The sequence below is a fragment of the Neofelis nebulosa genome, chromosome 13 (genome assembly GCF_028018385.1).
Source record: "Neofelis nebulosa isolate mNeoNeb1 chromosome 13, mNeoNeb1.pri, whole genome shotgun sequence".
NCBI classification, from domain to species: Eukaryota; Metazoa; Chordata; class Mammalia; order Carnivora; family Felidae; genus Neofelis; species Neofelis nebulosa.
Window position 1 is genome coordinate 2,581,750 of NC_080794.1, and position 144,179 is coordinate 2,725,928.

The following is a 144,179-nucleotide window of genomic DNA, read 5'->3' on the forward strand; positions in this document are numbered from 1 at the left end:
TTGGAGAAAGTACGTGCAACAAAGAGACGTTATGTGATTGATCATAAATAGGCTTAAGAATCCAGGAGAAGAAGAGTTCGAAATAAGATGGGTGACACCAAAAACTGACAGCCAGCCACCACTGGGAGTGGCATTTAAGCTAAGAATTAAGATGAGTGCCAGCCCTCCAAGTGTGGGAATTGGGGGACAGAGCGGGGACAGAGGAGCAGAGTGTGCTGAGAGAAGGGTGATCACGGTGTTCTGGGGTTAGTTCTGGAGAACCTGAAAGGCTGACATGGCTGAAACCACAGTCGAGGGCAGCGGAATTAAAAAGAAAGGCAGGTGTATTAGTCTGGTTAGGCTGCCATAACGAAATACCAGATTGGGTGGTTTAAACAGCAGAAATTCGTTTTCTGACAGTTCTGGAGGCTGAAAGTCCCAAGATCAAGGTGCCAACAAGGTAGGTTGCATTCCAAGGCCTCTCTTCTGGGCGGGCTTGTCGGAGGCCACCATGTTGCTATGAGCGCACGCGGTGGTCCTGCCCTCGTTATTCTGTGTAGCCCCAATGACTTCCCAAAGGCTCCCTCTCCACAGTCACGTTTGGGAGAGTTTGGGCTTCAGCATCAGAATTCAGGGCTCACGATTCAGTCCACAGCAGCAGGGTTAACACATGGGGACTCAGGGACTCTCGTAAGACATTTGAACTGGAACGTAAGTGCCGTGGAAAATGTTGGAAGGTTTCGGCATGTGGTGCCAGGACTTGCTGTATCCAGATTCCTGGAATGTGCATTTGTTTTGCAGAGGCCAGGCGGTTTCTGCTGCACGTGCAGATTGTGGAGAGCTGCTGTGCTGGTCCACACGTTGGTGGCAGAGGGGCCCTCTGTGTGGCTCTGCTTGTATGGAAAGCCAGAGATTTATGTGTGTTGACAACAAGAAGTCAATTAAACAGTGTTCCTGGCAAAGGATTTCATGGCATGCCAGCTAGACGGGGACACAAAGCTGACCATCCAGGGAGAGAAAGTGAGTTCAAAGTAGCTGGCAACCTGGGACCCTGGCCAATTCCTCCCGAGTAGATGTGCCTTCGAAAGAGTCCCCATACAGCCGATTTTGGTGGTTTGGTTTTCTCCATGACAGTCGTGCTATGCATATAAATGTTGAAGACTGAGTAAGACGACTTATTTACATTGAACACGTTTCAGGTCTGGGGGCAAAGCCTGGGGTTCTGGGCACAGGTGGCTACGGACTTGTCTCCTGGCCAGCTCTGACATCCGAGCCAGCAAGTAAGCAGATAAAGAGAGGGGCAGGAAGAGGGGTGGGGGTGGCCACAACCAAATGAGGCTTTGCAGCAGAGGCTCTGCTCCCCTAAAACCCCCTCGGGTCACCCAGGCAAACCTAAAGTTTTGGGGAATAGCGTGCTCCCTATGCTAACGTACTTTCAAAGCATGCTATCCTACCCCACGCGTGCTCCTTTACACACACGTGGTTTCAGACCGCACTGCTGTGCCTACGCCCTTCCACTCCATCCCATCTATAAATTCTGAAGCTGCCGCTGCTTTGAAGTGGGTAGAAAGGCCCCTAGCATGTGGCTTTCCAAGTCTGCTCTCCCAACACGATGTTGCAGCTGAGAATGCAGGGTCTGGAACCCAACCGAGTTTGAAATCCAACGCTGCTGCCATCTGCTAGCCCTGTGTTCTTGTAGGATTTACTTATACTCAAAGCCTCAGCTTCCTTATCCATCAACTAGGGATGATGATCCCTCTTGGGCTGTGAGAAACGGGAATGCTGGGGGGCTCAGTCAGTAGAGCATGGGACTCTTGATCTCGGGGTCATGAGTTCAAGCCCCATGTTGGGCGCAGAGCTTACTTCAAAAAGCAAAAAGAAATTTCTAAAATTTCTAAGGAACTTACCAAACTCAACCCCCAAAAAACAATCCAGTGAAGAAATGGACAAAAGACATGAATAGACACTTTTCCAAAGAAGACATCCAGATGGCTAACAGACACATGAAAAAAATGCTCAACATCACTCATCATCCGGGAAATAAAAATCAAAACCACAATGAGATACCACCTCACACCCGTCAGAATGCTAACATTAACAACTCAGGCAACAACAGATGTTGGCGAGGATGCAGAGAAAGAGGGTCTCTTTTGCACTGCTGGTGGGAATGCAAACTGGTGCAGCCACTCTGAAAAACAGTATGGAAACAGTATTAAAAAATAGAACTACCCTGTGACCCAGCAATTGCAGTGCTAGGAATTGACCCAAAGGATACAGGAGTGCTGTTTCAAAGGGGCACATGCACCCCAATGTTTATAGCAGCACTATCGACAATAGCCAAAGTATGGAAAGAGCCCAAATGTCCATTAACTGGTGAATAGATAAAGAAGATGTGGTATATATATATATATATACACACACACACACATATATATATATATACACACACACACACACATATATATATATATACACACATACACAATGGAGTGTTACTCGGCAACCAAAAAGAATGAAATCTTGCCATTTGCAACTACATGGATGGAACTGGAGAGTATTATGCTAAGTGAAATAAGTCAGAGAAAGACAAATATCATATGACTTCACTCCTATGTGGAATTTAGATACAAAATGGATGAACATAAGGGGGAGGCAAAAATAATATAAAAACAGGGAGGGAGACAAAACATAAGAGACTCTTAGATATAGAGAACAAACAGGGTTGCTGGAGGGGTTGTGGGTGGGGAAATGGGCTAAATGGGTAAGGGGCACTAAGGAAGACACTTGTTGGGATGAGCACTGGGTGTTATAAGTAGGGGAAGAATCACTGGAACTTCCTCCTGAAATCATTATTGCACTATATGCCAACTAACTTGGATGTAAATTTAAAATTTTTTTAAAAAAGAAATAGAAATGCCAGTAGCACATTTGAAACAGTCTTTGGCAATAAGTGTAATCTTATTACACTTCTACTTATCTTTATCTATCTACTTATTATCTTCTACTACTACTGACAAGGACAAACCCTAGTTGGCTTCTCAAAGAAGATGAGATTGGATGCTTTCAGGTGGTTTCTGTGGCTGCAGATGCTTGTGCCTCAGCCCAGCTGCTCAGCCCAACAGCATCATGCTGTGCGCTGCCCCAGTACCTCATCCACAGACACCTGTCATGTTCCAAGTTCAGCTGGGCGGTGCTGGAAATCACAACTTTTCCCTACATCTCTTCTTCCATTAATAGAATGGGAACATTCGATGTAGGGTAGAAAGTAGATTTTGATGTCTTGTTTGACTTTGTTCATTCCTTTCCTTTCTTTCTTTCTTTTTTTCTAAATTACCAACTCTGACAGAAGCTCAAATCTCCCATCGACAAATTCAAACATCTAGGCAGCTGAGTGGCTCAGTCGGTTGAGCATCGATTTGATTTCAGCTCAGGTCGTGATCTCACGGTCCATAGGATCTAGCTCTGCTTCAGGCTCTGCACCGACAGCATGGAACCTGCTTGGGATTCTCTCTCTCTCCACCTTTCCCCACCATGCACGCACATGTGGACTCTCTCATAATAATAAATAGACTTAAAAAAATAGATTCAAGCATCATTTTTTTCTAGAGCCGTCTCTGGACCTGCTGCACAGCTGTCAACCTGGGATTTCCCTTCACTGTTCTCTTGACAATTCCCTTCACTTTTCTGTGTTGGATTCCCCTCTTTGGGGTCCCATTTATTCCTTTTTGTTTATCAATTCTAGTGAAGCCTATCTTCCAGCTGTAGGAGGGATTAATGTTATAGACATCACCTTGTCTTTTTTCCACCCACAGTTGTCTGACAATTTAGCTGGGTATAGAAATTCTAGTTTAGAAATAATTTTCCACGAAAATTTTGAAAAGCATATTTCTCCATTGTCTTCTAGTTTCTAAAGTTATTTTTCTCTGAAGTCAAAAGAACATTCTGATTCCTGAATACAAACTATTTGCCTTCTCAGGAAGTTTTTAGGATCTGTTTTTTATACTTTCTGAAATTTCGGGTGATGTGCTTTGTTGTGTTTTATGTTTTGTTTTGTTTTTGTGGCTTAGACAAATTTATGATCTTACAGTTGACAAGGTCCGAAGTCTGAAAGGAATCTTGCTAGGATAAAATAAAGGTGTCCCCTTGATCCAGAGGCTCTAGTAGGAGAATCAGTATCCTTGCCTCTCCCAGCTCCTAGAGGCTCCCTTCATTCCTTGGCTTGGGGCTTCTTCAAATCCAGCAATGTCAGGTGGAGGCCTCATTCTACATCCTCTTGTTTTTTCTCTTCCATATTCCTCTTCCACTTTTTTTTTTTAATTGAGATATAACTGACATTACAGTATATTAGTTTCAGGTGTACAAGGTAATGATTTGATATCTGTATATATTACAAAATGATCACAAGGTCAGCTAATATCTGTCACCATACATAGTTCTAAAAGCTTTTTTTCTTGTGATGAGAACTTTCAAGATCAAATCTATCTACTTTCAAATATGCAATACAGCATTAACTAAAGTCACTATGCTGTGCATTACATCTTCCTGACTTACTCATTTCATAACTGGAAATCTATACCTATAGACTGCTTTCGCCTATTTCATGCATCTCCAAACCCCTTTCAGAGAACCACCAATCTCTTCTCTGTATCCATGAACGAACTGATTTTTGTTGTCGATGTTTTTAGGAGGGGTGTTTCTTTGATTCTACCTATAAGTGAAATCATACAGTATTTATGTTTTTCTGTCTGCCTTATTTTATTTAGCATAATGCCCTCAACTTCTATCCATGTGGTTGCAAATGGCAAAGTTTTCTTCTTTTTCATGGCTGAATAATATTTCATGTGCATGAACCAAACCTTTTTATCCATTCATTCATGAATAGACACTTCGGTTGCTTCCATGTCTTGGCTGTTGTAAAGAATGCAGTGAAATGGGGGTGCAGGTATCTTTTCATTTCTTTTGGATAAATTCCCATAAGTGGAATTACTGGATAATATGGTAATTCTATTTTTGATATTTTGAAGAACCTCCATACTGTTTTCCACAGTGGCTGCACCAATTTACATCCCTACCAACGGTGCACGAAGATTCCCTTTTCTCCACATCCTCACCAACATTTATTTCTTGTCTTTTTGAAGACACCTAACCTTCTTAGCCATTCTAACAGATGTGAGGTGATATCTCAGTGTGATTTTAATTTGCGTCTCCCTGAGGATGAGTGAGACTGAGCACCTTTTCGTGTACTTGTTGGCCATCTGGACGTCCTCTTTGGAAAAATATCTGTTCAGAGCCTCTGCCCATTTTTTAATTGGATTGTTTTTTTGGCTACAGAGTTGTATGAGTTCTTTACATCTTTTGGATACTAACTCCTTATCAGATGTGTGATTTGCAAATCTTTTCTCCTGTTCAGTAGGTTGCCTTTTCATTTTGTTGATTTGTTGTCAATGTTTTTAAATTCTTTATCCTGGTCCCTCAGTGGACCTTTTTAATAGATGCATGTTCTTCAGTCCTAGGGAATGTCCTTGTATTATTTCTTTTATAACTATCTTCCTTCTGTTTCCTCTACTCTTTACAGCTAAAAGTCATATTATTTTATTTTAGGACCCCCTGGCTTCTAATTTGCTAACCCCCTGTCTTTGTTTGAGGGACACACTACCATCTTGAGGTTTCCCCAGATGCCTAGCGACCTCTGCCTATCTATCCACATTTAGGAGTGAGACGGGACTGAGCTGATCGGCAGCCCTCGTTTCTCCAGAGAGGAATCCTTTGGTCTCCTAGCATCCGGGAGCCTGGGGGTCTCCTCCAGCCTATATGCTTTCACAACACCTGGCCCCAGTGTGCTCGGTGAATCTAGGACTAGGGTCTCGTTGGTTTAACCTCTTCAGAAAGTAAGTCTCTAACCCGGAGGATGAGGAACCGCTGCTGGGAGGGGCGAGGTGGGCGGGCTTTCTAGGACTCTAACTGCTTCTCTCACAGGTTCCCAGGCTCGTCCTCGCGCTCCTGCCTCTCCTGAGCCTCGCTAGGGTTCCGGGGCTGGGTTCCCTGGCGCACACTGGTTGGCTTCGTCTCCTGCAGGTTAAGGTTCGGATCTAAGTCAGGTAACTTTCAGCGCACGCCTGCGACGTTTTTGCCAGATTTCTCTCAATCGCCTACTTTGAAAAAAAAAAAAAAGAAAAAAAGAAAAAAGCTTAGGGGTGCCTGGGTGGCTCAGTCAGTTAAGCCTCCGACTGCAGCTCAGGTCATGATCTCATAGTTTGTGAGTTCCAGCCCCGCATCAGGCTGTGTGCTGACAGCTCGGAGCCTGGAGCCTGTTTCGGATTCTGTGTCTCCCTCGCTCTCTGCCCCTTCCCCATTCACACGCTGTCTCTCTCTCCTTCAAAAATAAATCAACATTTTTTTTTAAGTGTAAAAATCGCTTATTAAAACGGAAGGTAATGTTATGCTCAAAAAACCGAAGGTGACTATCACCCAGCACACTCCTTGTCTTGTGCAACAGCGTCTGAACTGAGGAGCTTAATTTGGGGGAAGCAGGTGGGGAGCCGGGGGACCTTGGGCTCATGTCAGGCCTTGACGGGCTGGCTGTGTCCCCTGCAGAGGGAAGACTTGCGACTTGTTCTATTTGAGTAACACCGGGCACTTACTGTGTGCCAGGCACTTCTAGAAGTGCCTTCCAAACATTAGCTCTTTTTTTTTTTTTTTTTTTTTTGAGAGAGAGAGAGAGAGAGAGAGTGCGTGCAAGCAGGGGAAGGGTCAGAAGGAGAGAGACAGAGACAGAGACAGAGAGAGAATCCCAAGCAGGCTCCACCCTCTCATTGCAAAGCCCCGCACAGGACTCTATCCCACAACCCTGGGGAAACGACCTGAACCCAAACCAAGAGTCGGATTCTCCACCAACCGATCCACCAGGTGCCCCAAAACATTAACTCTTTGTGTGCTCGGGACGAGTGTGCAGAGGGTCATGTGAGGATTACCCCCTTTTCATCAACAAGGGAAGTGGGCCCCGTGGAAGGTCAGCGACACGAGGGAGTAAATCGTCTCCCGGTTCCATTCACATGAATTTTGTGAAAGAATCATGGACTAACAAGACTATAAAGTCCAATTCTTGTTTCCGTGAAAAACAAGACAAAACAAAAATCTCGGGCCAGGGGGCTAATGGCCAGAGCAGCCGGAACCCAGGCAAAGGCCCAGAGCTGGGGCAGCGACACCACCGGGCCATGGGGGATGGCGTGACTCCAGAAGCCCTAGGACCCTGCTGGGGATGGAACAGCCCTGGACTGGGAGCCTTAGGTTCTCAGGTGAGGCGGCTAGGGCTTCCGGCTGCCCATGGCTTTCCTGTCAGTGCCCGACCCACCTCCCACCCCGCTAGGCCCCGTCTCTGTCCCCCCTCCCTCCCTTTCTCCCTCCCCTCTGTCCCTCTCTCTCTCTCTCTGTCTCCCTCCCTCTCTCTGTCCCTCTCTCCCCCCCTCCCTCTCTATCCCTCTCTGTCCCCCCCTCTACCTCCCTCTCTTTCCCTCTCTCTGTCCCTCTCTCCCCCCCATCCCTCTCTGTCCCTCTCACCCCTCATCCATGCCCTAGATCAGTGCTGTCCAGTAGAATATTCTGTAATGATGGAGATGTTTTATAACTGCATAGTCCGATAGGGTATACACTAGCCATCTGTGACTCCTTAGCTCTAGTAATGTGGTTAGTATATCCAAGGAACTGAGTTTATTGTTATTATTATTATTAATAGTATATATATATATATATATATATATATTTATATTTTTTAATGTTTATTTTTGAGAGAGACACACAGTGAGAGTGGGGGAGAGGCAGAGAGAGAGGGAGACACAGAATCCGAAGGAGGCTCCAGGCTCTGAGCTGTCAGCACAGAGCCCTACAGGGGGCTCGAACTCACGAACCATGAGATCATGACCTGAGCTGAAGTCGGAGGCTTAACTGACTGAGCCACCCAGACACCCCTAGATAATTTGTATATATTTTTAAAGTTCATTTATTCTGAGAGAGACAGGGAGAGAATGAGAGGCTGAGGGGCAGAGAGAGAGGGAGAGAGACAGGATCCCAAGCAGGCTCCTTGTTGTCAGCGTAGAACCCAACATGGGGCTCAAACTCACAAAACTGTGAGATCGTGACCTGAGCCGAAATCAAGAGTCGGACGCTCAACCAACTGAGCCACCCAGGCGTCCTTTGATAATTTATATTTAAACAGCCACATGTGGCTAAGTGACTACATATGGGACAGTCCAACCTTAGATGTTTCATCTCTTAGAGAAAGACTAGAATCACCCACCCCAGATTCCCCTAACATCCTCCCCAGCGTACCTGACTGAGACCTTCGAGCTCCAAACAATGGGGTCTAAGTGTTACTACTCTCAAGTATGCTTGAAAACATACTTGGTTTTCTTTTCCAGAAAAAGAACCTGAGGTAAGGGCAAGAACAAGCACAGTGCTCCACGCAAGAAAGGTAACGCCATCGCCACGTGGGAAAACACAAACGTTTTACATCTTTACTGGGGAGTTGTTACATCCGCAGAACCATTTTTCCAAATTTTCGAGCCAAGATTTATGCATTCCAGTGCGTTCAAAGCTTATCTCCAGCAAAACTGTAAGTAATAATAATAATTAACAACAACCAGTGGAGATGGGGTGGGGTGGGGGGAGCTGTTGGGTACAGGTGAAACAACACTGGCCGAATGTTGACAATTTTTGAAGCTTGGTAACGAGGACACTGCTCTGTTACTGTCTATGTGTTGAAAAATTCAAAATAAAAAGTCTTTAAAAATAAGTATCCTTAGTGGGGGCTCAGTCGGTTGAGCATCTGACTTCGGCTCAGGTCATGATCTCACAGTTTGTGGGTTCAAGCCCCGCGTCGGGATCTGTGCTGACAGCCTGGAGCCTGCTTCAGATTCCGTGTCTCCTTCTCCCTCTGCCCCTCCCCCGCTTGTGCGCGCTCTCTCTCTCTCTCTCTCTCTCTCTCTCTCTAAATATAAATAAACATTAAAAAAAATAATAAGTATCCTTAGACCTCACACATAGTGTATAAAACAAAAGTGCTGGAAAGATGTAGCACAGAACACAGAGTGGATCTAATTTTTAACATCACGTACTTAATTTTCTTTTTCTTATTTAATGGTTTGAAAAAGTGATACATTCAAGTACTAAAACAAAACGAAACAAAACCAATCTACAGTGCATCTCTATCCCTGTCTCCATCTACTCAGTTCTAGCTGCCCAGACCCCTTCAGAATTTCTCTGCAAATATACAACTGTATTTTCTCCTTTTTTACTCCTAAAGCAGCACACTGTAGGATTATTCTGTATGTTGTCTTATACTTAACAACATATTTTTATTTAATTAAGTAATGAATTTATTATTATTATTTATTTGAGACAGAGAGAGAGAGAGAGAGCATAAGTGGGGGAGAGGGGCAGAGGCAGAGAGAGAGAGACAGAATCCCAAGTAGATTCCATACTCAGTGCAAAGCCTGACGTGGGGCTCGATTCCACGACCCTGGGATCGTGACCTGAGCCGAAACCAAGAGTAGGATGCTCAACTGACTGAGCCACCCAGGCACCCCTGTTTTAAGAAATCTTTTTTAAGTAATCTCTATACCCAACATGGGGCTTGAACTCATGACCCCAAGATGAGGGGGGTCTGCCCACTAAGCCAGCCAGCCACCCCTCTTAACAACTTACTTAAGACATGTTTCCACCTCGGTACCTGGAGAGGGCATTCCTTTTTAAGCTGCATGGTATTACACTGTGCATGCGCACTGAAGTTTGATACGGTTCTGGGTAGTTTCCATTCCTTTGCTGATACAAACACTGCTTCAGTGAAACCCGTTCAAATATTCTGTGTTTCTTCCTTCTTCTTTTCCTTCTGGTATTCTCATTATGATATGTTACACTTTGTTTTTAATGTTTATTTGTTTTGAGAGAGAGAGAAAGCATGAGTAGGGGAGGGGAGAGAGACAATCCCAGGCCGGCTCTGTGCTGTCAGCTCGATCCCAGGACCCATGAGCCAAAATCAAGAGTCAGATGCTTAATCGACTGAGCCACCCAGGGGCCCCTGTTACACTTTTTACAGTTGTTCCTCAGTCCTTGGATATTCTGTTCTGTGTTTGTTTGGTTGGTTTTCAGTCTTTGTTTTCCTTGCTTTTCGGTTTTCAAGGATTCTGTTGATACATCCTGCAGCTTTCCTCAACCAGGTCCAGTCTACTAAGAGGCCCATCAAAGGCGCTCTTCATTTCCACTACGATGTGGGCTTTTGTGAGTTGCTTTTATCTCTAGCATTTTTGTTGTTGTTGTTCTTTCTTAAGATTTCCATCTCTGCATTACTGCTGCCCATCTGTTCTTGCAGGCTGTTTTCTTTATCCGTTAGAGGCCTTAGCATTTTAATCATGGTTGTTTTCAATTCCCAGTCTGTTTTCAATTCAACGGACCCTGTCATGTCTGGTTCTGATGCTTGCTCTGTCTCTTCAAATTCTGTTTTTGCCTTTTGAGACGCCTTGTCATTTTTTTCTTGGTGGCTGCACATGGGGTTCCCAGGGAAGAAAGGAACTGCTGTAAATAGGCCTTTAGTGATATGGTGAGTCGGGGGGAGCAGGGCTGTACTATCCAATGAGGAGGTCTGTCTTTAGTGAATTTCAGAAGTGTTTCTCAGCTGTTTTCGCCCCCCTCGGGTGGGACAGGCTGGCTAGAGTGGGCTGGGGTTGGGTATTCCCTTCCCCAGTCAGCTAGGCTCTGATGATACCCCAGTAGGTTAGGCTCTGGTTAACTAGTCTCCCCTGAGGGCGGGCCTTGTTAAGAAAAAGAGCGCTCAATCCTCTTTCAGGAAGTACCTTGCCCCGCCCCCTGCTGGAAGCCTCTGGGGATTTTCCTCTGATACTAGGAGAACCTAGAAGGAGGTGTATTTCACAATATGGTGGGTGATGAAATTTGAAGTGGGGTTCGCGAGCTAAGAAAGAATTCTTGAGACTACTTTAGTGCAAAAAGATGATTTTATTAAAGCACAGGGACAGGACTGTAGGCAGAAAGAGTTGCACTGGGGTTATGAGGAATGACTGATTATATACTTTTAAGTTTGTGGAGGGAGGGAAGGGACGTATAGATAACGGAGGTCTCCAAGGAGTTTTTGGATGCTGAAAGCAGGGTCTCCCAGGACCCTGAAGATTTAGCTATTGTCAAGGTAAGGTTGCTTTTAGTTTTTAAGGAAGTGTCAACATTAAGCATTAAGGCAGCCATGAACGTCTTGGGGAGTATTACACTGACATCTGTCAATGGGCTGCAGGCTGTAAGGGCATTTAATTTAAATGACATTTTTCTTGCCTTTGTTTCCCTCATCAGTGGGGGTCCCCCTGGAGTTAACTCTCAGAGTTTTGGGCACTGAGCCTCCAGTGAGAGTTCAGATTTCTCTGCCCCAGCACTGGTTTCTACCCTAAACTTCTTTCTGCTCTAGTGAGATAAGACATCCTATATCTGCCAACTGGTCTCTTCAGTCTGGGGGCGGACCCCAGCCGTGCCCCACCCCCACCCCCACTTGTGGATCCAAGAAGACTGGCTGCTTTTTCAGTCTCTTCAGCTTTTACTTATCAGGACAGAGGGAGACTTCTGGGCTTACATGCAAAACTGGAAACTAGAAGTGTTCTTACAAACTTATTTACAGGGGCCTGGGTGGCTCAGTCGGTTTAGCCTCTGACTCGTGGTTTTGGCTCAGGTCATGATCTCACAGTTCGTGGCATTGAGCCCTGACTTGGGCTCTGTGCCAACTGTGTGGAGTCTGCTTGAGATTCTCTCTCTCTCCCTCTCTCTCTGCCCCTCCCCTGCTGGCTCCCTCTCAAAATAAATAAACTTAAAAAAATCTGATTCGTAAATCACATAAGTTTATGGAGTAAATTTAATTTAGGAAGTATGCTAATATTTTTGTAGAGTAAATCTCCAGAAATGGATCGTAGGGTCAAATGGTTTGTATAGTTCTGTATTTTTTAAAATGTTTTATTTATTTTTGAGGCGGGGGATGGGTCAGAGAGAGGGGGACAGAGGATCTGAAGCAGGCTCTGTGCTGACAGCAGAGAGCCTGACGTGGGGCTCGAACTCATGAACCATGAGATCATGACCTGAGCTGAAGTTGGATGCTCATCCGACTGAGCCACCCAGGTGCCCCATAGCTCTGTAATTATTTCCAATCTGTAAATATCGCCAAAGTGCCAGTGACCCAGTTTACTGTAATTCCCCTTAGCAATGGCTGAGGCTACACACACAAATATTTTAGAGACACTTCAACATTGGCGTGGATCCTGTAACTTTGAGGGACATGTTTAGCTAGAGAGGGTAAGTCAACATATTAGGTAAAAGTAATCAAATGTGACATTTAAGACATAAGCTCTTGTCCTGCAACTTTCCTACTTAAATGACACCTACTCACCTGTTTAGAAGGTTCATCTAAACAGCTAAGTGATATGTATCTTCATGCCCAGTGAAATTTCTTCAAGTTTGAGACTGTTTAATTTTGCCAATTGCAAAGAATTCACTAATGTACACGTCAGTGTTAATGGGGCGCCTGGCTGGCTCAGTTGGTGCAGCATGTGACTCGATCTTGGGGTCATGAGTTTGAGTCCCACATTGGGCATAGAGATTACTTAATAAACAAAGAAATAAAATATCTTTAAAAAAACCCAAATTGGTGCTAATGCAAATAATCTGGTTCTATCTATCTCATTAACTCAAATCTGCCACTTTAAGGAAATTATAAATTATGATATCCTCTGTCAAAACACCATTAACTTTAACAGAATACTTACAACTGTAAATGGATAAACCTTTGAAATAAAGAGTGATCTATACTAGTGAGATGTCAACCATCAGACAAAATCCAATAATCTAGCCTACTGGCTCAGAAGCCAACCCTAGAAGAAAGTCTGTCTGAGTTCAAATCCCATCTAGGCTACTTATGGGAACTCTTTACAGGCTGAATTACTTGCAAATTACTTAACTTCACAAAACCTTAATGCCTTCAGAGACTGATGTGAAGATTAGCTAAAATAACCTGTTAAAGGTGCTGTAATCATGGATAAATGGTTCTCCAAAGGAAGGTTTGCATGTTGTTTATCATACTTGAATTTTTTCCATGTCAAATATTTTGATTCTCTTTTTTAAAATGTTTGTTTATTTATTTTGATATATATAGAGAGACAGAGAGAGAGCACGTGTGAGCGGGGGAGAATCCCAGGCAGGCTCTGTGCTGTCAGTGCAGAGCCCGATGTGGGACTTGATCTAACAAACTGTGAGATCATGACTTGAGCCGAAATCAAGGATCAGACGCTTAACTACAAACTGAGCCACCCAGGTGCCCTAAATATTCTGATTCTTATTGATGGAGCCACATGTCAAGAAAATTTCATCTTCAGAAAATGTACAAAGAAACACCAATTTGAAAGAATTCTGTGTATTAGTAGTGGTAGGGTTAAAGGTGGAGTGTAGAGAATGTTGCTTTGGTGTTGAACAGACCTGGCCTTGAGCACTGCCTCTCATGCTCAGTGGGGAGATGCTTTGGCCAAACAGCAACCTCTCTGTCTCTTTCCTTAGCTGGACAAGGACTAGAACAATTGCTATCTTCCAGAGTTACTGTGAGGGTCAAATGAGATAACGCCTGGAAAGGGCCCGGTGCAAACTAGGACCTTCATAACCGAGAACTGTCATTAGTTATTCGAATCATCCAGTCAATAATATTCATTAATCAGCATTTATCAAGTGTCTATGTTATGCCCAACACTGCTCTAGGGAAGCCGATGAGAAAAAATGAAATGCAAATATTCTGTATGTGTGGTGTGAGATTAAAACATACATGTGTTTCTCAACATAATGGGAATATATTTAACATACATGTATCTTGCATGTCCCGTACAACTCTGTTAAAGAGTAAAATGGAATGGAGAGGAGGGTCAATGGAACGCCTCCTTATCTCTTTTTGTAAGAGCTCTAACTGTCCTATAAGCTTAGAGTGACTAATTCTGATTTGAGGGGCTACAAGCCAGCTGTGTCACACTGTCTGATTTTTCATTCTGTTTGGGGACTGAAAGAAATGAGAATGTGTCTTATCATTTCATTATCATTATTGTCAGGCCCCGCGCACCTCATGAATGACATAAGCATGACAAAGCACACACACACCATCATAGACCGATATTGCTAATGGATACTGATACAAAAATGTGAATGAAGTCTTCATTAGAATCAGGCAGTATATTAAAACAATTATATATTGCAACCAAATAGAATTAATTCACAGGGTGTAAGTGTGGTTCAGTGTTAGGAAATCGATTTTAAAAACTTATCCAATTAATATGACGTAGAAGAAAAATCACAATGAGCTCAGCGGACGCTAAGATTCATTTGGTATTTCAGAATGCATCCCGGACCTAAAAAAAATAAAAACAACTGTTAGTTAACAAGAATAGGGAATCACTTCCTTAACATAATGACCAAAAGCCAATGTCAGGCTTCAATGGACAAATAGGAAAAACGCTCCTACCAGATACACATCCAGTATAATTCCTAATTCTTAGGTAGGAATATCAAGCAAAAAGAGTGATGTAACCTAGTTCTGGATGTTCAACTTAATACAGATACTAAGAAAACTACGTAAGATGTGTAAAAATTGAAATGAGGCAAAATGATCTTTATTTGCAGGTGATGTGATTATATACTTGAAAACTCCAAAGAAACAACTGGGAAACTATTAAAACTCATAACTTAATTAAGGCACTGGTTGCAATATCTGTAATTAAAAAACAGTACGTTTCCTACCTACAAACAGTCATAAAACATAATGGGGGTAAATGTTCTGTTCCCAAAGCATTAACAGAGGAAGTACCAAGAAATAAGCTCACCAAGAAACGTGCTCACCAAGATCTACCTGAAGAGAATTTGCAAATGCTACTGAAACATGGAATAACTGCTTGTATACCTGAATAGGAATTATACAGTTCAAAATTACAAAGATATCGATTCTCCACAAATCAGCCTACAGACTCAATATGATTCCAATCAGAATGCCAACTCTTTTGGGGGGTGGTAGAGAACATCATAAAATTATTCAAAATGCAACTTGACTAATAAGTATGTGAAACAGGGGAAGAATGAGGCCAGTGCCACGTTACTAAATTATAGTACAAACCTACAGGTAACTAAAACAGCTTGATAATGGCACAGAAATAGAAATATCAGTGAGACAGAATACAGAGCCTAAAAATGTACTCAGATACACACCTAGCACAAATGTAATATATTTTTTTTTCCTTTTTAATGTTTATTTATTTTTGAGAGGGAGACAGAGCGATCAGGGGAGAACAGAGAGAGAGGAGGACAGAGGATCCAAAGCAGGCTCATTGCTGTCTGCACGGAGCCCAATGTGGGCTTGAACCCACGAGCCACAAGATCATGACCTGAGCCGAAATCAGATGCCCAACAGACTGAGCCACCCAGGCACCCCCAAATGTAATGTATTATTAAAATGGCACTTCTAGTCAGTGAGGAAAAAGGACAATTAAAAACTGTGAAAACAACATGCTTATTGTGGGAAAATGGGATTCTTACATCATTCTTTAAAATGAACTATAAGTGGGAAAAAATCAAATATTAAAGTGAGCAAAAACATGACATTTTTAGAATCTGGGTAGGGTAAGAATCTGACTAGTAAGGTCTTTCTAAGCCTGATGGAAAACAGAGAAGAAAAAAACCCCAGGTATACCTGGGTTCAATTAAAATTTACTATACTACAGAGGTGCCTGGGCGGCTCAGTTGGTTGAGCATCTGGCTTTGGCTCGGGTCGTGATCTCATGGTTGGAGGGTTCGAGCCCCACATCCGGCTTTGCGCTGACAGCACAGAGCCTGCTTCGGTTTCTCTCGCTCTGCCCCTCTCCACCTGTGCTCCTTCTTAAAAATAAAAAAAACATTAAAAAAATTTTTTAATTTACTATACTACATAAGTAGATAAATAAATGACAGTAGGAAAAACTGACAGCATTTCGTACTCATGAATTTCCCAAGTATTCAATAGAATCCGGCAAAATGGTAACACAAAGATAATCTAAGAATGGCAAAGAACATAAACGGGTAGCTTAAAAAAATATGAAATTGCTCACCTCACTCATAAAAATTACAAACGAAACTAGGTACTAGTTTTTCACCGATAGGATTAGTAAAAATAAATAAATTGTATTACTAATAAGAATAATCTGATTATTTAAAACTGGATGAATAAATGTGGACAGGTACTGTACATAGTTGGGACGAGGTAAAATGGTTCAACTTGCCTAATGAGCAATTTAGCAATGTTTGCCTAAATTTAAGGTAGAGTTTGGTAGAGCAATTTCTAGAAATGCATCCTATAGACATATTCACGCATGTAAGCAAAGATAGATGTACAGGGAACTTTTTTCAGGAGTTTTTGTAATCATAAAAACCTGAAGCCAACAAAGTATTGTAATTGGAAAATGCAAAATCATGATAAATCCATTCAGTGTGACTGAATACTGTTTAAATCACAGGAAAAAAAAAAACAAACCAAAACCCAGTAGGTGTAGCTACAGGTATTCACGTAAAAGTCTTAAAAATACTGAATTGGTGAGTAAAAGCAAGATACGGAACAGTAATGTATACTACAGTCTAATTTCTTTTTTCTTTCTTTCTTTCTTTTTTTAAAGTATTTATTTCTAGGAGCCCTATGTGGGACTTGAACTCAATGAACCGTGAGATCATGATCTGAGCCAAAGTCAGACGCTCAACGGACTGAGCCATCCAGGTGTCCCCAGTCCAATTTCTGAGGGAAAAAAATGTACGAGAAACTCTTCTGAGAGGCCACCTCTGGTGAGTGGGTCACCGGGCTTGGGTGCAATGACCCTTTTTACCTCACGCCTTTCTGCGTGGGCTCAAGCTTTCTTAATAAGCACGAATTAATGACCCCACCTTTCTTGCCTCCAATATTTGAAACATCTTCCGTGTGTCCCTGCAGCCCATCCTAGCCTGTGCCTCAGGTACTCCCGTTTCTGTGTCCCTGCTCACCTTTGCTCTTCCTTTTCCTTTGTGCATTTAAATCTTGTCCATCCTTCAAGGGCCAGCTCCAAGGCCAACAAATCCATGAGGACTCTCCAAACTTCTCAAAACAATGCTGCCCTCTTCCTTTTCAGTATTCCCACGAAATTACTGAGCACGAAAATGACAACACACAGGGCTTTGGGGTTTTTTTGCAACGCTGTCTGCACTCAATTATTTAATTGATGTAATTTGCATCACACTGTTGTGTATTTCATTTACTTTCCAACCTATTTTTTTCCAATTTTTTATTCTCTATTTTTTCCAAGTCTCAAGCATTTCAGAGAAAGCATGCTCAAATTTATTTTGTCCTCCCCACCCCACATTATGGTCCATGTGAGGCACGGCATTCAACAAATACTTTTACTTCTTAAATCAATCATATGTGAAAGCTCCCTCAGGATCTATATGTATTAAAAAAACAGACCCTTGTCATTTATGTTCCTAGGTCCTGGGTCACATGGCCGACATTATATTTCCTTCATTTAGGATGTGCAGATGGCCTCAAACCCACTTTTTAGAGCCAATTCACACTTTGTGTGTCTGAAATTTCCCACTCAAGAGAGCCCCCCCAAAACAGATCTGATTTGATCACAATTCGGATAGTAAGCAGAACACTTATTTCAATTAGCTAACAGCTTCCTATCATCCCCATATACAAAAATAAACCAAAAAAAACAAAACCTGGGCTCATGAAACAGTATTTCAGTAACAAGAATGTAAGAATACTGAATCCTAATTAAAGAAGAGAGATATAACATTGTAATACCAATTTTATCCAGCGTAAGAAAAATTTTAAGCTTTATTTTGATAAAACATTTCAGATTCCCTCGTATCACAGCATATCAATAAGCAAGATGTACATGTACTGATTTTATCCTACATGTCAAGCCCCAAATTCCCAATCCCAGGTAAGCAAGTTGCAAAATACAAGTGCCGATAACTTAACTATAGGTAGTATTTTAAAGAAAAGTGAGTGTTCAGCACTTTAAATTCAATGAGGCTTTAATCAAAGAGAGACTTAATACCACAGGGTGTCTTTTTTGCAACAGTAATGAATTCAATCAAGTCTGTGATTCCAAGCTCGAGCGACAGTGTTCTGTTTGAGGCAAACAAGCAAAGGCAATCAACTCTTCGGTGGTATATTACAGCACGTACTATATATTTTTGGACAATTTCATTCCATTGTTAGCATTTGGGAATCTAAGGAAACAAGAATTAGAGAAGAGCTCTGACTCCACTTTGGGGAATGCAATGTAATGGCTCTGCCTTGGCACAAAGGTACACTGTAACACTGGTGGTGGTCTTTGATCAACTTCCCACGGTAATTGAATCACCAACAACTATAACTCTGATCAAGGAACACACAGATTTTACCAGAAGAAAATTCTGTACTTCCAGTTTTAAAAAGCAAACGGTTCTATGAAGACGCAACCATTTGAATTATCTGAGTATATACATTTAAGTTTTTACAACTTCATGCCTTAAGTTTTGACTTCCAAAGTATCATTTCCTGGACCCAACATCAAATATTTACACGCTATGTATTTCACACAATATAATTTTAGAAACCATAAGTTGCACAAAGTAATCGTAAAAGTTTTTATCAAATTCATGTTTCCAGTGATCCTAAAAAAGACAATTTATAGTTGTTTTTTTTTTTGTTATCTAGAAAATCCTAACTGTATGTGAAAAATTAATCAAAGAAAATCTGTAACTCTGATAATTTTCCACCCTTAAAAGGCATCGCTAAAAATAAATAAAAGGGCTCCTCTGCCAATGAGTAATGACGTCAAGGAGCTTCGCAACCCTAAGCCACTCTTGGAAGCAATTTTAAGTTTTACCTAATTTCCAGTCTGAATATCACTATTTTAATTCAGGAAAAAGATATGACCTTTTGAAGTCCGTGGCATCAGAAATGGCACTTTTGGACAAGAATCACAACTGAAAGCTAGTGGAAAAATGAACCTGAGCACAATTTCTCTCCACGGATGAGAGATATGCTCAAGGTACAGTAGAAACAGTAGTTCAGAAACCTTGGGAGGCTCAAATATCTTGAGCTATTTTTGTTTCACTAAACAATCTGAAGCATTATATTCACTTTTAAGAATAAAGGAAAATATAAAACATGAAACATGCAGTAGGAGTCACCAAAAGTTCGTTTCCTCCCTTTGCTTTGGGCACAGGGTCTTTTTTGTTCTCTACTTTGTTACAAAAAAAACCAAAAGCAGATCTCTGCTCAAAGCAGTCATACTTGAGAACACTATAGGGTGTGCATATGATTTTTTCTCTTTTCCCATCCACCCAGACCTGAAATCTACATAAATATTTCCATGTATACTTTTCTCCCATTTGCATGAAGTCTGAGCCACTATATAATTTACACGGAAAAAACCGGGGGAGGCAGCTAAAAATCACTGGCGGTTGCCAGGTTCCTCAGTCTGTCCTAATTCTTTAATCATTTTTATTTTTTTAATATGATAAAGACAAAAGCTCCAGCTGGAAATTCACACAGTTCAGGAACATGTTGAAAATGTTTTTTACCATAGTCCTTAAGATTCAAGTAAATGCTCCCAAATCAAGTATCATAAAGCTGCTAATTAGCAGCTCAAAATAATCAGCCATTCAAATGACGTTGGAAATGTTTGCTGAACTGTTTTTATGAAAGCTCCCCCTTGTATTCTAGAAGGTTCCAAGTACTGGAGTCCACAAACTAGCCACTTTTAAGAAGGAATTCTTTTGACCAAAATGTACCCTAAAACCAATCTTCTCAATTCCTTTCTTTTCCCAAAGTTGTTCAATCACATTTTAAGGTGGGGAAGTATATGAACCAGGGTGTTTTGTATGGAACTGTACCCTTTAAGAAACCTAACATTTTAGTCAACGGGGAAACTTCACAACATACTTAAACCCTACGTATTTTAGATATGATTTCTCTGTGCTGCATAAAATATACTGTAAGGAAGTGTGTTTTGACTCAAAGGATACACTGAAATGCTGCAGTATGACAACATATTCTTAGCATAACTTAAAAGGAAAGCATGTATTTTAACAATTCCAATGTTTTGTCATTGGGGCTTAATTGGAACTTTCTTTTCTTTTTCCTTTTGATTCTGCATTTCTGTTTGAGAGGGCATCTTTTATTTTTAAGCTGTGTTTGAGACTATAAAGAATATGCTAATGCAACTTAATATATAAATATAAATAATATATGAGCAACATATACGTATACATATACCCACGACGCGAGCATCAGACCACTGATGTTGTACTTTCGGGGTTCACACGAATAAGTCTAGATGCGTTCCTCAGGTCCTGGAGTTGCTTGGCAGGTTTCCCCACACCTTCCTCAAACCTTTTCTCCACCACGGGGAGGACGGTCTCATATAGAAAGGATGCATTCTGTCTGATAAAGGCCTTTTTCTCTGGATCCTGCTCACACCGAAGGCTATAATCCACATGCTGCACAGCGACCAAAATGATCTCCACCAGGCTCTCCAAAAGTACCATGTGCAGCTCGGGGAAATACAGCTTCAGTGCCTCTTCCAAGAAGCCCATGGTCTGTTTGGTAAAAGCAACCACCGTGTAGCTCAGGTTCACCCAGCAGTCGTCCCCGGTGTACTGCTCAAAGTTCCTCACCCCACAACTCTTCATCTCCTCTTTGAGCTTACCCAGGGCCTCTGGAGTCATCAAGTTCATCCTCCTCCACATCTCCTCAGAGTTGCGATGTTTAGTGGCTTCTATGATAATTTCTTTGTAACTGTGCAAGGCCCCTTGGATGTCTTTCACCAGAAGGGCATGGATGATGAAGGTGAGGTCCAGTCCGATGTCACCCAGTTGCTGACAGTGCTCCTTGGCCACTTTGACACACTCAGCCGCTGTAGAGAGGCTCTCCTTACTGTCAAACACCTGCTTGCTAAAAGCATCCACGAACATGCCCATGGCTGATCTCGCCCAGACCACAAAGGCAGAGTAGCAGCCACTGTCAGTGCCTGCAAAATCCGTCTCGAATTCCCTTGCAGTCTCAAGAAGGCTCGTAAAGAAGACGTGGCATAGCTTATGGATGTAGAGTAAAGTGGCACCCTCGATGCGAAGCTGGCGGATTGCGGTATGCACAGCTGCTGCCCTGTTTCTCAAAAACAGCTCACAAGCCTTTGTGCACTGGCCAAGCCGGATTAGTTGAGAAACTGCCCTTCGGGTAGCCTTGGGACCACCTCTCAGGGAACGATCTGGGGAGAGTTCAAAAACTAGCACCTCCGTGAGCTGTCGGACGCGCTCATCCACTTTGGCCCTTAGTTCTTTAACAGGCGGTGGGCTGGGCTTATCTTCCAGGTAATGGTTCAATTTGTCCAGCAGGTCAACGGCCCCTTCAAAGTCCCTCTGGGCGATACAGACATCCAGGTCTTCAGGCAACTCCTGGATCCACTCCATTGAGAGGTCCACCTTCTCTTCTTCTACCTCAGGAACAGCTGGTTCGTCGTCGTCTTCGTCCTCAAATGGGTTACTGGCCTTGGAAGGCACCTGCGGTGGTCCTCGTGGGGCCGCTGCCTCCTCCTGTTCCCTGCGTCTTTTTTCACTGAGGGCCCTCTTGGTTTCCTCCAGCACTTCCAGCCACTCTCGTTTGATTTTAGCATTTTCCGCCTGAAAAATACGGCTCTCGGGAAACATTAGCAGCTTGAACATGTCTTTCATGGGCGGGTTGTCCTTGACATTGACCACGGCCAAACCATCCAGGGGATAGAGGGCGTTGTAGCGATACATCCCACGCCTCTGAGGCAGCCAGGTGGCCACCAGCAAACAGTCGTTCATGAGAAAGCCGTGCACCCGCTGCAGTTGGGCCATGTGGTCCGCCTCGTATTCCACCAAATCCCCGTTGTACACCAGGTACTGCCCTGGCGTCTCCAGCAGGTGCCTGCAACCTTCCACCTTCTCAAGCAGGGTGGTAAGAGTGCGCTGCTTCCCTTCCTCGCCCGGACCCGCACCGTCGCGGGAGGCGCCCCCGGGTGTAGGAAAAAAGCCAGCCTGGCCCCGCAGGTGGTCTCGGCCCCCCGCGCCACCTCCTCCTTCCTCTCCTCCAGAGGCCGCGGCGGCCCCGGCGGCGGCGGCGGCAGCCGGGAGCAGGGTAAGCGGAATGCTCTCCAGGCTGCTCTTCTGCTCCGTCAGCAGATGGCTGAGCTGATACATCTCGCTCTCCAGGTAGGAGATCTCGCGGGCAGTCTCTATGAACTGCCGGTAGTTCTGGTAGACGTTGCGCTTCAGGTTTTGCGCCGTCTCCTCCGCCAGCGCCTGGATGCGCTGCCGGTGCTCCTGCAGGTCCCGGTCCCCGTCCGACTGCTGCGAGAGCTGCTTCACGTACAGCCGGGCCTCAAAACCCCCCGATTCCAGCTGCCGCCGCAGACGGCTCGCCCCACTGTCCGACATCGCCATCGCCATTTCCCCCCGAGTCTCACGCAGTCGCTGTCACTACCGCCTCCGCAGGTGCCGCCGCGGTCGAGACCCACCCAAGTCCCGCGGAGCTCCAGGGCTGAGGAAGCAGGACGGAAGGGAGACGAGTACGCCTGCGCCCGGGGCTGAGTTTCAGACTGCGCCTGCGCAGGGGCCGAGCGCAGACAGCGCGCCTGCGCGGGAACGCCAGCGGCTAGGGCTCACGCGCCGGAGGCTCTGTTGCGGAAGAGAGTGGAGGGCGAGGCAGCGAGACGTGGGTACTGCGCATGTTCTGAGCGTGACGTTGGTATTTGAAGTTAGTGGCGAAGCGTAAAGGCGGTAACCGGTTTCTTGAAACCTTCCTCTAGACCAAGGCCTGGGAACCCACGTTTTGAGCCCACTAAGAGGTGTCATGCTGAGTTCTCTACTTTAAGCCGCAGAATCTTGGCTTCGGCGTTTGGGGCAAATTCAGTTCTCGTTCTCGAGCCGGTTATTCTTGAATTCTCGCGAGATCGGCGGGTTGCCCCGAGAGCAGCCCGAGAGCCGGTATCTCCTAGGAGCCGGGTCAGGCCGCCGCCGCCGCTTCAGAGAGTTGGAGTCGCGGCCTCCCCCGGGGGCCCGCTTAACGGCGGCGAACGCCGCCTGGGATCCCGGCAGAGATGGATGAGGATCTGGTGTTGGCACTACGGCTTCAGGAGGAGTGGAACTTGCAGGCGTCGGAGCGCGACCGGGCCCAGGCGCCCCTGTCGCTGGTGGACGCGTCCTGGGAGTTGGTGGACCCAACCCCGGATTTGCAGGCCCTGTTTGTGCAGTTCAACGATCGGTTCTTCTGGGGCCAGCTGGAGGCTGTCGAGGTGAAGTGGAGCATGCGAATGACCCTGTGAGTCTCGAACCCCTCTGGGGAAAAGAGACCGGCTGGCAGCTCTTCTGCAGCCGCCGGCCGTGAACTTCTCCTCTTCCTCCGTCCCCAGTGGTCCCAGGGTCTGTGAAATTCGGGGGGTGGAGGGGAGTGTCGGTGTCGGTCTTGTTTTGGGCCAGCATCTCCTGGTGTATCTCTCCCTTCCCTCCTCTCTCTCTCTCTTTCTCTCTCTCTCTCTCTCTCTCTCTCTCTCTCTCTCGTGCTCCAACAACTTGAGGAAAGCTGTGTGGCCCATCTCGCCAAGAGTTTGATTTATAAAGGACACAGTGAGGGGCGCCTGGGTGGCTGAGTCAGCTAAGTGTCTGACTCTTGGTTTTGGCTCAGGTCATGATCCCACGGTTGGTGAGTTGCATCCCCCTCCCCCATTGGGCTGACAGTGTGGAGCCTGCTTGGGATTCTCTTTCCCTCTCTCTGTGTTCGCGCGCACGCGCTCTCTCTCCCGAAATTAATAAACTTAAAAAGCAAATAAAGGACACAGAGAAAAGGATATTCCTTTGGTTTTTTGTTGTTTTTGAGAGAGAGTGAGCACGAGTGTGTGTGGGGGGGGGGGGGGTGGGCAGGGGAGAGGGAGAGAGAATCCCAAGCCGGGAATCTCCACACTGAGTGTGGAGCCCCAGGTGGGGCTCGAACTCAAGGACCTGAGATCATGACCGGAACTGAAAGCGGGAGCCACCCAGGGGTCCCGAAAGGATATTTCTCTGAATCTCCCCTCGCTTGAAAATCCATTAACACATTCCAGATTTGTCTATGGTAGTGCTTTGGGACCCAGGAGGGAGAAGCGAGTCTGCCCCAAAGAAAGAATGCTGAGGACACAGGGAAGCCTCCCAAGGGTGGGTGTTGTCCTTTTCCGTGCTCGTTAAGACACCACCACTTAGTAGTGAGCTCAGGTGTTAGAAGGGGGACAGGGTTGACCGTTTCCATATTGCTGGACCCAAGGGATCTTAGGGGATGCGTCTAAAAGGATCCCTTTCCCACCAAGGAGAGAAGTCCCAATTTGAAATCATCTATTCCTGCACATGAACTGAGCTAACAAGTTTAAGATGGGATTGTGTTCTATGTGCTCGTCTTTGAAGTGCTACACGACAGCCTTAAGTAAGCCAGGTTAAGATAATGATACAAAACTGTGTGTAAAGAACAAATCTCCTTCATAGAGGCTTCTGTTACCGCTTTGGAGACGTGTTCATGGCGATCTGGCCGTAATCACCGCAAACCGATTACAGTTTGTAGGGAGGAGACTGGGCGCAGCAGAAGAGGATGATCTTCTTTGGGCTCTTGCAGCCTGGCAAGGCCAAGGGACAGTCACTGCCTGTCACTACTGACACTAGTGAATGTCACTTCCATTCACACATCTTTCTCCCTAGGGTGAGGTGCAAATATCTCCTGACAAAGAGGGTGTCCTGGTGTGAACCAGTGTGAAGTGATTTACTCTCTCATTTCTATTTCTCTTTTGTGTATATTTGGTAAATAATGCTTTTGTGGTGGTTGTTTTCCAGGTGTGCTGGGATATGCAGCTATGAAGGGAGGGGCGGAATGTGTTCCATCCGGCTCAGTGAACCTCTTTTAAAGTTGAGACCGAGAAAGGATCTTGTAGAGGTATCCTTTGCATAAACTTGGTTCTTACCTCAGTTATTTAAAAATGCTTATTATTGATTTAGACTGATGTGAATTCACCTATACGTGTAAAAAAAAAAAAATTATTTCCTCACAACTTTAATTGCAGGGCCAATAATAATGGTTACCTTATATTTTTATGGCTCTTCACAGTTAAAGTTTTTCAGGTATAATACCGGATTTGAGCTTTACAGCCACCTTGTTTATGTGCAATGTGTGTGTTGTCCTCATTTTTATAAATGAAGAAATTTAAGGTTCAGAGAGCATAAGTAAGCTAGTTTAAGTTACATACTAAGAAGCAGAGCAAAATCAGGACTCATATCTTCCTATTGAGGCACACAAATTTTGATTGTCCTCTGTTCAGCCACAATGACGCTGTCCTCCCAGAACATCTAGCTGAGCTGGTAGAACCAGCCCACATGAGTGAGGGCACTTGACTAGCAAAATGGAGCCATAGGAGCTCCCAGATTATGGTTAGTTTGAGTTTAGAAGATGTCTGAAATTCCTCAAGATATACCCAGTATGACTTGTCTTGCCCCAATTGTATAACTTGAAACGTAGGCACCAAAGAAGATAGAGTGGTAGAGGCTGGATGGGAAGTACATTAAAATATGCTTGGAAATACAAAAGATGCTGTTTTTAAGGATAATAAAAGGTAATGGGTTGCAGAACACTGTGAATATATTTAACACTCGAGCTGTACACTTAAAAATAGTTAAGATGTTAAATTTTGTGTTGTGGTTTTTTTTTTTTACAATTAAAAAAAAAGTAAATAGCTACTAAACATAAAATGGTACAACAGGAATACTTGATTAATAAAAAAGAAAGGAGGAATAAAGGAACAAAGCCCTCCAAAAAGAAGGGTAGGTGTAAAGACGATATCAGTAATTATATTAAATGTAAATGGACTAAGCACTGGTTTAAGACGTGGAGTGACATACTAGATTAAAAGAGGTGTGCTTAAAGTCACACACACGTTAAATGTGAAAGGTTCAGAAAAAGTATATCATCCAAAACCCTAACAGAAAGCTATTGTAACAAACTAAAGGTTTTAAGGGAAGAAGTTTTACTAGAAAAAAAGGTTCACGTTTTATAATGGTAAAATAATCTATTAAATAAAAACACATAATGATTCTAACAGTAATAATGCAGCTTTAAACTACATGAAGCATAAATTAGTAGAAGCAAAAAGAGAAATAATCGACCCATAATCATAGTTGCAGATGTTAAACACAACACTCTTGGTAACTCAGTGAATAAGCGGAAAAAAAACTGTAGACATAAAACAAAAAAGTTGAACATAATTAACCAAATCAACCTTCTGAGGAGCCCTAATTAGAGTAGTAGTTGCATAATGAATATTTATTGTGTAAATGATTAAGTAAACACACGAACAGTGTTCTTTTTAAAGGTAATGGGCGATGGGGGCGCCTGGGTGGCTCAGTCGGTTAAGCGTCTGATTGCAGCTCAGGTCATGATCTCAGTCTGTGAGTTCAAGCCCCACTTTGGGCTCTGTGCTGACAGCTTAAAGCCTAGAGCCTGCTTCGGATTCTGTGTCTCCCTCTTTCTGCCCCTCCCCCACTCGCTCTTCTGTCTCTCTGTCTCTCTCTCTCTCTCTCTCTTTCTCTCAAAAGCAAATAAACATTACAAAAAAAATTTTTTTTAAAGTAACGGGCAAGAAGAGAATGGAAAATGTGTGGTAGTGCTGTCAGGTGAGCATTTGCTATTGGCAGAAAGTTACAATATCGGATCACTGTAAGAAGGCCCACGGAAGAACAGTGTGACTCTGGCCTGTACATAAAGTAGCGACCCATATTATAATGAATAGGATTCAGGAAAGGAAAGGACTGAGTCTGGTTGAGGACAGAGAAGAAAAGCTTCATACGCGTGTATTTTATTACTACCTCACATCACCACTCCTGCCTCTCACTCTTTATTGAGCACATATTATATGCCAGATTTTGGACTAGTGTTCATCTAGTTAATAGCTAATCCAGTGTGTGCCTTTCCCGTAGCCCCACAAGATTAGGATATCCCCATTTTAGCAACGAGCAGCAAGTTGTAACTTGTCCAAGGTCTTGTGCACCATAAGTGACAAACCCTTGTGGTAGGCTCTAGTTTCCCTGGCCCTAAAGCTCTTGTCCTGTCCCCTCATCACTACCGCTGTGTAATTGCTCCTGCTGCAAATGAAAACGTGGAGCTGAGCCTCATAGGACAGATCGGATTCTGACAAGTAGAGATGGTACAGGAAAACTACTCTTGGCAGAAGGAATAGGATGCTGTGAGCAAAATTGAGGCGTGAATCTCAGGGCATATTGAGGACTAGAAGTAGTTGCTTTTGGCCAGGTAGAGAACCCAGTGGTGGGAAATAGAGGTGTTTTGGGACCGTGTTGAGTAGAACCTTGAATCTAGCCTAAATGTGGAAAATAGAAAATACATAAAAATAGAAACGTTCAGTGTGGTGCCGCGTGCCGCTTTCAGGATGTTTCCGTTGAACCCCAAATTAGGGATCTAAATTTATTCCTCCTTTGTAAGAATAGTTACTGATCATTACTTTAGAATGTTGGACAAAATTGAAATGTAGAATGCCCTTTGAATTTGAGTCCTAGTAGAGTGGCATTTACTTGAAAAGATTAAGTTCATTTTCAGAGATAGAGTCGATCGTTGTAAAAGGGGTGTTTTCACAATGACCAAGTTACAGTGCTTGACACACCCATTTCTCTGTTCGGCATAATTTGATAAGCCTACAATTCATTAATGGCAATCTGGTTCTTCTGGCAGGAATTCTTTTTATAAAAATTATGAACAAGGTTTGTTCTTGAAGACCTGTATGACTTTCACTTTTTAAAAAACGTCTTCAGGGGCGCCTGGGTGGCGCAGTCGGTTAAGCGTCCGACTTCAGCCAGGTCACGATCTCGCGGTCCGTGAGTTCGAGCCCCGCGTCAGGCTCTGGGCTGATGGCTCGGAGCTTGGAGCCTGTTTCCGATTCTGTGTCTCCCTCTCTCTCTGCCCCTCCCCCGTTCATGCTCTGTCTCTCTCTGTCCCAAAAATAAATAAAAAATGTTGGGAAAAAAAAAAAAAAGTCTTCATATTTTTTAGGACCAATTATGAAACAGCAGCTTTAAATACTTTTAATTCTGCACCTATACGTCTGCATTCGTGGTGTGGGAATGAGCAGGAGCGTGGTGATGGTGTTGTTTTAAGTCAGAGATTTTTGGAATTTCTCTAAGTACAAACTCAGACGAAATCTGGGCCAGTCACAGGATTTCCCTTCAGATGCTATTCACCAGAGCAGTAGGTTTTAGTGTTTGTTTGTGTGTTTTAAAATTTTACATATTCAGAAATCCCCAAACTCTGGAAAGCTGTACACAGAGAAATGTCCCACCCCATCCCTGTATCCAGAACTCCCCAATTACTGTATGATACTCTTGCCATTAGTTTCTTTTTTCTTTTATTGTTGTTTTGCAAATATTTATGTCCATTCTTATTCCCTCTCCTGATCACATAACAGACTTCTTACACGATATACTGTGTACTGTCTTCTGCCTTTCGCCTTTTTCATTAAAACCATGTACTCTGTAGGTTCCTCCAAATGATTTCAGAGATCTTTTTCATTTTTTTTTTAACTCTATAGAATTTTGTAAGGATTTTCCATAGTTCATTCAACCAGCTCTCTATTGCTAGACACTTACTTGCATTGTTTTGCTACCATAAACAATGCCACAATGAAAATACCTTGCACCTATGACCTTTCCTATTAGCCTCGGTATTGCTGGGTCAAGGGATAAATGCTTTTGTCATTTTGTGAGATTTAGCAAATTCTCTTCCGTGGGGGTTTATACCATCTTGCACCTCCTGCCAGAGACAGCTGGGAACATTTGCTTCCCTTAGCTTTACTAATGAGGTCAAACTTCGGGAATTTACTCCTCTAGATAAGCGAGAGGTAGCATGAATTTGTAATTATTTTTATAAATGAAGTCCAACATTTCTTTTCATGTTTATGGGTCATTTACGTTTTTCTGTGAGCCATCTATAACCTTTGCCCACTTAAAAATTGGATTTTAGGTCATTTTCCTGTTGACTTCAGTCGGTCTTATATTTGAAGAATTAGTAGCCCGTGAGAGGCACTGCACGTTGTTCTGAATTTGTCTTTTCACTCAATGCCGCTTTCTCCCCTATGCGGAATTTTAAAGTTCTTATGTAGTTGAGCTCATTGATCTTTCCTTTTGGATTCTGAGTAAGAATTAAAAGGGCTTTCCTGCGACAAGAGTCCTTGACCTGGGATCTGCAGAACTTCAGATATCATGCGCTGAGTTTTGTGAATGTATGTGTACATAATTTTTCTAGCAAAATGGTTCATGACTTAACAGTTTCTGAAAGGAGCCTGTGATCCAAGGGAAGTTAGGTCCCCAGGTAGAGAAGGAAAATGCATTTCTCTCTTCCAAAGCGCCCTAACAAATGCATTTGTATGTTTCTGTTTCAGACCCTCTTGCACGAAATGATCCACGCCTATCTATTTGTCACTAATAACGATAAAGACCGGGAAGGGCACGGCCCAGAGTTCTGCAAACATATGCATCGCATCAATCGCCTGACCGGAGCCAACATAACGGTGTGTAAAGCCGCGCGCGTTTATGATTTTTAGTCGTTAGTTACTCTGTACTTCCTGGGGCTTCACTAAAAATAGACAACAGGGTGGAAACGAGTACCGACTTTGAGGATTTTCCACGGTGGGTGGTAAGACAGGCCGAGAGAAGCTGACTGGCTTGTTTGGGCCTCACAGTAGCACCCTTGCTGTCGCCTCACGGCACATCTGGTGTGACGTGTTGTGCGTGGTTACTGCAGGCCCGTGGTACCTCTGGGTTATGACATTTGTCTCTTTGTTAACTTCGTTTTCCAGATTACGGCCTCCTCCTCCGATCGTTCCTGTGCTCTGTCGTTTCATGTGTCGTTACACTCACTGAAAGTCTTCCTTGATTCCTCTTTCTGCATAATATTGTAGGAAGCAGAGCCTGGGGTCAAAAAAGCGTGAGGAGTCCTGACTGTTTGGGTTGAGATGCTGGCTCTGTGGATGGTAAACTGTGAGGCCTCCTCCCTAACTTCTCTGCACCCCCGTGTACTCCCGGGCAGCACGAACTCATCTGCGGGTCCTTGGGGGGGATCAGAGGAGAAAATACAAAACGTCGTAGCCTGGTTTGAGCACAAGTTAAATACCAGTTGTTTTTATTACTGATGCATTTTATCAAGTGACTGTAATGTCTTTTTAGTTTTTTTTTTTTTTAATTATTTTGAATGTTTATTTATTTTAGAGAGAGAGAGAGCACAAGCAGGGGTGGGGGAGAGAGAGAGGGAGACACAGAATCCGAAGCAGGCTCCAGGCTCTGAGCTGTCAGCACAGAGCCCGACATGGGGCTCGAACCCACAAACCGTGAGATCGTGACTTGAGCCGAAGTCAGACACTTAGCCGACTGAGCCACCCAGATGCCCCTGTACTATCTTGTTTCGAAGTGAACTTTCCACCCCCTGTGCCTCTCCTCCTACATCCTCTTCCTAAAATAGGCCATTTCCTCTGTTTTCTGTCAAATGCACTTCATCTTTGCAGTGGGCTAGACCTTCTCCCTCCTTTGAATGTCCTCAGCAGCTCTTGTACCTTTTATAATATTTTATTCTGCTCTCAAACCTCTGAACACCGGGTAGCTCTTGTTTCTCTGTAGACCTCTGTATAAGGTGTGTAATGCAGTGCCCCGACGGGGCCTTAACAAATACCGAATTGGACTGAACCAAATAGAATCTTAGTTCCTACAAAGATTAAATTCTTTGGTGTGTTTGGTTATTTCCTGCCTTTAAAGGGCGGTAAAGACCAGTGTGGTGGAAAATGGAAATGTTCACCTTCTGTGTGTGTTTTTTTCTAGCTATTGGTTTTCATTTTCTCCAGAGCTCTTTCCATTATCGCATAGAGTTCCTTCAACATCAAGAAAGTAGCTTGCATTAAAAATCAGTCCCTTCAAATCCAAATTAGCAGAAGTATGGAGCTGCTAGTACAGTACAAAAGGCTTTTAGTTTCCTCACTGGTGTTTTCACTTTAAGCAAAGTCCTGGTATACTTCCTCTTGTTCACTTGGAAAAAGAGCATCTATTCTTTTATCTCGGCCGTCTGTGTGTTTTCATTTAGGAGGTTTTATTGAGTGGACACCCCTTGCTTTTACAGGTTACATCCTGTTATAACAAACTCCACAGGGCATCCAGTTTCACAATTTTATTTTAGTGACTACGTCGTTAAAGAAGTCACATCCCCATGCTGGAGGAGGAGTTACAGGACTTGGAAGCAAAACAGATCCCACTCCCTGATCTTTTTGGCCAAGAAATGAAGCGAAGAAGTGGCCGGGCGTTCCAGATCTCTTTGCCCCTAAATCTCTGCCCTCCAGTTCCTTCTGTGCCTCATATACTGTGCGTTACTGATACGCTTGCCAAGTGATACGAGATTTTTGCTTAGGATGGAGAGGTGCTATAAAACTAGGTGTAGAGTTATGGAAGGCTTCACATTCCCTTAGGGGAATTTATTAGAAAGTTCAGTCTCTGGTTAAGAAAAGTCTCATTGGGGCGCCTGGCTGGCTCAGTCGGTAGAGTGTGCCACTCTTGATCCTGAAGTTGTGAGTTCAAGCCCCATGTTGGGTGTGGAGATTACTTAAAAATTAAAATAAAAAACTCTCATCTACAGATGCTCCTTATCTTGTACAATAATAACATTCCACTGAGAAGAGAGAAGAAAAAGGTACTCAGGGTTATTTAGGATTACCCGCTTTTATTTTTTATTTATTTTTTCAAAAGACACTTTCCGGGGTTTTGTTGTTGTTTTTAAAAAAATTTTTTTAATGTTTATTTATTTTTGAGAGAGACAGAGTACAAGTGGGGGAGGGCAGAGAGAGAGGGAGACACAGAATCCGAAGCAGGCTCCAGGCTCTGAGCTGTCACCACAGAGCCCGATGCAGGGCTCGAACTCACGAACTCTGAGATCACGACCTGAGCCGAAGTCAGACACTTAACTGACTGAGCCACCCAGGCGCCCCAGATTATCGGTTTTTAAATGGTGCCCTGCTATCCTCCAGGCCCCCAAGGTGGTAGGGCTAACTTTCCTTTCAGACCTCTTTGATCTGTCCTCTGCTTGGGTTCTGAGTAAGGTTCCATGTAGAAGGTGAAACGAAAGGATCTCATGTAAGGATCAAAAAGCACATTCGCAGAGAATTTTATTTGAGTCAAGGAGTGAAGCTTTCCACTCACCCAGGCAGCAAGCAGGTACTCACTGTGCCGGAGCCTAAGTTAGCCACTAGGGGAACAAAGATGAAAACGATCCTGGGGAGCCTTTGCCTTAACCAGATAAAATGCTGCCCCATGAGGCTCGTTACAGAGACTGGAGCAAAGAGCTGCAGGGCTGTGGATAGCGGGTGTGGCAGAGGCCAGGACAGCGCAGGGTGCTGGGTGGCAGGGGCCAAGAATTTGCAGCAGGTGGTCCAGGACCCTATGGTTCTGTCACCTCTGAGGACAAAGTTGCCACTGAGCAGTGGCAACAGTTCTTCCTTATCATGGCACTATGCACAGTTTTGTCTTTATCCAAATATTTGATCGTTTTACGATTTGGTCTCTAAAACTTCTAGCATGTGATAGAGCTTTTGGCGAGTCAGAAAATATTTTCTTTTGTCTTCCAATCTCGCGGTTTTCTATCTTTACACAGTTCCTGGAGTATGAACTGCTGCCCTTCCATTAACGTGAAATTTCGAACAGAAGCTAAATCTAGTTGCCACCTTCCCCCGGGTATCCCTGCAGAGAGCTCTCGGAAGCTGCCAGGTTGAAACCGAGAAAAGGCTGCCCGTGTATTTTCTGGAAATCGTTAACCTGCCCCCCCTAACGCCTACCGCGTTCTGTCTGCGCAGGTGTACCATACGTTCCACGATGAGGTGGATGAGTACCGGCGACACTGGTGGCGCTGTGACGGGCCGTGTCGGCATAAGAAGCCCTACTATGGCTACGTCAAACGCGCCACCAACAGGGCGCCGTCCGCTCACGACTACTGGTGGGCAGAGCACCAGCAGAAGTGTGGTGGCACCTACGTGAAGATCAAGGAGCCAGAGAACTACGCCCGGAAAGGCAAGGGGAAGACAAAACTAGGAAGGCAGCCGGCGGCCGAAAAGAAAGGTACTTCTGTCTGTCCTTCCGCCTCTGCCGAGACCGCGGCTGATGGCCCAGAAAGCCAGCCCCGGCCTGGGGAGGAGCGGTGTTTAGATGAGCTTAAGGATTGTTGCTGGTGTAGATGTTTGCAAGTGTGGACCTCAAAAGATCACGTTTTTTTCTGAAATGGTGGTAGAAAAACGTACGCTGCTCTGTATGGAGGGGAGTTAAGGTAGAAATAGTTTGCACTGGCCATATCAGAGACTAAAAAGTCCCTTTGCCAGTGTGACTCAGGCTGCTCTGTATGGAGGGGAGCTAAGGGAGAAATGGTTTGCACTGGCCATATTAGAGACTAAAGTCCCTTTCCCGGTCTGGGCTCACTGAGTCACTGGGAAACAGAAGGCAAAAAGATTGTCAAAATAAAAACAGGGATTCAAATAACAATGCCCGGAATCAGTCCTGACTCCACCCCTTCCTATCAGTTGGATTCTGTCCGAGTGACTTCTGTGGATGGACGTGTTTTCATTGGGAGAATGGGAAAAGGATATGACATGTATGTGCTGGTCCTTCATCTGCAAGATTTATCCGTTTCCTATGAAGTTCAGAGTCACTGCCTCTTGAAGAGGGAACCAGGTCGCTGAGTTAATGCTTCTTCCCTTGGCAAGTTGCTGATTGGATGCAGGAACGTAATAAGCTGCCCTTCTCGAATCCGAAACGTTAAGTGAGCGGAGGCGCTGGAGAACGTCCGTGGGGAGATGACGCATCCTCGTTTTGTGCGAGCCGGAGGAAAGCGAAGCATGTGGGAGCAGACTTTTCCCCCTGGGGCGGAACCGCAAGACCGCTATGCGATTTTCAAGGTCCAAGTGTCTTCGCTAGTGGCCCTTGGATGGTAGAACCCCTGATCTAAATAGGAGAGGATGTTGTTTTCTGGCCTTTGCCCCACCAGCGCCCCCTGACCGCTGCAGATCGTCCCCCTCCCGACGAATAGGTAGTTGGTGTGGGGACCGAAGTTACAGAATAAAACCGTATTTCTTCATTTTGAAAAAAAAAAACCTGTCCATTAGCTCGACATTTGTTACCGTGTTGATCTCGAGTCAGGAAAACCTCTGCTTTCTTTTGCAGATCAGCCCAACAGAGGTGAGACCCAGCTGTTGATCCCTTTCAGTGGGAAAGGATACGTCCTGGGAGACGCGAGCAATTCGCCTTCGTCCGGGAGATTTGTCACTTCACATGCCGTCAATAAAACCCAAGATCTTTTAAGTCAAGACCGCTCAGCAACAGCTCTGAGACCTAATTCTAAAATGGAGGTGAACTCTGAACAGAATGGTCCAAGCAAAAAAACCTCTCTCGTCGCCCCTGTTCTTGCTGCCAGTCGCCAAAATGTCGTAAGCAGCTACTTTCCTAGAGTGTCAGCTGCCAACCAGAAGGCCTGCAGAAGTGTGAGTGGATCTCCACCAAAAAGCGGGGCAGGCGGCGACCTCCCTAAAAACTCTGTCTCTTCCACGTCTCACAGAAGGGTCCCCTCCTCTAAGATAGCCCCGAGAAATTCTTTAAAAGCCCCGGAATCGACACCTGTGACCGCGGCCCCGGACGGGAGCGGGCCCGAAGAGAGATTGCCAAGTAAACGAGCCAGGCTAGAAGACCAGTCTGTTTCTGACGAGCTTTTTATCAAGAAAGAGCAAGTGCAACGTGGTGGAAGTGATCCCGAGCGGAGTTCACGTCCTCCAGCCGCGGCTCAGAGCTCCAGCCCTTCAGCCAGTCAGAGCAGAGCGGTCAGTTGTCCTGTTTGTTGGAACGAAGTCCTAGAGTCGCAAATTAACGAGCACTTGGACCGGTGCCTTGAAGGCGCTAGCGTCGATGGCAAAAGTTGAAAAGGTCTTCGGAAAACAGACGGGTGTCTCACGCCACCTGTATTACCTCACTAGTCTAGTGTCAGGTCCTCAGGAAGTTCTGGTACATATTCCGATTTGTCGGTTAGAATCTAGTTCTATTTTATATATACACATGAGATTATAATGAAAAATATTTTATGTTTAAAGGCACTACCGTTCACTCCTGCCTTGTGTATACCGTAGCCCAGAGTTTACTCTGCATGTATACACGTAGAATTTTTAGATATTCGTGTTCTTGCGGTTAATCTTTTTATTTGTACACCTTCCTCAGCATACTCCGTGAGGAATCCTGTCCGGTGTTTGGTTACACTGAGCATTTCTTCAGTTACACTAAAACTCAGTCCGAGAACTGATGTTAATTTCATGATGTCAGACATACTGACCAAAAAACACAATCTGGGGTACACAGCGTATTAGTTGTTTCAGGGTACTCAGAGGCTTGTTTTGTTTGTTGTTTTTTTGCAGTCTTCACAGGAAGTAAATTTTCTCTGTTTTAAAGAATTTTAGTTCTGTCATCACTGAAAGGTGGCAGCAGATTTTAGGTTCAAGTACATAAGGAGTACAGTAAAATAAACCTCTTTTAGAATGTTGCCAGTAACAAATAGCTACTGCAGTTTCGTAGGCCAGGGTTGAGCGGTTTTCTCAACGCGTTGCCGAGTGAGTGGATCTGGCGCTACCCACCTGGAACGTACAACGTCACAGAGCTGCCTCGGTGGTGTTCACGGTAGCGCGTTCTCTGGAAACAGTATTATGAGCCGTAAGCCAAAGTTGTAATCGTTCTAATAAAAAGGAATACCATTTGTGCATTTTGAAAAGTAGAATTCTTTTCGGAAATACTCCTTTCCACTCTGGCAAAGAGATGAAGATACTTTCGTCTGCCGACTTTCTGTCTCTGGCGACGCCTCTAGCACGTTGGTTGGCATATTCCCGAGAGTTTAGTTCACGGGTTCTCCCTTTTCTCGACTTTGTTGCAACACGACCTGTGTGTTCCTAAGGGGCCAGATCCCCAGTGTACAGCTGGGTGAGCTTCCCCGGGGGGGGCCCTGGGCGCCTGCTGCCCAGATCAAGTTAGAGAACGCTGCGGTTCCCGCAGGAGGTGTCCTCAAGGGTGCCCACTCCTGAGTCCGAACCCACAACCTCCAAAGGTAATGCGGTTTTCATCTCCGTCACCGCAGATGGGTGGGTGAGCTTGTTTTTGAACTTCATAAAGGTACTCTCCTCGCTGCTGCCGCCGGTGTAGATGCCTAAGTTCATTGTTTCATTGCTCTGCGGCGTTTGTATGAATATGCCAGCGTTCATTCATCCATTCCGCTGCTGCTGGGCGTGGGAGTTCTTTCCGATCTGGGGCTGCCTATCAGGAATGCTGCTGCTGAGAACGTGCTTCCTCATTTCTGTTGGGCGTATACCCAGGATTGGAACTGCAGGGTAGATGTACGTCTCGCTTTAAACAAAATGCTGCCACGGGACCCTCGGGCCAGCAGTATGGAAGCATTTCAGGTATCCATCTGTCTTAACTATTATCTATTACCATCTATTATCTATTAATAGCTAATACCTTAACTATTATCTATTATTCCTTTTCATTTTAGCTTGTCTGGTGAAGTGTTGACAAGTTTTGATATTTCTTAAGTATGAAGTTAAAAAATAGTACTTAATATTTACAGATAAAGGACTTCAAATATGTGTATTATGTTGCGTGTATGCCGTTATATGCTTGCGTAGAGGATCATTTTCTCTTCATTTGGCAAATTATGTGCAGGTAAGCATTTTTTTTGACTCAAAACTGTACAAGGTTCTGGGGCAACGAGGTAAAATGCCCCATGTCTGTAAGTTTTACAGCCTGGTTGGGGAATGAGACGAGAGCGGATTAATTTGAACACAGAAAGTGCTCTGCTGGGTGCTGTGGGGACGTCAGGACTTCGGGGGGATGTTTCCTGGATGAGACCACATCCAAGCTGGGTCTTCTAGGGTGAGTCAAGCTAGCCGGGTAAGGAAGGGTGGAAAGGGCCGAGCAGAGCGAAGGGGCACCAGAAAGGCGGTGGAGACAGACCACCACACTGTTCTGGCAGAAGTAAGCTGTTCCGAATGAACAGAGTAAGATGTGAGGGGTAAAACGGCAGAAGGACGGCAGACAGACCTAGCTGAATAGAGTTTCGGGGGTGGAGACCCGGTCTGTCACTTTCTCCACTTCGTGTGGCCCCTGAGAGTACACATCTTTTGATTCAGGAGGGGCGGGGGGCTTGGAAAGATTTGTAAGCCAGAGAGTCAAGGACGTTTGAGAAGCGTTCAGATGGATTCTCCGGGGGCAACATCAATGGGCAGAGGAAGGGCACTGGCCGGGATGAGAGAGGGATGGGCCGAGAAAGAGCCAGCTGGTAAAATCAAGAGGTGGTCAGGTTTAAGGGATGATGGAAGACTGTTGGCTGGCAAGAAAAGGGAAGTTAATTTTAAATTTGGAAATTAAATAGCCTTCAATTTGCATTAAAACTTTTGAGAAAAAATGTTACCTTAAGAATTCTGTTACCCCCAACTCTGAGTCATTTGTAACAATTTTCTGTTCTGTTGGTTTCGTTTTTTTATCCCTTAAAAAAAGCAAACTTCCTACCCTAATACCAGCTGGAAATTCTGGGTCCACCTTTAAATGCTATCACCCTTCGTTCTGGGGACATGGGTTGCGGGGGGGTTGGGGGGAGGGGAGTAGACTTTATAAAAACTCTGTGTTTTCTTAGAGCCAGGGCTATTCATTATCTAGCAAACCTGACTTCAAATCTGGAAAGTCCTGTCTAGCTTTTTAGACTATAAATGTGTATCTAAGTGGAAGACACAAGAGCGAGCGTCTTATGCTGTCCCATTGTCCTAAAGCACTGAGCTTGTATGTTTTCGGACTTCGTAGGATTTTTAAGTCAATTTCAATGTCAAAGTGGAATAGCTGCTGTATCTTCTTACAGACTTGCTACCTCCCTGGGATCCTGCACCCGGGGCACATGCAGGACCTCCTCTCATTGGGTTGTTTGGAGAAAAAAGCTGAGCTCTCTGTAGTTTAATTCCTACTGAAGAGCAAGGGTTTCCTGTTATTCTTTGTCTTGGTTTTTTAGCAATTTGTTGTAGTTGTTGTTGACTAGTGAAGTGAAACTCTAATGTGACAGTTATCATTACGGGTTAAATTGCCCAGGGAGTTAAAATTAACAGAAAAGGACGTCACGTAATTAGCGCTTTTCTGACATTCCCCCAGAATGTTGTTATGTATCATACTTCATCATCACCTGTCTTTTGAAATGAAGAGCAAAAGACTTGCTCTTCTTAAATGACTCTGGAACCACATCATCATTAAGGCTCACTGTGTTGTATACTGTAGTACAGAAACCAGCTGCCATTGGCTTGTTTCTGTGCTGGAATTACCCTTGCCAAATTTACCTCTCGTTTATTGAACACCAGGGGGCGCTCCTGGGAAGTTCAGTATCTGAAAAACTGAAGGTGAAGCCAAAGGAAATGGAGAAAACTTGCCAGCAACTGGCATGATAGCTGCCAGTTCTGATTCATAGAAAGGAAAGGACAGGTTATGATCTCAAGTCCTGTGAGAAGGGAACGGCAGGCCAAGAATGTGTGCTTGTTCAAACAAACAAGGGCTGATGCACAAGGCACCCTCACCTCCCCAACCTTGTTTTCAGTTCGCCTTTCACTGGACACACTAACAGAACAGTCTTCTGCCAGAAAGACACCCGGAACCCACATATAGGGCCTAACGGTAATAATTCAGAACAGGAAACCTTCCAGACAAGGCAAGACCTATATTTTCCTACTATTTCTGAAATTACAGTGCTGTTCCTTTGAGTCTGTCTGACATCTAGCACTTTGCTCCGTATCATAGATTAGTCTGGAAGCTTCCTGGGACACATATAATGTCGCTTGACCCTACATCAGCGGTCCAAAAGAACAAAGAGGAGCCTCTCAGATTCTTGGTGTTAAGTGGTGTTAAGTTAGACATTTCTCAAGTTCGTTTTTATGTGCTTTTTCAATAATCCCTTCATGAACACGGACTCTTTCCGAAGAACCAAAGTTTGTGCATTTTCAAGCTAGAATACTCTTAAGAGATGCAAATCATTCCAGGTTAGCAGCACTGTTTACAAACTAAATATTCCTTACAAACGAAACGTATGAAAATCTGCATTTATACGAAAGAAATGGGGAGGGTATTTGTTTTATTGTTGTTCTTACAAGATTCCTCACAGGATTCTTTTTATGTATTGGTATACATTTAAAATAACAATAGAGGAGCGCCTGGCTGGCTCAGTCTGTAGAGCTCTTGATCTCAGGGATGAGTCCCATGTTGGGTGGAGACATTACTTAAAATGTTCAAAAAAAAAAAAAAAATTCAGTATATAAATGTGTGTACCTACACAGGTATAAATGGTTTCCGGGAACTCATTTATGAAGATAGACCCACCCACACTTGTTCAGTTGCATCCTAATGCCAGATATCCAGTTACCTCCATTCGATCTACAAGGGGAGGCTGTGTATCAGTAGCCCGTCCGTTCTCGTCACTGTGTGAGCGCCCCACGATGCACACTTGTGTGCACCTGTTCTGCTTCCTCTGTGTAACTTCTGCTGTGTACCCTTGCCTGCTCTCCTACTTTTCTTCACCGCCCTTCCCTGAATCTGTTCTTCCTTGTTCACCTTTTAATCATGAGATGATTTTGTCTTTTTCATTTTTTTACAGGTCGTTGAAGGTTTTCTTTTTTTGTTTCATTTCTGTGCTGACATTTTGAATGTTCAAGTTCCGGCGTGAAGTTTAATTTCTGCAAAGTCCTGGGTAAGGATATTTGACTCAGCCTGGCTCTTGTGGTTTTCTCTGCCTTCTGGTTGAGGAGGGGCTTTTCATCAGCTGGAATTGACTCTCATTTTGTCTTCTTCCTGTGGCAGTGTTTACAAATGTTGTCTTCCTTTTTCTGCTCATTTTGAAAGGCATTCTTTCTCTTGACTTGCAGAAAATTGGCTCTATCTAGGCAGACATGAGGGGTCTGTGCGGCTTACTGGGTATGATTCCAGAGTGTTCTATTGGTACAGTATTCCTCAGAGGGAACACTTTGCTATTTGAGCTGGGAGGGTGGTTCTCTTCTGATTCTGTGATTTCCCCCTGCCCATACCCCCCCACCCCTCCCCCCGCTTCCTTCTTGCACTTTACCATCCAGCCCCTCCTCCAACAAACAATACTTTCCCCAAACAGCCACCTGCAATCTCATGAACTTTCAAACTTCTTGATGACCCAGTGGCCAGTGCTCTGGTGAACTGGTGTCAGATTTAGCAGTACAGAGATCCTCCCCAAGTTATAGTGGAACAAACCCATCATAAGCTGAAGATGCATTTAATACACCTAACCTACCCCACATCCTAGCTCAGCCCAGCCTTCCTTAGACGGGCTCAGGACAATTATGTTAGCCTGTGGTTGGGCAGAGTCCTCTAACACACAGCCTATTTAATTTAATTTTTAAATGTATTTATTTTTGAGGCAGAGAGAGAGCAGAGAAGGGGCAGAGAGAGAGGGACAGAGAGAATCCCAAGCAGGCTGTGTACCATCAGCGCAGAGCCCAATTTGGGGCTCGAACTCATAAACCATGAGATCACAGCCTGAGCCAAAGTCAGATGCTTAGCTGACTGAGCCACCCAAGCACCCCATAGCCTATTTTATAATAAAGTGTTGACTGTTTCATGTAATCAGCTGAATGCTGTGCTGAACGGATGGCTGTGTGGGTGCAGAATGGTATGAAGTGTGTTGTCGACCCTTGTGATTGCATGGCTGCCCGGGAGCTGAAGCCGCTGCCGTCATCCGGCATCATGAGAGTATGTACCTCATATTGCCGGCCTGGGAAAAGATCCAAATTCAAAATTCGAAGTACAGTTTCTACTGAATGTGCATTGTTTTTGCACCCCTGTAAAGTCAAAAATCATTTAAGTTGAACCATCATCAGCTGGGACTGTATTTCCATCACTCGTGGTGGGGTCCCTGCCTTTTCCCCCCGTGTACTGCCACCACTCGGCCCCTCTTGCGCTCGTCCCCTTATCATACAGTTTCCACCTGACTCTGCCTTCACATGGGTCCTGATGCTGGCCTCGGATGCTTATTTCTCTGCTTTCCTGAAAGCTGAACTTCTGTCTGTGTCTCACACTTACACTGCAGGTATGCGTTATAGGGAACTTACTTGGTTCTCCTTGTCTGTATGGTCTTGGGAAGATTATGAAAGAGATTCAGATTTAGGCAGCTGCCAATATTTCTTGGAAAACCAGAAGCCCAGCTACCTCCCCTTAAATATGAACGCACAAGAATTATGACATCTGAGCAAAACTTACAACGTGAAAGAGAAAAATTAAACACAAAGTAAGGTTAAATACTGTATCTATTAAATAGAACAGGTTGTTGTATCCTACACACACACACACACACACACACACACACACATTAAGAGAAGAAAAGAGAGCTCTTGGAAATTAACACCAAATCCTCACTTGGCGTAACTGGAAAAGAGATGTAAAACAAGTAAAGGACAAAGACACACGGTAACTAAGAGCAATATGCACAAACCAGTCGATGCACTGTCTGGACAACAGAAGTTCCAGAAAGCAAGACAACGGAGAGGAGAAATAATCTCATAGTTTAAGAAAACATCCTCAAATGTGGGGCGTGAAGGTACAGTCTGCGTGCCTGCTACACTGGCTAAGAGGATCGTGCTGAAGCATGCTGTAACACTACAGAGACCCGGGGGCAAAGAATCATTCCAGGAGCTTCCACAGAGGACACGCAGGCTACATATAAAGAGTGAGGAGTAGGAACAGCCTTGGATTTCTCTGCAACCACACTGGAACCTAAAACCAGTGAGGCAATGCCTTCAAAACGCTGAAGGAAAATGATTTCCCAACTCGAATGGTAAGCTCCATTCTAGTTACCAACGAAGCGTGAGGGCAAAATAAAGACACTGGTCTTGGGAAATATACCACCCACATACTCTTTCCCAGGAAGACGTGTGAAGGACATGCTCCACCAGACCGAGGAAATCAGCCGAGGAAGGGATCCAGGAAACAGGAGACCCAACAGAGAGTGGTGGAGGGGGTCTCCAGAACAATGGGGAAAGGAGACCTCAGGAAGACGGCTGTCTACCAGGCAGAGAGGACAGCCGCTCCGGACTGCTGCAGGCTAGAAGCCACAGGAAAAGTATGAAAAATCAGGGCATCAGGATAAAAGCAAAAACTGGAAGAAAAGTCATCACAATTTCCTCCATGTAAACCATGCTCTGAATGTCACCAGTAGTCTTGACTATCAACCTGATCTAGGTTACGACAGAATTACAAAAGGAAGATGGGGGGGATATGGAGGTGTGCTGTACATGTTTGGCAGGGATGGTGAGGGAGGCCGGACAGGAACCTACATTTTTATCTTTCATGTGGGGAACCAGTCAGTACGTAAGGTCTCACACACTGAAGATCCAACATGGAGCAATGGGATTATGTTACTTAGACCTCTTCTGGCCACTAATTAAACCCAAAGAGTCATGTAAGAGTTAAATTCTCAGATGAAGAACAGGAGGGGCTGTTTTCCTTAAAAACCCTTACAGAACAAGTTGACTTGGCTACATGTACATGTATAGCTTTGACTATGAAAACAGGGGCGCCTGGACAGCTCAGTCAGTACAGCATGTCACTTTTGATCTTGGGGTTGGGAGTTTGAGCCCCACGCTGGGTGCAGAGATTACTTAAAAAATAATTTTTAAAAAGTTACACAAGGAAAGGAAAGCCGATGCTCACTACCGCTTACTAGCTCCGTGACTGTGAGCCAATCACTGCGCTATCCTGTTGCAATTCTAAACGGAGATGAGGTTTGCTCGGCCTACTCTGCTGGTTCTGAGGGAAAAAAATGTAGAGGGATTTTATAGAACTCGATAATAACAGTAATTAACTTTGGCAGGACAGGTCCTAATCCCAATGAAAAGACCTGATCCAGTAACGCCCTATCTAATAAACTTTACACCTTGTTCAGAGTTAAAAGATCACCCGTTCGATAGAAGGCGCTTTGGCTGCTGGCAGCTGTTAGGGCTCCACCTGTCTTGGAAAGTGGTTTCTTCTTGTTTTCTCCTTACAAAACTTTTTCCAGCTCCTGAGGCCAGGCCCTTCACCCACATCACTGGTCCAATGGTTTATCCTTGGGCACTTGCCCTATTTCAAGTGAAATTTACTTGCTGGTGGATCAGGAAAAGAATATGCATTAAAACCAACAGCAGAATTTGGGGAACATATTCCTGACTTCAGATGTGGTTGGTAGTGGAGACTGGGCATTTACTCCTGAGTGGTTATAAACTAACAGAGAAACTCCAGTCTACAAGTCCATTATTAAATGTACGGTACAAACACTGACCATCGGAGTCTACAGCCACAGCGGAGCTCTCCATCCTTGGGCCATGTGCACCTTGGGAAATCATCTGTACTTCATTAGGTCTCACACAGCTCTGCAGGTCCGGAGCTACTGTGTTTATTTTCAGATGAAGAAGTCCCCAGCGATCACATAATTAAGTTCCTGGGCCAGAACTGAAGAGAGATTTGTCAGTCCTGTGCTCTTTTCACAACACTACCTAATTTAATTAGTCTTCGTCTCGGACTCATCTGCCCTCTCCTTTCATCCACCCAGCTTTCAGTACAGTTATCCAAATGCCCCAAGAGAGAGGCTGGAAAATAACGAGAACACCACACTAAAAGTTTCTTAGATAAGAGATAAAGGAACGTGTCTATTGATCTCACATGACAAGAGCTCTTATATTTTAGTCCACGACCACACAAAGTAAACTTTTGTGCACACATAGATAGGACACCTGTGACAATTATAGATCTATGCCCGATGCCCCTTCTTGTTTGTTGCAGAGTGGGTGATACAGAATGCTCAGCAGCCCTGGTGTTAGGGTAGTTTTAAAAACTCTACTGAAAGGGCAAGAATCCAATTGCTGAGAATCCAAACGGAGAGCTCATGGATCCCATGGACAGGCCAATCACCCCCAGGACGTCTCTAGGATTGTTAGACTCCTGTGTTTACTGTTGTCTCTCTTTCCCTCATTATCATTTATAAAAAGTCATCCCAGACATTCTGGACTGAGCCAGAGATGTGTGATAGAAAAGCACATTATCTGATAGAAGGGCCCATTAAGACTGTCCGTGTAGGATAAAAGATTTAAAAACCAAAAGAAAAAAAAAAAAGACAGCTGGAAATAACAACCATAATTTTTCAAGAACATTTATACATCTTTTTAATTAGATTAGCTTTACAAGCAACTTGAGAGCTCTTTCGTAATGGAACACTGCTTTTCAAATGACATGACTTTCCCGTCTATCTGTATATGAATCCTGAAATTCTTTGCCTGCTGTTGATAAAGGTCTGTGTTTTACAGCCGGTTAATGTATTCAATGAAAAACAGCATTAGAAGCTTTGTCTTTAACTAGGATTAAACATATATAGGCCACAAGTAGTTTTAAATTTTGTCTTAAACAGAGTCCTGTTTGGTGACAAGTTAACGGTCCCGCTAACATGAAACGAACAGGTTTTAAATGGATATTAAAGAAATGGCTCTCCTGGATTCCTTGATCCTTTCACAATGATCTCCAAGGAATTAGATAAAATTTTCCGAAAAGTACAAATGTCAAGACCTGCCTGGAAAGCACAACCCACATAGAGTAGAATCTGACACTTTGCACAACTGCAGAGACACACATGTGAATGACACAGGGGCTCCCACCCTGACAATCACACAACCCCCCCTCCCCCCATCAACAGAACAGTCTCCACTAGACCTAAACATGACAGCGTTTCTGAGTCAAGGCCGAGTGCAGCGTGCCGCACGCAGACCAGATGGCAAAGACAGCTTGCTCTCCCAGGTCCGGCTGGCAGAGGCACTTACTAGAGAGATGTTACATTGCATTATCTGGAACAGAGAGAGGAAGTGGAACAAAACTGAACACGGGCAAGGAAAAACAACCATAAGTCTAATTTTCTCCTGCAAGTTCTAAGTGAGATCACGATACTGAATATTTAACCCCACCCTAAGTCCACACTGTTGGTCTCACTAGATTTTTTTTTTTCATGTTTTACATGAATAGCAATCTTTTAATAAAAATTACTGAGCTTTCCATAGAAAAGGTCTCTAATTGAATACAAACTATGCAGATACTAAAACTGTCATAAGTTGAAATATACAGAAATATTTCTGTACACACATTTTGGCAAAGATTAAGGACAGAGATAAAAAACTGAAGTGGGCAAGGTGTAGACCCTAATACACGTTAAATACGGATACCACCCTCTGGGCTCTGCTAAAGACTAGCCCAGGAAAATGAAGTCTTATGTATCCATCCCAGTTCATATATCAAAAAACAGAAGTCTGGGAGGCCTTGTGTGATACTGTAATATTCCCTCTTCTGAAAAGTAAAAGAAAAATCATAAAACAGAAAAAATCATCTGGTTTTCCACTTCTTTTTTTAAGCTAAACACACACCTTTCAGTACTGACAAGGAGGCGGGTATCATGCCTAGGGAATACCTGCCTCAGCACTGGTCTGCGCTACCTCGGCTCAGCCCTGGCGCTCTGTCCGCCCGCCCCCGCCCCGACGCCATCCGACAGAAGCAAGGTTCTGATCTGCACATCATGTGGGTCGCAGGAGGAGGAAAACATAACAGCAAAATTGGAAGTACGACTGACTGGCTGGGAAGGAGAGCTCTTAGGAAGGGGACGTTACCTTCTACATCTACAGAATATACCTGAAAGCGTGAGAAAGCCCTTTATCTCGGGAACTTGATGCGGAGGGCAGATCAAGTTCATTTAGTGCCAGTCACTTTAGTCTTGTAAAAATTCTAACTTAAAAAATAAAGCCTTCTGGGTATTTTTTCTTATAAAATGTGAACTGAAAGTTATTTGTAGTAGTAAATGGTGATGGTTTGTACTGTTATGTTCCATTAACAATGTCAAAAAAACGACAGCAGCAATTTTTAAGAGTTCAAATTAGTGTACAAGACGGGACTACAAAACAATCTGATTTTTTAGTTGGTGAGTAAAGTGCTCCTTTTCTTACGTTAGGTAAAAAGAAAATGAAAGGAATCATCAGTCACTGGCAACAATCATTATGAGAGGTCTTTTAGGGCAAAATTTAATAGTACGAAGAAGTTTACAAAAATAGATCGATGCTATTTTGGGGAATAATACTGTAATTTTTTCTCAATTCAGTTTTGATATATTGTACCTGATCATACAAAAATTACTTCAAATTCAAACTTGACTATATAAAAAAGGGAGCGATGAAATGAACTCATCTAGATGACAGATCTGGCAAAATATTAAGAATGAAAAAATTCTACCGAGGGCACTTATTTCATGTCCAGATGTCAATACCATTGTCAGCTGGTGGCTTATACTCTTCCCATTAGCAATCACAGGTTTGGAGTCGATCATGCAGTACAAAGTCACGCAGTCCAGATCTTCCTTCTGATGCAACACAAAGAAGTTGTTTCTGTTTCCTTATTAAAATGCCAACTGGTTGTCTATTTGTCTTTATCCCACTTATTTGTATTCACAAGTTAACAAATCGTGTCAACAATTACTGTAGGTGAAGGGGGGTATTGCTGGATCAAAGGCTCTATAAGACGTCTTTACTGATTGAATCAGAAGGCTTATTGAGTTCAACCCTCACACCTTTTTCGCCTGCAAGGCAAAAAAAAAAAAAAAAAAAAAACACACAACAATTATTATTCATTCATTAAGCACCAGATAGCTTCTGTTACTGCTTCCCACTGAGCTAACAGTGTGCACCATGCCTCAGCTTTGCAAACATACATCCCCTGAAAACGATCACACACTCACTCTTAAAATCTACCGGCAGCACTGTTGTAACTGATGCATCACTCTGAACTAGTAAACCTTCAAAAGGAAAAGCCATTCTCTACAGCGATCATGATTTTATCTCCTTTTCACTTCAAAAGCAATGTGAATTGCTACAAAATAGCAGTGTGTTGTCACTGAAAGCTCACCACTAGGGTTCTGCCACAAATAAGAACTTAAAAGCACAAACATCCAATTATAGGGTTAAAAAAAATTTTTTTTAATGTTTTATTTATCTTTGAGAGAGAGACAGAGTGTGAGCAGGGGAGGGGCAGAGAGAGAGGAGGAGACACAGAATCTGAAGCAGATTCCAGGCTCTGAGGTGTCAGCGCAGAGCCTGATACGGGGCTTGAACTCAGAAGTTATGAGATCATGAGCTGAGCCAAACTCAGACACTTAACCAACTGAGGCCACCCAGGCGCCCCCAATTTTATAGTTTTATAAAAGGTTGATGTGGGATTATCGACGGCTCATGAAAATACAGCTAATCAGTAATGTGAGCACTGAGCAGCCTTTGGAGATATAGGGTAGGGTTAAAGAAGGAAGTGGTCCATCTGTTAGAAAAGACCCACTTCTCCTGGGAGAGAGTCCGTGGTAGGGGACGGCGGGGGAGGCCAGCACGCCGAAGGATCTTCAGATCTGGTGCAAGTGTGTTTGGTCCATGGACCCCACTGGCAGGTACAGACTCAGCACGCCTCACTTAATGGTTTCAGCATTTCAATTCATCTCCTTTGTATTAATGTTCTTCACAAATTCACATTCAATGTGGAAAACCTGGATTCTTTACGTATTCGTTAGAGCATGTACTTTTAAAAAGGAAAGGGTACTGGGCGCCTGGATGGCTCAGTCGGTTAAGCATCCAGCTCTTGGTTTCGGCTCAGGTCATGATCTCATTGTGGGTTGGAGCCCCGTGTCGGGCTCTGTGCTAACAGTGCGGAGCCTACTTGGGATTCTCTGTCTGTCTGTCTCTCTCTCTCTCTCTCTCTCTCTCTCTCTGAAAATAAATAAATAAACTTTAAAAAAAAAGTAAAAAATAAAAAGGAAAGCATACTTATGAACTTCCTACTAAAAGGAGCATGAGAGGAAGCCAGATGGCAGTTATCAAAAGTGTTTGGCAGCCTGCGATTGAAAGGGATATAATCACAGAAAAACTCAGCTTGTGTTTGAGTAATTTTCTGAAGGTTTCTTGCCTCAAACTTTCCTAATCTTTGACTAATTTTGTTGGTTAATGATAACAATGAAGAGAGCTTCAGAGAAGTCCTCTTTTACCTAAGGGAATTAAGGAATCTGACAGAAATGAGCAAGTCTTCGTGGTATTGATAAAGGCTGTGTCTGCGCTCACACTCACGGACAGCACCGCCTGACTGCGGGCGCTTTCCCTGTGGTAGACCCTGGCCCCAAATAATGTTTACCTGTTAGATATTTTACTTTAGCTCGCGCTCTCTCATCTGCATCAAAATACCAAACAGTTATTGCGTACCTACAAGAAAATTTAGAATAGGGTTAAGAATGATCACACCGGGGGGTGGGGGGGGAGGGGTGGGGGAAGAAAAAAAGTGGTAAGCTCTTCCAACAGCCTATTAAAACGTGTAATGCCAAAGTAATGCCTAAGTTGAATGATCTCAGAGGATAACAACCCACCTCTCCAGGAAGCTCAATGCTCAAGAGTATAGCAGAGGGCAAGAGCACCTAACAGTGATGTTGCCAAGTTGATGAGTTTTTATGATGTTCTTACCACCTACTTAACCTGCTTGATTATCTGTTTTGCAAGCCCACAGTAGATAGGAAACAGATAATAAGAAGGTAAAAGAACTGGCTATTACAGAAAAAGCACACTATCAATAGCATTAAGTTCCGCAGAACAGAACCCCAGGCCTGGGGTCCTGTGGAGAGGAGGAGGGCTAACAGTTTGAACCGCTTCTGAGGATGTCGCTGAATTACCGCAAAGACTGAGGGACGTTTACAAGTTTATAACCTGGAGCCATCAAGAAAGACTTCAAATTATGCTAAGAGTTTTCAGGATTTTTTACCAAAACAATTACACTCTGTTTTAACATTTCAAGTTTATTTAGCTAAACTCCATTCCTCTGAAAACTTCACTTAATTGGAAGAGCTCATTCCACAAATAAAGGAAGAATCTCTGGTTTACCAAATACTACAGAGCACAGTTACAGCTTCTGGTACCAATAATGGGGAAAGTGCACACACACACACACACAGGAAGTAAAAACACCCTATACATGGTAATTCCTTAGAACACAACAGTGAAACCATCATGCAGATTCTGGCCAGGGCTCCCTGGTGGGGGAGCAACACGGATCGAATGAAGAGCCCGTGAATGTGAACTGAATGAGAACTGAATCGTGTAGGCGTCTCAAGGAAGGAGTCAAAGGCAGAGGAGAGTCAGAGTCTGGGAGTCTGGACAACTGGGCAAAGTGAGGCTCACAGATCACTCAGCTGCTGAGTGACAACAAGGAGGTCAAAATGAGGCCTCCTGACTTCCAGATTCTGCTCCTTCCAGAGCTCCAGCACCCTTCTAACCAGGTAGCCTCTTCTATTTTTCCCAGTGGCCTTGGCAATGGGAAAGGTGCACAGATATTGCCCCAAATTTTCAGTTACTTAGTAATCGGAGTCCTCCCATCTGGATCAACCCCTTCTCTAGCCCATAGTCCTCACCAGAACACAGCTAGAAACTCACACGCCATTCTATTCTTCTGCCCTGATCTCCCATCAACCTACTCAAGAGTCCTTCTCCTCACATTAACTCTGCACTTCTGGTCATTCTGGGCCCAGCTGAGCTCCTCTCTTCACTGTGACACCTGGCTCATCTAGTCCATCTTTTCCAATTAATGCCACTCTCTCCCTCTTCCAACGTCCTGTAGCATCTACTCTCCACAGCTGTTTGGCATTTACTACCTAACAATGCCCACTCTCTCTTTATCTAGAAACGATTCAAGCAGACCATACTCAAGATTCCATAAAAAGGAAGGTCTATTAAGCCGTTTCTAGGTCAAAGGGGTTTTAAAGAAGCAGCAGGAGCAGAGACGGGCACCGGGTGCCAGCAGGAGAGATGGGAGAGTCAGGACGGGCACATCATCTGATGGGACAGGATCCCCCCTGGTTTCCATCTGTGGCTTCTTAGGATCTCATACCACAAACTGCTAGGCTTGCTACTAGCTGTGTGAATCAGGGTTAAAGTCAACACAGCTCAGAAGGAAGAAAAGAGGGGCACCTGGCTGGCTTAGTCGGTAGAACATGCAACTGTTGACCTCGGAGGTCGCTGGGTATAGGGATCACTTCAAACAAAAAAAATGCAAAGAAGGAAAAAGAGAGATGACACCAAAGTCTTTGGAATTGGAGCCGCACTGGGGCTGGCCCACGCCTAGCATCACCAGGTAAAGCCCGCTCTTCTCCTGTTGCATCTGAGGCTAGGCCTCCTCTGCCCCCACCTACCCACTGCATGCCGGTAATTCACTACCATGATGCTCAAGGTCCCTTCTGTAATGAAAAGTCAGTATCTGAAAAACAGTGCTATTTTTCTATAAATATTTATAATGAGGTCCGCAACATCTTCCATTTTAATACTCTTAACATTTCAATGTAGGAAAATGGCAGAAAGAATATATAATAAGGCTCACAGATGCTTACTATTAAAGCTGAAGAGTTACTTGGCTAACGTGAACTCCCACACATGGCAACTTTTTCCTCCTCACTTCTACTCTGAGTGCTTCTGATTTTTCTGTTTTGTAAAATTTTTCTACATTATCCCTCTTTTTCCTCCCTCACTCTCTTTTAAAAAACTGCCCTTTTCCTTCTCTGTAGAATTCTTCTATCCCCCAAATGACTATCACAGAATTGCAGAATGGATAGTAGTTAGAGATGCATAAGACAAGGAGACAGGGCTGGAGACAGATGGCCTGTATTTCCATTTCTTAGCCTAAACATAAGTGGCTGTGCAAAGAAAGTCACAAATGCTTGGCACTGAACTGGGAATAAATCCTATAAAATTATCCAAATTAAAAGTTATGACTGAAGCATTATGATAAAGACTACTCAAGAACAGGAAGATAGCAGAAAACTTTCAAGTATATCCTATCTATCCCCTCCTCTTCTACCACAGTCTTTTCCAAATTTTTCTTAAAAGCAATACTACCTTGTAGCATATGCTGGTTGTACTTCATGAGGGTTGCGACGGTCAGACCAGAAAAACAGCAGTCTATCAAATTTGGGTTCAATGTCAGCAAACTGGGCTTTGCCTTCTGGAAAAATTCGAAGTATACCTCCACTTACCTAAGGAAAAGAGCCAAATATTTGAGTATGAGAGTAAGAATACTATAAAATTAAATTGATGGGGGGCAGGGGGAGATCATTTCAGAATGAAAATTCTTAACTGGATTATTCACAAATACATTCCAATTAACAAGGTATGAAAAGGAGCTGAGATTCCAAGTACATGCAATGATAAGAGGAAAAATTCATTTTTCTTAGGGACTTTTTTGTAAATATTTGGTGAAACAGATGAATATTCTGAATTCAAAAGGCTTAAACATGACACTTGGAAGGTTTAAAAACTAGTCATTACACCTTTCTGATTTAGGTATGCTAATGATATGCTTAATTAGCCTATTCTTTAAAAATGTGTCCGTTTCAATTACTATAAATGGTTAAGTATGTCAAATAAAGGGCTTACTGTATTTTAACGTTCAACAGTAATTAACAGGACAGTCACAAATTTAATGGCTCTTACTTAAGGAATTCAACCTATCAGTAGAAAGTGTCCTCATTTATGATCATCACTGTGGTCATTTTATTAGAAATGGGGGCTCTCCCTTGCAAGACTGGGCCTCACACATTGACGGCTAGCTGCTTACAGCACTGGATTCCATCCAGAAAGGATAATTACTATTCACCCAAATACACATCCTTCTCTATCTGGGATCAGATGGACTCACCTATTTATTCCCATACCAACCGAGTGTCTACTGTTCTGGGACCTGTGCCGGGCCCTCAGGACAGAGGAGGGAACAGTGCACACAGATGCTGTCCTTGTGGTACTTACAATCTGGGGGGAATTAAAGTGAGGCAAAACCCACCCAACTGAGTAGCTCTTTACCCTTGAAGAACCGAACTCCTAAGCAGGTAGATTCTAAAACTCAAAGCAACTCATACTTAATCAAGACATCAAGGAGGTTGAGCCTATGCCCAGAATCTGTAGACAAGCTGTTTATCAGGCTCATCCTTAAGTTAAATTTGAGCTACTGTGTACCCTGGCCTGCCTTCCTCAGGCTCTCTTCAGATGGATTCCTGTGGCACTCATGCAAACATCTAAAGAATCTCTAGACTGTGACCAAGAACATATCCTTTCTTCCCCTTGCCCTTTGACTGGAGTCACTGGGAATATCACAGGTGATCTGCTGAAAATATTTGAAAACAGGTAATTAAAGCTTCCAATCCCCCTGTGGGAAACCTTCCCCGAACCCTGAATTAGGTGGCCCCCTATGTGGTCCCACAGCAGTCTATCCTGCACTGGGCATAAGCAATTGTTAATGTACTCATCTGTTCCTTCCACTAGATTCCAAGCTCCATGAGGGCTATTTCTATTTCTGGTCTATTTCCAGCATCCAGAATGATGTCTGGCATGCTGTACGTACTCAGTGTAATCTTGCAATGGAAGCTTTTAGATCTATATACAAAAATCCTAATGACTTTTTTCTTCTTATGTACTAATTTAGAAACTACGTATTAATGACCTTGGCTAGGTCATATCAAAATTAAAAGGAGATCAGCCTAGAAAGAACCTAACAAAATACAGAAGTTGGGAGTTGTTCAAACATATTTCTAGCTGTCAAGATATTCACAGAATTGGGGAGAAATATTTTTTAAGTTTTAACCGAAGTTACATCAATCTGTTTTGTATGTTGGGCTCAAGGTGAATGACCAAATTTCTTTCTTTTAAACTTTGAAAGCTGTAATAGAAAAACCATGCACATTGTAATGCCTCAACATCTACTTAGCAGTAAAACTTACCTTCATTTTGAACTTGGGCAAAACCAGAGGAAAATCTTTAAATCAGTATAACACAGAAAGATTACTGGAACAACACTGTGAGCATGCCTTAGGTTTTAGGGTATGATTTAGGATAGGACTAGGTTTTTACATAATTAAGACTTGGTGCTTTCCATTTCTATGTATATGTTTGTTTGTGGGAGGGAAGTGTTTAAAGGTTATTTGATTTTTAAAAATTACTGGGGCACTTGGGTGGCTCAGTCAGTTAAGCATCCGACTTCAACTCAGGTCATGATCTCATGGGTCGTGAGTTCGAGGCCCATGTCAGACTCAGTGCTGACAGCTCAGAGCCTGGAGCTTGCTTCAGATTCTGTCTCCCTCTCTCTCTGCCCTTCCCCCGCTCGCTCACACACACACACACACACACACACACACACACACACACACACACAAACACACTCACTCTCTCTCTCTCAAAAATGAAGAAACATTAAAAAAAATTACCCTGGCTATACAGGTGTGTTCCCTCTGAAAATCCACAGGGCTATTATATACAGTGTGTTCATTTTTCTATTTGAATATTTTGCTTCAATAAAAGTAAATACAGATTTTAAAAAATCAACCCAAAATTAGTTTAAACAACCTACAAAGCAGTAACAAAGCATGACATACTTCTGAGGTTTCAATCATTTAAACTCAAGTGAAACTCAGGCTAATATAAGGAAATAAATATTTAAAACAAGAGAAAATTAAATGTACTGTAAACTCTAGTAGGTTTTACAGGATTTGTCAGCACTGATAAACTTCAAGTTTTTCCATAATCAGGAGAGAAGGAATCCTGCCTCCAATATTCAATTCAATAACTCAATGCCAGACAGTATCTCTGCAACAAGAAGAAGTAGGAAATAACCCACAATATTTATATATAATCTCCCTCAAAAGCCGTTATGAAACAAGTGTTCTCAGAAGTGTTTTTTATAAAAGCCACTAAAACGTATATATTTTAATTAAATACATTTTGGTATCGGTTAAATTTGGGGGGGCACCTGGCTGGCTCCATCAGTAGAGCATGCGACTCTTGATCCCGGGGTCGTGAGTTCGAGCCCCCCGTTGGGAGTAGAGCTTACTTAAAAGAGAAAAAACAACAACAACAACAACAAAATGTTACATTTGGATGAATGCTCTAATATCTGAAAACAAGGGAATCCACTTTTTGAGACATATTATTAGATTTCACTTTACAAAGATCCACTCCTAATACCCAAGACTGAAACAAATCTAAGAAATTTTAAACTATTCCATGTGTGAAAGACAGTCTCACCTAAGAGGAATCTGAGTCTTAATACCTATGAGAAGAGAAAAAAAAAAAAAAAAAAAAAAGAACGGTCAAGCAAGCTGCATACCTTGGCATCCCAGTCTTTATTAAGATAATATATACACGTCACACATCTTCCATCTCCATTTGGATTATCAACGTGACGTACATAACCCGTTCCGTTGCCTGGATAACAAGCAACCATAGCCTGTAATAATAACGATGATGGTTTTAAAAGTCTATACATACATGAATAAAAAGGAAAACATTTTATAAAAGAAATCTCTGATTTGGGACTACTTTTACACTTACATTCTCCTAAACAAAAACCGTATTTTGTAGGTAAGAAAAGGCGAAGATATTCTACGTTGACACAAAGACTACAAAGGTAGGTTGGTGAGTAATCCAAAGCCTGGGGAAATCTGCTTCACGGTGAAGGGAAGAACTGACATCGAAGAATCAGAGAGTATCACTTGGCTGTTACAAGCCATGTGCCCCTGCTTAAAACCCCAAAGGTCAGAAGGATTCAGGAACTACTTGCGCCTTCATTCGTACTGATAATCAAGATCAAGTGAGTCTTTGTTCTGCTCCAGGGGAGACTTCTATCATCCCTGAGCTCAACCAAAGAACACCTACATTATTACTGTCTGACGGCCAAACACCCAATCTGACACTGTCTCTGAATTTAGTTCAACTCCAAACATTAACTCATTTGTCAGTGACTTTAAAAAAAAAAAAAAAAAAAAAAGGCTAAGTGTAAAATTAGCACGTGACTCACTCCTCCTCAAACCAGAAAGAAAGTCGTTTTTTCACTCAGATTATAACAAGATGTAGTTCAGAAGACCGTTGGGTTAATAAACACGAAGGTGAAGAGAGGTCTAAAATAGAAAAGCACTAAAAGAACTCATAGGTTCTACGACCGTAGTACACAGTAACCAACTGAAATTAGAAAGAGTGATTAAAAACAAAAAACCTCAGGAATTATGCAAAAAACAAAAATAAAGATGGTCACCACTTATTCCCGAAATCTTTCACTTCTCCAATCTCTTCATGGATTGAAGTCAATAGGGTCAGTATTTTTTTTTTAATAGGGTCAGTATTAATGTCAATGAATTAGTATAAAGTTATTACACACTAATTAAGTTACATCATTATTTAAAGGATAAATGGCAAATGCTAATTTTTAAAATTCATATTCAACTGATTAGTGAATAAGTAACTCAGTGTTCCATCTCTGAGAGACTAGGAAGCATTTTAAACCGGAAGGCTTAAAAAAAAAAATCACATTTTCATAAACAGCCTGGACCTACAGCTCTTTCAGAAGCAGAATTTTTGGTAAACATTCCATACGTCTCTATTTTTTCTGATTCCAGATAGACTTACATGCTTTCTCTTGGGACTTGAGGTTGGTAGTAACAGGCAGAACAGCATGAGCTCAGTGGATTGAATAAACCCAAATAATTTGCTTGTCACTAGCAGCTAGGAAAGGCATGGGTAGCAGACCTTGAACAGTAGTATAAGAAGGTACCAAAATTCAGGGTGCCTGCGGGACTCGGTCAGTTAAGCGTCCGACTCTTGGTTTCGGTTCAGGCCACGATCTCATGGTTTGTGAGATCAAGCCCCATGTCAGGCGGGCTCCATGATGATAGCGGGAAGACTGCTTGTGATTCTCTCTCTCTGCCCCCACTACAAGTGCATGCACACTCTCTCTCTCACAAAATAAATAAAACAAAACAAAACCAAAACACCCAACCTGAAGTCTTCTCTAAAGTGATCTCATCTTAAAAAAAGTTCACTGAGGCCTCTCCAGCTACCTGGTAACCTGAGCATATCTTGAGCAAAGAACAAAGGGGAAAATCTTTCTTTGTTCATCCACCCACCACCCCACCCCATCCATCCCATAGCAAACACCCCCTGAGCATCAACTATGTACCTGAAAGGCCTTGGTAGGGAGGGGCTACAATGATGAACAAAACAGAGTCCCTTGTTTTCATTTATTATGGAACTTAGTGTAGTGAATAAATAACCAATAAACAAACAGATATAATGTTAGGTAGTTATCTTTTCATAAAGTTAAAGGACACAGAAAACAGGATGATTTCTAGAACAGAAATCAAGGAAGACCTCTCTGAGGAGCTCACATCTGAGCAGAGACTAAAATGAAGGGAGTGGTAGGTTGTGCAAATATCTGTGGGTGAGCACTGTGGCTGAGGGAAAATGAGAGCAAAGGCCGAAATGGCTGGGCCAAGTGGAAAACCATCGCAGGCCAGCTGGACTAGAGTGAGCAAGGGCAAATTAGGAAGGGTTCAGCAAGCCATGGTAAGGACTTCGGATACTGCTCTAAAAGGGACACAAAGCCAATGGAAACATATCTGATCAATGTTTCAAGAAGGTCGGTTTCAGTTCTGGATGCATAAGACATGGCAACTGCAATAACCTCAGTATCACCTACTAGCTGACGTTTGCCAGATGCTGACCATCTGCCCACACTGTTCTAAGAGATTTGCGTGTAAGAACTCCTCTGATACAACCACACGAGGTAAAAAGTATCATTATCCTGGTCTTCATTTAACTGTGAGGGAAACGGAGTCCCAGAAAGGCTAATTAACACACTCAGGGTCATGTGACAGTAGAGCCAGGTATACTGCAGGCATACCAAACCGCTACATGAGGCTGCGGGGAAGAAAGAGTGAGAAAACAGAGGCGGCCAGCTGGCCGCTGTAGTTTCTAGCAGAGAAACAGAAAAGGAGGCTGCCCAGGCTGGCAGAGTGGGGCATACTCTGAAGGCAGAAAAGCAAGGTGATTTGCTAACAAAGCGGAAGTGGAAATCGGGAAGAGCCAAGGATGACTTCAAGGTTCTCTACCTGTATCATCTGATGAATGGAGTTAAGTCTTCCCCAAAATGGAAATACTAGGTGAAAGAGCGGTTTTTATTAAAAAGGGGAAAGAAGTTTCTCAGCAATGGTCAGGATGAGCCAGACACCCCAGAGCAGAACAAAACTGCACAGCGGGATTATGGCTCGACGTGGGATCTGTCTGTACTGGTCACTTCTAAACTGCTTTCCTTGGAATTCTGGGGTTATGTAGAGGTAAGGGAAGGGGGGGTGGAGGAGGGGAAGTGAGTGGGGGAGGATGGGGGGAGGCATTGAAATGAGAAGAGACCGGGGCGCCTGGGTGGCTCGGTCGGTTAAGCGTCCGACTTCAGCTCAGGTCATGATCTCCCGGTCCGTGGGTTCGAGCCCCGCGTCGGGCTCTGTGCTGACAGCTCAGAGCCTGGAGCCTGTTTCAGATTCTGTGTCTCCCTCTCTCTGTGACCCTCCCCCGTTCATGCTCTGTCTCTCTCTGTCTCAAAAATAAATAAACATTAAAAAAAAAAATTTTTTTTTAAAAGAAATGAGAAGAGACCAAAGTAGGAGGTTCTTCCCCAACCTTCAACTAGGGGCAGCATTTCCCCGCATGCTGGTTTGCAACTGAGGAAGCAAGGCCAGGAGTGAGTCCCCAGAGCACATCCCTGCAGGCAGACACTAGGAGGGCAGAGCCTAAGCATACCCAGAAAAACCAGATTGTCACAGGAAACCTGTGAGCCGGGGGGGGGGGGGGGGGGGGGGGGGGGGGGGGGGGGGCGGCACTCCTAGAGGTTCTGGGGGGTTCTGGGGAAAGAGAAATCCTGTAGGAAACCTGCAAAGGTCTGGATGAATTCATTCAAATACTGATATGGGGACAGTGCATTTAGTAACTGACGCACATACCAAGACTCCTCTCATTTGGACTGTAGAAAACACAAAAAGGTATTTCTCTAAGGCTCGGGATTAAGAAGGGCACTTGTCTTGATGAGCACTGGGAGACGTGTAGAACTGGTGAATTGCTACATTGTACACATGAAACTAACATAACCCTGTATGTTAACTGGAATTAAAATAAAAACTTAAAAACAGTAAAAAAAGGTATTTCTCTAATCTCATGAAATCTGGCAGCTACAACTGTCTTCAGCCAGTATTCATATTTAAACACAGTTATCCTAAAATATCTGAATTATCAAAATTTAAAGTTCCTTAAATATGGAGCACCTGGGTGGCTCGGTCAGTTGAGCGTCTGACTCTTGATTTCGGCAAAGGCATGATCCCAGGGTTGTGGCATCAAGTCCCAAAGGTGGGCTCTGCACTGGAACCTGCTTGGGATTCTCTCTCTCTTCCTCTCTCTGCCCCTTCCCTGTTCACTCTCTCTCAATAAAAAAATGAATGAATAAAATTCCTCAAAAGTAACATAGCTTTTCCAGTTCTTCCAGTTTTGAAATAATATTCATGCTCTATTTCTTAATTGGTACTTTTGTTTTCCTAGTGCATTTTATATATATTTGTGTAAAAAGACTCTGATGTTGCTGTTCTTGTTTTGTTTGCTTTCAATATGCACCTAACATGCTCTTATTCATAATACTTTTAGTAAACTCACTTTTTTTCTATGAATCAGTTGGTAAAGCAACTAATAGCCACTCATTCTAATCTAGATGTCATCAACAGCCTTAAAAAATATTTATGGCACTGATTGGAATTTAAACAAAAACTTTAAAAAAGGAATTTAAAAAAATGTTATTTATGGCACACCTACCATACTGCAACTACAAAAAGGCCTGCTATGGTAGCTGTCTCAAAGGACTTAACTGCAAAGAAAAAAAAAAATAGGCACACACAAAACAAATAAACTGAGTCGTATAAATAATAAACAGAAAAAGAATCCTGAAAAAAGGAAGTATTTGTGTAGGATAAAGAAAAAGTGAGGGGATGAGGCTTTGAGCTACACATAAGACTGAAGCTTATCTTTGAAGGACAGATGTGATTTGAAAAGGTGACAGGAAGAAAAGCAGAGTGTAAGAGCATAACAAATACAGCAGTTAAGTGACTGTGGGGTATTTTATTGATCTGCTCCACTACTTAACTACTTAAATGGTGAAGTTCATTTGGTGGAAACAGGATGAAATCTTGAAAGTTACGCAGAGGAAGTAGGACATGAAAGGGAAGCAACGGTGAGCCACTGTGGTCCTTGGGTGGGTATGACCACTGTGAAAGCTTTTAAGAAGGCAGCTTTTTTATTCTAGGATTTATATGAAAGATTATTCTAAGATAAAGCACACTGCTTTGGTCTGAATGTCTGTGTTTACCCCAGATTCATGTTGAAATCCTAACCCCCAAAGATGATGGTAACAGGAGGGGCCTTTGGGAGGTGCTGAGAGGTAATGAGGGTGGAGCCCTCAGGAATAGTGTTAGTGCCTTATAACAGTGACTCTGGGGGGATCCCTGCCCCTTCTGACCAATGTGAAGACACAGTGCAAAGTAGCTGGCCATGAACCAGGAAGAAGGCCCTCACTAGGCCCTGCTGGTCACCTTGATCTGGGACTTTTCAGCTTCCAGGACTGTGAAATACATTTCTGTGGTTTAAAAACTACCCAATCTGGTTTTGCTGTTGTTGTTGCTGTTGTTATGGCAGTCTGAATGGACCAAGTCACATCTGTAAAAGATAAAACTGTTCCAACAGATTTATGTTAGATGTACTAGTTCTAAGGATAAAGAAATGCATTAAAGTCTATCAAGAAAACTCAAAATGAGGTTTATCAGGGATTGAAATGACACTCCTTGGTTGTCCTCTGTCCTTTCCCAGGAGAAGCAGGACTAGACTTGACCCTGCACTCCTCTAAGGTTTGGGGTTGAGGATAGCAGAAGAATCTAGGCATTTGCCCGGAAAAAAAAAACAAACAAACAAACAATGCAAATGCTCATTTACAATTCTGAGGTATGATCCTAATCTGCCATGTCTTTGAGATGCCAGCTTTAAATATTTCAATTTCCCACTGGGAAAAGCCTATTTAAACATAAGCAAAACAATTAAATACTATTTTTTCCTTTTTGATATGAAAATATACATGATTGAGGATGTTCTTAAGATAAGAAACACCATAAATTTGTTTTTCACTCTGAGAATAAAAGGAAGGAAGAGGTTTGTGATACCTCTTTGGAATCTGAAGACATTTATTTCTGGCATTGGAAGACTTGTATTCAATATGAAGTTGAACCAGGAAACTTTAAAAAAATTTTTCCTTTTTGAACAGAATTATTTTAAAACATGGATTCAAAGCTAAGAGAACTAGGGGCGCCTGACTGGCTCAGTCGGTAGAGCATGCAACTCTTGATATCTGGGTTGTAAGTTCGAGTCCTGAGTTGGGCGTAGAGAGCACTTAAAAACAAAATCTTCAAAAAACAAAAGAAAAAAAACGAAGCTAAGAGAACTAAAATTTTACGGGCTGTCAAAGTACTATTTTCCCTGGATGAAGGGAAACTGTTCATGCTCTGAAAATCTATCCTATTACAATGTACCGCCTAAGGGTACACAGCCCTCTGCCCTTTGTCCATGCTGACAGCTAACACTAGCGGTCCCTGCCTGCAAGCCAGGTGTGGACGATCTCCTTTAGACTTCACAGCAAATTTATGAGGAAGGTACAATTAATCTCTCCATTTTAGAGGTTAGAAAACTGAACTACAAGGAGAATAAAAATCTTGCCAAAGGCTCTCAGCGGTGGAGGTGGGACATACATTGAGGCAATCTGGAGGGAAAAATCACTCTGCCTATTGTGTTCTTCAATTCTTGGCCCCAGTGAGGCTTGTGTTCAGTCTGAGAGGTTCAGATGGGATCCGTAACACAGGCTCCTACATGATTCCCCCGCCTGCTATATGCCAGACTCTCGCATAATGCTCAACTCTCAGACGTACAGATGTTTTCCAGCTCTATAGGACACCTTACCTTTTAAGTCTCTTCCCCATCCGTTCTGAAAGCACACCCCCGGCCCCATCATCGCTACCTCTGTGGTTATATACATCTAATTCAAATATGGGGAAAAATAATCAGTCATCAAAAGAACTGAAGTAAGAGCACGTACTGTAAGAATAACCTAATTTTAAGACTGCAGACTTCAATTACACCGGTTTAGGTAAATCTCATCTCCAAAAAAATACCACTAAAAACTTTATAGAAAGTGATGAATTTTGTTCACCGCTTTAACTACTTCGGAGGGAGGGGGTAATGAAAGAGGGCAATCTACATGCATTAACGTTTTTAATCTCTTATTTGCTAAGCTTAATGTTATAAATAAATATCTCACCATAAGTAAACCCAGACTTTACGTTTTGGGAGGCAAATTTTGCAAATCCATGTCATGGCAAAAATGAAACTAGCACTGAAAAACAGGGTTGGGCAGTAAGAACAAGGCCAGTTTTTCTCTTGGTACAAAAGCCTCCAGTCCACATGGGGCAATAAAGACCTTTCCGAAGATCAACATTCACTGAAACTCAACTCATTCTAAAGAGGAAGAGAGGAATGGAAAAGGAGGTCCTGGGAAAGTGTTATGGCAGATCATGGCAGAGTTTATGGGAGAAGTCGTATATGAACTAAGCTTAAAAAGGAAATCTGTAAGGTGGAAAGTGGGCACTTCCAACAGAATGAATTTCACAAGGGCAGTTTTAATCACGGGAAAATAACAGAACACGTTTGGTGACAGGGAACGTTCAGATTTGCTAGCGCACCGAGTTCTTGAGAACAGGTAAGAGGGGCCAGACTGCAGACAAACCTGAGCACCTTCTTACTCCACAGCCAGAGGAGAGCCAGCATCCTGGGCAAGGGAGCAACATAATCAGAACACGGCAAGTTGAATGGAAGATGGATTCATTCAAGGGAGCAGGAATAAGCAGGACACTGAGAAGACCAGTCAGAACACACTGAAACACGCAGAACTGCAACACATCAAGAAAGGGAAAACAGTGTGATGTGGAGGAGGGTCTCTGGGGAGGGTGGAAAAGAGGGAGCCAGGGCTGGGCGCAATGGGGAGGAATCCTGGCCAGGAAAAAGGGAAAGGACTTGGTAAGGTTTTCACAGACGGTGGGCGGGGGAGACACGGCTGAACCAAAGATGGCTTACGAGGGTCTGTGTCTGGTTGAGATTAACAGACCATGAACAGAAGCAGGGAGCATGGGCTTGGGAGAGGCCGGTTCCTTTTTTGGACATACTGAGTTTGCCATGCTGATGGGCCATCCAGGCGGAGATGTTCAAAAGGCAGTTGGAAATGCAAGTCTGGAACTCCAAAAAGAGTCATGGCTGGAGATGCAGACTTAGGCGGCCTCTTCACAGGGGCTGAAGCCGTGTGGCTACCAGACATTGCCAAGGAAGAGAGTGTAGGGAGAGAAGAAAACAAAGCACAGATTCGTATGGCATAAACTCATCTGGAATAAAAGCTCATTAAACTTTGCTTTCCTGATCACAGCAAAAACAGTTAAATAACCAGGCAAAGGCTGATAACTGTAAATGATTTATGGCTGATTTTTTTTGACTGATTATTCATTGACTAATTGTACATGATAAACACATACTACAAAATGGGATTAATAGGGGCATTTAGGTTGTTTCTTAAAATGTTTTAAGAGGTTTTTACTATTATTGGGTTGCCTGAGTGGCTCAATCGGCGAAGCACCCGACTTCGGCTCAGATCATGATCTCGTGATTCACGAGTTCAAGCCCCACATCAGGCTCTGTGCTGACAGCTCAGAGCCTGGAGCCTGCTTCGGATTCTGTGTTTCCCCTCTCTCTCTGCCCCTCCTCCGCTGATGCTCCATGTCTCTCTCTCTCTCTCTCAAAAATAAATAAACATTAAAAAAAATTGTTTTAAAGTTTCTTGCTGTTATAAACAATATTGGGATCAACAACAGTTCTGGAGCTTGTCATTGTAAACATCCTCAATACTTTCCTAAAATTAAACTCCTAAGAGTGAAATTATAAGCCTTTAAAAATTTGTTATTGCCAGAATGTTCTCCAGGATGGTTATATTAGCTTCCACCCCCACCAGCTCTGCTGGGAGTATACACATCCTCCTACTCATTTGCCAATCCTGGCTACTAAATTTTATTCTTTTAAAAACTGCTCAATTTGATAGGTAAACATGTATATTAATATTTTAATTACATCTCAATTTGTGAAAGCAAACATTTTCCATATTTTTATTGGCCATTAAATTCTTCTTTTGTTAACTGCTCACTCACATCATTTACTCGCTTTCCTACCAGGCGGTTATCCTTTCTCTACTGAACTTTAGGAGTTCATTAGCTACTACTAGCCTTCTGCCACATAACAGGACAATTTCAACATTTTTACTGTGCTCCTACAGAATATTTTAATACAAAGTAGTTATTATTTGTGCATGAAGGCAGAGTATGGCCGTATTAATTATTAACATAAACTGAAGTTTTAAAAAGTCCAAGAGACTTTCTGACTATATTCATAGGAATGTGAAAAATGCAGGGAACAAAAGCAAAGATAATAAATAGCATTGTTCCAAATTACTCCCCACGTGGCTCAGGAATGACGGACTGTTTAACACCACACACACTACTTTCCTTCCTGGGCCCTAATTCTATCCTAAGAGAAAAAACTTCAATATACATTTAAAAATCGACTTGCTGAAGGGCAATGCTCCCAGTAGGCAGCATTACTGGATTACTCCAGCAATCTGGAGCTGTACAATGATGCTGCCTTACTAACTCTCCATTTCCCTTTTAGGAATTGTGAAGTTATACTTTATAAATTAGGAATCTATCTGGTGAAGCAGTTTCTATTTGAGCTGCCTAACCCTGCCATCAGAACAGAGACCTATAATTTGCTAACCTTGGCTACAATCTCATCAACTCTGCACAACTCTTCCCCCAGGCTCCTAAGCAGGGCTCTGTATTTATGCCACTCAACCACAACGCCCCTGTCCCCCAACCAACCGCAAACTTGAGGAGGAGGACAGAGCAACCTCTCTCGGCAAGAAGGCTGGGGATCCCAGGCAAGCCTCAGCTTGATCCCCACCCAGGCAGGGAGTTATGTGATTTCATTCGAGCCCATGCAAGGAGGGGTCAGTGGTAACATACATACTCAGACAGCTATGGTAAACGTGTTATGCTATTAATAGAACTCCCTGGCAGAGTATGCAATTTAGCATTAAAAGAAAAATAAAAACAGAACAAAACACTCAGCTCACTTCCCTAGGCCTCCTGAGCAGGCACTGCAGTCCACATGGGGACACCAATGAAAAACTTCAATTCCAGAGTCTACAAGAGAGTTGTGATTTTAAAACATTATTTAAATGATTTCAGCACAGAGTGTAATGCGTGTTTATTTTAGTGGACTGGAGGGCATGGACTGAAGGTTCCTGATATTTGTCCTGGAGCAAGGGGTTAACCACTACTGGATATACACAATCATTGGTTAATGCTGAAAGCTTCTAATAAAAAACCTCTAGGGGCGCCTGGGTGACTTGGTTGGTTAATCACCTGACTCTTGATTTTGGCTCAGGTTGTGATCTTGCATTTCCTGAGATGGAGCCCCGTATGGGGCTCTGCACTGACTAGCTTGGAGTCTGCTTTGGATTTTCTCTCTGCCCTTCCCCCGCTGACACATGGGCTCCCTCTCTCTCAAAATAAATAAACTTTAAAAAAAAAAAAATCTTACTCCAGTGAGATTAAGTCCAGTTTCCTCATCTCAAATCCATAAGGTAGGCAATTATTAGCGCAGATATCAGAAATGACTACAGTACTAGAAAAGAGAGGTATAAATATACTTATATATTTATATATATTTACACTAAACAACATTTAACAAAAAAAGAACCGAATACCCAAACAACTGAATCTATTCAAGATGAATCACAACAGGGAAACATCATGCAAAAGCATCCAGGCCAGTGTGATAAACACAACAGTCTTATACAAGGTACCCACGCAGCAAAGATCATGAATGCTCTTGTGGGAATGGGGACTCAGAAAAGACTTTGTGGAGAAAGTGACAAATGAGCAGAATTTGAAGGATAAAAGTACATGGTTTCTAGAGTCAGGGGAAATTCCCAGCAGAGGACAGGAAACAGTATCTACAAAAAGAACTACCAGGGCATCCCAAGAGAAATGCACCTGGGTAAACCCTTTGGGAGATGAACTGTGTGGTGCAGAGCAGATGATGGGGCAGAAAAGATGAGCAGGGGTCAGGAAAGTTCTTCCTGACTTGCTCAGGAGCTTTGTTTTGTAAGCCAGTGTAGCCAGATATGTTCAGTAAGAATCACTGGATGTACTTCTTAACATACGCTGCCCAACCCTCCACTAGAAATCATGAGTTAGCAGGCACAGACTGAGACCTGGGAACCTGGAATTTTAAACACGCACTCCATAGGATTCTGATTAGCAAGTGGCCAAGTTTTGAATAACAGCAGCAAAACAACCAAATCAAGGTCTTGACCTCAGGGTTGTGAGTTTGGGCCCCGTGTTAGGCCCTGCACTAGGCGTGAAGCCTGCTTAAAAAAAAATAAAATAGAGGCGCTTAGGTGCTTCGGTCAGTTAAGCGTCTAAACTCTTGATTTTGGTTCAGGTCATGATCTTGCAGTTTGTGGGCTTGAGCCTCGTGCTGGGCTCTGTGCTGACAGCACAGAGTCTGCTTGGGATTCTCTCTCTGCTCTTCCCCCGCTCGTGTGCACTCTCTAAATAAATACATAAATAAATAATAAAACTAAAGATCAAATAAAAAATGTGAAACAGGATTTGGTGGTGGTGACAGAGAAACAAGAACTCATTAAAAAAAAACAAACAACAACCAAGGCATGTGGCTGGCTCAGTCAGAGGGGCATGTGACTCTTGATCTCAGGGTTGTATGTTTGAGCCCCATGTTGGGAGAAGAATTTACTTAAAAACAACAAAAAAAAAAACAAAAAACAAAAAAATCCACAACTTAAAATATATCCACTATTTGTTCATTCAGCAAATATTTTCTTTTTTTTTTATGTTTTATTTATTTTTTTTATTTTTTAATATATGAAATTTACTGTCAAATTGGTTTCCATACAACACCCAGTGCTCATCCCAAAAGGTGCCCTCCTCAATACCCATCACCCACCCTGCCCTCCCTCCCACCCCCCATCAACCCTCAGTTTGTTCTCAGTTTTTAACAGTCTCTTATGCTTTGGCTCTCTCCCACTCTAACCTCTTTTTTTTTTTTTTTCCTTCCCCTCCCCCATGGGTTTCTGTTACGTTTCTCAGGATCCACATAAGAGTGAAAACATATGGTATCTGTCTTTCTCTGTATGGCTTATTTCACTTAGCATCACACTCTCCAGTTCCATCCACGTTGCTACAAGAGGCCATAGTTCATTTTTTCTCATTGCCACGTAGTATTCCATTGTGTATATAAACCACAATTTCTTTATCCATTCATCAGTTGATGGACATTTAGGCTCTTTCCATAATTTGGCTATTGTTGAGAGTGCTGCTATAAACATTGGGGTACAAGTGCCCCTATGCGTCAGTACTCCTGTATCCCTTGGATAAATTCCTAGCAGTGCTATTGCTGGGTCATAGGGTAGGTCTATTTTTAATTTTCTGAGGAACCTCCACACTTCAGCAAATATTTTTGAAGCACCTATTCCATGCCAGGCATTGCTCTAGATCCTGGGGATACAATAATGAACAGAACAAAGAAATGACCACCTTTGGGTAATACATGTCAGAAGATCAACACTGGGGAAGCACTGTGGGGACTGGGGAACACAATGCTGGGGTCGCATTATCAATAGGGTTGTCAGGTCAACCTCTCTGAGAAGCTGACATCTGACAAAATTTTAAGAGATGAGGAAGTGAGCGTCCCATGCACACTGTGTCCAGCATGTCTGAGGAAAAGGAAGGTCAGTGTGGCTGGAGAGGAGAGCAAAGCAGGGGATATGGAAGATGACATCAGAGAAACAGGGTTGGGAGCACAAATCACGTCGAGCTTTATAGAGACCACTGTAAAAGACTAAGCCACTGGAGGGTTCTGAGTAGCCTGGCCGCCATGTAGAGCAGGGACTGGCAAACTACAGCTAACTGCCTGTTGTTGTAAGTAAAGTTTTATTGGAACACTCATTCGTTTACATTTTGAATGGCTGTTTTCATGTTACAACAGCAGATCTGGGAGGCTATGCCAGAGACTGTGTGGTCCAGAAAGCCTAATATGTTCACCATCTGGCCGGCCCTTTGCAGAAAATGCTTACTGACCCCTGATGTACAGAATGGATTGAAGGCTGGCAGAGTGAAAGGCCGAAGACTGGTTAAGAAGGCCACTGAGCTAAATCAGGTGAGGTATAATGACTATCTGGGCCACGGTGGTTAAGAAATGATTGGATGAGTCAAAAGGATTTCCAGAAAGACTGACATGTGGTATGAGAGGATGACTCTGGGTATGGGGGGATGTGGGAGATCAGGGGTTTCATTCCGAACATGTTCAGTTGGGGCATGCATAACGCGCAGTTTTAGGAAGACAGTCCCTGGTCTTAAAGAACTTATATTCCAGTGGAACAGAAAGGAAAACTAATCATTTCAACACAACCAACGAAACGACCAGGCCAGGCACTGAGTATTAGTCCACTGAAGGGGAAGCTGGGGTCAGAGAAAGCTTCTTGAAAAATGGGTCTTGTTAGAAGAATACGAATTAGCCAGGCAAAAGAGATGTATGCATATACACAAAGTTACTAAATTACTACTACAGACTGGTTTTCATTCAGTACCATATGCCTTTATTTTGGGCCCATGCACAGCTTATTTTTAAGAATGTTCAAATACGGGGGGATGCCTGGCTGGCTCAGTCTGAGGAGCATGCAACTCTTGATCTCAAGGTTGTGAGTTCGAGCCCTACATGAGGTGTAGAGATTACTTAGATTTAAAACTATTTTAAGGAAAAAAAAGGTGGGGGGGACATCCAAGTAGGGGCACCTGGCTGGCTCAGTCAGTAGAGCATGCGACTCTTGATCTCAGGGTTGTGAGCTCAAGCCCCACGTTGGGCTTGGAGCCTACTTTAAAAAAAAAAAAAAAGAATGTTCAAGTATACCTAGTGAATGGTTTAGAAAAAGAATCTAAATAAAACACAAGATTTCTACATCAAGTATTAAGAAGTTAAGTTCTGTAAGCCTTTATACCTAGAGACTTTCAGGCATATTGCCAGTAACTAGCAACCTCAGGATTTCTCTCCAACCCTTGTTCCCACTGCCCACCAGACAAGCATCTATGCCACTCTGCTGCTTCTCCCCTGTTCTTCAGAGCCACCTGCTTCTCTGATCCACAGTTTTCTGCTGGCCCAGGCTGTCTTTATGTCACAATGTTTACTGAATCCTATTAATAACTGATCTACCCTGCTCATCCGATCAACATGACATGTCAATTGACTGTAGGCAAATTCTTATTCAATATTATGTGTAAACGTGCTGTTGGTAAAAGAGGAAGTTTTATTTTGGTTCCAGATGGGGCCCAGTGGCTCTAACCAAACTGACCTATGGGCCATAAGATAAAATCTGAGGACCATTGCTATAAGGATAGGAATTTGAAAAGGATGTTCCATGTTGCAAGAAGTCTGAAGCTGAAGTATTAAAGGCTCCACTTGTGTGTGTAATTTGAGAGAATTTTCAGTAAATTAATTATGGAGAACCAACCAGATACATCTAAAAGAGTCTTGAAAAAAATCCTCACATATCTGGCTAGTATGCTGTGCTGCACAAACTAATAGCTCACTTCTCTATGAATCCACATCTCGGCCTTTGTCAGCCTGGAAGGGGAGTCTGCTGCCATTAGCCTTTAACTAATCTACATTTTTATCAATGATTTTGAATCAAAGACACTGTGTGATTTATCAGTGTGACTTCTGTGAACAGGAAAAGTGTAGGTGAGCACACTCGACAGGAAAACCGCCAGCAACACTGCGGAATTACCACGTGCCAGTCACTGCACCAGGAACTTTACACTTTTTTACTGGATCCTCAGAGTCCCCGTGAGGCAGGTATCATGCTCCTCATACGGAGTGAACTACACAATGGGGATAAGACCGGTTGGCAGAATAGACACCTTAAACAAAACAAAACAAACCTAGTAGGGCTGGTTGACCATAAATTTCAAGTGTTGCTAAAAAGCTCTGCCTACCTTAAGCCACATTAAATAGTTAACTAGATTCTGTACGACTCAGGCCCTACTCATTTCTGGGGATACATTACAGGAAGGATACTTATAAGCTAGAGCATTTTTTTTTAAGTTTATTTATTTTGAGGTGGGGGGTGGGGGGGGCGTGGGATGGACAGAGAGAGGGAGAGAGAATCCCAAGCAGGCTCCACGCTGTCAGCACAGAGCCCGACACGGGGCTCAAACATGTGAGTGACAAGTGAGATTATGACCTGAGCCGAAATGGAGAGTCAGATGCTTAACCGACTGAGCCACCCAGGTGCCTCTGGTGTTAAGTATTTTTTAAAAAACAGCCAAAATGCTGAGGGCAACGTCCAGTAAGGAAAACGGGCAGGAAGTGAAGAGGTTCAACCTAGAGAAGATGTTCCCAGTGGGCTGCAATCTCTGGAATACAGGGCCTGAGTCAGATAAAAATAGCACCACATTTTACATGGTGCTTTCCACTTTGCAAAATGTCTTTTACCTTCCCGAAAGGCCACATGAAATAAAGGAAGCACACTGAGATTAACAAGACGGGGCTATGAAGCCAGACTGCCCGTTACTCACACTCCAATTTTGCCCCTTCCCAGGTGGGTCACTCTGCACAAGTTATTTAACATTTCTGGGCCTGATTTCCCTTGTCTGTAAAATGAAAATAACAGTGGCGTATCTGCACGGCTGATACATTAGTACATAGAAAATTGCTTACAAACACTGCCCAGTGTGCAAGCAGCATTAACATTAGCTACGACCATGAGCTATGGGGCACTGGAGAAGTCCCAAGCCCCCAGAGCTGTGTCCTCACTTGAAAAATTAGGATTATCACTATTTACTCACAGGGCTAGGAATGAAACAAGACAACAGGTGTTCGGTAAATCTTAACTCCTTCCTTCTTTCATAAACACCTTTGTCATAATCTCTGAGAGAGCCTACTATGCGCCAGGCACTATGCTAAGCATAACCTTTATTATCTCATGTAATCCTTGCCACAACTTTATAAAAGGCCTGCTTCTAGTACCCTCGCTTACAGACAAGGAAACAGGCTTGGAATGGCTAGTTTACATGAGGCCGCAGAGCTAAGTCATCACGAAGATTGGGAACCCAGGTTTGTTGTCGCCCAGTTTTGAGCCTCCATTATATATGGCTTTTCATACACGTTCCTTCATTTGTATATCTTGGCAACTAATAACATGCCTAGTAAAATGCCTTAAATGGATAAGATGTTCAGTAAATGTTTCCTTCATCAAATAAATGAATGCTAGCTGTCTTCAACTCAGTACAGCTGTAAGGAAAGCAAAGCTGTAGAAAAGCTTCTGTCTCTGCTCCATGTGCCACTAAGTGGGGAGAGATCGTGGGTCACATAATCTGGGCCAGGTTTATTTCTAAGGCATGGAACCTGGACTGCACAATCTTCCAATCTCATCCGAAGACTATATGGTTCCATGTGGCAACACTTCTGATATAGCAGAGGTTTAAAACAAAAACTCTGGAATTTCAAAACTGGAAGAGACCATACAGGACTGGCCCAAACTCTTTAAACATGGGAGTCCCAAAGGACAAAAATCTGGGTTTCCCAATCGATTTCCAAACCTACATTGCTTCTTTTATAATGACACAGAGCAGACATTTCAAACAGGATTAAAAGAAATATTACTGGGATCACAAAGTCCAAAAAACATGGGTGCCAAAAGTAAACAATACTTAATAACTTCTATTTTCTAAAAACTCACTTTATTAGTCACTACAAAACACCAGGTTTTACTGCTTAAAATAAGCATTTCAAATAAGGTAATATTATCTTTTAATTTTGTGAATACCCAATTCTCATAAATGAACAAGGTAACCTCAGAATAAATTTTTTTTTAATTTTTTTTTTTAACGTTTATTTATTTTTGAGACAGAGAGAGACAGAGCATGAACAGGGGAGGGTCAGAGAGAGAGGGAGACACAGAATCTGAAACAGGCTCCAGGCTCTGAGCTGTCAGCACAGAGCCCGACGCGGGGCTTGAACTCACAGACCGCGAGATCATGACCTGAGCCGAAGTCGGATGCTCAACCGACTGAGCCACCCAGGTGTCCCAGAATAAATTTTTTATAATAACAGCCTTGCAGTAGCACTAGCTTTTTTATTTTTTAAAGCATTTATAGAAATCCTGGATAAGATTCTGAAACTACTGTTATAAAGGCTAAACAAACACAACAACAAAAAGTTGTCACAGTCTCTGGAGACATGTTAAATGCAAAACTTCAACTCGAATTTTATATATTCAAGGATGGTATACAGTCTTTAAAAAAAGAGTACTGGGGCTAAACATATAAAAAAAAAAACCTTTGAGATGAAACTATAAAATATCACAAAATATTTCAAAGAGAAATAAATAAGATTCTTTAAAAAAAAGCAATTTCTACTCTAACACTTAAGGTAAATGTTAGTTAAGTCACACTATAAGTCATTTCTTAAGCATATTATATAGAACAAATGTCCTAGACCCATCTGATTCAGTATGCTTTCACCCACCATAAATCCTTAACTGTAATACACAAAAAGTGGCAATGGGAAACCTACAAAAAAATGTTACGGTGGCAGACAGAGGGTAAAGCAACATGCAGTAAAATGGTCTAGTAAGGTTCGGAGCCAGCAGCCTGGATTCAAATCTCAGCTCCACAACTACTACCTCCATGGGGGGATTAACAACCCCATACACCCCAAAGGGGTACTATGAGGACTGAAAACAGAATGCACATAAAGGACTGGCATTGCACCTGGTACTCAGTAAACATCTGATAAATGTGAGCTATTAGCAGCACTGCCGATATGCTCCTCAAACACGGACACAGGAGGATTTCACCCTTGCTCATGTGCTGACACCTGCTTTTGTTCTCCCAGTTCCCATTCCCCACCCCACCCCCACCCCCGGCTTCCTTGGGCAACCCCGATCTGCTGTCCTCAATCCTATGTTTGGGTGAGGTTCACTCTCTACCCTCCAGGGTGAGCATGAGGCTTAAGCCTGGTCAGAGATTGGTTCAGAAATGGGCACATGGCCCAAGCCATTTGGAGCCAGTGGGACTAAACCCCAGGATTCTATTTGGAAACTTCTGGTAAAGAGAAGCTCTCTTCCTATGTATATCTCTAGGTTGTAAAGCTAAAACTTTTGGGGCCAACTTGATGTCACGTGAAGAAAGCTTACAGGAGAGTAACAGAAGAGCTGAGAGAGCAAGTTTTGATGTGTATAATTTGCGCCCTTGGTTCCAACTATGCCAGACTGTTGATCACTGGATCTATAGTTATGGGGACCAATAAATTTCTTTTTTGGTTTGCTCAAGCCCATTTAAGGGATATTTCATTTTGTTTTTGATATCTGCATCTGAGATCTGACACATGTGGTCCCAATCACTTTCCAGAAGCTGGTGACCCAGGGTGTAGTCGAGCTTTCCGGCGAAGGGCACAGATTTGAAATCAGCGACATCTGGTTTCGAATCCTGGTTGTAGCACTCAAGAGACGCGTGAACCATGGGTAATTTGTTTAAGCCTACGTCTTCATCTATGAAGCAGTTTGATACCTGCCTCAAAGGGCTGATAAGAAGGGCGCCTGGCTGGCTCAGTCAGAAGAGCATGCGACTCCTGATCTCAAGATCGTGCATTGGAGCTACACGTTGGGTGCAGGGATTACTTAAAAATAAGTAAATAAAGTGGCAAAAGAAAAAAAGGGCTGATGAGGGGACAAATATGACAATGCCTATAAACTGCTCAGCCTTCCACCTACAGGCAGTAAATACTCAATTAGTAGAAGCTATTATTATATCATTGATCCTCAAATCCATCTTCATATCTGACCTGAGTCCCAGGTCTTTATTTCTAATGGGTTAGCCCCCTGGCCTCAAATTTAACACTGTCAAATCTCATCTTATCCTATCTCCACACTGCCCATCACTCCCTCTGCCCCTCTCAAACAACCCTCACTGGGGATCAATGCTTCACCGATTAATGTGTTCTAAGTGGTCTCTGATTCTAGAATCCTAGGAGTTATTCCAGACTCATCCTTCTCCTCGGTTACCCAATCAATCAGGGAGTCCCGCCAAGTCTCTGTAGCCCTGACAGGAAAGAATGCTCTTCTTCCCGGTGGATGAGGACAGGGCAGGACCCCTCTGACTCCAGGAGGTGCAACCTTCTCACTGACTTTTCAAGGAAGCCTCTAATCCTCTTACCCCTCCTGTTCCTCATCTTTTCCTTGTGGCCTCATGCCTTTCTATATCCAGGATAGATTTCTTGCTATCCCTCTTTATTTTTTCCTTAACCTCACCTTGCAAATGGGAAAATGTAAATGACTCCAATCTTTGCAGCTCTTACGCCCACCGCAGGCTGTCTCTGCCATTATTTCAGCCCCAACTTTTTAATTCACTAGATGGAGATGTTTCCTCTTTACCTGAGGTAATTAAGGCAACCAGGTAGAAACTTCCTCAGCTTCTTACTTGCACATTTCTTAAGGCATCTGAATCGAAATCTAAAAGCCCACCACCTCATTTGCCTTAATCAGAATGGCTGGCATGTACAAGATACACATATGGTGATGGGATAAGTAAAAGAGGTGTTCCTTCTCCTAATAGGGCTCGTCCTGCCTCCCAAGCTGCTTCTGAAATTTTCACATGCATACACATCACCTGGGGATCTTATTAAAATCCATATTCTGATCCAAGAGGTCTGAAGCTGGGGCCTGAGATTCTGCATTTCTCTGAACAAAACAGTGCTGCTGGTTTGGAGCAACATTTAGAAAAGCACGGTGGGGTGCCTGGGTGGCTCAGCCGGCACGGCATCATCGGTTAGTTAAGCATCCGACTTCAGCTCAGGACATGATCTCATGGCTCATGAATTCGAGCCCCGCATTGGGCTCTATGCTGACAGCTCAGAGCCTGGAGCCTGCTTCGGATTCTGGGTCTCCCTCTCTCTCTACCCCTCCCCCAGTCACGGTCTGTCTGTCTCTCTCAAAAAATAAGTAAACGTTAAAAAGCAAGGTCTAGGGGTGCCTGGGTGGCTCAGTCAGTTAAGCGTCTGACATTGGTTCAGGTCATGATCTTGCAGTCTGTGAGTTCGAGCCTTGCATCGGGCTCTGTGCTGACAGCTCAGAGCCTGGAGCCTGCTTCTGATGATTCTGTGTCTCCCTCTCTCTCTGCCCCTCCCCCCCAACCCCTCTCTACAATCTCTCTCTCAAAAACAACATTAAAAAAATTTTAAAAAAAGAAAGAAAGAAAGAAAAAGCAATGTCTAGATCCATCGTATTTCATCTCCTCAGAGACCTTTTACTCCAAGTACTTGTTTACTCCCTGTATCTTCACATCTGCTTCTCTATCAACTACTCTTTTCCCCAGCATTTAACGTATCTGTCTCCTCGACTTCAAAACAAACCTTCCTTTGCTCTTCCACTAGCTACCATCCAATGTTTTTAACTGCTTGGCTCCACAGCTAAGTTTCTATGAAGAACATAGAAACATTCAATGGTTCTCAAACTATCTTGGTTCACAGAGTAATTAATGTCTCAGTAATTTTTTCACGGCACGTCTAAGCCAAAAGAAATATCTATTCTCTTCGTTAAGTAGTATGGGCCAAACCACCTGGCAAGCATTTAAGTCCTAACAATTTTGCACCTTTGGGGCGCTGCACAACTTTCCCAACCTTGGAATCAGATTGGACAGACAGCTTCATTTCCTGTTTCACATTTATTTTTAGGTGGGACTTACTTTTTTATCAGAGCAAGCACCGAACATCCACCTTCCAAAGGTATGACATCAACAAAAGGAATATAGTGATTTCACACTGTAGCATCTAAGAGACATTGCTGTATTTCTCTTGAGACTTAAAAACATTCCATGGCACGCCGCAGTCTGCCCTGGGGTGCCTTGGTGTGCAATTAGTGGTCCTTGGGATAGCAGCATTCTCCTTGCTTGGGAGGGAACCTGGAGATTTACCCCAGGCTCACTGATTCAGACTACTTTAACAAGATCTCCAAGTGACTGAGACACCACTAAAGTGTGAGAAGGCTGATCTAGAGTGCTTGGCTACATCTTCCTTTTTTGTTTTTTGGGGGGGTTTTTTGTTTGTTTTTTAAGAGAGAGAGAGAATGCCTATGGGGGGGGCAGGGAGGGAATCTGAGCAGGGGTGCAAGCAGGGGAGGGGGAGAGGGAGAGAGAAAATCTTAAGGAGGTTCCATACTCAGTGGGGAACCCGAAGTGCAACTTGATTTCACCACCCCGAGGATCACGACCTGAGCCCAACTGAGCCAGTGTCAAGAGTTAGAAGCCCAACCAACTGAGCCACCCAGGTGCCCCTTGCCTCCTCTCCTCTGATCACTCCTGCTCAGCTCACCGCTTTCTGACTTGTCTCAACTCCAGTGAAAGTGCCGTGGGCAAAGTCCCACCCAGATTACACCCACCCCCTTTTTAATTTATTTATTTTGAGAGAGAGACAGAGAGAATGTGAGCAGGGGAGGTGCTGAGAGCGAGGGAGAATCCCAAGCAGGCTCCGTGTGGTTAGTGCACAGAACCTGAGGCGGGGCTCAAACCCACAAAACTGCGAGATCACGACCTGAGCCTTGTAAGTCAGATGCTTAACTGAGCTACCCAGGCGCCCCGGCCCTCCTCCTTTTTTAATAAAAGCAATACACATCTTTCAGTTCCAATCCTAATGAAGCCTCTCTGCTGTGTTTGATACTATTGATCGTCTTGCACCTCTATTCTTTCTTGTTTCTAAAATAGTCTTCTGGTTTTCTTTTTCTTCCAACAGTACCACCCCCACCCCCCACCCCAAAGAAGAGTTTTGTTTTCCCTAAGGCTTCTGTAATTAGCATTACTCTTGCTATGTAAAACTCTTCCCTCAGGGGACTGCACTCAATTTTGTGGTTTTAGCTACTGTCTATATGCCAAGCACCACAGTCCAGAAGGCTCTCTGGAGTCTTAGGCCTCTAAAACCAATTTCTCCGAGCATAGGAGCATTTCCACAGGCACAGGAGGCTCCACAAAGCCTAAACACTTCACTTGCCTATCTTCCCTGGCCTTCAAGTGGCTCTTCTTCAATACCCTTTCCTTTACCAAATGGCACCCTTGTTCAACCAATTTCCCTAGAAAATCTGAGAAATCATCCTTGACTCATCCTTCTCCCTGTTCCTTCTCCTACACAATCAATCCAACCAAACATCCTTGCTTTGTCTCCAATCTGTCTGAATCTCTCCATCTTCATTAGCTCTATCTTAAAAGGGGTCCTTGTCTTTTGCTTGGATTCCTGTAACATCCCCCTAAACTCGTCTCCCTGCCTCCAGGATGGCCACATTCTGCTCCAAACCCTTCTCCATGCCCCACCCAAGTTAGCTTTCCAAAATTAAAATCTGGGTGTCACTGCTTTCCTCTAAATCCTTCGATGGCTCCAATGCTCAGCAGCACTTTTCAAACTTTTCCAACAAATTGCAGAAAAGTTTGAGATCCAGATCTAAGAAGCACATTATAAACAAGACACTCCTTGCAAGACTCAGTTTCACCTTAAACAGTCATTTCAGTTTTACATTCTAGTCCATGAATAGCTACTTGTTATTAAAAGAATCTTTTAGGGGTGCCTGGTTGGCTCAGTCGATTTAATGTCTGAGTCTTGATCTCAGCTCAGGTCTTGATCTCAGGGTCATGATTAAAGCCCCACGCTAGGTGGGTGTGAGGCCTACTTAAAAAAAAAAGAATCTTTTAAATTACTTACCAATTAAACTACTTAAATTTTTCCACGTGATAACTAAGTAAAAGTGACACTCAAGGAAGATACACTGGTTACCTGTAGTTTCAAATATCCTTTGGCACAACGCCACTATGCCTGACAGGCTGGCAAACTACAGTCTACAAGCCAAATCTGGCCCATCGCATGTTTTGCAAGTAAAATTTTACTGGAACAGCCAAGTTCTATCATTTATGTATTGCTTATAGCTCTTTTCAAATTACAACAGCAGAGATGAAGGGTGCAAAAGAGATCATGTAGCCCACAAAGCCTAAAACACTTACCATCTGGCCCTTTGGGAAAGCTTACTGACCCCTGCATTCGACCACGAGGACTGTTAAGGCTAGGCCCATTTTACATGTCTTTGTGTCCCAGCACAGGTCTAGAGAAAGTACTAAAAAATATTTAACTTAAGAAATTAGAATACTGCCAGGAAGATTTCCAAGGGCTCATAAGGGATGTGCCCACAAAGTTGATACAGAATGCCCCCAAGCCCTAAGGAAGAGATGTTCCTTCATCATCCAGTGTAATCTGAAAGGATGAGATGAGGTAGGGAAAATAGAAGACTACTACACAGGTTGAAACAGGTTCTGAAGAAACAGGCCCATCAAACCTAAAGCTGCCTTCCCAAAGAACCTCCATCCACACAGCACTGTATCACTAACCTGTGTCTGGTAGCATCTAAGAAAGAGCTAGAAACTATCATTCAGGGCAAATGCTGTAAGAGCCAGTATTTCTGGAACTTTGGCAACCGCATCGTATTTTTCTTCTCCAAATGATGAGCAGCAAAACTATACTTAAAGCCAAAATATTTTAGTTAAGAGTAAGAAAGCAGGGCACCAGGAAGACTGTCCTACATTGCAACCGGTATTAAAAAAGAGAATCATTTCAAGAAATACTGTATGGAGTGGTAATTAGGGAGGTAGGGAAGAAAAGTAGAGTGCTTACTCTAGGACCTTAACCAACAAAAGAGCCACGAGATACCGGACTGAAGCACGGCACGTCCTAGGAACAGGAGGTAGTTCCAGTGGATGAGGAATGCGTGATGCGGAGAAGAGGAAAATAAAGAGAAGAGGAAAATAAAGTGAAACGGAGGCCCCATAATAGCAGATCTTACATACTGTGCTGAGGAATTCAGACACCATTTTTCAAGCTACTGAATGCCTGAAGTCATGTAAACAAGCACAGATAACAATCTGAGCTATACTCTGGCCTGTGGGTCAACTCTAGCCCACCATCTGTTTTCTAAAATAAAGTTTTACTGGAATATAGCCACATTCATTCATTTACATATTGTCTAAGGCTGCTTTCCCAACACGACAGCAGAGTGGAGTAGTTGCAACAAAGACTGTATGGACCACAAAGCCTAAAATATCTGCTATTTATTTAGCCCTGTGGGGAAAATCTGCCGATTTCCCACTTTGAGACGATGACTCTGATAAAGGAAAATGAATGTAAAAAACAGATTAGGAAGGACAAGGAATAATGGAGGTGGGATGATGACATTCATGGCTACTGAGAAAAAACTCACAAACAAGGTAACGAGTGTTTAAACTATAGTAGTGAGAACTAGAAGCCAAATACGGGTTGAGTCTCAGTGTGGGTAAGAATGGAGCCTGCACAGCGAGGAGCCAGAGAAAGACTGAACAGGAGCACAAATCAATTCAAGGCTAAGTAGTACCGTGACTAGGAGGACGTCAAGAACATGAATTTTATTTTTTTTAATGGGGTTTTATCTAAAAAAAATTTTTTTAAGTTTATTTATTTTGAGAGAGACAGCACAAGAGGGAGAAGGGCAGAGAGAAAAGGAGGGAGAGAGAATCCCAAGCAGGCTCCATGCTGTCAGTGCAGAGCCCGATGTGGGGCTCGAACCCATGAAGCCACAAGATCATGACCTAAGCCGAAACCAAGAATCAGACGCTTAACTAACTGAGCCAGCCAGACGCCCCAGAACGTGAATTTTAAAACAGAACATAGGGGCGCCTGGGTGGCTCAGTCGGTTGGGCGTCCGACTTCAGCTCAGGTCACGATCTCGCGATCTCGCGGTCCATGAGTTCGAGCCCCGCGTCGGGCTCTGGGCTGATGGCTCAGAGCCTGGAGCTTGCTTCCGATTCTGTCTCCCTCTCTCTCTGCTCCTCCCCCGTTCATGCTCTGTCTCTCTCTCTGTCTCAAAAATAAATAAACATTAAAAAAAAAAAAATTAAAAAATAAAATAAAATAAAACAGAACACAGGACAACGTTTCAGAGGGAAGATGAAAGTTTCTAAGGGATTAGTTGATCTCAGATATGAAAACTGCAGGATATCAAAAGACATACAGAAAGCACACCTTTGCAGTGTATAAAGGAAATCCAACTAGAGAAACAGCATTAAGGAGCCTCAGTTCAGCGATGATACCTGAAGACACAAAACCGAGTGAGACTGAGTGGATGAGACATGCTAGAAATGACAGCAGGAGGAGCAGAGCCTATGGACTCAGCAGCTGCATGTGTCAGACCCTATACTGGGCACCGGGTTCTCTCATCCTCTCAGCCGTCTTGCAATACAGAGATCACCCCGGTTTTACAGATCAGAAACCTGAGCTTGGAAAGGATTCAGGTTAAATTCTGAGGTCACACAGCTAGTATGTGACAGGGGAAGAATTGAAACCCAGGTCTACTTGATACCAAAGCCAGTGGCCAGTCTCCCTATTACAGGTGAAGAGAAAAATGTTGACACCAAATCAGAAGGAAATACCCACATTCAGTGAGAAGAAAGGAAGCCAGCAGAAGACTGCTTCAAGAGATTACAGAAAGCCAGGGCAGCGCAGCATGTCAGCCAAAGGGGGAGAAAAGGAAAAGGAAGAGGGTGCCTAACAGCCGGGAATTCTGATAGCTTATGACGCGTCAGGTACAATGCGCTACATACATCAGCTCATTTAATGCTCTCCACGATCATGGCATAAGTACCATTGTTTCCCATAAACAAATGTGAAAAATAGGCAGATAACTTGTTAGCATCACACAACTAGCCAGTGGTAGAGCGAGGCTGTGAATCCAGCCATTCTGATTCTGAATCCTACACTCCCCAACCAATACACCACATAATACTGGGGTCAAGCGCTACAGGGTAGCTAAGGAGAGAAAAGGTGGGAAAGAGAAAAGGTGGGAGACAGAAAAGGACAGGTCCTCTTGTAAGAGGGGAATAACAACTTTCAGAAGATGAATTTCAGTACAGTGCCTGAAGGCACATGTCACATTATGAGAGAGGTTAAGAATAAGTAAGTGATGAACAAGTAAAGGCAGATAGTATCATCTACTTGTAGAAGACATGGGCGGGGGGGAGGTGATAAAATAGCAATTTATGGGATTAATGCAATCAAGAATATGTAAACCCATTATTTTAGTTAATGAAAAGATCTTTTTTCTTTGCAAATCGTTGGGTTAAGAAGTGTTCAGAATAGTTAATAAGCATCCTTTGGGTATCTGATATATCGGACATTACATTTTTAAGATCCCTTACTGATTAACAGTATGTCCTATACTATTTTCCTCAGACCCAAATGTGAATCAATTTCTGTGAAGTTCTACAAAGTTGTCTGGCCTTCACTCTGGATTCAAAATCTCTGATTCAGGAGATGTACAGCAGGCCCCTGACATTAACGTGATTCTGGTGCAAAACTTACCCGCCAAAAGGACTACAACACCCTCTGCACACACTGCCTATTTGAAAACCTTATCTTGGGGCGCCTGGGTGGCTCAGTGGGTTGAGTGTCCCACTCTTGATTTTGGCTCAGGTCATTATCCCTGGGTCTTGGGATCGAGCCCCACATCAGGCTCCGTACTGAGTGTGGAGCCTGCTTGGCATTCTCTCTCTTTCTCTCCCTCTGTCCCTCTCCCCTGCTCATGTGCGTGCACGCTCTCTCAAATAAAACAAAAAAAAAAAACCAAAAAAACAGTATCTTGATAAGTGTTTGAGGTTAACATGGATTTACTATCTGATACCTTTATACAATCTGCATGAAAAAACCAGCTCAAAGAATTGCATAGTATATTTGTATACTCTCAAAAGAATGTTCCTTTAAGTGAATGGTTGGTATTTTCCTTGAGTATGAGCTTGTCTATGTTGAAATTAAACAACATTCCAATGGTACATTTCTGAAATTACTTCAGTAAGGAAAGAGAAAGACTCATTTGATAAACACTTGGCTTATCCTCAACTTCCTAAAATTAAGAAATTTCTGTAATGCACAGAGCAAGATCAAGTAGGGGACCTGAAAACAAATACAATACCCTCAAAACATGCATAAATAGCTCTGTAAGCACACTATCCTGATTTGTGCCCCGGCCCTCTAACTTCCTAGTTGTGTGATTTGAAACAAGTTTTAAAAAAAAAATCTTTCTGTGCCTTAGTTTCCTCTAGTGAGAAATGAGGGAAATAATAGTACCTCTACTTTCTATGGTTGTTATGAGAACTGAACAAGATAATCTGGGTGGAAAGAGTACTTACAAACATGCTTGGTACATAAGCATTCAGTAATGCTGGTCATATAAACATATAAAAACCTTCTCTAACCCAGCAATTCTACTTCTGGAAATTTTTCTTACAAAAACTGTGGGTATCTTCAAGGGTATCTAAGGCCATAGCAAAAAATCAGAACACAAACTTCCATTACAAGTAGCGAAATAGCTGATAGTACGATCTCTCTCTTGGCACGATGTTTCTGAGATCTATCCAAGTTGTTGCCCAAGAGTACAGTTCGTTTCATTCTATGGCTGAACAGGATCCCACTGCATCACGCACTACATCTTATTTATCCAGTCACCAGATGATGGCCCCTCGGGTGGCTACCTGTTTTTGACTATGATGAATAATAATACTCAAGTCTTTGTGTGGACATGTTTTTATTTCTCTAGGTGGGTACTTAGGAGCAAATACTTAGATATGTAGGGCCATAAGAAGAGTCTATATTTAGACTCTTTAGAAAAATGGCCGACCTGTTTTCCAAAGTGGCATTCCCTTTTGCATTCTCACAAGTAACGAATCTATCAGTGTAGAAGGATTCCAGTTGTATTTGCTACATCCTTACCAAAATTTGGTACTCTCAGGATTTTAAGTTCTAGCCATGTTAGTGTATGTACAATGGTATCTCGTTGCACTTTTAATTTTCATATCCCTAACAACCAATGATATACTGAGAATCTTTTCACATATTTGGTCATTTATATATCTTCTCTTGTGAAATACCTGCTCAAATACTTTGCCTATTTTCTCCTAAGTTGTTTCACTTATTACTGAGTTATAAGAAATATTTAAACCTCTCACCCTCTCTCACTTGCCCACTCTGAGGGAAGCAGCTGCCACACTGTGAAACTGTCCTTATTTCCTACTCTACAAAAGATCAAGGGAAGGAGAAAGTCCTCCAGCCAACAGCCAGTGAGAAACTAAGGCTTTCAGTCGAACAGTCTACAATGAACTGGATCCTACCTACAGCCAAGGAGAAAAAACAGAGAGACATTTACGGGAGAATGGAAAACACGACAGGATTTTTCTCTACCAGCTCTCTGTTGTTACCTAAGCGAGCAGACTCATCTATCTCCATGACTCCAATATCTAATGAATCACCTTGACTGCTGTTTGCCTTAAAAAAATTTTTTTAATGTTTACTCATTTTTTGAGAGAGCGAGTGAGCATGAGTGGGGGAGGGGCAGAGAGAGAGGGAGACGCAGAATCCAAAGCAGGTTCCAGGTTCTGAGCTGTCAGCAAAGCCCGACACAGGGCTTGAACCCATGAACCGTGAGATCATAACCTGAGCCAAAGTCAGAGGCTCAACTGACTGAGCCAACCAGGCAACCCCCATTTAAAGAAATTTTTCATAAAAGAACACAAAAACTAAGTAACAAAAGCTTAAGAGCAAATTATGAAGAACAAGTTAGCCATAATAGCAAAACCCAGAGAGAGAAAAAGTAAATATTAAGACATTAACAGTGGTTATTTCTTTCCTGTTTTATGTCTGTATATGTAGATTACAATATATGCTTATATTTTTTAAAAAGCATATATTCCAGATTTATTAGATATTATGTTTTATAAACATTTTCTCTCAAAAGAGAGAAAATATCATCTTTTTTTTTTTAAGCGGTATTTTTCTATAAGCAAAAGGCTTTCATGTTTAGAGTCCAATTTGTCAGTTTTTTTCTTTTATGGTTCATCTTTTTGTTTTGTCCTGAAAAATCTCCGCCTATCTCAAGGCCACAAAGATTTTCTGTTTTCAACAGATGTCAATTAGGTCAAGTTGGTTGATAGTGATGAAGTCGTCTCACCCTTATTGATTTTCCTCTATTTTATACATAACTGTTATAGCTATAACAATGACTAGAACTAAGCACTGAAATCTTCACCTTTAATTTTTAATTTGTCTATTGCTTTTTTCTATTCCATCAGTTTCTGCTTCATGTATTTTGAAGCGCTGTATTATTTTTCATCAGAAACACATAAAGCCGGGGCGCTTGGGTGGCTCAGTCATTTAAGCGTCCAACTTCGGCTCAGGTCCTGATCTCACGGTTCCTGAATTTGAACCCCATGTCAGGCTCTGCCATGACAGCACAGAGCCTGCTTCAGATCCTGTCTCCCCCCTCTCTCTCAAAAAAAATAAATGAACATTAAAAAAGTCTTAAAATTACCACGTATTTAAGCTATATTAAATTATCCAAAGTATTTGTAAAATTCAAAGCAATTACTCTTCTATAATATCTGGATAGATATATTGCTATAAGAAAAATTCAGTTATGGACACGTGCCGTTTAACTTCACTTGCCCTTCCATTCCTTATTTTCAAATAAGTTTTATTTCCTTTGTAAACAACTAAAATAATCTTAACCAGAGTCAAAACATAGTAAAGCTGCTTCCTATAATATGCAAAGTTTCAATGGTTTCAATGGTTTCATGTTTCAACTGTCAAGAACAATCAATTTTAGAAAAAAAAAAAGGTGTGGAATCTACAAGCAATTTCTTAATGTTTATTTATTTGTTTATTCAGAGAGAGAGAGAGGTATTGAGAGAGAGAGAATCCCAAACAGGCTCCACGCTCGGCACACAGCCCAACACGGGGCTCCAATCTCACGACGGTGGATCACAACCTGAGGTGCTGATCAAGAGTCAGCTAACTGAGCCACCCAGGCATTCCCAAGCAATTTCTTAAATCAAGGGCAACACAGGCTTCTTAAAATGCATCTTTCACTATGAGCACAAATATCATGAGTCAAATTGAACAGAGCAGACACCAAAGTAACTCTAGGAATTGATAACAGCCACAAGATGATATGATACATTAAGGGTAAAAAGAAGCCATAAAGCATGGCTGAAAAATAACTAGTTAACGCCAAACACTTTCCATCATTTTAGGGAATTAAGAATTAACTTTTAGGATTTTGTTTTAAAAGCTTTTTGTTGGGGTGCCTAGGTGGCTCAGTTGGTTGAGAGGCAGACTTCCGCTCAGGTCATGATCTCTCAACCTGCATGAGTTTGAGCCCCACGTCAGGTTCTGTGCTGACAGCTTATAACCTGGAGCCTGCTTCGGATTCTGTGTCCCGGTCTCTCTGCCCCTCCCCTGCTCATGTGCGGGCACTCTCTCCCTCTCTCAAGAGTAAATGAACATAAAAAAATAATGAAATAAAAGCTTATTAAGCCATAGACACTATGGTAAATAAAAGAAATACTAATACCAACAGATTACAAAACAACCGGATCTATGTGTACATCACCAATAAAAACTATAAAATAAGTATAAACTCACTTGTGTGAGATCTGATCCAATCATTTTATAGGCACTAGCTAATTTGTATGCATGACTAGCTTCTAAAATTAACACCTAAAAGATTCAATTTTTTAGATGCACCTTAAGTAATTAAATTAATAATAAATAAAATATTCACTGCCATCTGACTTCATTCTAAGAGGACATAGAGTGGCAGAGTGAAGACAGTGGGGGGGAAAGAGGGCCGAGAGAGAGAAATGCTTTGATCAAAGTGTCCCTATCTGTTATTTCATTATCCATGATGTAACACAACTACCTGAAATTCAGTGCAAGATGCCCTTATCAACGGACCATTTCTTTTTTTTACAGTGTCAAAGCTATGTGCCAACTGCCTAATCAACATTAAATACATTTTAATTAAAAATAAGATTCTGCAAATGGTGTTGGGAAAACTGGTCAGCTACATGCAGAAGAATGAAACTGGACCACTTTCTCAAACCATGTATAAAAATAAATTCAAAATGGATTAAGAACCAAAATGGATTAAATGTGAGACCTGAAACCGTAAAAATCCTAGAAGAGAACACAGGCAGTAATTTCTCTGATATTGGCCGTAGCAACATTTTCTTACATAAGTCTCCGGAGGCGAGGGAAAAAAACAACCAAAATAAACTCTTGGCACTACATCAAAATAAAAAGGTTCTGCACAGCAAAGGAAACAATCAACAAAACTAAAAGACAACCTACTGAAGAGGAGAAGGTATCTGCAAATGACGTATATGATACATGGTTAGTATCCCCAAAATATAATCCAACACAAAAAAACCAAATAATCCAATTAAAAACTTGGCCAAAGATATTAACGGACATTTCTCCAAAGAAGACATACAGATGCATGAAAAGATGTTCAACATCACTAATCATCAGGGAATTAGAAATCAAAACTACAATGAGGCATCACTTCATATCTGTCAGAATGGCTAAAATCAAAAACACGAGAAACAAGTGTTGGTGAGAATGTAGAGAAAATGGAATCCTTGTGCACTGCTGCAAGGAATGCAAACTGGTGCAGCCACTTGTGGAAAACAGTATGGAGGTTCCTCAAAAAATTAAAAATAGAATTACGCTAAGATCCTGTAATTCCACTACTGGGTATTTTCCCAAAGAATACAACAATACTAATTCAGAAAGATATATGCGCCCCTATGTTTATTGCAGCATTATTTACAATAGCCAAAATATGGAAGCAGCCCAAGTATCCATTCAGCTGATACATGAATGGACAAAGATGTGGGGTGGGTGGGTGTGTGTGTGTGTGTGTGTGTGTGTGTGTGTGTGTATACGTATATATATAATGGAGTATTACTCAGCCATAAAAAGAATGAAATCTTGCCATTTGCAACGACATGGATGGAGCTAGAGAGTATAATATAATACTAAGCAATGTTAGTCAGAGAAAGACAAATACCATATGATTTCACTCCTATTTGGAATTGAAGAAACAAAACAAATGAACAAAGAAAAAAAGAGACAAACCAAAAAACTGTAACTATAGAAAACAAGCTCATGGCCACCAGAGGGGAGGTGGGTGGCGGGGACTGATGAACTAGGTGAAGGGGTTAAGAATATACTTACCATGATGAGCTCTGAATAATGTATACGATTGTTGAATCACTATATCATACACCTTAAGCTGATGTAACAATGTATGTTAACTAACTGGGAATAAAATAAAACAAACAAAAAAGAACCCCAAAATAAAAATATGGTTCTGGTATCCCATTAAAGACAAGTCAAGAATTCAGAATCTACAACTGAACTTTAACTTGTGATGCTAATGTTAATCAACATGAGGCAGGAGAACAAAGGTCTAGAGTCAAGGCCAAGTCCTAACAATTTGAAAAGGTGCTGCAGAAAGCTAAAAATATAATCACTTTTTTAAGAGTTTCTTACGGGGGTTCCTGGCTGGCTCAGTTGGTGAGAGCGTGCGACTCTTGATCTCGGTCTTGTGGGTTCAAGCCCCTACACTGGGTGTGGAGATTACTTAATAAAATCTTAAAAAAATAATAATTAAAAAAAATTTAAAAAACTTCTTACAATAATCAATTATTCAACGTTATCTCCTTTAACTAGGTCAATATGATTCCCACTGCATCGATAAAGTAACTGGGAGAGATGCTGAGTGATTTGCTCAGCACTGAGAGACAGAGGACAAGAACCCAGAGCAGGGTGGCCAGTCTATTCCCATTCCTGGCTCCTGTCAACAATCACCTCTTTTCCCTACTGTCCTCCCTTTCTCGAGACAATTCTAAGACAAAGAAACACCTGCAGGAACCTTTACAGTAAGTATACACTAGAGAAATACCTCACTGTTGTCATGCAACATCAAAACACAGTTCCTGGAAACTAACAATATGAACAAATTGTTCTTACATATTTTAAAGATACTTTCTACCAAAACTATCAAGAGATGCTTTAGATCTTAACAATTCTAGGAACTATTTTTAATATAAATAAAACCAACCAATAAATTCTAGTTTCATTTTTACTAGTAAGAGAGTACCCCTACTCCTGGGCCCCTGGTGCACTGTTACTGAGGTTTTTATTTTTTTAAAATTCAAATTAATCTTACTGAAATGCTAGTTACAAGTAAGAAACCAAAATAAAAGCAAAAGACACATGAACGCACGCAATGGGAGCAGGGAATAAGACAGTATAAAGGGAAGAGAAAAGAGAGAAAGAAACACAATGCAGTGTTAATCATTTCTGGTAAAGGTTCTCAGTCTTATGGAACTGTACATCTAGAATACTAAAGCAAGGCTTAACCCAGCACCTGCTTAGAGAAGTACTAAGGTTATGGTTTCCACCTTGGTACATGCCAGTTAACTTTGTTTTGTTTTATTATATTCAGATTGTATGAGGCAAATATCTTTCAGAAGTCCATACATATACACCACTAGTTTTAAATTATAATGTATATCCCATTATCTGGGTCTCTACAACTTGAGTACTACCATGGGGGGGAAATCCAAGGCATAGTTCTACAGACACAGGGGAGGAACAGCAACTGAATAAATAAAGAAACCTGGGGGCACCTGAGTGGCTCAGCTGGTTAAGCATCTGACTTCAGCTCAGGTCATGACCTCATGGTTCCTGAGTTCAAGCCCCGTGTCGGACTCTGTGCTGACAGGTGGGAGCCTAAAGCCTGCTTTGGAGTCTGTGTCTCCCTCTCTCTCTGCCTCTCCCCTGCTTGCACTGTCTCTCTTTCTCTCTCAAAAATAAACATTAAAAAAAATTTTAAATAAAAGAAAAAAGAAATTCACTCTACCATAAACATTTAATTTTTAAATGCTTAAAAATGTTTGTTTTACTCTTTTAGAACTCTTCTTGTAACAAGCGTTCTTAATGTTGGGTCTATGATACGTGTTATAATAAGCAAAACTTTACATGCATGTTCTTCATTAGGGTAAAAAACTGCACAGCTTCCACTAGATTCCCCAAGGGGTCCAGAAGCAATACAAAGTTATAAACCACTAACATGCATAATTACTTTGAAAAAAAAAAAAACTCCTAAGCTATTGGGGAAGGATGCTATTTTATTATTATACATGATTTTTAGTCTAAGTTTTCTTTATTCAAAAAATACACAATACTCCAGGCTGTATGCACCAAAACTACAACCATTCTTTCACACATGAATTATCTGCAGTAAATATGAAATCTCAAGTTCCCTTCCTTACCAACCCCAAGACTGTACTCAGAGAAGGAAAACACATTTTAAGTACCAAAATTCAGCAAAATTAGGAAATGCAACTCTTTTTAAGCATACGAATGTCCGAATACGTTTCAAGGCCAAATTCAAATGACCATGACACTGATGGGTTTCCATCATCGGCACTACTGGTGCCCTCTTGGAACAGTTAAGTCGACAGTTTCCCCCAAACTGATTGAATGCTTGAATGTGGCTAAAGTCACAGGTTTTCTGATCATAAAGAAGTATGTCTCACCTTGTTTAACCCATGTCCTCTGGTGTTAAATATCACTCTTAAACCATCTTTAATGTTATTTGAAATTCTGAACATAGTTCTAAAACCAAATCAAAAGTAGGATAATTTTAGAAGTCTCAAAGTTTGCTCTTGAAAATTTTTACTTTGGATATTAATCATGTGGTATCAATGTCAACTTGAACTTCGTGTCAGCTTGCTAGCCATAAGCTTCTCTCTTCCAGGTCATGCAGAAGAATACACAAGGGGTCACTTTCAACATCATGTTTATTATGTTGCTTTGTTTTGAAGCGATGCATGTTCCCTGGGGATTCTCATGCCACTGGTGGGGGAGAGGGAGGGAAGATACGCACGCAGGCCCGTCCCCCTTGAGATTCACGGACGGGCAGGATTCTACAGCCATCTGTAACCCGATCAACTGACTTTGGGCCTAGGCAATGGCATGAAACTTCATTTTATCTTCACAGCACCCAGACTTAGGAGTTAAAAATAGTTTAGGCCATATTGGCCTGGGTTATTTTTATCTGGAAAAATAGGGACTAGAAGCAGCACAGTAAGCACAAAAAGGAAAGCTGACCACGATAGGACAGAAACCCTCATGGACTTTCTAAACCCCTTACTGTAGATTTAGAAATGAGACGGAAATAAGGGGGAGCAGGGTGAGGTGTGCTGTGGTGCAGGGCAGTTGGGTACGACTAAGTGTTCATATGTGAATAATAAAAACCATGAACAACAACAAAAGGTGCTTTGCATAAGTCAGAACGCTATATAGACAGCCCCTCTGCCCTTCTTTCTGGAGAAGATCCGTCAGGAATAAATGGTGTACAAAGTTTTTGAGAAGAGAGACCGGTGGAGGCACCGTGTTCAAGGAGATATTTGGGAATGGGATTTAAGCGAGGTCTTAAAGAACGCAAAAGATTCAAATTGCTGGAGCAGGGTGTGCGAATCATAAACCAGTCAAAGAATTCACAGATGTGCTGGGCGGAGTGAGAAGGGCAACAGGAAGAAAACAGGCTGGCAGAAGTAGCGCGTTTGTCAAAGAGGAGAAGCAAAGACCAACGGACAGATGGTGTGGTTGTAGGCCATCGGTGAGCATTATGTGCATAAGAATCAAACTGTCTCCTTTAAATAAAACTCAGGAGATGGGGCGCCCGGGTGGCTCAGTCGTAGCGTCCAACTTCAGCTTCAGCTCGGGTCATGATCTCACAGTTCATGAGTTCGAGCCCCGCGTCGGGCTCCGCGCTGACGGCTCGGAGCCTGGAGCCTGCTTCGGATTCTGTGTCTCCCTCTCTCTCTGCCCTGCCCTCGCTTGTACTCTGTCTCTCTCTCTCTCTCAAAAATAAATAAAAATATTTAAAAAAAAATTTTTTTTAATGAAACTCAGGAGATTTCTGAGTAAGCTTTTGACAAATATCGAATTTATAAAAGATGGATACAAGTAGTACATGGAAAAGAGTGAATTAAGAAACAAATAATAATACTGTGTAACAATCCAGGTGCAAAGTAATCAAAACCTCAATCAAAATAGGGCAGTGGAAATTTAAATATGATACTTACTGGACGCCTCACCTGATGAGCATTGTGCAGCACAGATAAGACAGGGGTCCCATCCTCAAGTGGCTCACGTTTAGGACAGGAGTCCCACCACTGTAGAAAGCACGCTATCCTTGATAAGAACTGTCACAGCAACACACAGGATAGAACTGTAACTCTGCTTAGCGGAACTGGGGCAAGACTCCACTCACAGAAACCCCCCTACCACCTTTCCACATAGAAAGAGCCAGGGAAATGGACAGAGGCAGAAAGCAAATGCAGGTTCAAGGAACCTGCCAGAAGGCTCCGGTGAGGAGTAGAAAGTATATGATGAGAAATGATGTTTTTTTAATAAAAATTTGTATGGCATATCAAGACTCTGGAGGAAACAAATATTTTCAAGCAGGACAACAACATGATCTGTGTTTTCGGAACGTAACACCAAGAGAGAATGGACAGGAAAGGAAACACACGAAAAGAGAAAAAAAAAATAGACTTTTGTAATCATCTAGACAGAAAAGAAGATGGGTCTCAGTAGGGCAGTGTAAATGGAAACAGGGACAAGACACAGGTAGGAAATAATTTTTAAATAGGTAAAATTCCCATAGTCATAAAAAAAGGTATGTTCTGGGGCGCCTGGGTGGCGCAGTCGGTTAAGCGTCCGACTTCAGCCAGGTCACGATCTCGTGGTCCGTGAGTTCGAGCCCCGCGTCAGGCTCTGGGCTGATGGCTCAGAGCCTGGAGCCTGTTTCCGCTTCTGTGTCTCCCTCTGTCTCTGCCCCTCCCCTGTTCATGCTCTGTCTCTCTCTGTCCCAAAAATAAATTAAAAAAAAAAAAAAAAAAAAAAAAAAAAGGTATGTTCTTCTGAAACATCATGCTCTTTTCAGACCTGGAGACTTTCAATGGACTTCCTCCACTGAAATTGACTGAACTGCTGGAAGCATCAGTCTAAAGAACTGCTTCTTCCGGGAGACCTTCTCTGGCGTGCAAGCTATTAGGGCCCCTCAAACAAGCTCCCATAGGACCTTGTACATCTGATCAACATCCACCACACATGGCATTGCTGGCTCAAGGTTGTCTCCCCTCGGACAATAAAACTCCAGAATGGCAGAGAGAATGACCTTGACTTGCCTAGCACTGACCCTGGCATATACTGGGCACTCTGTAAATAGTTGTTGAAAACGTAAATGCAGTTCAAAGACAGGACCAATTTTAAACCTGCTCCCCCACTCTCCCCACCACATAGCCCCACCAACCCTCATCCCCTCCAAGAGGAAACTTGGGAGGGCACTTCAGTCTTAACCATGCTGAGTTTGCAGTACTTCCAGAACATTCAGGTGAAGGTATCCATTAGTCCTCTGCAGATGCCAGGGTAAGGCCAGATCAAGGACTCTGACAAATCCTACTAGCTGAAGTCATGGTTGTTCTTCTCCTCGTCCTCCTCCTTCCATTATTATTACAGTTACAACTAATATTAAATGAGCACTAACTGATCACCTGCTCAGCATTTCTCGTGCATTATCTCATCTATCTTCAAACAAACATTATTGAATTAGGCGCTATTAACTCCTATTATACCAATGAGGAAGCTGATGCTTTTATTGTTAGAAAATGTGCCTAAAATCAGAGCACAATTAAGTAGCTAAACCAGGCTTTGAACACAGGCAAACTACCCTAAGAACCTGTGAGCTTCCCAAGCACAAAGTGATAATCAGCCAGGGAGAAAAATGTGTTGACTAGAGCAAAGAGAGAAGACAAACCACAGACCATGAAGAACAGTAACATTTAAGGGGCACACGTGGCAAAGGAAGAGACAACTTAAGAAATGGCATTCACACCCTGTGTAATTCCTTCCCCTTGAGTGTGGAATCAATCTCGTGACTTGCTGCTAACAAAAGAATCCTGTACAGGTGATGGATGTCTCCGTGGTTAGGCTGCAAAAGCCTGCGACTTCAGTCTTGCTGGGGCATTCTTGGCTTGCACGCTTTGATGAAGCGAGTTCCTGTGTTGGAGAGACCCACATGGCAAGGAACTGAGGCCCTCAGTCCAAAAACCCATGAGAAAATGAATGCCCCCAACATCCAGAGAGCGAGCTTGAAAGCAGACACACCCCATTCAAGCCTTGGTAGGAGAGTGCAGACCCTTGCTGACATCTTGAGGAACAGTGAAGGCAAGGATGAAGCTAGGCTGTGCCCAGATTCCTGATTTACAGGAATTGTGAGATAATAAATCCGTACTGTTTTAAGTCACTACGTTTTGGGGTAGTTTGTTATGTAGCAATAGGCAAAAGAAAAATATAGAAACAGAGATGTTTCAAGTTCTTCCTACCTGTGTCTTCTGACAGCGAGGAGGAGAAAATTAAGAACTGAACTTCAAGAAAAAACTACAGTTAGCGCTGCCTGGGTGGCTCAGTCGGTTAAGTGTCGGACTTCGGCTCAGGTCATGATCTCACGGTTCCTGAGTCCGAGCCCTGCGTCAGGTTCTGTGCTGACAGCTGGGAGCCTAGAGCCTGCTTCAGATTCTGTGTCTCCCTCTCTCTCTGCTCCTTCACTCGCACTCTGTCTCTCTTTCTCAAAAATAAATAAACATTAAAAAAAAAAAAGTAACTTTTGGGGCGCCTGGGTGGCGCAGTCGGTTAAGCGTCCGACTTCAGCCAGGTCACGATCTCACGGTCCGTGAGTTCGAGCCCCGCGTCAGGCTCTGGGCTGATGGCTCAGAGCCTGGAGCCTGTTTCCGATTCTGTGTCTCCCTCTCTCTCTGTCCCTCCCCCGTTCATGCTCTGTCTCTCTCTGTCCCAAAAATAAATAAACGTTGAAAAAAAAAAAATTAAAAAAAAAAAAAAAAAAGTAACTTTTAAGACACCTATTTCAGAGGAATAGTGCTAAGAAGTCAGAGGAAGGCACAACAGAAGGTAAAAACTTTCTAGAGCTAGAATGAAGGATAATTATAAGACAAAACTATAGACTCTGAACTTCTAGTTACCATTTATAGATGAGAACTGAGTACCTATACTGAGAAAAAATTCAGATGCATGGTCAATCTCTGATTACTCCAAAATCCTTATTAGACCTTTCCAATTAATTGGCTAGATCTGCTATTTCCTACCTAGGTTTTATTATTTAGTCCTAAACTGAAGTTGTTTGAATTAAATTGAGAGTACAGATTCCTGGATTCTATAAGCTCATGTTCGACTCTTCAGGTTTAAAAATTTTAAAACCATTTCATACACAATAACCTAATGTTCAACCATACTTCTGGGCCCTCCCCTCACCCTGGAGTCAAAACCAAGGCTTCTTATCCTTCAAAGTCCTGGATACAATATTCTAATGGGAACTTATCAATAAGGGTATGAGAACTATTTCTCTGGCCTCTTTTCAGACCACTGAATATGGTCCCCAAGCGATCATATATTTATCCCCTCCTTCCTTACTACAGGAAGCTATCACATCATCCTGTGTTATCTCTATATGTCAATGGGATTACTTTTGATATTTTATATCCCTTCTAGCTCTTCTCAATTTTCTATTGTCGTTTGAGTTTCCACAGCATATTTACATGAAGGTGTTTTATTTCTGACTTTATCTGGACATTTAATCTACATCTTTGCTTGTCTCTCACATTGAACCATTCAATTTTCCCCAGTGTTTCCCTAGACTTTCCCAATCCGTGTAATTCTTTTTACATGATTTGTATCTGTAAGCCATCTTAAGTGAGCAGTTCACGCAAGAAGGCACAGCCAGGCTTGCGGACAGCACCAGAAATGCGGCAAGGTTTCCCGCAGCAATCCCTGCAGGCAGCCCCCGAGGTAGGGCTGACGGGAGCGCACACTGTGCAAGGAAGCCATAAAGCCTCTGGAGAAGAAAAGATGGGCTGTAAGGTCAACAACGGTAGCAGCAAGCACAGCCAACTTGAAGGAATGTGCAAAAGAAGAGCGCAGAACTTTTTTCTGTAGCTCTGGCTGCAAAATAAGTGTCAACAAGCTGCTATAAATAGAAACTGAAAAAGTGGGGCAAAAGAAGAAAGGCAGAGAGTTAGGGCAAAACAAAATAATAATTATTTCCTCCCAATGCTCAAGCCAAAACCCTTGGAGTCACTCTGACGCCTTCCTTTCTTTCACACCTCACGTCAAATCCATCAGCGAATCTCACTGACTCTACTTTGAAAATATACCCAGAACCCAACCCGTTTTCACCATGTCTGCAGTTGCTACTCCGATTTAAGCCACCGTCTTCTAGAGCCTAGACGACTACAAGGATTTCCTCACTGGTGTTCTTGCTCCCCTCCAGTCTACTCCAACCCAGCAGCCACAGAGAGCTTTTAAAACAAACTCCCCAATGGCCTCCCCATCACCTAGGATAAAACCCACCGTTCCTGCCTACGAGGCAAAATCCTACATGAACTGCTCTTCCTTCTTTTCCCACTGCTTCACTGATTGCATCCTTGCCACACCCCCTCCCTCGCTCTGCTTTAACCCCAGTATTCCCAACACACCGAGCACTGTTGTATCTGCTCTGTAGTATCTTTACTTGCAATGTTCTTCTTGAATGTATGCACATAAGCCAGGTCCTCGTTTTGTTCAAGCGTCTCCTTAAATATCATCTTACTACTTTATGAATCCTAAGAGAGTACTCCCTGTTTACTTTTTGCCTTAATGTTGGCCTTGTTTACCTTCTGCCTTAATATTTGCCACCTAACATGTTGTATATTTACTTACACACTTGTTTATTGACAGTCTCTCCCCACCTTTCACCCACCTCAAGTAGAATTTAAGCCCCGTGAGAACGAGGGCTTTTTTGTTGTTGTTAAGGTAATCCTAACTCCTAGAACCGCAAAGTACTCACTTCATATTTGGTGAATGAACGAAGGACGGAAGAGATTATCAAAACAGGACTCAGAGGACAGGAATAAGGGGGAACCAAGAATACATACATTTCACTTTTGTAAAGAAATGGGATTTGGGACACTGAGTAAGGAAAATGAGGACTCCAAACACATGAAAAGGTTCTAGCGGTGTTAATGAGCAAATAGAGACTACAGATACTATTTAAGCTCTTTGGAAACAGAAATGTGAGTTGGTTCTGGGAAAATGTGATAACAAAGTAGAAGACATTCCCATAAAGGTGGCAGAACAGTTCAGAGTTTGGACCAGGAAATACAAGTGCAAAAAAAAAAAAATAGTTTAAGGGAAGACTCTTTTGTTTGTTTTTGTTTTGTTTTGTTTTTCAGAACGGAAGGCTTTCAGCTGGAATAAGAGTCCAAGAAAAGCTAGGAATATGGTTCAATAAATGACAGGAATGCCATCCCATAGTTACAGGGTTTCAAGTACAGAAACAAGGGCACAGTGGAAAAGGAGACAGCACACAAGCATGGTAGCAAAATGCAAGCACAGCAGTAAACTGCATCTATGAAAACCCTCTAAGCACGGATTCAAATGAAAGGGACTGAAACATTTGGTTTCACTTTAAAGTCTAAAGCAAAAAAAATGAAACAGGAGCAAAGCAAAACATTAAATAGGAGCACCCGGGTGGCTCAGTCAGTTGCGCATCCAACTCTTGATTTCCGCTAAGGTCATGATCCCAGGGTTGTGGGATCAAGCCTACGTCAGGCTCTGTGCTGAAAACAAGGAGCCTGCTTGGGATTCTCTCTCCCTCCCTCCCTCTCTGCCCTTCACCTGCTCACATGCTCTCTCTCTCTCTCACACACACAAAATAATAAACATTAAAAAAAAAAAAAAAAGATTCTCTGTCTCTCTGCCCCTCTCCCTTATGTTTTCTCTCAAAAAAAAAAAAAAAAAAAAAAAAAAAAGACTAAGCTGATAACACTATCCAAAGGCATACCAGCAAGGCACAGGCTTCAGAAAACATTGGAGAAGATGAACAAACATAGATTTGCAGTCTGAGAGTGAAAAAAGGAAGGGGGAGGAAAACAGAATGAAAGTGTAAATCAGAAATGCAGAGTATGGAAAGACAGTTCCTACTAAGGAAACATGAGAAGGTAGGCCTCCTTCAGGAAAATGGCTTGAATGTTGGAGGAGAGAAAAGAAGGTGAATAAAGAACATCTGGGGAAATTAGGGAGGAATTAACCAAAGGAGGAAAATTTTAAATAGGTCAGATAAGCCAAAGTGTACAATGAGAGGAATAAGAGGGAGAAGAAAAGGGAAGTTATAAATGTTCAAGCAATTCTCAAAAATGGTATAAAATACACCAAAATTAGTTAAGTAGGGATATGTCCATTTTTCCAAGAGATGCAGCAAAAAGTTGCAGGTGTAAGAAAGAAGTGAATCAAACGTCAGTCTGATTTGTCAGTAAGGAGCTCTATGACCTTGAACAAGTCAACCTCTCTGGGACTTATTTCCTCTGTTTAAAAAAGAAACGAATGTGTTGGTGGGGGGTAGTGGTAGTGGTCATGTCAAACATGGGTGATCATTCTCGGTCTCTTCCCCTCCGGGTTATAAGTGGGGAAAACACAGGAAAAGCATAGAACTCTTCCAGAAAGAATCAGAAAAACTGAAAACTTTTATGATGAGAAGAGTAATAGTTAACACAGGTTTCACAACCTTGCTTTAAATTTTAAAAAGTGCCTTTATATGTATAATTATGTGTACTCCTCACAGCAAGCCCGCAAGGCAGAAAAGGCAGGTATGGATTTAACGCCACTGTGCAAATGGAGTCATTCACCGAAGCTCAGAAATATTAAGCAAGGGGCTCAAGGACACAGAAACAGTGGCTGATCCAGGAGCCCAGCCAGACTGAACAGCAGCACAAAGTCCAGCCTCCTTCCACGTTCAGATGCTGTCCTCTTGTGTGACTAAGGTCTCATGGGATATTTTTGCAGCTTACTAGGTAATAGATGAGTGAAGAATTATCAACGTGCAAACAAAAAGCCCCTTTTGATTTAAAGTTGTTTTTTTGTTCAATTTCTAATTTTGAGAAAGAGAGTGCGCGCGCGAGTGGGGGAGAGAGGGAGAGGGAGGAGAGAGAGGAGGAGAGAGAGGGGGAGAGAGAGAGAGAGAGAGAGAGGGAGAGGGAGAGGGAGAGACAGAGACAGAGACAGAGACAGAGACAGAGACAGAGAATCCTAAGCAGGCTCCATGCTGTCAGTGCAGAGCCCAACACGGGGCTCGATCCCATGAACCATGAGATCATGACCTGAGCCGAAATCAAGAGTCAGACACTTGACTGATTGAGCCATCCAGGTGCCCCCAAACTCCTTTTGATTTAAAATAAAATTCCTGGGGGGGCGCCTGGGTGGCGCAGTCGGTTAAGCGTCCAACTTCAGCCAGGTCACGATCTCGCGGTCCGTGAGTTCGAGCCCCGCGTCAGGCTCTGGGCTGATGGCTCGGAGCCTGGAGCCTGTTTCCGATTCTGTGTCTCCCTCTCTCTCTGCCCCTCCCCTGTTCATGCTCTGTCTCTCTCTGTCCCAAAAATAAATAAAAAACGTTGAAAAAAAAAAAATTAAAATTAAATTCCTGGGGCGTCTGGGTGGCGCAGTCGGTTAAGCGTCCGACTTCAGCCAGGTCACGATCTCGCGGTCTGTGAGTTCGAGCCCCGCGTCAGGCTCTGAGCTGATGGCTCGGAGCCTGGAGCCTGTTTCCGATTCTGTGTCTCCCTCTCTCTCTGCCCCTCCCCCGTTCATGCTCTGTCTCTCTCTGTCCCAAAAATAAATAAAAAACGTTGAAAAAAAATTTTTTTTTTTTAAAATAAAATAAAATTCCTTAGGGCACAGGGGTGGCTTAGTCAGTTAAGCGTCCAACTTCAGCTCAGGTCATGATCTCACGGTTCCTGAGTTCAAGCCCCGCATTGGGCTCTGTGCTGATGGCTTAGAACCTGGAGCCCGCTTTGGTTTCTGTGTCTCCTTTTCTCTCTGCCTCTCTCTCTCTCTCTCTCTCTCTCTCTCAAAAATGAATAAACATTAAAAAAGATTTTTAATGAAATTCCTTTACAGTTAAAGGAGTTACGTTATATGTAAACTACATGCAAACTAACTCATTATACATTTTCCTACAAAGTTGACCTTGATTCCGTAACAACCTATGAAGACCACTCTTTCAGTCCAAATGAATCTCTTTTAACTGTAAAGCACTACAGTGAAACTGTTATTACTGCAGCTGCCATGTTTTCAACCTTTTTGCATACAGAATAACGGACTTTGATCTTTAAGACTGATTTAGCTATTAAAACATTGAACAGGCTGCTCCCCTTTATACATGGTGGATGTCAAGAGTACAGAGGAAAGTGGCAGAAGTGGATTGAGAAGGAAGTTTGGTTTGTAACATCTAGGACTGTCACATGTCTACAGCAGTGATGATAATCCTCATCCTATTCTTTGCTCTAAAAGCCATAATCAGCCACAGCAGACCAACTACGACACTAACAAAAAATCTTAGATATATATGGCCTTCTTCGTAGCCTCAACCTATTTTATCACTCCCTTAAGGTTCGGCATTTCCCCGTGATCCCCGCAATCCCCGCAATCCCCGCTGGTCTGCGCTTCTTGTCTATCTCCACCCAAGTCAAGGCCCTTATGATTTCTTAAGTCCACAAATCGGCAGACCATGATTTCTCCCGCCTGAACACCACTGCCAGCTAAAGAAAGGGTATGAGAAAGGAAAAAGGATCAAAGGTCAGTCTAAGGGCAAAAGAGGGGAAAATCCCAATAAAAGGACCAGAGAAAGTGGAAACTTGACGCGGGTTACATCAGTGTCCTTGTGTATTACTTCATCCTTCCCTTGCAATTCCTCTTTTAAAGCAGTTGGACAAACAGTGAGCCAGATAAGCATGCCTGAAGTAGAAACTTGGGGGAAATCAGAGTCTAACGCTCAATGAGCCACAACCAATTATACCTCATCTGATTATCAGGCCCTCAGACACACAAAAACCACACAGTAGATAATAAAAATAAAAAAGGACATCAGACTCTTGGTCAGAAAACTTCAGTTTAAGTCCTGGTATGCTGCATGATTTCCAACAAGTGCACGATTCCCTGAGACTCACTTTTCTAACCTACACACAGGAATAACATATCAACAATCTATTTCACAGAGCTGCTGTGAAGAGCTAAGTGAGAAAAACACTACACGTTTGACGCAAGTAACTTTTTAAATCACTCTAGTGTTGTAAAGGACAACAGAATTCTTCATTGAAGACCCTCTCTCTAATCCCATTGTGTACCCATATTCTGCCCCTCTTACAAGTTATCCCGAAATGACCAACACTGAAATAGCTAGTTTTAAAATGGCTTTGCAGACACGGAAATAAACATTTGAAATAAGCATTGTGTAGTCACCTAATAAAAAGTTTATAGAGCCCAACCATAAAGTACAGTTATTCACATACAAGACTACCACTGTCAATAAAATCTACCAAATTTTAGTTCCAGTATGCTAGGTAATCTACATCTTATCTATATCCTACCTGCATGCACAGTAGTAGAAAAGCCTGGGGCTTGATATCTGAAGGACCTAAATTTGAATCCCAGTGAGGTTATCATTAAGTGGTAGGCCTTAGGCGAGTCAGACCTGAAACCTCCTCAAATGGAAATTAGGAATACTACTACCTACTTCATAGGATGAAGATTATTGTGATCATGTCTCTCCTGGGCTTAATCTGGTGCCTAGTCCACTGTGCTAGCTCAATGCACGGTGGCTAATAATCTGATTGCCTTCCCATTCCCTCACAGCAAGATATTTGTTTTTGGTGTTTTTTTAAGCAATACTAAAATTACATGATTAAACATGCTTAACAAAAACTCTCTCAACCAAATACAATGAAGGGGATTCCCAACAATAACTCACAGATTTTCTAACTGTGCCCTGAAAATTAATGTAAGGAAAGATCAATCCAAAGAGTTTAACAGTCTGACCGTCCTGCAGCAAGTCCTTTATCATATGACAGTATGTGCAGTCAAGTGATTTGAAACCTCAACTACGGCTCCCTTCAGCCACTGGGACACCTGAGGAAGGAGCTCCCCATGACAAGCAACTTCTCTAACAGCTGGGCTGACTAACAGCTCTTAACACCTGTCCCTTCCCTGAGGACAGGTGAAAACAGGGAGAATAGGAGAGGGCTTAGCTTAACTTGGAAAGCTAAATTAACTAAGGAAAGCAGATCAAGGAAGATTTAGGACATTAACTTCTTCAGGACTTCACCTTAAGCTTATGCCTCAACTAACTACTCTGGTCAGTCCGCACAGAGCTATACTAATATCCCTTCAAGCTAGTTCCTGTCCTGCTCTAGAGTCCGTGACTATATTCAGATCTGATCTATGACAAAGTTTTTTGTTTTTTTTAAATATAAATGAAATTCTCATTGAAGACCAAGACTGAGGTCTAATCAGACCCCTTTTTCTCTTCCAGCTTAATATTAAGAAACTGCTCAGTTTTTTTTCAAACTACATGACCTTCAGACTTGTGCCTTCATCCACTAACAAAGCGGCAATATATAAATCAGACTTGGCGTTGTATTTTCCCCCCACAAGATTTTCATGTTTAGAACTTTCCTCATTGTCTTATGCTCAGCCTTTCAGGCAGCCTGAGAGTCACCCACAACGACAGCTAAAAAAGACGCCCTGACAACACACAAAAGAACCAGAGGCAAGAGTCAGCATGCGTGCACAAACACACACATGTGACGATCTCCTAAGACAAGCTCTCAAAACTCAAAAAATCAGACAGAGATTGATGGTGGAGGAGGGTGGAGCAGGGTGGCCTGGGGAGGAGCCGGATACAAAGAAAAGATTAAGACCTGGAAAGTAAAATGAAAAAGAACTGGGAGAGAGTATTAAGGAGGAAAGAGTCTCCCATTTACCATCTAGAGGAGAGAAGAAGGATTAGAGTAGGTACGAACTAAAGAATCTGTTGGGGAAAAACAAGAGAAAACAAAGAGATTCCACCAAATTGAGACTTCAGAACCAGCCCTCTCTCCTGCTCCAATTCCGTGTTGTTGTTTTTTTCTTCCAGGAAGCTACAACACAGCTTTTTCAACAGGAGGATTACACTAACAAAGCAAATAAAGGAAACCTCTGCTAAAAATGTAACCTACCTACACTGAAAGGTCTAAAGACGGAAATACTTCTTTCCCCGTTTTTTAGTGGGTTTCAAAACAGAAGGGACAGGAAGGGGGGAAAGAGCAATAGTGAGAGGGGAGCAGCCAAGCTCCTGAATATGAGGAGTCTTTGGACTACATGCCTATTTCAAGTTTATCTTTTCGTGGGCAAGTTGGCAGATTCTTAAACTAAACCCAGCATTCCACTCTGTAAACCACAATCTGACCCCTGGCTCCAACACCACAGAGAATTGAGGGGCATATGCAGACACAAGGCATATCCAGAACCAGCTCTTGCTTTGGGTCCTACCCTAAAATCCCCAAACCGGGAGGCTTAAAACTCCAGTCAGGTTTGAATGGACTAACAGTGCAAGGGAAAAGGAGGGGGGAAAAAAAAAGCCAAGTGAAAGGGAGGGCCTAAGTTTAGCCACAAAACCATGCACTTAGAGAGGCTTGTCAACGGGCAGTTAAGTGGAAAATAGTGGACACAGAGAAAGCAGCTACCTAGATAAGCACCTACTGCACGGATTATATCCCTTTTTCTTATGGGGGTGCTACACAAGAAGGAAATTACTTTTATACAGAGAAGCCATGCTCCTCTGCCCTGAGCGGCTCCCGTCGCCGGGCAGGGGGGCTGCCCGCCCAGTAAGAGATGTCCAGCGCCACCCTCTAGCACTCACTTACTTTCGTCCGGCCATTGATTTTGTAGTTGCCCAGCTTCCCGTTACAGTGGCGGATCAGGTCGTCCATGCTGCTCATGAGCCGCCCGATGGTTTCGCAGCCGGGCTCCTTGCCCTCGATCCAGGTGATCTTATCGCCTCGGATGTCCTTGGACGAGTCACTCTTCTGGCTGACCAGCTGCCCGTCCGTGAACTTGCCGGTGTCGTGCAGGGCGCGCACCTCGTCGCCGATCTGCTGCCCGGTCTCCTTGCCCAGGAAGTCGTCCACCACACAGATGCCATGCTTGTTCATGCACGGCACGATGTACTCCAGCGCCAGCTTCAGCGCCGGCAGGGGCTTCGTCTGCCCGTTGGGCCGCAGGCCGCCGCCGTGGCTCAGCCCCTCGCCCGGCGTGTTGCTCGGCGGGTACAGGTTCGCCTTCTCCTGGTACTGCGACGCGCGGGCCAGCGCCTCCTCCTTCGCGGGCTCCACCTCGGCCGCCGCCGCCGCCGCCTGGCCCTGGCCGCCTGCAGCCGCGCGAAGCGGGGGAGCGGCCGCCGCGGGGTCGGCCGCGGGCTTGGCCTTTGCCTTGGCCGCGTCCCCGGCGGCCCGCGCGCCCGCATTCTCGACGGCGGCGGCGCTGTCCCGGCGCGGCACTGCCTTCCTGGCCTCCCTGGCCCCGGCCCCGCCGGCCCTGGGCGGCGGCGCGGAGGTGGGCGGCGCGGAGCCGGGGTGCCGGTGCTGGCCCGCTCCGGGGCCCGGGGCGCCCTCGCCGCCCTGGCACACTAGCTTGTGCTTCTTCCAGTCCTGGCGCTGGTGCTCCTTGCTGCAGTAGAAGGAGCTGCGGCAGCGGCTGCAGCGCAGCAGGTTCTCCATCTTCCCGCACAGCTCGCAGTACTGCCGGTCTCGCTCGCTCGGGCTCGGCCCGCCGGGCCCGCCGCTGTCATTAGCCATGGCGGCGGCGTTGGCGACGGCGGCCGAGCAGGACGGGTGGCGGCCGGAGGGCCTCGCCCGGGGCCGGGGAACGGGCGGAGCGGCAGAGGCCGTCACTGCGCCACGCACCCGCCACTCCTCGCCTGAGGGAGGCCGGCGCCCCGCGCTCTCGGCCCGGCCGCTGCCTCGTCCTCGGGTCCTGCCGCGCAGCGCCGGCGGCCGCCTCAGCGCCTCATCGCTGCCGCGAGCTGAGGGACCGCGGCCTGCGCGGCGGACGGCGACCTCCGCTCGGGCACGCGGGCCCGGACGCGCGAGATCGGCCGCCCCGGCCCCCGCCGCCGCCGCCGCCTCACCGTCCGGGGCTGCCCGGCCCGGCCTGTGGAAGAGCGCAGGGCGTGCGGGCGCCACTCGCTCTGCGCGCTCTGCACGTACACCACGGCCCCGCCGCGACCCGGGCGGGCGGCGCGCGAGGGCGGAGGGGGCCGAGGGGAGGGCCGAGGGGAGGGCCGAGGGGGCGGCGGCCGAGCACACACGCTCGGGCGCGGGCGGCGCCGGGGCCGCCTCCGCTCCCCCGCACGCGGCTCGGCGGGGCTGGGCCTCGGAGTCGGTCCCGGCGCCCTGCCCCCGCCCCTCTGCGGGCTCCGCCCGGGGCGGGCTCGGGACGCGGAGGCCGGCGCGGGGACGCCGAGGGGCAGGCCCGGGAGGGCGGAAGGGCGGGGCCGCTCGGCCGCCGCCGGGCCCTACGCCGCGGACGGTGCCTACACCTGCTGGGGGTTGCGGCGCCGAGCGGGGGACCAGAAGATGGCTGCTATTTGTTTAGGGCCCACCCGGTGTGCGCTAGGCGCGCTCCAGCCTACGCTGCAAGGTGGCTCTCGCCTGGTTTTTTTGCCTAGGAGGAAACGGAAATTCAGAGAAGTAAAGTAACTCGCCCAAGGTCACGCAGGACTGGACGGAATCCAGGAATTAGACTCTGTCAGATTCCAAGGCTGCTTTTCCCATCACACCAACACAGCCCCCATTTCGAGGCCTGAAATGGTTAAAAGTACTAATTATTGCTGCTGTGTTCATCCAAGCCCCTATGCCCCGTTCGAGCTACATTTAAAGGTGCTGAAGTTTTGTTTAAATTTTTAAAAAACCATTTCTAAGCCCTGTGAAATCTTGGCGAGTGTCAAACCTTGTGAAGAAATTTTTGGCTACCAAGTTCGATGAGTTAATGCGCATTCCGGTATCCACATTCAGGCACTTAAATTCAAACGGATGAAACTACTGAGAATTGGACTTTGGTGGTCAATGAACACTGCTACGTTAACGTCTTAAAAGAAAAAAAAATCTTGTATGGACAGTCGCTGGTACCCAGATGAATACAGTTCTTTGTTTTATATAACGTGAAAACCTTATCAGAAATAAGCCAAAGATTTCTTTCCGCACGCCATTTAAGAATAAAAAGAGCTGCGATTTTGATTGTCAGAATTGTTATTGAACACCTGCTAATGTGGAAATTCTGTGCTAGGCTTTCATATCGTCTGAATAGATTGCAAGTAACGTCGTCAGTCCTTGAGGTGATGGTCTTTCAGACAACATAAAAGTTGAAAGGTGTAGGTCAAAGGCAGAAGAATATAAAGAATAATTATAAACCACTTTGTAGAATATTTTTTAAGAAATTAGCCTGAATCCAAAACATCAAAGCTCTTCACCAACTATACAGAACTTAAAAGTGTAATTAAGTTCCTCTATATAAATGAACAGTTTCCTGGGAATCCAGCCTGGTGAAAGAGGACAGTAATTTCCAATTAGTTTGGACTTTGGGAGACCGAGGTAAATGTTATACTCACAGCTTCAAATTCTAAACCAAACTAAAAACCCAACTTTCTGTAAAGAATCAAGATCTGAATCAGTCTCACTTGTGTATCCCAGAGCTTTATTAAATAGAGTAAAATATTGTTTCAGATACTACTAATTAGGCTTTTCAACAAATGTATTAGGAGCGTGCTACATGCCACAAGTCCTTGGCATACAAATGAACTAGTTACACTAGTTATACTCAGGAGGTAAATATGTAGTCCAGTGCAGGGAGTAGACTTGTAAACGAAAAAGGACAACCTAGAATTTGGACCAAGTGTCCACAAAGAGTGGGATGGATAGGATGGAAAGGGAACAAAGAAAAAGGAATTGCTGGGTCCGCCCTTTGCACTAATCCAGATTCCAAGCAAATGAGTTTAGAAATTCTTTAAAATGTAAAGAAACTTTTTTTTTTTTCATTTTTTTTTTTTTTTTTTTTTATTTTTTATTTTTGGGACAGAGAGAGACAGAGCATGAACGGGGGAGGGGCAGAGAGAGGGAGACACAGAATCGGAAACAGGCTCCAGGCTCTGAGCCATCAGCCCAGAGCCTGATGCGGGGCTCGAACTCACGGACCGCAAGATCGTGACCTGGCTGAAGTCGGACGCTTAACCGACTGCGCCACCCAGGCGCCCCTTAAAGAAACTATTTAATGGCTTAAGAAAGCAAACTTTTCATTTTTGATATACATAAATTATATAAAGTGTAATTTCAATACAGTAAAACCAAATACTTCTTAGGCCTCCTTTTGCTATGGTAATTATAAATGATTCTTTTTTTCTTGCAATTTTTTTAATGCTTATTATTTATTTTTGAGAGAGACAGTGTGAGCAGGGGAGGGGCAGAAAGAGAGGGAGACACAGAATCTGAAGTGTGCTCCAGGCTCTGAGCTGTCAGCACAGAGCCTGACGTGGGGCTTGAACCCACGAACCATGAGATCATGGCCTGAACCGAAGTCAGATGCTCAACTGACTGAGCCACCCAGGTACCCTAATTATAAATGATTCTTAACAATTCTCAAGGGCAGGAACTTTACTGGAGAACACTCATTCCACAAACACTTGATTCTTCTGAACTTAGTTATTTGTAGGTACTAAAAGTAGTTCAACAATTTTGTTAAGAATTACTATTTGTAATTTGTTAGAATTACTATTTGCTAAGAATTACTATTTGCTCTTCTGGCAATGTTTACATAAGAATTACCTAAACAGTGCAAACAAGTGTATTTACATCTCCATATGCTCTTTTCATTATATTTTCGTTGATATCTAGTTAAAAGAATAGACGTCCATGTCAAAACCTTCATTAGCTTTCATTTTGTTCCAATTAAGTGTACTAAATCACAAACTGAACATGTACACCTTGAAAATACCTAATCAGTCAAATATGACACTTCCAAAATCTTCATAGGCAGAAGTCAAATATGAAGTATTGTTTCAAATATTTCCAAAGATCCACAAGTTCTGAATTTTCATTCATTCAGGCTCAATAGTCTGTGAACTAATTCCAAGTTAGGGAGGGTTTCACCAAACCATCTGCTGGCAACACAACAGCCAATGACAAGTTCACCGGCAAGATTCTGGAACTCTACCAGCATTGTAGCAGTCGCCGCGTATTCAGATGTTATACAGAAGAATTACATTGTCATGTGGGAATTTATCTTATAAACACGTACGGTGCTTAATACTATGTCAGTCTCTGTTCTAATCATTTTGCAAATATTCATTTAATCCTTATAAAAACACTGTCGGGTGGGTACTATTGTTATGCCCATTTACAGAGGGTGAAACAAGAGTAAGGCAATGAGTGTCCCTCCCAATTCTCAGGATTATATGATTAGTAGCATTAGGTGTGTTACTGAATACTCTGGGGAGAACAAAGGCTTGTGCCTCCCAAAGCCAGGAATTATTACAAGTTTTTTCCTGCCCCGAACCTAATCAAGATCTTGAAACCAGAGGATGAATTAAGTAAAAGTTCTGTCATCTCCATACCACACTGGATTGGGTCAAAGGTAACTGACCACCTATCTGGCTTCCCTTTGCTCTTCTGGCAATGTTTACATAAACTGTAAAGCAGTATCCACTACAAGCTGACAAGAGACTTACTGAAAGATCAAGGTGAAGCTGAGAGTAAATACACAGGACAGAGCTAAGTGAGGAAATGAATTTAGAAATGGCTGTGTTGACTCGAGGCAAGCCCAAGGAACAACTTAACCTTCAAGGGACTACCCCCATTTCTCCTTTAAAAACATGTTTAAAATTCACAAGAGAGTATCTTCGCCGCTCAGGAAATAAAAATCAAATATCGGATTGTTAACTAACAACCTCTTGTTTCCCCATCGGTGACAATCTTGTTTTAAAATGTTACAGAGAACAGAAAAATCACAAGTTATCACATAGGCATCCCACCAAGATAAACAGGAAGACGATCTTTGAGTTCTGGGAAAGCAACTTAAAAATCTGAGCTGTTTTCTAACTATAGTTTTGGGATGTGCACAAGTAGGTGTCGTTGGGAAATAGCACCTGCTCTTCTCTGTACTGGGGGTTCTGCCAGATGCACACATAAGCTGTGTGCTTCCCCACGTACGTGGGGCCAGCTTTACCGTCTACTAAGGTTTCCTCTGAAAATAAGATATTTAAAAAGGTTTTTTTTATATACTCAGGAAAATTTATCTATCACCTGACTTTATCAGTTTATGACTGTAAACTTATTCACCAATCCAGTTAAAAATTGATCATCTCATCTCAAGAAACATAAAACTTTAAACCATTTCTCACTACAGTGAATTTTTGTGTTACTAACGAACATGGGATACTGTGTTGTGTGTTAATATCATTACACAATGAGGGCTTTTGTTCCCCCCCAACAAACATTACTTAATGTTGAACTGACTTTGAGTGTATTCCCAATAAGTAGCTTATACCAAGCTAGGCAGGAGACAGCTAAATAATTTTTTCTGTAGAATTTTTCTGTGTGCAAAAAATGTAAACATACACAAAAATATTGGTCATCGTATAATCAAACTCGACCCTGATTAGCTCAACAATTATCCACATTTTTACAACCTAGTTCCACCCCCATTTTGCCTTTTTAAAAATTTGTTTTTATTGCGATATAATTGATATAGAATATTGTATTAGTTTTAGGTATACAACATAATAATTTAACACATGTACATATTGTGAAATGATTACCACAATGTGTTGGGTTAACATCAATCACCTCACATAGTTAATTTTTTTTCTTGTGATGTGAACATTTAAGCTCTACTCTCTTAGTAACTTTCACATATACAGCACAGTATTGTTAACTATAATCACCACATGGTCCATTAGATCCCCAAGACTTATTTATCTTTTAACTGGAAGTTTGTACCTTCTGACCACCTTCACCCATTTTGCCCACCCCACCAACCCCCACCTCTGGAAACCACCAATCTGTTCTCTGTGTCTATGAGCTTAGTGTTGTTGTTGTTGTTGTTTTCATTTAGATCCCATATATAAGTGATATAATACAGTATTTATCTTTCTGTCTGACTTATTTCACTTAGCATAATACCCTCAAGGTCCATCCATGTTGTCACAAATGGCAGGGTTTCCTTCTTTTTTGTGACTGAATAATATTCATATATATGAATATTATATACCTTCTCACAACTTCTCTATCCATTCATCCAGCGACAGACACTTATGCTTCCATATCATGGCCTTTGTAAATAATGCTGCAGCGAACATGGAATGAATGTATCTTTTTGAGTTAGTGTTTTTATTTTCTTTGGATAAATATCCGGGAGTCAAATTGCTGGATCATACGGTAATTCTATTTTTAATTATTTGAGGAAACTCCATACTGTTTTCTATAGTGGTTATACCAATTGACATTTCTACCAACAGTGTATGAGGATTCCCTTTTCTCCACATCCCTACCAACACCTGTTACTTCTTGTCTTTTCTAAATTAGCCATTCTAACAAGAGTGAGGTGGTATCTCATTGTGGTTTTGATTTGCATTTCCCTGAATTAGTGATGTTGAACACCTTTGGATGTACCTGTTGGCCATCTGTATGCCGCCTTTGGGGCAATGCCTATTCAGATCTTCTGCCAATTTTTAAATCAGATTCTTTTTTGCTCTTATGTTGTATAAGTTCTTTATAATTTTGGATATTAATCCCTCATCAGATATGTGATTTTAAAATATTTTCTGCCATCCAGTAGGTTGCCTTTTCATTTTGTTGATGATTTCCTTTGCCCTGCAGAAGATTTTTATTTTGACATAGTTCCACTTAGTTTTGTTTTTGTCACCTTTGCTTCTTGTGTCAAATATAAAAAGTCATCCATGAAGACCAATGTCAAGTTGCTGACTGCCTATGTTTTCTTCTAAGTATTTTATGGTTTCAGGTCTTATATTTAAGTCTTTAATCCATTTTAAGTTAATTTTTGTGTGTAGTGTAACAGTTTTTTCTTTTGCATGTGGCGGTCCAATTTTCCCAACACCATTTATTGAAGAGGCTGTCCTTTACCCACTGGATATTCTTGGCTTCTTTATTGTAAATTAATTGGCTCTGTATGTGCGGGTTTATTTCTGTGCTCTTGATTCTGTTCTGTTGATTTTTTGTAATGTTTATTTATCTTTGAGAGCGAGGGAGAGACAGAGTGCAAGCGGGGGAGGAGCAGAGAGACAAGGAGACACAGAATCTGAAGCAGGCTCCAGGCTCTGAGCTGTCAGCACAGAGCCCAACATGGGGCTCCATCTCATGAACTATAAGATCATGATCTGAGCCAAAATCGGATGCTTTAACCAACAGAGCCACCTAGTCACCTCTATTGATCCTTTTTTTTTTTTTTTTAAGGCTAATACCATACTATTTTGATTACTATAGCTTTGTGATTATACTACTTTGAAATCAGGGAGCAGAAATTTCTACTTCATGATTCAGTCTTGGTAAGTGGTATGTTACTAGAAATTTATTCATTTCTTCTAGATTATCCAATTTGTTGGCATATAATTCATAGTAGTCTCTAAATTTGTCCTTTTTTTCTTTTGGCTGAAGTATCATAAAGCGAATCCCAACTTCAATATGCAGGTCTAATAAGGAGGTTTTTTTTTTCTTTATTTAAATTCTAGTTAGTTAACAGTGTGATTTTGGTTTCAGGAGTAGGATTCAGTGATTCGTCACTTATATACAACACTCAGTGCTCATCACAAGTGCCCTCCTTAATACCCGTCACCCATCTAGCCCATGTCTGATAAGGACTTTAAATAAGACCATATTCGCAATGCCATTATCACACTTACAAAATTAAGAAAAACTCGATATTATCCGTCACCCAGCAAGTATTAAAATTTTTCTGATTGTCTCAAAGATTCTCTTTACAGTTGCTTTATTCTATTCAAGACCTAAACAAGGTTAATGCATTGCACTTGGTTAAGTCCTTTTACTCAGTTTTACTAGCACCTTACCCTTTTTTTCATACCATTGATTTACTGGAGAAGTGATATATTCCATATTCTGGATTTAGCCGATTCTTTCCTTACTATATTCCTTCCTTAAGATAGTCCTCTTATTTTTGTAGATAGGTAGTTAGAGCGAAAATTTTTGTTAAATTCCGTTCCATATTTTAGATGAGAATATTCCATAGTACTTGCTATATGCTTCCTAACGCATCACATCTTGAGGCATATAATGTCATAGTATCGTTTTTTTATGGTGAGATATTGATCATAGGTTCAAGTGGTATCAGCTTGATTCCTGTATTCAAAAGCTTTTCATCAACCCTTCACTTAACTGTTTTTGCATCAATTGATGATTGCGATTCAATATTTTATTAGAGGTTGTACAATAATGAGTTTGTTATTCTGTCATTCCTTGTGAATTTACCAGGTACCATAAAGAACTTTGTATCATCAGCTGTTGTTACCTTGAAATACAATTTGTAGATGAGGGATAGGATCAATGCTTGGTTCTTTTTATTTATCTATTTTTAAAATAACGAATTGGTGCCCTTGCATCTTCGTTTGTGACAATAAGGCCTTTTCAAAAATTGTGATGAGTGGATTTTCATATATTCGAATTATTTTAGTTACTCTTTTTCATGCTTAAATATTTTGGCCAATAGAAATTATTCAAGTTGGTTCCTGTGTATTTTAGATGTGATCACATTAATCCTTGAACATTTTCTTGCCTTCTGGCATAAGGTGGCCAGACTCATCCTGTACATTTCCTGCTCCTGACCTCGAATCAGTCATTTCTCCAAAAAGCACTGGTTCCTTTTGGTAGGAAATGGTAGTTAGAAACCACCAGCAGTAGTACTCATTGCCACTGAGTTGTTATTGTTCTAGATCTTTCCAATGAATAGAGCTAAGAATTATCTAATTATTTCAAGAGAAAAAAATGTTGAATTCATAACAATATTCCAGTTCAAATGTAACATAGGGTTTTATCTTAATGTATTTGATTTTACATTTGTGTTTCATTTTCTCATATGAAACCTTTTTTTCCTAATGACATTTACGAAACCACTTATCTATTTTAAACTACTTAACAGTTTATTGCATTCCTTTTGTCTGTTGTAATAAGTGTGTTTTAAAGTCATCTGATCTGGGGTGCCTGAGTGGCTCAGTTGGTTGGATGTCCAACTCTTGGTTTCGGCTCAGGTCATGACCTCATGGTTCCTGAGTTCCAGCCCCACGTCGGGCTCTGCACAGACAGTTTGAAGCCTGCTTGGGATTCTCTGTCTTCCCCTACCCCGTGCTCGCTCACTCTCTCTCTCTCTCTCTCTCTCTCAAAATATATAAATAAACTTAAAAAATGTTTTTAAGCCACCTGGTCTAATTATTTTCTCTATATGGCTGTGCCATCAACTTGAGATGTAGTTAATTTAGTTCCAATTCTGTTTTCAATTTTTAGGGCCTTGTTTTGTTTCCTTTTTAGAAGAATTGCCTTTTAATTATATAGTGTATGGCATATAGCTAGACATTGTTCTAAATTCTCTTCCTGCATCATCTAATTTATCCCTCAGGGTAAACCTGTGCTGTGGGTATTACCAACTCTGCTTTACATTTAGGGAGAGTGAGGTACTAAAAAGTTCCATAGTTCCCAAGATCACAAGGGGCAAGATAAGGATTTCAACTGAAAGATCTGGGGGTGCTTGGGTGGTTGAGTGGGTTAAGCAACCAAGTCTTGATTTTGGCTCAGGTCATGATCTCACTGTTCGTGTGTTCGAGCCTCACGTCTGGTGCTGCACTAACAACGGAGAGCCTGCTTAGGATTCTCTCTCTCCCGCTCTCTCTGCCCCTCCCTCTTTCTCTTTTTCAAAATAAATAAATAAACTTAAAAAAAATTAAAGGATCTGATTTATAATCCCCTGGCAAAATGTAAGTTCCATGAGAGAGAAAAATGCAAATCAATATGGGGAAATCAGAGAAGAGAAAATTGCATTTTTAAAAAAAGTTTACTTATTTATTTTGAGAGAAAGTAAGTACAAGTGGAGGAGATGCAGAAAGAGAGGGGATAGAGCGAGAATCCCAAGCAAGCTCAGCACTACCAGCATGGAGCCCGATAAGGGACTGGAACAGTAAACCATACATGACCTGAGCCAAAGTCGGACACTTAACGCACTGAGCCACCCATTGTTTTAATTACAGCCATCCTAACAGGTGTGAAGTGATATCTCATTGTGGTTTTGGTTTGCAGTTCCCTGATGTTTAAGGATGTTGAGCATCTTTTCACATACCTGTTGGTCATTTATATATCCTCTTTGGAGACATTTTTATTCAAGCCCTTTGTCCATTTTTAAATTGGATTATTTGGGTTTTTTTGCTATTGAGTTGTAGGAGTTCTTTGTATATTATGGATGGATATTAACACCTTATCAGATACCTAGTTTGCAAATATTTTCTTCCACCCATAGGTTGCCTTTTCACTCTGTTGATTGTTTCTTTTGCTGTGCAGGAGCTTTTTAGTTTAATGCAGTCCCCCCTACCCCTGTCTATTTTTGCATTTGATGCCTGTGCTTAACATGTGATATCCAGGAAATCACTACCTAGATCAATGCCAAGGATCTTTTTCCTTACATTTTTTTCTAGGAACTTTTTAAAAAAAATTTTTTAATGTTTATTCATTTTTGAGAGAGACAGAGATAGAATGTGAGTGGGCTAGGGGCAGAGAGAGAGGGAGACACAGAATCCAAAGCAGGCTCCAGGCTCTGAGCTGTCAGCACAGAGCCCAACACGGGACTCGAACTCACTAGCTGTGAGATCATGACCTGAGCCAAAGTCGGATGCTCAACCGACTGAGCCACCCAGGCACCCCGTCTAGGAGCTTTATGATTTCAGGTCTTACATTGATCCATTTGAGTTAATTTTTGTGAGTGGTATTAAGATAGGGGTCCAGTTTCATTCTTTAGCATTTGGCTGTCTGGTTTTCCCAACATCATTTATTGAAGAGACTGTCCTTTCCCCATTGTGTGTTGTTGGCCCCCTGTCAGAAATCAATTGGCCATATATGTAAGGATTTATTTCTGGATTCTCTATTCTGTTCCACTGATCAGTGTGTGTTATGTTGTGCCAGTAGCATGCTGTTTTGATTGCTATAGCTCTGTAATATAGTTTGAAATCAGGTATTGTGCTGCCCCCAGTTTTATTTTTCTTTCTTAGGATTGCTTCGGCTATTTGGAGTCTTTTGTGGTTACATACACATTTTAGGGTTGTTTGTTCTATTTCTATGGAAAAACAATGCCACTGGAATTTTGATTGAATCTGTAGATTGCTTTGGGTAATGTGGACATTTTCACCATATGAATTCTTCCAATTCAAGAACATGGGACACCTTTCCATTTATTTGTGTTTTCTTCAATATCTCGCATCAAGGTGTTACAATTTTCAGTGTCAGGTCTTTCACTTCTTTGGTTAAATGTATTCCCAAGTATTGTTTCTCATGCTATTTTAAATGGAATTGTTTTCTTAATTTTTTTACTTCATATAGTTTTGTTATTACTGTATAGAAATGCAGCTGAGGGGTGCCTGGGTGGCTCAGTCGGTAAAGCGTCCAACTTCAGCTCAGGTCATAATCTTGTTGTCTGTGGGTTTGAGCCCCACATCGGGCTCTGTGCTGACAGCTCAGAGCCTAGAGCCTGCTTTCAATTCTGTGTATCCCTCTCTCTCTCTCTCTCTGCCCCTCTCCCACTGGTACTCTGTCTGTCTGTCTGTCTCTCTCTCTGAAATAAATAAACATTAAAAAAATTTTTTTAATAAAAAATAATTTAAAAAAAGAAATGCAGCTGATTTCTGTATGTTGGTTTTGTATTCGGCAACTTTACTGAATTCATGTATTAGTTCTAACAGTTTTTTTGTATTTCTTTTTTTTTTTTTTTAAGTAAACTCTAAGCCCAACATCAGGCTCAAACTCATGACATAGAGATCAAGAGTCGCATGCTCCACCGACTGAGTCAGCCAGAAGCCCCAGTTCTAACAGTTTATAGTGAGGTATTTAGGCTTTCTATATATAAGAGCATATCAGCTGTGAACAGAGATAACTAATTCTTCCTTGCTGATATGGATGGCTTTTATTTCTTTTTCTTGCCTAATTGCTCTGGCTTGTACTTCCAATACAATGTTGAGTAAAAGTGCCAAAAGTGGGCATCCCTGTCTTGTTCCTCATCTTAGAGAAAGATTTTAACTTTCACCATTGAGTATGATGTTAGCTGTGGGCCTGCTATATATGGCCTTTATTATGCCGAGGGACATTTCTTCTATACCCAATATGTTGAGTGTTTTTATCATGAAAAAATGTTGTACTTTGTCAAACGCTTTTTCCGCGTTTGTTGACAGGATCATGTGATTTTTGTCATTTGTTTTGTTAATGGTGTCTCAATCACATTGATTGATTTGCAGATGTGGAAACATGCTTGCATCCCAGGAATAAATCCTACATTCTCATGGTGAATGATCCTTTCAATGTGCTGTTGAATTTGGTTTGCTAATATTTGGTTGAGAATTTTCACGTTTACATTTGTCAGGTCTGTAATTTTCTTTTCTTGCAGGGTCTTTATTTGGCTTTGGTATCAGGGTAATGCTATCCTCAGAAAATGAGTTTGGGAGTGTTCCTCTTCAGCTTTTTTGGATGAGTTTGGTAGAGTTTGCCAGGAAAGCTATCTGGTCCTAGGCTTTTTTGTGTTGGGAGGTGTTTTGATCGCAGATTCAATCCTGGCCCCTGTTTGTCAGTTTAGATTTTCTATTTCTTATGATTCATCCTTGGTAGACTGTGTGTTTCTAGGAATTTATCCATTTTTGTTCTCATTTACCCAGTTTGTTGGCATATAATTGTTTGTTGTAGTCTCTCATAATCCTTTGTATTTTTGTGGTATCAGTTGTAATTTCTCCTGTATTTCTTTTTATAAAAAAATCTATAAATATAATAATAGTAAATTTATAAATTTCTTTGTAAGCAGATTTACATATGTTTTTTAAATTTTGTCTTATAAAAGGTAGCATACTTTATGTACTGATTTGCATTTTACTTATTGTACTTAACATATTCTAGAAACCACTACACATTTCTTCCCCAGGGATCTTCCTTAATTTTTACTATAACTGTACGGGTTTCCAACATGTGAATATACTGTAGTGTATTCAACCACCCTTCTGTGTTCAAATCTTTAGGTAGTCCCCTTATATTGGTATTTTATTTTCTCTCTTTTTTTCCTGATTGATCTAGCTGATGTTTTTAAGCATTTGTTGATCTTATGAAAACAATTTTGGTTTCATTGATTTTTAAATTAAGTTAAATTTATTTTTATTTTTTGAGAAAGAGAGAGCATGCACAAGTGGGGGAGGGCCATAGAGAGAGGAAGGAAGAGAATCTCAAGCAGGCTCCAAAGCCAGCATGGAGCCTGTCACGGGGGTGGATCTCATGACTGTGAGATCATGACCTGAGCTGAAATGAAGAGTTGGATGCTTAACGAACGTACTGAGCCACCCAGGCGCCTCTCATTGATTTTCTTTACTGTTTATTTTCTATTCACTGATTTTTGCTGTTCTCTGAATAATTTCCTTTTACAATTCACTCTAGATTTAACTGTCCTTTTCTGGTTTTGTTAAGGTGGAAACAAAACGTTTCCACCTTTAAACAAACGTTGGGAACGTGTTTAAAGTTTCTTCTTTTCCAATATGAACACTTAAAGGTATAATAAATTCCTCAGGGTGCCTGAGTAGCTTAGTCGGTTAAGTATCCAACTTCGGCTCAGGTCATGATCTCACGGTCTGTGAGTTTGAGCCCCACATCGGGCTTTCAGCTGTCAGCGCAGAGCCTGCTTGGGATTCTTTCTCCCCTTCTTTCTCTGGTGAATGGTCCCTGTGTGCTTGAAAAGAAAGTATCTTCTACTGTTGCTGAGTGTTCTGTAGAAGTCAGTTGGGTCAGTTGATTAATAGGGTTCAAGTTTTCTCTATTCTTACTTATTTTCTGTATGTTATCAGTTGGTGAGAAAGGAGTGTTGAAATCTCCAGCTATACTTATGGGTTTTTCTTGTTCTGTCTGTTCTGAGAGTTTTTGCTTTTGTATTTTGATGCTCTATTATTAGATACACAATTGAAATTGTTATTTCTTAGTGCATTGATCCTTTTTTCTTTAGGAAATACCTCTCTTTATTCATGTTAATTTTACCTATCCCAATGTTTACTTTGATATTAATATAGTCACTTTAACCAACTTATTGATGTTTGCCTAAAACAAACAAAATTGATGTTTGCCTAAAATTGATATCATTTTCATCCTTTTACTTATGTCCCTGTGTTTTAAGTGTGTCTCTTGGAGATAATATATAGTTGGATTTTGCTTTTATATCCAGTCTGATAATCTCTATCCTTTAATTGAGATATATAATCTAGGGTTTAGCAAACATTTTTCTGGAGAGCCAGATAGTAAAGTGGTCTCTGCTCTGCTGTTGTGGTGTCAAACTGTCTATAGGAAATATGTAAAAATATTCACATGTTCCATTTATTTACAAAAACAGGAGGCTCTCTCTGCTTACGAAGCTCATTCTGCTTCTCTTCCTCATCCTTCTCTTTCTCCTCTACCTCCTCTTTTCTTCTATTCCTCTCCCTTTTCCTTTGCCGCCTCACTTCCTCTTTGTTCTTCTTCTTTGATAGAGTGATGTTTTCTTGGTGTAATTTTCCTTAAGCCCAATAAACTTCCATAAATATTTCCTTAGTACAATCTGGCTAGCAAAAAAAAAAAAAAAAAAAAATGTGTGTGAGAGAGAAATTCTCTCAGTGTTTGTCTGAGAAGTCTTTATTTTGAAAAATATATTTTAATGTTTATTTTATTGGATTTGGGGGGGGAAGGGGCAGAGGGAGGGGGAGAGAGAATCACAAGCAGGCTCCATGCTCAACACAGAGCCCTATGTGGGTTTCTATCTTACAGCTGTGAGATCATGACCTGAGTTGAAATCCATATTTGGACACTTAATCGGCTGAGCCACCCAGGCTCCCCTTGAAAACTATTTTTGCTGGATATAGAATTGTAGGTTGAGAGTTTTTCTTCTGGCAAAATAAAGGTGTCATTTCACTGTGTTCTGACTCCACTGTCTCTGAAAATAGTCTTTGATGTTTCTTGCCTTTGGTCTACTACAAATGTGTTTTGTTTTAAATGTTTTTTAAAGTTTCTCTTTTTCCACTAGTTTTTGGCAATTTGACGAAAACATGATGGTGTTGCTTTATTTTAAGTCTGATTAAGTCTCATTGAGCTTCTTGAATATATTGGTTTATGGTTATCATCAAATTAGAGAATATTTGGCTATTCTTTAAATATTTTTCTGCCCCCATTGTTTGGAGATTCACAATATACATATATTAGATAACTTAATATTGTCCCACAGATCCCTGAAGTGAAGTTCTTTTCTCCCCCTAGCCTTTTTCCCCCTCTCTGCTTCCATTTGAAAACATTTCTATTGCTATATCTTTAGTAGATGATCTTTTCTATTGCAGTGTCTAATCTTCTGATAATCCCATCCAGTGAATTTATTCATTTCAAACATGTCATCTTTTTCAGCTCTGGAATTTCCATTTGACTTTTTTTTCCAGTATCTTCCATTTCTCACTTCATTATGGCATTTTTCTTTATGTCCTTGAGCATGCTTATACAGATGTTTTGTTTATTTATTTTTTTAACATTTATTTATTTTTGAGACAGAGAGAGACAGAGCATGAATGGGGGAGGGGCAGAGAGAGAGGGAGACACAGAATCGGAAGCAGGCTCCAGGCTCTGAGCTGTCAGCACAGAGCCCGAAGCGGGGCTCAAACTCATGAACAGTGAGATCATGACCTGAGTGGGAGTCAGATGCTTAACTGACTGAGTCACCCAGGTGCCCCGACTTTGCATATCTTTTTGAAGCTTTTAAAGTTCTGTATGTTGCTCTTGAGAAGTCTGGTGCCAGCCTAATTTTCTTACCTTTATAAGTAATTTTATCTTTGTGCCTGGAGGCTTTGAGGTGTTACCTTTGTCTTTAAAATTTAGTGATTTTTTCTAAGATATGTCTCAGAGTTCATCATAACAGGTCATTTTCCCCACGCATGTGGTGAGCCCTATCAGTATTTATATTTAAATACTGGAATATATTTAGGGACACCTGGGTGGCTCAGTTGGTTGAGCATCTGACTCTTAATCTCAGCTCAGGTCTTGATCTCAGCGTTGTGAGTTCAAGCCCTGTGTAGGGCTCCAAGCTGGGCATGGAGCCTTCTTAAAAACAAACAAACAAACAAACAAACAAACATTAGAATATATTTAAATTCACTTCTGGACACTTTAAAATTTTTTTGAACACTAGTTTTATTCTATTATTTCATTTCGCTTCTTCAGAAATTCCAATTATGTGTATTTTGATTTGTGTGTGTGTCTGTTTTCCATCCCCACAACATGCTCTTGATCTCTTTTTAAATATCTTTACTTCAGTTTCATTCTCTTGTTATTTTAGTCACTTTCTTCAATGTTTCTGTTTTTGTCTTTGTGATGAGAACCCTTAGGTTTACTCTTAACAAATTTCCTTTATACTATACAAGCAGAGTTAGCTATAGTCATCCTGCTGTACATCAGCCCCAGGACTGATTTGTTTTATAACTGGAAATTTTTACCTTTTGACCACCTTCCTAGTTCCCCTTCCTCTGCCCTCCACCTCTGTCAGCCACAAGTTTGATCTCTTTTTTATGAGTTTGGTTGTTTTGTGTGTGTGTGTGTGTGTGTGTGTGTGTGTTTTAGATCTCACATGTAAGTAAGATTATACAGTATTTGTCTTTCTCTATCTGACTTATTTCATTTAGCATAATGCCTTCAAGGTCCATCCATGGTATTGCAAATGGTAGAATTTTCTCGATTTTTTTATGGTGGATAATCCATTCTTCCATCAATGGATTCTTTTAAAGTTTTATTTGAATTCCTTCTTTTTGGGCATGTTGTAGTTTATCCTTCATTTTTTAGACACGTATGCCTTTTTTTCCCATTACTTTCCTGAGTTTAATCAATTCTTGTTGCCTTTCATTCTGGGTTCATTTGTTTGTTTATATCTCTTCTTAGTGTTGGAATTTATGATTCTAAGTGCTTTTAAAAAATTGTCTTTACATGCTTGTTTGAGACTATATAATTCAGTGTAGAGTTTTGTGTTACAGTATACTACTTTGTGGTTGGTTTTGGGGGGAGGGGAGAATTTTCATCAGCTAAAAGTATTTTTTTTTTGTTTGTATTTGTGTTTTTATAGTTGCTTTGTATAGAGTTGGTTTAATATTTTGCTATTCCTGGAAGATGGAGTTCAGCCAAGATGGAAGTACAGGTTTTTGGGGTTTTGGGTTTTTTTTTTTCATGAATTTGTGGTAGTGTGGAGGGCAGAAGTGTTTGTACAACCTATTTTTCAAGATCCTTAATTTAACTTTCTCTCTTCCTTTCATTGTGGTATCTCCAAGGCTTTTGCAGTCATCCAGACAAGAGATTGTGGTGGCCTGGACAATGGTGGCAGCAGTAGGATTGGTGAGAAGTGGTCTCATTATTTTGCAGGTAGGACTGACAGGATTTACTAACAGATCAGCTGCAGAGTAGGAGAGAGACGGAGATGAGTCCAAGTCAAATGACATCAGCATTTTTATTTTTTATTTTTTATTTTTTACCAAGCAACAGTAGAATAGAGTAGCCATTCACTGAGATGGAGAGAACTGATGGAGATGCTGTTGGAAAGGGAAGCTATGAAGAAATGTGTTTTAGGGGTGCCTGGCTGACTCAGTCAGTAGAGCATGTGACTCTTGATCTCAGGGTCATGAGTTTGAGCCCCTCATTGGGACAAGAGATTACTTTAAGAAAAAAGGAAAGAAAGAACTCAGTTTTGGACTTGTAAAATTTGAAATGGATGTTACTGATCTAAATGGAGATTCAATCAGACAGTTGGATAGACAGGTATGGAATTTGAGGGAGAGGCCCAGGCTGGACATATAAAGTTGGGAGTCACCTGCATATAGATGATATATAAAATCATGAGACTCAACAAAGGTCACCAAGTGAATGAGTATAGATAGGAAAGAGAAGAGGACCAAGGGCTGTGGTAGAGGAACTAACATTTATAGATTACAGAGAAATGAGGAGGAATATGAGAAAAGAAAAAAAAAAAGACTGAGGAAGAGCAGGCAGAAAAATGGGAAGAGGACCAGGAGAGAGCAGTGTCCTGAAAGCTAAGAAATGTAAGTGATTCAAAGAGGAGAAAGTAACTGACTATGACAAATGCTGCTAATAGGGTGAGTAAGATGAGCCCTGGGAAGTGACCAGTGGCTCTGAAAAAGTGGAGACTATGGGTGACTTGAGATGAGCAGTTTAAGAGTGGATTGGGTGCACACTTGATTGTAATAGGTTTGGGAGAGAACAGAAGGAGAGAATTGCTGATAATGAGGATAGGACCTTTATTCTAGAAAGGACAAATAGAACAGTAATTGAAAAGGGTAGTGGAATGGAGCAAGGGATTTTTTTTTTTTAAAGATGGGAGGGGAAGTATTTTCTGATAGGAATAGTCTAAGGAATCCTTATAAAAAGAATGTCTAACAGTGACCGGTGAATTTCCTTGAAATTGTAGGATGACAGTAGAGGCAGGGGAGAGCGTTTAAGTGCAAGTCAGCTCCTGAGGGTAGCTGCATGTATACCGCAAAGAAGCTGGGGTTGTGGTTGTGGCTGGTGATTAAGATTTCCCTCACAATTAATCATGGCCTCTTTGCTAAAGAGCCTTATACACTGTGTAACGCTTATTGCGGTATATAAGACAAAGTGAGGACGTTTGCATTTCATCTACATTGGAGGTCATTATACATTGCTATACTGCATGCCTGTGCATGTATATATCCTATATGTATTGTGCATATGGCAGTGTACAAAGCAGACAGCTATCTGTACACATACATCTCTGTGTGTCTATATATACATAGACACACATTATATATGTGTATATATATAGACGTGTGTGTGTATATATATGTATATATATCCCAGTATAGCAATGTATAATAATCTTTAATTATAATGTGTGTATGCAAATGTATGAAATATCTAAAAATGGGATTCCCATAACCATACACACACACACACACACACACACACACACACACACACACATGCAATGGATCCTATATTGCTGTGGTGGGTGCTAAATAATATACATTGCTATATGTCTGATACAAATAGTTGAGAATTCAAAATTTCTTTCCAGTTCTTTTTTTTTTTCCTTTCCAGTTCTAGTAGTTTTTGAGCTTATCACACCACATAAAACATGTAGGTTACTTATTTAATAGCCTGTATTAAAGTGATAAATGGGGGCACCTGGGTGGCTCAGTCAGTTGAATGTTTGACTCTTGATTTTGGCTCAGATCATGATTCCGGGGTCATGGGATCAAGCCCCATGTTGGGCTCCGAGCTGAGTGTGGAGCCTGCTTAGGATTCTCCTTCTCTCAAGAGGGACACTTTTGCACTGCTGGTAGGAATGCAAACTGGTGCAGTCACTCTGGAAAACAGTATGGAGGCTCCTCCAAAAATCAAAAATAGAACTACCCTACGACCCAGCAATTGCACTACTAGGTATTTATCCAAAAGATACAGGAATACTGATTCAAAAGGACACATGCACCCCAATGTTTATGGCAGCACTATTGACAATAGCCAAAGTATGGAAAGAGCCCAAATGTCCATCGACTGATGAATGGATAAAGAAGATGTGGTGTGTATATATATACAATGGAGTATTACTTAGTGATCAAAAAGAATGAAATCTTGCCATTTGCAACAAAGTGGATGGAACTAGAAATAAGTCAGTCAGAGGAAGTATGATTTCACCCATATGTGGAATTTAAGATACAAGACAGATGAACATAAGGGAAGGGAAGCAAAAATAACAAAAACAGAGAGGGAGACGAACCATAAGAGTCTCTTAAATACAGAGAAAAACTAAGGGTTGCTGGTGGGATTTTGGGTGGAAGGATGGGCTAAAGGGGTGAGGGGCATTAAGGAGGACTCTTGCTGGGATGAGCACTGGGTGTTATATGTAAGTGATGAATCACTAAATTCTATTCCTGAAAAAATAAAAATAAAAAATTTCATTTATCCTATAAAAAATAAATATCAAGAGTAGAAATTTAAAATGTGAAGGACGTGGCTTTATTTAAAAACCAATATTGCATGCACACACGTGCACGCACACACGTGCACACACACACACACACACACACAGGAGCTGAATGTTCATAGCCTAGAAGTCCTCTTATTTAAATACTGGTACAGAAAATCAAACATTGTTTCAGTGCACAGTGAGTCAGTAGATTCATAGAAGTGTCAAACTAAGATTATGTACTCCAAATGTATATTTTTGTTACAACTGAATGACTCTAAAAAACCCAGTGAAGCTTATCACATCAACAATGACATTCTGAAACATCAGAGTCTTCCAGATTGTCAGTGGAAATAATTGATAAACAGTTACATTAAGTAGCAAAATATCAATCAATATAATATTTTTCAAAAAAGTATTGTTTTATGTTATTTCATTATTAACCCAATCTGTTTTTGAAATTGCAATAATGTCAGACTTCTATTTTTTTATTACTAGAATAATGGAGTTGCATTATATCCACAGAGGTTAGAGAGAAATTATTCCCTTAGTTTGTAACTTGACTGAACAGTTACAGATTTTTTCTAAAATAAATAAGGACATTTCTAAAACAGCAAAAACCTATTTACACTCCAACTATCATTTATTCTTTTCTCAATTCATTCTTAGTATTTCTCAGAAACACTATAATGAAAATAATGATGCATATAGTCTGCTATAGTTTTTTTTTTTTTCTGCTATACATTTAACATGGCTTTACATATGTGAAAAAAAGGATAATAAAATCATAAAGTCATCTAGGGGCACCTGGGTAGTTTAGTCGGTTAAGCATCGGATTTCGATGCCAGGTCATGATCTGGCAGTTTGTGGGTTCAAGCCCTGCATCAGGTTCTGTGCTGACAGCTCAGAGCCTGCTTCTGATTCTGTGTCTCCCTCTCTCTCTGCCCCTCCCCGACTCATGCTCTCTCTCTCAAAAATATTTACAAAATAATAAATAAAATCATAAAGTCATCTAAAAAAAAAGATTCTCTGTCTCCCTCTGCCCCTTTCACCCACCCCCCCTAAAATAAAATAAAATAAAATAAAATAAAGTAAAGTAAAGTAAAATAAAATAAAGTAAAATAAAATAAAATAAAATAAAATAAAATAAAATAAAAAAAGTTATTTGTGATGCAAAGCATACAATTAAAGCAATCTTCAACTACTCAGGTCTTCTTACAACTCCTTTGAAGCAAGTGGGGTAGGCATTATTTATCAGCATTTTTAGGGACAGATGATGATAAGGCAGTCTGTAACTTAGGGGTGGGGGTACAAACTGGTTGGCCAAAGAAGGCCAAAGGAGATACCAAGAGCTAGAGTATGAAGCTAAAAGGTTGAAATGCTGAAGAACCCATAACAGAAAAACAGAGGGCACAGCACCTTCTGTCAGTGTTTTAGACAGGAAGCTTCTGGCTAGGCTTTTACATACTGTCTGACATGACATTTGGGTATTTGGCTCCAGATAGAGGGTTCCAAGTGGAGAAGACAATATCAGTACTTCCAGCAGGCATGTCAAACTCCAAAAGGTTAAGAAGGCTCATTTTGGGGGTGCCTGGCTAGCTCAGTCACAGAGTGTAACAGCTCTTAATCTCAGGGTTGTGGGTTCAAGCCCTGTGCTGGGTATAGAGATTACTTAAAATCTTGAGGTGTCTGGCTGGCTCAGTTGGTAGAGCATGCCATTCTTGATCTTGGGGTTGTGAGTTTGAGCCCCACATTGGGTATAGAGATTACTTTAAAAAATCTTTAAAAAATAAAATCTTTTTTAGAAAGGCTCATTTCCCCCCGCCCCCAACAGCCTCCTCTTTCAAGTCTTTGCTAATCATGCAGTTGTCTGAGAAGGACATGTTAGAGCCACCATTGGCTTCTTCTGGTTTATCTCTACATCTGTTTCAATGTCAAGTAAGCCCTACCAATCATATTAATGAAAGGGCTCTCAAGTCAGTCTTCCTGTGTCTCCATTACCACTTCTTTACCTGGTACAGTGTAGGGGCTGCACAGACAGAAATTGGGAAGACATTTGTAGTCAGCTCTGGTTAATCCACAAGGGGAGCATGTGTGTAACCATCGCTCATGAACCAGAATGTACGAGAGGAGCAACAGCTGGTAACAGGGGTCAGGACAGTCAGAAAGATCTAATTCTGTCAGGAGAGTGTCTTGAAGAACAGTCAGGCCCTAGTCAGGCTACCAAGAATTGGGTCTACATCCAGTTCTTTCCAGGGACTTTTTCCACCCACTCATTGCCACTCTAGGTTGGGCCTCTCACATGTGGATCACTGGAGCATTCCCCTTCAGTGTTTCAAAGATGCTGCTTGGGCTGGAACACAACTGACCTTCCCCAGTTCTCCCTAAATTATTGTCACTATCTCCTGACTGTCTCTCTCCTTCCAATACCTATCTCCCACACCATCAATCCATCTTCCGAAACAACTGGTTCAGAATTATCTTTCTCAACATGGAAATTACATACTGCTCCTGTGTAAAAACAAGGAAACAAACTTAGATGTTGTCCATTCAGCAACATAAGTCAGACTCCTTAAAGTTGGACCATATTGGACACTCCCCACATTTGCTGCACGCTGATTCTCTAACCTCAGCTCCTGTCACCTCTCCTACTATCCTCATGGGAGTTCTTCTACAAATAAGTGCAGTTTCTTCATGCCTGTGTCTGGTTACATGCTTTCTTCTGCCTGGGATTCCCTTCACTTTTTTCCCTGCCTGGAAGAGAAGGAGAAGGAGACAGAGAGGGAGAGGGAATAAGGGAGGGAGACAGAGAGAGAGAGAGAGAGAGAGAGAGAGAATGGATTTATTAAGTATATAGGAATTTTGCTAGAGTAAAAAATAACTCCATGGAAATAAAAATTTTCAGCCTTACTAAGAAGCCTAACATAGAATTCTGCTAAGTATGTCATGAGGACTTGGAGAAATTCATAGAGAGAGAAAAATCAATCAACTGAAAGGAACTTAAATATAACCTGATTATCTGCCTCTATAGCATAAAGAAAAAGTAATCCCATGAAATCATTGCTTATAATAAAGACATCCTGGGGCGCCTGGGTGGCTCAGTCGGTTATGCGTCCGACTTCAACTCAGGTCACGATCTCACGGTCTGTGAGTTCGAGCCCCGCGTCGGGCTCTGGGCTGTTGGCTCAGAGCCTGGAGCCTGCTTCCGATTCTGTCTCCCTCTCTCTCTGCCCCTCCCCCGTTCATGCCCTGTCTCTCTCTGTCTCAAAAATAAATAAACGTTAAAAAAATTTTTTTAAATAAAAAAAAAAATAAAGACATCCTATGTTGACAAATGGACTATATGATAGTTCAAGAAGTATATTTTCTCAACATTTCTCCTAATTAAAGTCATGCACATACCATCAAGCCAAAGTTAACTTTGGTCTAGGAGGAATGCCTACCCAATAATGTGGGAAATAACTTGGACAGGAACTTCAGTTCTTTAAAGAAATTCATACTGGATGTGGTGAAGAAAATTTGAAACTCCAGAATATTGAAAAGTCAAGATCTGGGGTTTGATTAAAATTCTGGAGGGCAAACAAATTTGTTTAAAAAGATGGAATATTATGAGTAAATATTTAAAGAAACCAATAAACAAAAATACAGATATCTATGATGGAGGGGCTGGGATTAAAGACATAATCCATGAGCTTGAAGAAGATGGCCAAAACATGTTGAAATATATGCTTGTCATCTTGAAACCAAGAAAGAATATTGTGTAAAGAAATGGGATAAAATATTGAAAAGACAGAAATCCATATAGATGTTACAAGGAATTACACAAACTTTTCAAAAATATAAAAATATCCCTAATGAAGACATTAAAGGGAAGGTGAAGTTTAAAGTCCTCTTTCCTATGGAAGAAGAAAATGCAAGATTGAAAAGAAGCATATAGGAGGAAGTAGCAGCCTGAAATGCAGAACTTACTGAGAGGACAAACTTAATGAATTCAGAAGTCTCAGACACAGAAGAACTCTTGTTCACAAGCAAAATGAAACCGAACATTTTAATCATTGCGTCGTGCACTTGAAACAGCCAGGTCTTCATCCTGAATGAGGCAGCAAACACGATATAATGAAAGAGAAGATGAAAGATGGAAATTCATTGACAACTGGTAAATCATTGGAATGCGGTGCTAAAAGATCAGAAAAAAAAAAAAAGATGATGTATGTCCTGCGTGCGGAAACTATACGAATATTAGTTGAAAATGATAGATTCAAATCACAATTGAAATCATAACCCAAAAGGAGTCATAGGAAAAAAAAAAAAAAGGAGTAATAGGGTGTGAGCAGGGAGAACAACAACAAAGAGTTGTGACTTGACTTTTGATCTCTGCAGTTAACCAAAGCACAACTGGAAAATAAGTACAAAGCCCTCTAGCTGAAAATAGAATCTCTTAAGGAACTCCCTGAGCAGATGTACATTCTTTAAAAGAAATGGACTCAGGAAGACTATAAGGACTAAATAGAAACGGCCAATGTAGAGGAGACAAAAATTTACGGGCAGAAGAATTCAAGACATGGAGGGTGATTTCCGAAAGCAAAGAGCCCATGAATAGCAATTTGCTATCATTAAGAGAGAGCCCATGACAACTGACTCCCTGTTGATGCTATGGAAGGAGCCCTTTCTGGAGAGAAGAAAAAAGTAATTGGCCTAAGATAGGAAGAAAACCAAAAAAATCACTGAGCTTCTAAATGCAATGATCAGGAAGACCTGATCCTCTAATCCCTTCATAGAGAAGTCTTCTGAGTCGATTCTTTTGACTCACTCCTGTGTCAGCCTACACCATCCTCATCAAAGCCTGTTTCACGGACTCTCATCCACTCTTAGTTAAACAGAGTATAAGAAGTGATTTGGAGACTGTGAATGGGACTCCACCTACTCTGAGATCTTCTTAAGAAAGGTCTATATAAACATCTGCCTCTGATTCATGGTCTGTTTAGCTTCATCAATGAAGTTGGTGACCAAGATGTCCACCGTCCTCCCACCTCTTAGTGGTAGGGAATCCCATCTGCCCCTTCCCACCTGCACCTTAATCAAAGGGATGAGACTGAAAGAGACTGGGAAAATCTTTGTGATCCTGAGATCCTGAGGCAGGGAAAGGACATCCACCACCTGCTCCTATGATGACAGATGAGTAATCTGCCTCAGAGGCCAGCAAACTTTTTCTGTAAAGAGCCATAGAGAATATACTATAGGCTCCGAGAGCCCTGTGGTCTCTATTGCAACTACTCAACTCTACTATTGTAGGCAACAATGTGAGTGGGTGTGACTGTGTTCCAATGAAACTTTATTTACAAAAACGTATGGTGGTCTGGATTTGGCCCTCAAGTAATAGTTTGCCAAGCTCTGATCTTTCTGACAAAAACTTTGCCTCATAAACTTCATTTAGGAAGACTGATCACGATATCCCCTTTAGCCCACCCTCCAGGAATGTTAGAGAATCCTATCCTCTACTGATCCTGGAGATAACTGTGACCATATGGCCTACTTGTAATTGAAGAGAGGTGGCTAGTAATGGCTTAGAACTTGAGAACTAAGTCACCATCTCATAAAATGGGGCCTAAGGAAGATTTATGTCTTTTACAACAACAACAACAACAACAACAACAACAACAACAACAACAAAAGACTTACATGCTCTTCCAGATACTTCATCTCACCCAATTAATTGGTGGAAAGTCTTTTATCCTTGAATGTGGTGATTCTTTGTGATGACCTCAGAAATAAGCCTCCAAAGTTAAGTCATAAAAGACCAACAACTCCAATCTGGCTCTTTCTGTTTAGGAAGTGTACCCTTAAATCTCAGTACCACAAGTAAGGAACCCCAAGCCACACAAAGAGGCCACATGTAAGTGTTCCAACTAATAGCCCAGGTGCTGGCCAGATGACAGCCAACATCAACCACCAGAAATGTGAATGAGGAAGTCTTTGAGATGCTATCAGCCCCTGTCTGACTATACGAGAGATCTTAAGCAAGAACCCCTGAGGTCATTCAACATGTCCCCAACCATTAGAAATGATAATACAATAATTGTTTTTTCAGGCCATTAAGAATATATGTTAACTAACTTGGATTTAAATTAAAAAATAAAATATTAATAAATTAAAAAAAACAGAATGGGGTGTTCATTATGCAGGATATGTAACTGGGGCAGATTTTGCTAACTGAAAATGGGGTGCTGCTATAACAAAACATGTCGTGGTTTTGGGAGCAGGCAGTGGGATGAAGATAGTAGGGCCTCGAAGATACCAGTCGCTGAATCCTGATGGCCCTCCAGGTGAAGGATTAAAGGAAAGTGAAGAAAATATTGTTGGAAGCTGGATGAAAAGAGACTTTTGTTATGTAGTGGTGGAAAGTTTAGCAGTTGTTGCTACCTGTAGTAACGTGGAAATTAGGTGGAGTACCTAATGAACCGATAGATCCAGCTAAGCAGATTTCTGGTCGGAAGTCAAAAGCGTTACCTAGTTTCTTTAAGCTGCTTATCACAAGGTATGGACAGAGATAAGCAAAAGAAGGAATTGTGAGGGGTGCCTGGATGCCTCAGCTGGTTGAGTGTCTGACTCTTGATTTCGGCTCAGGTTATGATCCCAGGGTTGTGGGATAGGGCTCTGTGCGTGGAGTCTGCTTAAGATTCTCTCTCTCTCTCTCTCTCTCTCTCTCTCTCTCCCCCTCTGCCCCTCTCCCCAACTCGTGCTCTCTCTCTCTCTCTCTAAAAAAAAAAAAAGTCTATAAAAAAAAGAATTGTGAAATATTAAGGATTGAGCAAAATTAAAAATAAAACTACCATATGATTTAGCAACCCCACTTCTGGGTATATATCCTAAAGAACTGAAAATAGGATCTTGAAGAGATATTTGTGCCCCCCATGTCCACTGTAGCATGATTCACGGTAGCCAAAAGGTGGAAGCAATCTAAATGCCCACTGATGGATGAATGGATATAGAAAATACGGTATTTATACACAACGGACAATTATTGCCTTAAGAAGAAAGGAAATTTTGTCATGTGCTACAAAATGGAGGAACTTTGAGAACATTACACTAAGTGAAAAAGGTCAGTCATGAAAGGACAGATACTGCATGATTCCATTTATATGAGCTAAAGTAGTCAAACTCATTGGAACAGAAAATAGGATGGTCGTTGCCAGGAGCCGGGGGGAGAGGGAAGTAGGGAGTTGCTCTCTAATGAGTGTACAGAGGTTTAGTCACACAACAGGAGCTGGGGGTTCTTGGGATGTGTTGCACAACAATGTGCATGGGGTTCACAGTATTGTACTGTATACTCAGAAATTTGGGGGAGAGTGAATTTTATGATGCTTTACCACAGTAAGAAAATATTAAGGATCCAGGACTTTATGGGTTAAAACATTACAACGTTTCTTATTTTCAGACTCTCCAAGTGAAAAACATGTTGAAGAAATGAGTTTCAAGGCAGAGATCAAGTCAAGTGCACTGTCATGTTTTCATGGTGTAGACATGAAACCAAGAGTGTGACTGTAAAACTTTTTGTAAAGGTCTCAGAAAGATTTGGGGTGCCTGGTTGCAGAGCATGTGACTCTTGGTCTCTGGGTCATGAGTTTGAACCCCACATTGGGTGTGGCACCTACTTTTTTTTTTAACCATTTCTTTTATTCAATAACATCTATAGCTGCTGACAGAATAGTTAGCCCTTTTCTCCTTCTGTAACATATTATTACCTTAAATAATTACTACTTATTACAAACAAAAATTAAGACAAAAAATAGACAAATTAAATGTAAATGTAATAACCACCCTAATATCTCAGGTTAGAGCCTTCCAGAAATTTCCTATGTAAATATATCCATATTGTTATATTTTCAAATAGGAAACATTCTTTACATGTTGTTTTTCAAATTACTTTGATAGTTAAAAACTTAAAACAAACTTTTTATCTCAATAATTGTAAATTTGCATCAACATTTAGGTACTATGTAATATTTCTTTTCAGAGCATTCCATTATAATTTGAAATCAATCCTAACAGTTGAAACTTTGTGATTTCTTTTTTTTTTTTTTTTCATTTAAATTGAAGTTAGTTAACATATAGTGTAGTGTTGGTTTCAGGAGTAGATTTCAGTGATTCATCACTTCCATATAACACCCAGTGCTCATCCCAACAAGTGCCCTCCTTAATGCCCATCACCCATTTAGCCCATCTCCCCACTCACATCCCCTCCAGCAATGCCCCCATTCTCTGTATTTAAGAGTCTCTTATGGTTTGCCTCCCTCTCTGTTTTTATCGTATTTTATTTTCCCTCCCTTCCCTTATGTTCATTTGTTTTGTTTCTTAAATTCCACGTATGAGTGAAGTCATGATATTTGTCTTTCTCTGACTTACTTTGCTTAGCGTTATACACTCTGGTTCCATCCACATTGCTGCAAATGGCAAAATTTCATTCTTTTTGATCGCCAAGTAACATTCCATTATATATATACCACATCTTCATCTGTTGATGGACATTTAGGCTCTTTCCATAATTTGGCTGTTGTTGATAGTGCTGCTATAAACATTGGGGTGAGTGCAAGTGCCCTTTGAATCAGCATTTTTGTCCTTTGGATAAATACCTAGTAGTGCAATTGCTGGGTCATAGGGTAGTTCTATTTTTAATTTTTGAGGAACCTCCATACTGTTTTCCAGAGTGGCTGCACCAGTTTGCATTCCCACTAGCAGTGCAAAAGGGCCCCTCTTTCTCCGCATCCTCGTCAACATCTGTTGTTGCCTGAGTTGGTAATTTTACCTATTCTGACAGGCGTGAAGTGGTATCTCATTGTGGTTTTGATTTGCATTTTCCTAATGATGAGTGATGTTAAGCTTCTTTTCATGTGTCTACTGGCCATCTGTATGTCTTCTTTGGAAAAATGTCTATTCATGTGTTCTGCCCATTTCTTCACAGGATTATTTATTTTTTGGGTGTTGAGTCTGACAAATTCTTTATAGATTTTGGATATTAACACTGTATCCAATATGTCATTTACAAATATCTTCTCCTATTACATTGGGTGACTTTTAGTTTTGTTGATTGTTTTCTTTGCTGTACAGAAGCTTTTTATCTTGATGAAGTCCCAATAGTTTATTTTTGCTTTTGTTTCCATTGCCTCTGGAGACATGTCTAGTAAGGAGTTGCTGTGGCCGAGGTCAAAGAGGTTGTTTCTTGTTTCCTTCTCTAGGATTTTGATGGTTTCCTGACTTATATTTAGGTCTTTCATCCATTTTGAATTTATTTTTGTGTTTCGCGTAAGAAAGTGGTCCAGGTTCATTCTTCTGCATGTCGCTGTCCAAGTTTTCCCAGCACCATTTGCTGAAGAGACCGTCCTTTTTCCATTGCCTATTCTTTCCTGCTTTGTTGAAGATTAGTTGGCCATACATTTTGGGGACGATTTCTGGGTTCTCTATTCTGTTTCATTGATCTATATGTCTGTTTTTTTGCCGGTACCATACTGTCTTGATGATTACAGCTTTGTAATACAGCTTAAAGTCCTGAATTGTGATGCCTCCAGCTTTGGTTTTCATTTTCAGTATTACTTTGGCTATTTGGGGTCTTTTCTGGTTCCATACAAATTTTAGAACTGTTTGTTCTAGTTCTATGAAGAATGTATTATTTTGATAGGGATTGCATTTTTTTTTTTTAAATTTTTTTTTTTCAACGTTTTTTATTTATTTTTGGGACAGAGAGAGACAGAGCATGAACGGGGGAGGGGCAGAGAGAGAGGGAGACACAGAATCGGAAACAGGCTCCAGGCTCCGAGCCATCAGCCCAGAGCCTGACGCGGGGCTCGAACTCACGGACCGCGAGATCGTGACCTGGCTGAAGTCGGACGCTTAACCGACTGCGCCACCCAGGCGCCCCTTGATAGGGATTGCATTTAATGTGTGGATTGCTTTGAGTAATATAGACATTTTAACAATATTTGTTCTTCTAACCCATGAGCATGGAATGTTTTTCCATTTTTAAAAAAAAATTTTTTTTTAACGTTTATTTATTTTTGAGACAGAGAGAGACAGAGCATGAACGGGGGAGGGGCAGAGAGAGAGGGAGACACAGAATCGGAAACAGGCTCCAGGCTCTGAGCCATCTGCCCAGAGCCCGACGCGGGGCTCGAACTCACGGACCGCGAGATCGTGACCTGAGCCGAAGTCGGACGCTTAACCGACTGAGCCACCCAGGTGCCCCTGTTTTTCCATTTTTTTGTGTCTTCTCCAATTTCTTTCATAAATATTCTATAGTTTTCAGCATACAGATCTTTTACTCTTGGTTAGGTTTATTCCTAGGTATCTTATGATTTTTTTGGTGCAATTGTAAATGGGATTGATATCTTGATTTCTCTTTTTGATGCTTCATTATTGGTATGTAGAAATGAAACTGATTTCTGTATGTTGATTTTATATCCTGTGACTTTGCTGAATCCATGTATCATTTCTAGCAGTTTTTTGGTGGAGATGTCGTCTGCAAAGAGTGAAAGTTTGACTTTTTCCTTGCCAATTTGTATGCCTTTTATTACTTTTTGTTGTCTGATTGCTGAGGCTAGGACTTCCAGGAGTATGTTGAACAGTGGACATCCCTGTCATGTTCCTGGCCTTAGGGGGCAAAGGTCTCAGTTTTTCCCCATTGAAGATGATATTAACTGTGGGTCTTTCATACATGGGCTTTATGATATTGAGGTATGTTCCTTCTATCCCTATTTTCTTGAGAGTTTTTATCAAGAAATAATGCTGTATTTTTTCAAATGCTTTTTCTGTATCTATTGAAAGGATCATGTGGTTCTTAGGGCATTGAGCCTACTTTAAAAATCATCATCATCATTGGAGCACCTGGGTGACTCAGCCAGTTCAACATCTGACTCTTGGTTTTGGCTCGGATCATGATTTCACCTGTAAGTTCAAGCCCTGCATTGGGCTCCATACTAACAGTGGGGAGCCTGCTTGGGATTCTCTCTCTCTCTCTCTCTCTCTCTCTCTCTCTCTCTTTCTCTCTCCGCCCCTCCCCTCATCATGCTCTCTCTCTCTCTTAAAATAAATAAATAAACTTAAAAAATTTTAAAAATAAAAATCATCATCATCATAATCTTCATCATCATCATCTCAGAAAGATTTAAGTGGTGCATCAAAGACCCTTTCAAACAGACAAAAGTCTCTCTGAAATCTTAAACACATGCTTTCGGGATTCTCTGTACTAAACAATAAGGCTTCTAAGAATCTTAAAGTTGTAGTTCCACAGCAATCTTACAAGGAACCAAGGTAAAAAGAACTTATCTTTGTGATATTTGTGGGTGTGGTTTTTGTTGAATGTAATAAACTCCAATAAGATTCTTAAGAATTCCACTAAGTTTTTAAGAGAATTGCATTGGTGGAAATATCACCAGCTTGGTTTAAGAGGGACAGAGACATTACAAAATAAAAGAAGGCCTTTGGATCTCTGAACTACCATGAGCAGGAAGCAATGTATAAAACAAAAACTCCAAACCAGGAAAAAACCCACTCAGCTGAAAACACTAGTTCGTTCTTCTTTCCTTCCTTCCTTCCTTCCTTCCTTCCTTCCTTCCTTCCTTCCTTCCCTCCTTCCTTTCCTTTTTAAAGTAAGTTCAATGCCCAATGTGAGGCTTGAACTCATGACCCTGAGATCAAGAGTCCCATGTTCTACTGACTGACTCAAAAAAGGATGACTCACATAGAACTTGCAGAAATAGTACAGAGAATTCCCATGTATCCTTCACCTAGCTCTCCCCAGTAGTAATATATTACATAAAAAGAAGCACAATTATGAAAACCAGGAAATTGATATTGGTACAATACTATTAACTAAACAACAGATCTTATTTAGATTTCACCAGTTTTTACATTTTGTATGGCATATCTTTTCAATATTTCTATGACTTTACATTGAAACATATTTCTTGTAAACACGTAAAGTCTTGCTTTTTGTCTATTGGTTAATCAATGCCTTTGAATAAAGCATTTATTCCATTTACATTTAATCTAATTATTGATATGGTTGGGCTTAAGTATCCTATCTTGTTATTTGGGTTTTATTTTCCCATTTGTTCTTTGGTTTTCCATTCTTCTTGTATTGTATTCTTTTGTGTAAATAGTATTATTTTGTATTTTATTTTTATTTTATTTTATTTTTTTAAGGTTTATTTATTTTTAAGAGAGAGAGAGAGAGAGAGACAGAGCGCGAGTTGGGGAGGGGGAGAGACAGACGGAGACACAGAATCTGAAACAGGCTGCAAGATCTAAGCTGTCAACACAGAGCCTGATGTCGGGCTCGAACTCAAAATTGGTGAGATCATGACCTGAGTTGAAGTGGGATGCTTAACCAACTGAGCCACCCAGGTGCCCCACTAGTATTATTATTATTATTTTTTTAATGTTTATTTTTGAGACAGAGAGAGACAGAGCATGAAGGGGGAGGGTCAGAGAGAGAGGGAGACACAGAATCTGAAACAGGCTCCAGGCTCTGAGCTGTCAGCACAGAGCCTGATGTGGGGCTCGAACTCACAGACTGTGAGATTATGACCTGAGCTGAAATCAGACGCTCAACCAACTGAACCACCCAGGCGCCCCCCACTAGTATTATTTTTTAGCATTTTATTTTACCTTACCTATTCACTTTTCAGTGTTATATCTCATTTTGTGTAATTTTTAGAGGTTGCTCTAGAGATTGTAATAAGTATTTTCCAGTTACCACAGTCCATCTTCAAATGATATTAACTGTATTTATAGTATAAGAGCCTTATGATTGTTTACTTTCATTTACCCACTTCCACCTGTGTTCTCATTAACTTATGTTTTCCTTCTACATATATCATAAACCCTACAATCATAATTAATTTGTTTTAAAACATCAATAATTTTTAAAAGGAAAATTAAAATATATTTAAGAGATTGAAACAAATTTTGAATTTGTTTATTTTGAGAGAGAGAGAGTGGGGGAGGGGCAGAAAGAGAATCCCAAGCAGACTTTGCACTGCCAATGCAGAACCTGATGCGGGGCTTAAACCCACAAACCATGAGATCATGATCTGAGCCGAAATCAAGAGTCAGATGCTTAACCAACTGAGACACCTAGGCGTGCTGAAACAAAATTTTAAAAATAATTTTTTTAACGTTTATTTATTTTTGAGAGACAGAGAGAGACAGAGCATGAATGGGGGAGGAGCAGAGAGAGAGGGAGATGCAGAATCTGAAGCAGGCTCCAAGCTCTGAGCTGTCAGCAGAGAACCCGACGTGGGGCTTGAACCCACAAACCGTGAGATCATGACCTGAGCCAAAGTTGGACGCTTAACTGACTGAGCCACCCAGGCACCCCCCAAAACAAAAATTTTTTAAACCACATCTACCTTTTCTGTTCACTATTCTTTCCTGCCAGATGAGTTTCATCTGGCATCATTTTCCTTCATCCTGGAAAATCTCATAATACAGGTCTGCTGGAGATAAATTGTCTCCACTGTGGTCTATTTGAAAATGCCTTTATTTCTCCCTGGTTTTTGAAGGATATTTTCACTGAACATAGAATTCTAGATTAAGTTTCTTCTTTTAGTATTTTATTGTCTATTTTCATCTATTCACCACTGTTTCTATGAAAAGTTAGCCATTGTTTCCTATATTTAATGTGCCATTTTTTTCTCTGCTTTTTATATTTGCTCTTTATCTTTGTTTTTCAACTCTTTGATTATGATGTACCTAGATTTTTTTTTTCCTTTGGGGTTTATTCAACTCTTAGGTTTGTTAGTTTATGCCTTTCACCAAGTTTTAGAATATTTTCAGTCTTATCTCGTTATATATTGGTTTTGCATGCTTTCTCTCTCCTCTCCTTCTGAGGCCTCAATTACCCATATGTTAAAGCATTTGATGGGCACCTGGGTGGCTCAGTCGTTTAAGCGTCGAACTCTTGATGTCGGCTCAGGTCTTGATCTCACTGTTGAGTTCAAGCCCCACCTTGGCTCCTCCATGCCCAGTGTGGAGCCTATTAAATAAGTAAGTAAGTAAGTAAATAAATAAATAAATAAATAAAAAGATGAAAGCATTTGATATTGTTCCACATATATTGAGCAGGGGTTTTGAGGGGTTTTGTCACTGTGTTTTCCTCAGCTTGGCCACTTTCTATTGTCCTGTGTTCCAGTTCATTGATCCTTTTTTCTGCTATGTCTGGTTTACTGTTAATCCTATCTAATGAAATTTTCTTTTCTGATACCATACCTTCTACTTCTCACTTTTCCATAAGGTTATCTTTGTATGTTTCTGCTAAATTTCTCTACTTTTGTATGCATAGGTCTGCCTTTTCTCTTAGATCCTTAAGCATTTTAACAGTTATTTTAAAGTTCTTGTCTGTTCATTCCAACTTCAGGTCCATCTCTGTATCTGTTTCTATTGACTTCTTTCTTTGCATTCCATGGTTCACATTTTCTTGCTTCTTCATGCATCTTTAATTTCTGATTGCATACTGGGTGATATGTACAAAGAAATCACAAAGAGGGGCACCTGGCTGGCTCAGTCAGTAGAGCATGTGAGTCTTGATCTCGGGGTTGTGAATTCAAGCTCCATGTTGGATGTATAGGTTACTTTAAAAATAAAATATTTTTTTTAATCATAAAGAACAAAGCAAACAATATTTTCTTCTAGAAAAGTGCATGCCCCTTTTGTGTCAGGCCACTAGATTTGGCGGTTGAGTCAATTTGTTCAGTAGTTAGCCTGGGTCTGAGCTTTGTTGCATCGTTAGTTGGATTTAGTTCACCATTGTTTCTAAATGTTTTGATGGTAGAATCAGGACTTTCCATTCTGCAGGGCATAAGATCTGAGCAATGGCAAGTTTCCAGAGATCTCTTTGTACTTTATAGCTTGGCTATTAGTTCTTTAAACCATGGGTGATCTCTTTCTGCTTTACAGCTTGGTTGCCAACTTTTGGGGTTATTGAAGAGTTCTTTGTTCCCTAGTACTTTGTTCTCCAGCTTTCTATACCTTGGGAAATCTCTGTCTGTCTTTCTGTAATGATACCAGCCTTTGGATGACAGTTGCTTTCCACTCTGTAGAAACCTATATTTCTTAAGCAGAGTTTCTCTCAGTTCTTTTCTCCTCCCCTCAGCATTTGTAACTGAAAGTCATAGGTGTCTATTACCACACATATTTACAATCTTTTTTTCTTGTAATGGGAACTTCCAAGATCCACTCTCTTAGCAACTTTCAAATATGCCATATGGTGTTGTTAACTGTAGTCACCATGCTATAATTACCTTCCCATGATTTATTTATTTTATAACTGGATGTGTCTACCTTTTTACCACCACCAATTTTCTGCTATTGAGTTGTGTGAATTCCTTACATATTTTAGATATTAACCCCTAATCAGATACATGATTTGCAAATATTTTCTTCCATTCCATAGATTGCCTTCTCATTTGGTTGATGGGTTCCTTTGCCATGCAGAACCTTTTTACTTTGATGTTGCCCCACTCAGTTATTTTTTACTTTTGTTGACTTTGTTTTTGGTGTCAAATCCAAAACATCATTGCTAAGACTAATGTCAATGAGTTTACTGCCTATGTTTTCTTCTAGGAATTCTATGGTTTCAGGTCTCACATTCAAGTCTTTACTCCATTTTCAGTTGATTTTTGTGTTTGGTGTAAGATATTGGTCCAGTTTCATTCTTTCTCCTGTGGCTGTCCAGGTCCCCAACACCATCTGTTGAAGAGAATATCCTTTTCCCATTGTATATTCAAGTCTCCTTTTTTTGTGATTCAATTGATCATATATGTGTGGGTTTATTTCTGGACTCCTGATACTGTTCCATTGATCCATGTGACTATTACTATGCCAATATCATACTATTTTGATTACTATGGCTTTGTAATATAATTTGAAACCAGGAAGTATGATGTCTCCACTTTGTTTTTTTCTCAAGATGTCTTGGCTGTTCAGGGTCTTTTGTGGTCCCATACAAATTTAGAATTTTTTTCTGTTTCTGTGAAACAAATGCCATTGGCTTTTGTTTGTTTGTTTGTTTGTTTGTTTGTTTTTGAGCAATTGCATTGAATCTGTAGACTGCTTTGGGTAGTATGGACATTTTAACAATATTAATCCTTCCAATCCATGAGCATCCTTCCATTTATTTGTGTCTTCCTCAATTTCTTTCATCAGTGTCTTGTAGTTCTCAGTGTATAGGTCTTTCACCTCCTTGTTTAGATTTAATCCAAGGCATTTTATTCTTTTGGATGTAATTGTAAATGGTATTTTGGGGAGGGGGAAGAAGGAGCATGAGTGGTAGAGGGAGAGCGAGAGAATCTCAAGTAGATCCACACCCAGTGTGGAGCCAATTCAGGGCTCGATCCTACAACCCAAAGATCTTGACCTGAGCCAAAATCAAGATTTGGACACTTAACCGACTGAGCCACTCAGGCACCCCTTCATTTGTATTTTAAAATTTAAATTTTTGGGGGCGCCTGGGTGGGTCAGTCGGTTGAGCGTCCGACTTCGGCTCAGGTCATGATCTCGCGGTCCGTGAGTTCAAGCCCCGTGTCAGGCTCTGTGCTGACAGCTCAGAGCCTGGAGCCTGTTTCAGATTCTGTGTCTCCCTCTCTCTCTGACCCTCCCCTGTTCATGCTCTGTCTCTGTCTTAAAAATAAATAAACGTTAAAAAAATTTTTTTTTAAAATAAAATTTAAATTTTTTAAGGTAATCTCTACACCTTCACTCGAATGTACAATTTTGAGATCAAGAGTCGCATGCTCTACCAACTGAGCCACGCAGGCACCCCCCCCCCTTTAATTTGTCTTTCAGAGAGTTCATTATTAGTATAGAAACAACAGATTTTTGTATATTGTATGTTGATCTTGTATATACAATATTTGTACATTGATATTGCATCCTGCAAATCTACTGAATTCATTTATTAGTTCCAACCATTTGTGTGTGTTGGGGGGGGTAGCCTTTAGGGTTTTCTATATATAAAATCATGTCATCTGCAAATACAGATAGTTTTACTTCTTCCTTTCTGATTTTGATGCCTTTTATTTCTTTGTCTTGCCTAATTGCTCTGGCTGGGATTTCCAATACTATGTTGAATAAAAGTGGCAAGAGTGGGCATCTTTGTCTTGTTCTTAATTTTAGAAAAAAATGCTTTTAGCTTTTCCACTCTTGAGCATGATGTTAGCTGTGGGCTTGTCATATATGACCTTTATTTTGTTGAGGTACATTCCTTGTACACCCACTTTGTTGAGAGTTTTTAGTCATAAATCTTTGGTAGAAGGGACACCTGGGTGGCTCAGTCAGTTGAGCGTCCGACTCTTGATTTCAGCTCAGGTCATGATGCAGGGTTGTGGGATCGAGCCCCACATCAGACTCTGCGCTGAGCATGGAGCCTGCTTAAGAGTCTCTCTCTCTCCCTTTGCCTCTCTCCCCCCTCATGTGTGCTGTCTCTCTTTCTCTCAAAAAAAAAAAAAAAAAAAAAATTAAGAGGCACCTGGATGGCTCAGTTGGTTAAGCATCCAAGTCTTGGTTTCGGCTCAGATCGTAATCTCACAGTTCATGAGTTTGAGCCCCAGGTCAGGCTCTATGTTGACTGTGTGGAGCCTGCTTGGGATCCTCTGCCTCTCTCTCTGCCCCTCCCTTGCTCATGCTTTCTCTCTCTCTCTCTCTCTCAAAATCAATAAATAAACTTAAATAAATAAATAAATAAATAAATAAATCTTTGGTAGAATTCACCAGTGAGGTCATGTGGTTCTGGACTTTTTGGTGGGGAGGTTTTTGATTACTGAATCAATCTCCTTACTGGTAATCTCTCTGTTCAGATGTTCTATTTTTTCATGATTTCAGTTTGGGTAGGTTTTATCTTTCTAGGAATTTTTCCATTTCTTCTAGGTTGTCCAATTTGTTGGCATGTAATTGTTCTAGTTGTTTCTTAGTTCTTTGTATTTCTGTGGTATCAGTTGTAACATCTCCCGGTTCATTTCTATTTTATTTGTTTGAGTCCTCTTTTTTTCTTGGTGAATCTAACTAAAGGCTTGTTGGTTTTGTTATCTTTTCAGAAAACCAGCTCTTAGTTTCACTGATATTTTCTTTTTTCTTTTTTAGTCTCTATTTCATCTATTTCCATTCAAATCTTTGCTATTTGCTGCCTTCAACTAACTTTAGGCTTAGTTTGTTCTTTTTTATAGTTCCTTGATGTATCAGCTTAGATTGTTGTTTATTTGAAATCTTTCTTATTTCTTAATGTAGGTGTTTATTGCTATGAACTCCCCTTTTAGAACTGCTTTATCTGTATCCCATAAGTTTTGGTATGTTGTTTCCAATTTCATTTGTCTTAAGATTTTTTTTTAAAGATTTTTAAAAAAAAGTAATTTCTACACCCAATGTGGGGCTCAGACTTACAACCCTGACATCAAGAGTCGCATGCTCCAGGGGCACCTGGGTGGCTCAGTTGGTTAAGTGTCTAACTTCGGCTCAGGTCATGATCTCACAGCTGGTGGGCTGGAGCCCTCCATCGGGCTCTGTGCTGACAGCTCAGAGTCTGGAGCCTGTTTCGGATTCTGTGTCTCCTCTTCTCTCTCTGCCCCTCCCCTGCTCACACTCCGTCTCTCTCTGTCTCAAAAATAAATAAACATTAAAAAAAAAAAAAAGAGTCATATGCTCCATTGACTGAGCCAGCCAGGCACCCCTTAAGGTATTTTTTTTTTTTAATTTTTTTTTAACATTTATTTATTTTTGGGACAGAGAGAGACCGAGCATGAACGGGGGAGGGGCAGAGAGAGAGGGACACAGAATCGGAAACAGGCTCCAGGCTCTGAGCCATCAGCCCAGAGCCCGACGCGGGGCTCGAACTCACGGACCACGAGATCGTGACCTGAGCTGAAGTCGGACGCTTAACCGACTGAGCCACCCAGGCGCCCCCCCTTAAGGTATTTTTTGATTTCACCTTTGATTCATTGGTTCTTCAGTAGCATGTTGTTTCATCCCCACACACTTGTAATTTTCCAGTTTTCTTCTTGTGATTGATTTCTAGTTTTTTAACATTGTAGTCAGAAAAAAATGCTTGCTATTTCTATCTTCTTAAATTTACGAAGACTTGTTTTATAATCTAACATATTGACCTGTCCTGGAAAACGGTCCATGTGCTCTTGAGAAGAATGTGTTCTCTTGTTGCTTTTGTTAATGTTAAGCTAGAATTTCTGATTGTTATCGTGACTGCATGTTCATGTGACCATCAGGTCAGTGGTCTTAGAAATAGCAGCCTGCCCCATAGTCATACTGTAAGTTTGGCATGTGGCTGTTACAGAGATGGTAAATAGTGGTAGGCTTATGCTGGCAGAGGCAAGGAATCTTTTAAAGTTTTTTCTCTGAGAATCTATCTCCTTTGATAAGAGCACTATTAGTTTATATTTTGCCAATTATGTACAGAACAGTTTGTAAAAATCTGGAGGAAGTGACATAACCGTTCTAATTTTTGAAATGGTTAGTAACTCTTTATTGATGGGGGACCTGGACAGCTGCCCTGCTGGTCTGTATCTTAATCAAATTCTGGTTTTACTTCAGGAAGTTCCCTCAAATAAATTCTTTCCTTCTTCTTCTTCTTTTTTTTTTTTAAGTTCATTTATTTATTTTGAGAGAGAGGGAGAGAGAACAAGTGGGCAAGGGGTAGAGAGAGAGGGAGAGAGAGAGAGAATCCCAAGCAGTCACCACACCATCAGCACAGAGCCCTATGTGGGGCTCCATCTCACGAACCATGAGATCACGAAACCAAGAGTTGGATGCTCAACCAACTGAGCCACCCAGGTGCCCCTAAATTCTTTCCTTCTTTATTAGTCCTAGTGATCTCGTTTAAGTCCATAGTACTCTGATCTGGGTTATGATAATACTCCTCTCGTTAGCCCCTGTCACTTCCCATCTATCATGCATATCATCACAATAATCTTTCTAAAAAAGTATCAGTTTATAAATCAATCTTTCCCACCAGACTGTGAGTTGGTTTTTATTCACCCACTGTTTCCCTAGGACCTAACACTGATCTGACCGTAAGACAGATGTTTAAACATGTTTGAATAAAGAATGGACAAATTAATGAACCAATATTTAATAGTTGATATTTAATTTTGAAATGTTCACAGACATCCACCCAACCCCTTTCCTCCACCACACAAACTAAATTCTCTTTGTGTAGGATTAAAACACAGTCTTGGCTTTCCCTAACTCTCAATAGTCCAAAATTGGAAACTATAGCCTAGACATGGGAGGACATGGCCAACTAACAGCATGGATGGGATGGGGAGAAAGTCAAAATAAGGAAAAGTGCCTCTGGGTTTACTCAGACCATTCCAGTGAAAATCTACTTGCAAGAAAGTGAGAATTAATTGCACTAAGAATTAATTTTACTGAATTCTATAGTTCCTTATCTTGCCTTTGTTTGTCTTTAGTTTTTAAAAAATAACTGATAGCCCTTATTTGGACTACTAAAAAGAACTGATCTAGACTAATACCATTGGGACTGTCAGAATTCATAGTTGTTGTTTTTTTTTTTAACGTTTATTTATTTTTGAGAGAGACATAGAGTGCAAGCAGGGGAGGGGCAGAAAGAGAGAGAGAGAGACACAGAATCTGAAGCAGGCTGTAGGCTCTGAGCAGTCAGCACAGAGCCCGACGCGGGGCTCGAACTCACAAAGTGTGAGATCATGACCTAAGCTGAAGTCGGACGCTTAACCGACTGAACCACCCAGGTGCCCCCCCCCCCCCCCCGAATTCACAGTTTTATCTCTTAACTCTCTAGAGTGGTATTTATCCCAGGGACTCTGCAATATGCACTGATTAGCAGGTAGAATGTTTTCTGCGGTCCGAGTCTCCCACCCCTAACTAAGAGCTCTATCTAATTTTACAATTTTATATTTTACAATATTGTTTATAGATTTATACTAGCTTAACTTCAAAGTTAATATAATCGTTAATACGGATAATAGCATGTAATACATTATTGAGATTTTCTTCTCTTATATTTTGGCCTTCATGCCCCTTTCCTTAGCTGAAAATGGCAATATCCAGGAAATCAGGGACTGTCAGTTAGGACAGTGTCAGAGGAATGTAAAAAGAAAGTAAAGAGTTACTATTTAGCTTGTGACATTTAAGATGAGATTTCACACAAAGGCAATAACGTTACAAAAGAGGTTTGTTAAAATAGAGAGTTTTTCAAATTCCTTCATTTCCCCCTTAGCATATCTGTTTTTTTTTTTTACACCCAACGTGGGGTTTGCACCCACAACCCCAAGATCAAGAGTTGCATGCACTTGATAAGATAATAAGATAAGATAATAAGACAGCCAGGTGCCCCACCCCCACCCCCCTTAGTATATCTAGATCCAGTCCTGAGGGAAAGACACCACAGAATTTTAGGAAGAGGAAAATGGAAGTGGGGGAAAGCTTGCCTTTGGTCTTGGAGCCTTGTGGGGAAAAGGAGAGAGACAGAAGTGGGGGTGCTGGTGACTCCTGATCTCTGTCCCTTTTTGCCAACAAACCTGGTCAACGCCATATCACATTAACATTGGTGGAGGAGTTTGGTGAGGCAGATGAAGGCAGCCCTTTAGCTTTCCTTAGCTCTCCTTCATTCCTGGATCATTTGAGAAGGACTTCGGAGTCCCTACAAGCCCCCAGTAGAGCTTATGGCAGGTAGCTGCACTGGGGGTTATGGGAGCCTAATACGTGAAAAGCAGTCATAGCTGAGCG

At 41.9% G+C, this 144,179-nt stretch overlaps 3 protein-coding genes and 2 long non-coding RNA genes across 10 annotated transcripts; 3 read left to right on the forward strand and 2 right to left on the reverse strand.

Annotated features, from left to right (window-relative positions):
- The first annotated feature begins 6,743 nt into the window (after positions 1-6,743).
- On the forward strand, positions 6,744-18,856 carry LOC131492525 (uncharacterized). Of its 2 annotated transcripts, XR_009252092.1 has the most exons (3): positions 6,744-7,274; positions 8,394-8,587; positions 16,686-18,856. It is a non-coding gene; the product is annotated as an uncharacterized LOC131492525 (long non-coding RNA). The 2 variants fall into 2 exon arrangements; XR_009252091.1 differs by lacking the exon at positions 6,744-7,274 and having other exon boundaries at positions 7,796-8,587.
- On the reverse strand, positions 14,157-22,650 carry EXOC8 (exocyst complex component 8). 2 transcript variants are annotated; one of them, XM_058696136.1, is made up of 2 exons: positions 20,316-22,650; positions 14,157-14,399 (listed from the first exon to the last, which is right to left on the reverse strand). In XM_058696136.1, exon 1 carries the CDS (start codon positions 22,504-22,506, stop codon positions 20,326-20,328), a length of 2,181 nt encoding a protein of 726 aa, XP_058552119.1. In that variant the 5' UTR covers positions 22,507-22,650; the 3' UTR covers positions 14,157-14,399; positions 20,316-20,325. The 2 variants fall into 2 exon arrangements, with proteins under 2 accessions (XP_058552119.1, XP_058552120.1); XM_058696137.1 differs by having other exon boundaries at positions 20,312-22,650.
- Positions 22,651-22,744: 94 nt separating this feature from the next.
- On the forward strand, positions 22,745-35,887 carry SPRTN (SprT-like N-terminal domain). Its single transcript, XM_058696142.1, has 5 exons — positions 22,745-23,377; positions 24,910-25,009; positions 29,511-29,639; positions 32,955-33,216; positions 34,312-35,887. Exons 1-5 carry the CDS (start codon positions 23,157-23,159, stop codon positions 35,058-35,060), a joined length of 1,461 nt encoding a protein of 486 aa, XP_058552125.1. The 5' UTR covers positions 22,745-23,156; the 3' UTR covers positions 35,061-35,887.
- A 965-nt stretch (positions 35,888-36,852) lies between these two features.
- On the forward strand, positions 36,853-46,645 carry LOC131492524 (uncharacterized). 2 transcript variants are annotated; one of them, XR_009252090.1, is made up of 3 exons: positions 36,853-37,050; positions 39,800-39,892; positions 45,594-46,645. It is a non-coding gene; the product is annotated as an uncharacterized LOC131492524 (long non-coding RNA). The 2 variants fall into 2 exon arrangements; XR_009252089.1 differs by lacking the exon at positions 36,853-37,050 and having other exon boundaries at positions 37,784-39,892.
- Positions 44,335-103,383, reverse strand: EGLN1 (egl-9 family hypoxia inducible factor 1). 3 transcript variants are annotated; one of them, XM_058696139.1, is made up of 5 exons: positions 102,056-103,374; positions 54,391-54,510; positions 51,135-51,271; positions 48,394-48,461; positions 44,335-46,804 (listed from the first exon to the last, which is right to left on the reverse strand). In XM_058696139.1, the coding sequence occupies exons 1-5, from the start codon at positions 102,983-102,985 to the stop codon at positions 46,740-46,742; spliced, it is 1,320 nt and encodes a 439-aa protein (XP_058552122.1). In that variant the 5' UTR covers positions 102,986-103,374; the 3' UTR covers positions 44,335-46,739. The 3 variants fall into 3 exon arrangements, with proteins under 3 accessions (XP_058552122.1, XP_058552124.1, XP_058552123.1); XM_058696141.1 differs by lacking the exon at positions 54,391-54,510 and having other exon boundaries at positions 102,056-103,383; XM_058696140.1 differs by lacking the exon at positions 48,394-48,461 and having other exon boundaries at positions 102,056-103,380.
- Between the last annotated feature and the right edge of the window lie 40,796 nt (positions 103,384-144,179).

What these genes read in the sequence shown, in the direction of transcription:
- EGLN1 (XM_058696139.1), bottom strand. Translation starts at nt 102,985, where the DNA reads ATGGCTAATGACAGCGGCGGGCCCGGCGGGCCGAGCCCGAGCGAGCGA. An exon ending in AAATCAATGGCCGGACGAAA is followed by an intron (nt 54,511 to 102,055) that starts GTAAGTGAGTGC and finishes TTATTATTACAG; the next exon opens with GCTATGGTTGCTTGTTATCC. An exon ending in TAAAGTAAAATATCTAACAG is followed by an intron (nt 46,805 to 48,393) that starts GTAAACATTATT and finishes TTTGCCTTGCAG; the next exon opens with GCGAAAAAGGTGTGAGGGTT.
- EXOC8 (XM_058696136.1), bottom strand. Translation starts at nt 22,506, where the DNA reads ATGGCGATGGCGATGTCGGACAGTGGGGCGAGCCGTCTGCGGCGGCAG.
- SPRTN (XM_058696142.1), top strand. Translation starts at nt 23,157, where the DNA reads ATGGATGAGGATCTGGTGTTGGCACTACGGCTTCAGGAGGAGTGGAAC. An exon ending in TGACCGGAGCCAACATAACG is followed by an intron (nt 29,640 to 32,954) that starts GTGTGTAAAGCC and finishes CTGTCTGCGCAG; the next exon opens with GTGTACCATACGTTCCACGA. An exon ending in GCCGGCGGCCGAAAAGAAAG is followed by an intron (nt 33,217 to 34,311) that starts GTACTTCTGTCT and finishes TTTCTTTTGCAG; the next exon opens with ATCAGCCCAACAGAGGTGAG.